We start from the raw sequence: 104,077 nt of genomic DNA, 5'->3' as shown, positions 1-104,077 counted from the left end.
GGGTGTTCAAAGCATATGACAGGTGATAAATCAAAATTTCTCTCACTAGAAGACTACCCTGGAGGAACAGTAACCTTTGGGGATAATAAGAAGGGCGAGATCATTGAAAAAGGAAAAATTGGAAGATCAAAATCTCATTCCATTGATAATGTGTTCCTGGTCGAGGGCTTAATGCACAATCTGCTCAGTATATCACAATTTTGTGATAAGGGAAACTCTGTAAGTTTTACTTCTGATTCTTGCAAAATCATCAACAACAAATCAGGAAAGGTTGTTCTAGAAGGAACAAGAAGAGGGAATACATATACTGTAGACCTCAACTTAATCCCAAGGAACAACCTTACATGTCTGAGTGTTGTTGAAGATGATCCCCTGCTATGGCATAAACGTTTTGGACATGCTAGCTTTTCATTACTAGACAAACTAAGGTCAAGGAACTTGGTTGTGGGACTTCCTATTATCAAGTTCCTACAGAATAAAGTTTGTGATGCATGTGTGAAAGGCAAGCATGTTCGTTCATCTTTTAAATTGAAGAAAATGGTGAGCACTACAAAGCCTTTGGAACTAATCCATATGGACTTGTGTGGTCCCCATGAGAATTCAAAGCAGGAGTGACAAGAAATATGTTTTGGTTATTGTTGATGATTATTCCAGATTCACTTGGGTTATTTTTCTTGCAAGTAAAGATGAAACTTTTGACGAGTTTGTTGCTTTTGCCAAGAAAATACAGAAAATCAGTGGTCACTCACTAGTCCATCTCAGATCAGATCACGGAACTGAATTTGAGAACTCAAGATTCGATGAGTTTTGCAGGGAAAATGGCATGAACCATAACTTCTCAGCTCCAAGAACTCCCCAACAGAATGGGGTTGTGGAAAGGAAGAATCGAACCCTTGAGGAAATGGCTAGAACCATGCTGATTGCAAGTGGATTGCCAAGGAACTTCTGGGCTGAAGCCGTGAATATAGCATGTTACATTCTTAACAGAGTAACAATCAGAAGCATCATCAACAAGACTCCCTATGAACTTTTTAGGGGAAGGAAACCAAACATATCTCATCTTAGGGTCTTTGGTTGTAAGTGCTTTGTACATAATAATGGTAAGAAAAATCTAGGCAAATTTGATGAAAGAAGTGAAGAGGCTATATTTCTTGGATATGCCTCTGATAGAAAAGCTTATAGAGTTTACAATAAGAACTCAATGTGTGTTGAGGAAAGCATTCACATAATATTTCATGAAGTTAACCAGTTTGTAAGTGTATAGGAACAGAAAGAAGATAATGATTTTGAAATAGGTGAAGAAGAAGATCAAAAGCAAGCCAAAGAAAAGCATCCTATAGCAGAAGAAGTACCTCAAGAGAATGAAGATGTTCCTCACCAAGATGAACAGGTGAATGAAGAACAAGCTGAAGAGGAAGAAGCAGAAGGAACAGGACAAGAAGCTCCTCAAATTGGAGTTCCAGCAAGGGAATTTCATCCCAAGCCGTTCAGGTATCAAGGTTCCCATCCTACTGATCTCATAATCAATGACATTGGGAAAGGAACTCAAACCAGATCGCAAATGAGGAACTTCTGTGCCTTCCAAGCAATTCTGTCCATCCTAGAGCCTCGAAATCATCAGGAAGCCTTGGGAGATGCTGACTGGATAGTAGCCATGCAAGAGGAACTAAATGAGTTCGAAAGGAACAAAGTCTGGCACCTTGAGCCAAAGCCTAAGGAAAAGAAGATCATTGGGCTCAAGTGGGTGTTCAGGAACAAGTTGGATGAGCATGGTACCATTGTAAGGAACAAGGCAAGGTTGGTTGTGAAAGGCTATAACCAACAGGAAGGTATTGATTTCGATGAAACCTTTGCTCCAGTAGCTAGATTAGAAGCTATTAGAATCCTAGTAGCTTTTGCTTGTTTTATGGGTTTCAAACTCTATCAAATGGATGTGAAATGTGCTTTTCTAAATGGTTTCTTAAATGAGGAGGTGTTTGTAGAACAACCTCCAGGTTTCGAAAATCCTAAATTTCCAAATCATGTCTTCAAGCTTGATAAAGCTCTTTATGGGCTTAAGCAAGCACCAAGAGCCTGGTATGAAAGGCTCTCAAAGTTCCTCCTGAAAAATGATTTCAAAAGGGGAAAGGTTGATAAAACTCTTTTCCTTAAATCTAGAGGAACTGATTTGTTGGTAGTACATATTTATGTTGATGATATTATATTTGGTGCTACTAACAATGGTTTGTGCAAGTACTTTGTTGAGCTAATGGGTGGTGAATTTGAGATGAGCATGATGGGTGAACTAAATTTCTTCCTTGGACTCCAAATAAAGCAAACAGCAGAAGGAATAATGATTCACCAGCAGAAGTACATCAAGGAACTTCTGAAGAAGTACAACATGGAGAATGCCAAGACAAATCACACACCTATGGGAACAGCAACGAGACTTGATGATGATCCACAAGGAACAAGTGTGGATCAAAAGACTTATAGAGGTATGATTGGTTCATTGCTATATCTAACAACTAGTAGGCCTGACATCTCTTTTAGTATTGGATTGTGTGCTAGATTTCAGTCTAACCCTAAGGAATCTCATCTAACGGTTGTTAAGAGAATTTTGAGATACCTCAAAGGAACAGATAACCTGTGTTTGTTTTATCCTAGAAGTGATGACTTTATGCTTAGAGGATTTACTGATGCTGACTATGCTGGTGACTTAGTCAACAGGAAAAGCACCTCAGGTAAGGTTCAGTTCCTTGGCTCTTGTCTAGTTTCTTGGGGTTCCAAGAAACAAAATACTGTTGCATTGTCTACTGCAGAGGCTGAGTATGTAGCAGCAGCTGCTTGTTGCTCTCAAGTCCTTTGGATCAAACAACAGTTGCGTGACTTTGGTATTAAATTTAATTGCATTACTATCTATTGTGATAACACTAGTGCAATTTGCATATCTAAAGATCCAGTCCATCATTCAAGAGTCAAGCATATTCATATATAAGGCATCATTTCCTTAAGGATAATGTTGAAAAGGGTTTAATTAAGTTAGATTTCTTCCAAACTGACAATCAAATTGCAGATATATTTACTAAGCCCTTGAATAGAGAAAGGCATGAGAAGATGAGAATGGAACTTGGGATGATTAAGTTATACTAAGAAAAATACATCAAGTTCCCTCAGGTATGAAACTCAAACTGACGTGCTTAAACTATTGTATACTGTGCACAAGTGTTATATGTTTAATTACATAGTTAAGGCAAGTTGTGATCAGGAGTAACATTTACTAATGGGCATGTAAATTTGAAAGTCATAGATATTAGAAGTCCAAAATTGATTGCATGAGCCTTGTTGAATTGTTCCGTGTATCAAGTTGTATTTGCAAGTGATTTCATTAATTGAATTCAAAAGATAAAATTGTTGTATTTATCTGATCTTCAAAATTCCAATATTTTTATCTAAACACTAAATTCGGATGAATATATCAAAATTCATCATTATCTTTTGTTCAAAAGTTGCCCACATCCATTACTCTCTTGAAACATGGTTTACGTTTCCCTAAGCATTAAATAGGAGTGTCAAATCAACTAAATTCACCTCACCTCCCAAACGACACCTCACTTATTCACTCCCTCAAGTTACCTCCACCATATAAAAACATGTCAACCTCACCAAAATTTACACCACTCAAAAATTACCTTCTCTCTCATCACTCCGATCAAAATTTCTCACCAATGTCTGTCTCACCAAAAACCCAAACTGAAGCCGAAGAAATCACAAACCCTATTCCAGAAATCACCATGGAAATCATCCCCGAAACTCAAAATCTTGAGCCTCAAAAGAAGGAATCTCCTACTGAGTCCAACTCTTCCCGAAAAAGAAAATTAGAAGACATGCAAGAAGAGGAGGAAAGCGTTTCGGAGATGGGTGTCAACTATCGAGACAAGCCTGCTTCTATGAAGAAACAGGAGAAAATCAGCGATCACTTTGTGACAGGTTTGGCACTTAATTTACCTTGGTGTAAATCTGTTAAGCTTTATGAATTGTTAGATTTATTTGAAGCTCAAAATTGGGCGAATTTGTTGGGTGAGTGTTTTAATCAAAGTTTGTATGTTGATGCTATGAGAGATTTCTGCAAAAGTTTTAAGTACTCTAAGGGTACTATTCGTTGTTGTGTGTATGGGAAGGCAATTGAGTTTGATGCTATGTATTTGGTTGAGTTGTTTGATGTGCCTAACACTGGGTTTGATATTTATTTCAAAAATAATGTGATAAGGAATCCGATTCCTGATGCTAATATTGATGAAATAGTGGAGTATTTAGGTGGAGACCCTGAGGAAACCTATATAAATCACAATGACTTAACCCCTCTTGACAAAATCCTGCTGAAATTTGTGTTCAATGACATAATCCCTCGTTCTCAAAAGAGAGACAGTGCCAACAAGCTTGACTCTGTCTTAATTTATTGCCTAGCCAAAAAGATCCAAATTAATTTCCCCTCTATCATGATCCAACACCTATCTCATTGTGTTCCTAAAGGTTGGAAGGTTGGATATGGTAACCTGCTTACTTACGTGTTTGAAAGCTTTGGCATTTCCTTTGCTAACAAAGAACCCCTGCCCCTCAAAAACACCGAATACATACAACCCATTTTCCTTGAAAACCATAAGATGAAAGTTGTAGATGGGTGTTTTGAAGTTGTGCAGGAAGAAAGGAGGCCTAAAGAAGTAGGTGGACCAGTTGAGGGGGAAGTGGGAGAAGATCAGGCAGGAGAGGCTATAGGGAATGTTGTTCAGGAGCTGCAGGAACAAGAGGAGGAAGAGGAAAGGCAGGTGGAAGAGGTTGTTGAGACAGGGGGGAAAGAAGAAGAGGAAGAGTTTGAGGTTAATGAAGAAAAAGGAGGCCCCAGCACCTATCTGCATTGATATAACTGGGGTACAGGAGGAACTACAGAAAGTTACCACCTCTCCTACTTCGGGCAAGTATACATCTACTTCAGGTTTTGCAGCATTTAGTTCCCCACCTAAGGTTCTCAGTGAGGATGTGAAGGATGTGAAGGAGTTGAAGGAGAGGCTCTAGAGAGTGCTGAAGGAACAAGAGCAGTCAAAGATGAAAAATGGAGGAACTGAAGAAGAGTGTGCTCACTCTTGATGCTGATCTGAAGAAACTGGTCACAAGCTCAGAACAGGGGAGACAGTCCACAGTGAAGGACATCGTGTCTCAAATCAGCAAGAAGCTTGAGGATCTTGTTGTTGATGATGACCAAAGCACTGCTTCCTAACCTCCCTTTCCTTGCAGCCTTTTTATGTTGATGAAACTTCTGTTTATTTGTTTTTGGGAAACAATTTTTATTTGGTCTGTAATATTTTGGGCACTTTAATTTCTTTTGTTGAACTTGCAAATTTGGTACATTGGCCGATGTTTTTAAATCGGTTTTGGATGATGAATGTCTATAATGCTTTTGCCTATATGCTTTGTGAATGTTTTCTCTATATATGCATGCTTCTTGTCTTAACACTAGACCACTTGATGGTGATGTGTTATGGTATACTATGCTTGTATGTTGGTTTTTGATAATGCCAAAAGGGGGAAAAGATGCAAACTATCCAAGGAAACTTAATCATTCTATGGTCTCTGTTCAAAGTCTTCTCAGCAAGCCTACTTCTCTACAGGCAGGTATATGTAAATACAAGTTTTTCCATTTTTGCAATTTTTCTTCTTTTTCTTTTCTGTCTTTATTTTTACTAAATAGTTCCCTTTTTGCATTGCATTATATTTTTGCATTTTCCTTCTTTAGTTTAGAATGGATTATCTTTGTTTCCTTATAAGTAAGTTTGGATTGTTTGTCATCATCAAAAAGGGGGAATATTGTTGGACTTAATGATTTTGATGATGACACAACCTTACTTACTTACATACTAATAAAGGCTTGATTGTTTAAGTGTGTGATCAGTGCAAAGACTAGGAGAATTAAGTGTCGAGCAAAGATACCATATGAGGAACAGGAACAGGACAAGAGCAGAGAGAAGTGAGAAGAGAGAAAGAGAAGAGAAGGAGTAACAAGTTGGGTGACTTGTTCCTCGGGGCTTCAAGTTTGTTGAGGAACTTGAAGTAAGAGTCTTTAGTTTGTAATAGGATTTATTGCCCTATTCTAGTGAAGATTCTTTTCCTAAAATCCCAAGTGGTCGTGGTTTTTCTCCTTGATTAGGGCCAAGGAGTTTTCCACGTAAAAATCTCTCTTGCACTTTTGTTCCTTCAGTTTATCTTTCTGTTCCTTTAGCTTACTTAGTTTTAATTCCGCAAAAAGTTTGGCTAAACTCTCATACTACAATTCAACCCCCCTTCTTGTAGTATTCATTGAAACAACATATATGTATACATTAGCTCCTTCTTACTTTTCTATGCACCCTTTATAGCTAATTAATAAATAATGTATACCACTAACTATATGTACTATTCAATATTCTTCGTTACACATACAAATTCTGATCTAAAATACAAGGATATACATGCATAGAAATACTATAAGTACTAGAAATTAATCAAATTATGCCATACATACCAGAATTAGGATTAGAGTTGATAGACTTCAGTGCTGAAAAACTACTCATACTACTGCCCATTCTATATAACCAACAATGGATCGGATAAAGGGATTGATAAATGAAACTTGAAAATATTAATTGACACGCTTTGGCTTCGTCCCTTATAACTTTCAGTTATAGATGACAAGGAGTGAGTTTGGGAAGAAGCTTAAGCAATATGTAGCTAAGTACTAGTTGACAATTTCCTAGGAAGGAGAAACATATAAAATCTAAAGAAGTTAAATTGAGGAATAGAAAATGATTAGATTAGTATAATTGAGCACATTATTCTATAAAATAAGATTGACTACATTGACTAATACGTAGTAGATGAGTGGGAATGGGAGTAGAAGGAAAAGCTAGGCAACCAACTCTATTATTCAATCAATTAGGTACTACCATCCCCGGCCATTTGATTCTTCCTTTTTTGTTTTTGGATTGTAGTTCGAGTTATCAATACACTACTACAATCTCATTACTACAAGCCATAAATTTTTTTACTGTGACGAATAGTTTGACACCTATACCCCTAAAGATTTATTTACACATTTTCTCTTATTAACGCTACTTTCAACTGACGCCGTAACATAACTCAAAATCAAAAGAATTTTCCAAAAGATAATGCCTATTTATAACGCGTGCATCACACGCGTTAACCACCTTATAGTTACAATAAAAAGTGAGAGATAAATACTACTTGTCTAATTCGTTCATAGAAATACATCTGTAAGACTATATTATCCATTATTTTAAAACATTAATCATTAATGTCATATTATTGGAATGGTTTATGGTAGTTAAATTTTCATCATTTGGTTGGTCACATGTGCAATTCCTTTTAAATAACATAATATGTTTAATATCAAATTCTTCATTTGAAGCCTCCCCTAAGAGGTTGGTGTCACATGACACATAAACTTAATATATGTTTGCAAAAATACTTTCTCCGATCCATTCCCCTAATATTTCAACAAGGGAGTATTGCAGTGTACAACAACCCCATGTTCGACTATAGCTAGCTAGGAGTGTGAGAGATAGAGTAGTTGCCAATTATGTTAACGCAAACTATTGAGTGCCGGCACCCACACACTGTGCGTCTGATCTTCGAAAACGACGATAATGATGAACGACGATGATGGCAATAGTAGATGATGACAATGAGTCAATGACGATGAAGACGAAAATGACGCTGACGACGATTGAAACCCTAGCTTTGATTTGGAGGTGTGATTTGGTGGAGGTTGCAAGATTTCGGCTGGTGGATTCAGCTGGTGGTGGGTTCAGTGGTGGCGTTGTGATTGGTGGGTGCGATGGAGGAGGAAATTAGGGGGAATTGATGAACGAATTGAAGAAAGAGTGATGGGATTTGTGAGGATTTGTGGTGTTTGTTCATTTCCATTCTCACATGAAAGAGAAAGAGTGGAAGAGGGGAAAGAGGAGAGAGAATGAAATATTTGGGTTGTTGGCTTATACATTTTGAGTTGTTGGCTTTTACTTCCTCCGTTTCTTTTTACTTGCAACACACCTTTTAGGCACGCAATTTTAGGAGATGATTAGTGAAGGTAAATGAGCGATTTTATTAATATAATTTTAACACGAAAATTAGAATAGGTTTAAGTAGGGGAGAGCATGGGACGGGTACCCGTTCCAATAACGTTATCGGTTCGGGTACCCAATAACCGTTAAGGCTAAAACCAATTCCCGAAACCGATCCAATAAGGTTCGGGTACCCGAAAATTCGGATACCCGAAAATACGGGTACCCGAACCAAATATCCGAACCGAACCAATAAGCTGATTTTTTTTTTGTTTGGGTCTTTTTATGTATTTAACACCTGCTTTTTTTCTAGTTTTTTTTTTTTTTACTTATGTTTTTTTTTACTATAAATTCAACCTGAATATCTTATAAAATAAAATAAAAAAATTCAACCTGAATACCTGACAAGTACATTAAAAATCCATGATTTCAAAAAATAACCATCTGAACAAAGAAAAAAAAATAGTCCATGAATTAAAAAAAAAATAACAACCAAATAGTCTCATACTTAATTACAAACATACAGTTTCTTATAAAAAAAACTAAAAAAGTCCAAAGTCCAAACTCCAAACTCCAAACATACAATTTCTTATACAACTCATTACATAACCTTAAATAATGTCTGATTAAAAAAAAATGCTGCCTTTAGTTAGTCCAATCACCAACAAAGAGGAAAGGTTCCTTCAAGCTAATAACAACTCCTGCCTCTAACAACTCCTTCCTCTAATCATCATCAACAAAGAGGGATTGTTCCTCACCAAGTGGTAACATTTCTTCAAAAAAAAAAAAAAAAAAAAAAAAAAAAAAAAAAAAAAAAAAAAGAGTAAGGAAAAGGAAGATATCAGGCTTAAAGGGAAAAAAAAAAAAAAAAGAGAGAAAATATTTAAATGTTACTTGATTCAATTTTTTCCATGTCTTCAAGTCTCTCCTCAAGTATAAGTGGACCTTGAGATGTACGTAGCCAATCTTGTGCACAAATCAAGGCTTCTACCATCTTAGTTGAAAGTGAGCTGCGAAATGAATCAAGCACTCGACCCCCGGTGCTAAAGGCTGATTCAGAAGCGACTGTTGAAACGGGAATAGCAAGTACATCTCTAGCCATGAGAGCTATTGTTGGGTACCTTTCACCATATTTTTTCCACCACCCCAAACAATCAAAGCTTTTTCCAGCAGGATTAACTTCTCTATCATCTTCTAAATACTTGGCCAACTCATTTTTCCCTTGCACTCCAACACTTGAACCCACATCCTTTTCAAACTCTAATTCCGCAACATCTACATCAGAGTCCATATCTTCTACTTCCTCCAGAAAATCAGAAGTTTTGGGGGGAATGGAATCATTTAAAGGGTTCTCAGAAACATAAAGTTCATACATTTCATTCAGAGTTTGCATCACTTTAGCACACAAATACTTAGCTTTTTCAGAATCATATTGTTGATTAATTGCCCATTTAGTATAGCCCATTTTCCGCCTAGGATCAAGAATGACAGCAATATACAACAAAAGATTCACATTATCAACATTCTCCCAATACTTGTCATGCTTTTTCTTCATTCCACTAGCCATTAAACTCACCCCCACATCATTACTCAACATTTTTTTCTTGATTAACACACTAATCCCAACAAGTTCTTGTAAATACACATTAGAGGTGATATACAACGAGCCAGAAACTCTTAGAGTAGCATCATAAAATATTTTAAGGAAAGGAAGAAAAGAGGCAACACGATCCCAATCACTAGATTCAGGCACACCATCTGACTTATTTAACTCAGACTTAAATTTACCACCATCAGAACATTCAAGCAAATCAAAGGCCCTACGATATGCCAAAGCACCTTCCAACATTAAATAAGTGGAATTCCACCTAGTATCCACATCTAAACAAAGAAAACGTTTTGACTCCAACTTTTCTTGTTTAACACAGCTCATAAACTTTTGCAATCTAGCACCCGATGATCTTACATACCTAACAGCACAACGAATTCTTTTTATAGACACATCACTTTCTTTCAATCCTTCTTTAACCGTTAAACTTAATATGTGAGCACAACATCTCATGTGTAAAAACCGACCACCCAAAACTAAAGTCTTCCAACTTTCAAACCTCCTTTTCAAATATTGAATGCCCACATCATTTGAACTAGCATTATCTACCGTGACAGTCATAACTCTAGAAATACCCCATTCAAGTAGGCACTTTTGGACAGATTTACCAATAGTTTCACCAGAATGACCAGAAATTATACAAAAGTTTATTATTTTCTTGTGCAATTTCCAATTTTGGTCAATAAAGTGAGCGGTTAAACACATGTAATTCATATTTTGGCAAGAAGTCCAAGTGTCAGTGGTCAGACTTATACGTGAAGTGCACTTGCTAAAAAAACTCTTCAAATTTTTTTTCTCATCCAAATAAATCCTAAAACAATCTCTAGTCACTGTCCATCGAGAAGGAATAATGAAAAAGGGTTGTGTTACCTTCATAAAGTTGCGAAAACCTTCATGCTCCACCGTTCTAAAGGACATTTCATCCATAATCACCATCTTTGCCAGAGCTTTCCTACTATCTTCTTGATTGAATTTCCATAACTCAAGTCTACCTTTCTTTTGATCCACAAGATTCCCATCAAGAGTTTGCTGACTAAGGGACAGTAGTTTCTGATTTTGATCAATGTTTAGGGGGTATGCCTTACATCGCGATATGTGGTTCTTCATGCCGGAGGTACCATGAAGTGATGCACAACCAATTAATGCATGACAATAGATACATTCAGCCTTGTTTTCTCCATCCTTCTTTATAAAATGCTCCCAATGAGGAGACCGCCTTTTTCTACTTTTTTTTGAAGTTTCACCAGAGGGGGCAGCAACATCAGCATCTTCAGAAGGTTCATTTGATTGATTTTGTTGCACAAAGGGGTCATTATTTTCCGTCATTGGCTCATACTCCCAAGGCTCAAGAGGAGGACTAGGAATTGGAGGAGCTTGACTTGTAGCCGATGAGTCTTCCATCTCCCCACTACTTCCAAATTCCATACACTCCTACAAATGAAAAAAAAACAAATAAGTTCACCCATGTAATCATGTATAGTTGTATACACAAATAAGTGAATAACACTATAACAGGACTGGAAATCTAGTTAGTAATGGAAAGAACCTAAACAAAAATTCAGTCTAACCAAAAAGTTCACTCATGTATATACAAATAACAAGACTGGAAAATCATATAAAGTTATAAACTATAAAGTAATAAGCCTAAAAAATAATCATTTTAAAAGACTCAAAAATCTAGTTAGTAACCACTAACCAGACACAAAACAATGATCAATAAGCCACTAAGTGCAAGCTACCAAAGTTCCAATTAAATGACATACAGAAAATCTAATACTAACTTACTAAGTATTTGCTTCAGACAACTACTAGTTCCATCAGATCATGCATTGGTCAAGAGTCAATATATGAAGTCAACATGGAAAAATGAGAGTTGAGCAATAACATGATGGAGAGAAGCAGTGAACAACTGAACATTACCATACGAGCTAAAATATGCCAACATTACATATATATTTTGAGAAGAGGTTTGACTATAAATAAATAACATAGGGTACCCTTATTGCTATTGAAAATCACACATTACCAATTTAATTGACAATAAACCAAACAATTACCTAACAACATAGCCAACCAGCCCTGGTCTTAACTTTTGGAACACATCATTATCATCATTACTATCAAACTATAAAATACTCATCCACGATCCTTGTAGTTCATTATGACTATAAGTAAATATCAATTCATGACTATCTCAACGTTATTAACTTTTGTAGTTCATTATGAATATAAATAAATATCATCATGACTATAAATAAATATCAATTCATGTCATAGTTATTAAGAAGAGTGAAACAAACCTATCTTCAAACACATTCCAAACTATCTCAACAAAACCAACTAAATATTGCTTGTAGTTCATTTCATTGGAAAAGTTCAGGTTCTTCAATTAATTTCAACACCCACAAATATTTTCGATGATTTTAAGAAAAACATCTTACCTTATAATGAAGTTGCCTCAAATCTCAATGGAGCAGAGAAAGCTCACAAGCCGCTTCAATGGAGACCTTAGTCTCAGAGTACGCTTCAATGGAAGAGAACGAAAGCTCACAAGCCGCTTCAATGGAGACCTCACAAGCGACTAAGCGTAACGCTGTAGATCTGGAAAACAAGAGTTTTCACTAATTAGAGGAAAAATTGAATTCATTGCAAATAATTAGATCTTGAAAAGAGATAATTACCTGAGATAACTGGATAACTGTTGATAAAGAATATAGATCAGAGAACCAAAGATTAGAGAAGAGGAGGAGGAGGAGGAGAGAGAGAGGAGAAGGAGGAGAGAGATGATGATGGTTTGATGGAGGCTGAGTGAGTGAGTAAGTGAGTGAGATTAGGGTTCGTTTCTTTTGTTTGTTTGTTTTTTTTTTTTTTTTTTTTTTTTTTTTTTTTTTTTTTTTTAAATACAAAACACGGCTTTCAGGAGTTTCAGCATTTCAAAACTTTCTGTTTCAATTTTTTCAAAAAAAAAACTGACATTTTAGATTTTCGGGTAATTCGGGTACCCGAAACTGTGTTAACGTGTACCCGCTACCCGAACCGTTAAATCCTAAACGGTTCGGGTACCCGACCCGAATCCTTTAAACGGTTCGGGTACCCAAATTTTCGGTTCGGTTACGGATCGGTTTTTCGGGTTTTCGGTTTTTCGGGGTTTTTTGCTCAGCCCTAGGTTTAAGTATCATTTGTAAAAATTATTTTGAATAATTTGTCCGTTTACATTATATAAACTTGACCTCAAAACACGTGCCACAAAGCTGTGTTGCAAGTAAAAGAAAACGGAGGAAGTACGTTTTTAGTTGTTGGCTAATACTTCCTCTGTTTTTTTTACTTGCAACACTTCTCTTTTCACGCTTGCCAATGCATTATTACAATCGTTTATATCTTTGATTAGCAATATGTAAAAATTATAAACGTTAGATATTAAAATAGTATAAAACGAGACGAATCTAATAAGATCACACATGGCTATATTTTTTCTTAGCTATAAATCGTCAAAGCTAGTCAAAGTGATGTACATGAATAGTGTAAAAGTCAAACTGTTGCAAGTATAAGAAAACGGAGGAAGTACATTTTAGGTTAGTTGATACATTATTCATATTAGCCGTCAAATGAACATATCAGCCAATTGATGTTCAAATGATGTCTGATATCAGCCAACATCAGAAATATATCAGACATTAATAAAAAAAATCGTATCAGCCAACAAAAATAATATATCATCCAACAAAAGATAGATATCAGCCAACAAGAAGATTATATTAACCAACAAAATGTACTTATCAACGAATAAAAGAACACATCAACCAACAAATGAAGCATATCGGCCAACAAAATGATGAAATCAGCAAACAAAGACAACTGGTAAGCTAAAAAATAAACATATAAGCCAACAAAATAAAACATACTACCTCCGTTTCTTTTTAGTTGACACGTATTCCTTTTTAGGAAGTTTCTTTTTAGTTGACACGTTTCCTTTTGGGGTAACTTTTATACCTTGCATTTACAAGCTACCCTTCTTGCTTTTTCATTCTCTCTCACTCTTTCTCCTCTCCTTAATATATGTGCCTAAATCAAACGCGTCAACTAAATAGAAACGGAGGAAGTATAAGCCAACAATTAAAGTATACATCTCCGCCAACAAAATAAATATATCAGCCAACTAAATAAACATATAAGTCAAATGATGTCGGATATCAGCCAACAAAAGAAAAAAAATATATCAGCCAACAAAAGAAATATATTATCCAACACAAAAACCCTATCAGCCAACAAATGAAACATATTAGCCAACATATAAAACATATACGCCAATAAGCAAAACATACTTCCTCTGTTTTTTTGTACTTGCAACACACCTTTTATCACGTCGAGGATGTGATTAAACTACGAATACATTAAGCTATGAAATTTGAACCATAGCAACTTATCCCCAGCAAATTCAAGTTTATCAAGCTGAGAAACATTTTGTGTTTATCAAGGGGTAGCGTTGTACTTTCATATGGGAAAGTAAGGGCAAATATGACATTTGCGGAGGCTAGGACGCTATTAGGTGACTCTAATTGACGGCGTTACCTCACGTTATCTATCTCTTATCTCTTCTGCTAATTTCTCTTTCCTCCTTTAATTTCTCTCTCCTCCTCTCTCATGTAATTTCTCTCTCCTCCTATGCCATAACAGCTCAATTGTTCTACCATACCACTCGAACTGGACCATTGAGCTGGGCAATTAGTAATGGTAAGCATAATCTAAATAAAAATGGTAAAGTCACTTATATATTGTATGATTTTTTTTCCAAGAATGAAGCTCTTAGCTTTCATCTTCCTCAGCTTTAATGGAGAAGGAAACATGCACATACTCTCAAGCATCGATCTTTAATGGAGGACGAAGATAAACCTTACCCTTTAGGGTTAACCATACCCTTAATTTCACCATTTTCTCTTAGGGTTTTCGTTTAATTGGCGGCGCAGTCGCCAGAAATATGGTGGTGGATATGTTGGTTGAGTTCACAAGCTTGTTGACATTGTTGAGTTCATAAGCTTCACGCCCCTTAGATCCATTTGTGTCTAGTTTATTTTCTCTATCTTCTGAAAAAGTAACTTCATCAGTTGACGAAGTTGTTCTAAGCGTTAACTATCCGTTACTAAGGGTCCTTCACTGCCAGCTGGACTGGGACCATAAATATATTACTACCTCCGGTTCAATTTATTCGCAACAAAGAAACATTTTATGTCTCACAAATAATACTTCTTTGTTGCAAGTAAATTGGACCGAAGGTAGTATTTAATTGCATTTTGCAGAAAACTAGGCAAAATAATTACGAGAATGCCATTTGATAAACGTTTGTTGTTTATCAATTTGAGAAACCTGGGTGCGCTCACTAATCCCTTTCTTCTTATAGGTTGGTAAAATTTTGTAATTTAATTTATCCGTTTACCTAGTCTAATATCTTTCTTAAAAAGTGTGTCTAATGGGTGTGTTGCAACTAAATAAAAACGGAGGAGTATAAGTCAAGCCAGCCGCACGAAAATTTGTGTGCGGACGTCCGTAAGCAATAGCTTCTCTCATTTTAATGATCATTTGAGACCTTTTATAGCTAGTGTCGGGTGCATAATTATTAGCTTAATCATGGTCTTTTCTTTTGATGGACAACTTAATTATGGTCTTAATTAATTGAATCATGCTTGAAAAGGTTGGATATAGCCTACATTAGTCAATGAGATAAATCAAAAAAATCATCCTCTTTTAATTAGGATGCACCTGCCTTAAGTTCTCTTAGGAAATAATAATGAGTAGTAATTTTAATGATTGCAAGAAATCTTCTTGCACTTTATTTTCTTCTGATTTTGTTTACTTTACATCACAAGTCTATTCAATTCTTACATAATGTCTTGGCTAGATTACGTTGTGTGTTAGAGATCGAAGAAATAATACGTAGTACAATTTTACTTGGGGGACAATGTGCAAATTAAATACAATAAAACAATGTAAGCCACCATAAAAATAAAATAAAAAAAAAAAAAAAAAAAAACACACAAAATGAACAATTCGCTTAATACATACATTTGAATGACACAATGTCATTGTGATTATAATTAACTTAATGTTACATGTATAAGAATCAAATAGTTTGATTATCCTGCATTTAATTTGATCTCAATGCTCTTAGAAAAATTACAATTAGATCCTAGCAAAGGTAGACAATTACCTTACTTGAATCATTAATAATCTAAAATGTATAAGTCGAAAACTTAATACTCCGTAATAAATTAAATTAGTTGAGGTCTATGTTGTTGATCGAGGGTATGACATTGTTAGCCCATATGGTACATACAAACAGCCAAAACAACAGTTAGTGAAGGCCAAACCCTATTGGCTAACCAACTTGACGCGAACCTCTCTACCTTGTCAGCGTAACAACAAGCCCTATTTTTGGAGAGCATTTTGGGTGTAGATTTCCCAGTACTATTCCTCGCAAATCCTGCCAATTTGTCGAAAAATGATGACTTATTCTTGATACTATTATCAACTTCTTCAAAGGAGTCATCTTTTTTCGTGTTACACAATCCTATGGCACGTTGCAAGTACACTTGGACGGTTTTAGTAGGTTGTACGTGGTGGAACCGCGTTTCAGCTAACCATTGAGATGAAATATATAGGCTTTGGTTCACCTCAACCTCCTCAAATACTTCAAAGCTCGGAGTGCTAGAGAAGTTGTCAATATCATTGTCGTTTATGAAGTTCTTGTTAAGTTCATCTGCATGCATACACGGTACAATATTGTAAGAAATATAAAAATTTGTCAAATTAATAATGTATCGAAATTTCGAAGGTATAAAATACCTTCAATATCATGTTCCCCATGGAACAATGTTGAATTGTTTTCTATAGGGACCATGCCATATTCTCCACTAGTGTCCTGCATGACATCAAATAACAAGAGAAAATTAGAAATATTATTTTAAAAAATAAATATTTGTAACAAATTAGTGTAAAAAATCTCTATAAAAATTACCTTCTCTGAATTTCTTTCATCAAAAACAACCAAATCAGAAAAATCCACCATCCTTTCTGATTTCAACTCATCTACATTTCCTATTCCAACCAAGCTCGAGTTCATATTATCCTCCCATGAATTCTCCATGATCGGCCTCATCGAATTCGCCTGATTATTCATTGCATCACCATAGTTGTTATTGTTGTAGCTTTGTCCTCCTATCATGGTGTTGGGGTGACTTATAAGGTCTTGTTGAGCTTGAGCTACTGATAGTATTTCATCTAGGATATCACCTCCGGTACTTGTACCGCCATTGTTATAACACATTCCCATGTTAGAGAGGTTTGTTGCCCCATAATTTGATGATCCCTCTACTTCTAAAGGAGGCAAGGTGAAACGATGTTGCAATCTCGCGCATTCGATTGCAATGTCAACCTTCAAAATTAAAAAAGAACAACAAATTAGAACAATGTTTATTGCTAGCACGCAATAAATCATGATAAGAAAAATAAGTCAATCATAAACTATATAATCATTTTTAACATTATAATAATCATATTTAAATCAACCATTATAAAATTTTCATGTTTTCTGATAACATGCATATTATATCAAGTGAGAAAACAAAAAAAGGGAAAATGATTTTTATTATAAAACATAGAATATGTTCTCCTCGCTAGACTTATTAAAAAAATTAAAGATTTAACAACAAAAATTTTCTTGTAGTAAAAATAATTTTTTTTCCTCGATAAACATAATATAAGATTAATTCAGCAAAAATAAAGTGAAGAGAATAAAGTCTTTACCTTAGAGGGGGGATACGGAAGGGAGCCGCTATTATGATGAAATGCTGGGGTAGGGAAGCTAAAATCATCTTGATCATTGAGATACTGCAACCATTGACCATCACCCATATTGCGATGAGATGAAGAAGATGATGCATGGCCTTGAGCAAAGATATTAGTTGTACATGATCTTTCAATAGGAACCGAGTAGGCAGAGCTTTCGAAGTCATCACATCTTCCCTCGGAATAAATGTCTATGCTTGAAGATTGTTGATCACTTGACATTTGATGAGCCATATTTGTGGTGTAACCATATTGTGGTGTAATCTTGGGTGGTGTTGGTGGTGTTGTTTTCTTGAATATTCGACATAATGCATATGCATCCTAGATAATACAACAAAACAGGAAGGAAAATGAGACCAATAATTAATAATAGGAAAACAAATTATGTAACTTCAATATAAGATTAGTATGATTAAATTTTGTAAATCATTTAGGGTGGTTATTATAAACTTACAAAGATTAAAAGTATAATAAATCTTAGAAAAAAGCATCATTTATAAATGAAATTTTTACAAGAGTCGATTATCATGTTCTTCATTTCTAATTTAATTATTTATCTATTTACTTATATAATTTCCATAGTTTGTCCGTAAAAATGACAAATTAATGTTGTAGAAATAAGTTACATGACCGTTATGATCCTTGTATATCACTACTCTTAATTATATGATATCCTATAAAAATTTCTTTGCTATTGTAAAAAATAAAAAAAAATTTAAATTTTTTTTTAAAATTTAAAAAAAAAAAAAAAAAGAATCCTATAAAAATTTTACTACTATATGATCGTGTTCATCTTGAGAAAATATGTACATACCTGTAAACCAGAAACAACTTCACACTCCCTCTCATCAAGGCGATACTCGTGCATAACCCAACCAGTTCGATGACCATGAGGTGCTCTTCCTCGATAGTAAACCAATGTTTTCTTCATACCCACAGCTCGCAATTGTGAGTTCACCTTACGATCTTTTCCTGTGGCCTTCCAATAACCCGCCTTTGTGGCACGGTTAGTCCTCGAGCCATTAGGGTACTTACGATCCCTAGGGCTAAAGAAATACCATTCCAAATCCTTGCTTGGCAGTAGCGATTTACCTTCAATATGAAAATTCCATAAAAATTAAATCTTAATTTTCTCTAATATTTAAAATATAAGTATTATAAACTTTGATACGCGTTAAACAAGCTAATGAAAATGAATCTCTTGGAAATTGAAAAAGTCAATGATACTATTTTCGTGATTCGATTGATTTCATGATATATTTCGACGTCGATGGTTCAAAAAGAAATGAAAAATAAATAAGATGAAGGGAAGTGCTTTAAAAGAAAAGCATATAATGTAAGTAGAACCTAGAAATTAAAAGAACAATTATTACAAAGCCCTAAAAAGAAAGGAAACCTTATAAAGCAAAGGATTTCTTTTTGACTAGTAAACGATTAATCCTCCAACAAGTTTCAAGTTTCTTCTGTTATATCTTACTTCTATTATCCATTTTTATGTTAATGTAATTCTAGAATTTAATTTATGTATTAAAACAATTGAAGAGAAAGATTGTTTAGACATAAATAGGACCCCCTTTCAAAAAAAGACATAGATTATGTGAAGTACTGGTTTTTCTTAATCTCAAAACGCATTTTTCCATGCAAGACTTAGTTTCCAAGATTTTTTTTTATTTTTGTAATTTCATAGGATCCTAAATACTGAATAACAGAAACATATTATAACTTGAAATTATTTATATACAAAAATTTACGAATTGAAGTATATATGTCATGCATCCTACATATATCTACCGCATAAATACCTTTTTTATTGATATTAGTTACATAACTATGATTATCTCTAAATGATTTAAATAAATGAATGAAGAAAAGAAATATGATTATCCATTTGTTGTTAAAATAAGAAAACTACTATTATCAAATGAAAAAAAAAAAAAAAAAAAAAAAAAAAAAAAAAAAAAAAAATTGAAATAAATTGAGTTTTATACAACTTAACCATAGCATGCAAACCAAAACTTGAAAAATGAAATGATCTCAATTTCTTTAATAATTTAAATATATTAGTTAATGAAAAATTTCGAACTTAAAAAATGCAAAATAAAAAAAAATTCTAGCTAAGTTATGCAAGAACGAAAGACGTACTTGGCAAGTCCCAAGGTTCACATTTATAGAGATCAACTTCAGCAATGACCTCTAGATCAATCTTACGACCATTGATCTTCCTCTTAAGATAGTAAGCCACCAATTCTTCATCGGTTGGATGAAATCGAAAACCGGGTGGCAATGCAACAGGAGCCATATATGATCAACCGAGTTGTTGTTGTTCTTCTTCGTCGTCTTTTTCTCTTGAGCTTGCTTTTCTCTTGAGGTAAGCTAAGAGAAGATGAAGACTCAAAAGAGAAAAAAGAACAAGTTTGAGGAGACCAAAAATGTTAAGGTAGGGTTTGGTATAAAAAAGGGAACTTAACAAGCCAATTATATAAGCACCAATAAAACAAAAAGAAATTGCAAAAAGATAAAGGGCCCCCCTATGTCTCCCCCACCCTACTTTTATTTCTTTTAAATTTTTAATTCTTTATTTTTTGATATTTATTTCTTTTAATAATTTAATATTAATATTTAAATTATTTTTTGATATTTTAGCTTTGCCTCTTTTCCCATCTAATTATGATTCCTGTTATCGTTTAATTGAAGCTCTTTAATCTAATTATATTTTTCTTCTTTCCTACGTAGTATTTTGTATGGAATTATATATAATTAGTTTTAATATAATGTAAGTGTGTTATGAAATATGAACAACATGAGGTAATTAATATTATAATAATATAATACAAGATCCTATACTTTCATTTTGTCCTATCTTGGGAATCTGACAAAGGAAATCCACGTGGTATTGTTCGATTCGATGCATTACCTGCCGCTAACTGTCATTGAGATATTGGACCTTGGTGGTTAACGAATTTCGGCGGGTTTCTTCGAAATCTAACATTCAGGCATTCACATGACCGATCACAAATGTAACGTAATTATGTAGTTAATTAACACTAATTCTATTGAGATATAATTAGTTAATTTTAATTTTTTAAGCTTGTTTAGATTATTGTTAGGACAACTAAAAACTAAGTGATGAAAACAAATATGATTTGATCCATGATTTGCAAAAATTTATTTATTCCCTTACTAGGTTTTTAAGTAGTTATTGCTTGTTTAGGTTGAAATTTATTACAAATCTTTTTTTTTTTTTTTTTTTTTGTTACGCACATTAGATAAGGTTAAATGTGTATTTCCTCAAAAAAAAAAAAAAAGGTTAAATTTGTATAATTATTATGCTTAAGTATTGTACAACTTTGTTCTCTTTTGATCTCTATTGTTGTCAATATAGATATTTATATTTGAAATAATAGAAACATATCGAGCATTTTAGGTGGACATCAGTCCCTCCACCATTCAATTATGTACTCCATAGAGAAAACTTCATCGTTTAGATTCAATTTTTATTCATCTGATCTTTAAAGTCTTAAATTTGCTCATTGTGAGAGAAATTCATCATTCATTCATCCTATATATGTGCGTGGAAACCTTTGTCGAAGTCTTCAATTCGTTTGTCTTTATATACGAGTAGTAGTTCATTTTACCTCGGTGGATCACAATAATATAAATTCAATTCGTTGATAAACTATTATAGAGACCAGCGGACCCCCGCAACATATATATTAAAGATTTTATAATATATATGTATAATCAGATGAATTAGAAGTAAGTGATCATCTTTGTGCGGCTACCTTATATTGTCAAACGGTCTATTAAAGAATGTTGTATACTTTAGTGATTTTTTTTTTTTGGTAACCTTGTACTCCCTCCGTTTTCAAAATACTTGCTCCATTTCTCCATGCGTAGAATTTTAGGAGAAATTGGAGAAAATAATAAAATATGAAGATAGTGGGGTAATTGAGAAAATATAAAATTGTAAAAAACAAAAGTTGTGGAAGAATGAGAAGAGAGAAAGTATTACGTTGGATCCACTAAGTGTGAGAAATAAATTAAATATTGTAAAGCTTTCCAAAAAAGGAAATGAAGCAAGTATTTAAAAACGGCCGGATAAGAAAAGTAGAGCAAGTATTTTGAAACGGAGGGAGTATTTCGTCAAGTTATATGTATGAAAGATATTCCACAGTGTTGTAACACCCCATATTTCCATGATGTTTTTGGGATGTTAGAGTGTAGTTAGATCTAGATTTTCTTTAATTTATAGTAAGGGTATGTTCCAATTTACTGAAAACAATTGAGCTGAACTAAATTGATTGAGGTTGAACTGAGCTGAGCTGAAATGAATTATTTATGAGGGAAATTAGGAACTGAACTGAATTGAAATTAAGCTGAACAGAACAGGCATACGACATTTGTTTTTTGACACAGGTAAACAAAAAATTTAGGATTCGGCTAAAAACGGGAAGAATATAGTATCTTAAATTAAACTTAATGATAGCTTAGTTGATTAAAGATTCCCTCCCGATTTAAGGATTTCTTGGGATCGATTCTCATCACCCACCAGGCCACCACCTGTCATATCAATCTTTGATATCTGGTTCAAGTTGAATTAAACCAAATTCTAGATAAACTGATTTAGGATTGAATTAATTATATTTTTAATTTTGGTTTACATCTTCCTCAAAATATTGGTAACACACTAGTAGAAAAATTGAAAAATACAACGCTCATTGGCCACCGGTTTTTGAAAACCGGTGGCTTAATTAAGTGGCGGGATGAGGCAAAGAGCAATGGTCACCGTTCAACCAAACCCGTGGCAAAAATTGGAAAGGCCACCGGTTTTGAACCGGTGGCAATAACTAATTATATTAAAAAAAAAAAAAATCGCGCGTCCTACCTTTTCATCCTTAATTCTCTTCCTGTTTCATTCGACCACCAAGAAAAGCACGAGTCTACCTCTCACTTCACGACTCTCCAACCCTAGCTACCACCACGAACTCCACCTCTAACGCCCAGCCGCCGCTGCCCCCTCCACCACCGTCGCGCACCCCCTCCACCACCTGTTCGCGGCCCTCCTCCTAGCTGCAACTGAGCCCTCGCGTCGCCCTCACTGAGGTCCTCCACCACCTGTTCGCGGCCCTCCTCTAGCAGCAACTCGGCCCTCGCCGCCGCATTACCGTGCCCAGCCGCCGCCCCACTGAGGTCCTCTACCACCGACCACCGTCCATCTCTCCTCCCTTTCATCTCCACCTAGGGTTAGTTTTAATTTATTTTGCATTTTGAACAATGATGAGGCAAAATTAAAATTAAGTTTTGAATATAATTTACCCTAATTTTTCTGAATTTTAGGTTATTTTATTAAGAAATTTTGAACAATTTAGGTTGTTTTATTATTAGGTAGAGATTAGGAGAAAACTTATTTGAATTTTCATTAGTTTTAATGGGTATTTTTTTATTAAATTAGAGATTATTAGTAACCTTGTTACTTAATTAGTTGAATTTTGGTAGTATGTTTTAATGTGTAATTATTAATTGGTATGTTTTAATGTGTAATTTTAGGTTGTTTTATACTACCTCCGTTTCTTATTACTCGCAACAAAGGGGTATTATTTGTGAGATATAAAATATTCATTTGTTGCAAGTAATAAGAAACGAAGGTAGTATATAGTTCTTGACAAAATTACTAACTTTTATGTTGTTTTATTTTTTATTTTTGTAGATTGATATGTAGAGAAGCACAAGTTTGTTAGCTATTAAGTGGGAAGTTCGAGACATTACATCCATTGTACTTGCTATATTGGTATGAACTAGAAACTTTATGGAGCTATATTTCTTTCTATTTATTTATCCATTTGATAAAAGTTTGTTCATGATATTACAAATTGTGTCTTGTTTAATTATAAATAATTGCAACAATATGTTGAATGTTTGCATCATCATATGCCTAGATACCCGTTCAAGGCTTTCTCATTAGGAGAAAGTCTTGAATAGTCCCCGGTTGGGACTGTTCTTGAATGTTTACTCTCACTTAGGTGGTGAATGTATGTCTTTTTTCGATTTTAAGGAACATCTTGGCTTTCCATTTTTTCACCATGTTCTCTGGGTACATATGTGGGTAAGTAATTATCTACATCGTGTACTTGGAGAAATGGGGGGAAGTGCTGCCGGATTTTCCTTAAAATTGGAAAGTTGACATACATTCACTAGTGAGAGTAGACATTCAAGGATGGGTTAGGTTGGAGTGATAAGGACACTTTGGAAACATGCATTTTTTCACTATATGAATGGTTTATTCACGGTGTGTACTTGAAGTTGATTTACGTAAAATATGTAGCATGTTGAACATTATTCATAATATGTTGCTATATATGTTTAGATACACTTTACTAAATGGAGAAGGCTCGTGGTTGGATGTATGGTAGACGTGATACATTGGAATTTTGGAATGGGGTTCAAGGGTTTTGCAAGACGGCTTTATCTTATCAGCGCAAAATGGGTGAGGAAGACCTATATTGTCCTTGTGTTGATTGTAATAATGTGAAGGTGGTCAATAGTGTTGAGATCATTAGAGATCATGTACTTTGTCGTGGGTTTAGACTTAAATACGATGTGTGGATTTGGTATGGTGAAAGTGGAGAGTATAGTGGGGATCTTGATGGGAATGATGTGCATGACAGAAGCAATGAGATTCATGTGGACGAGGAATGTGAGAATGATGAATATGTTTTTGAGGATGGTGAGGATGGAGCTGAGGTTGATCCAGTAGATGAGGTCGAGGATGAAGACGTGGATGAGATGTTGCATAATGTCGAAGGTGATGTGTTTGATTTACTTTCGGAGGCTTCCAAAAAGCCTTTATACCCTGGGTGCAAAAAATACTCCAAACTTTCTGCCGTGCTAACACTTTTTAACATTAAGTCGAAGCATGGGTGGACGGACGTCAGTTTCACTTCTTTGTTGACCGCATTAAGTGATATCTTGCCTGATGGGAATGAAATTCCTAAGTCTTACTATTATGCAAAGAAGCTGATGTGTCCATTTGGTTTGGAGTATAAGAAGATACATGCATGTCCTAATGACTGTATTTTGTATCGTAATGAGTATGAACAATTGGAGGAGTGTCCACTATGCAAGCAGTCGCGCTACAAGCGCATGAGTTGCAATCCTGGTACGACGGGACCTCCTGCTAAGGTGTTGTGGTATCTTCCTATTATTCTAAGGTTTAAGCGTCTATTCTCAACTCCAAAAGACGCTACAAACTTGAGGTGGCATGCCGAGGGAAGACAGAAAAACAGAATGCTGAAGCATCCGGCTGACTCGCCGCAATGGAAGAACATTGATTTGAAGTTTCCGGAGTTTGGTAATGAAGTCAGAAATTTAAGACTTGGGTTGTGCACAGACAGGATGAATCCATTTGGCACTCTTAGTACCCAGCACAACACTTGGCCAGTTCTTTTGGTGATATACAATTTGCCTCCTTGGTTATGTATGAAACGGAAGTATATAATGCTTTCATTGTTAATAACGGGGCCTAGGCAACCTGGAAATGACATAGATGTTTACCTTGCGCCACTAATTGACGATTTGAGGAAAATGTGGGACGAAGGGGTTTCTTGTTTTGATGCTCATAAGAACGAGATGTTTACATTGCGTGCAGCCCTTATGTGGACCATGAATGACTTTCCTGCATATGGCAACCTGTGTGGGTACAAGGTTAAAGGGAAAAAAGCATGCCCCATTTGTATTGATGACACATCAAGCATATACCTTAAGAATTTTCACAAAGATGTGTACTTAAGGACTCGAAGGTTCCTTAGGCGTGATCACCCGTACCGTAGGCAGAAAAAGGCTTTCGATGGGACAGTGGAAGAGGAGATTGCGCCTAGGCCATTGACGGGTGTTGAGGTTTATGCTCGAGTTAAGGGTATACGTATACGAACGGTGTTTGGAAAATATGAAAAAGCTCCGGTCTCAACAGCTCTTTTTAAAAAAGAATCAATCTTGTGGAAGCTTCCGTACTGGAAAGAACATGATGTTAGGCACTGCCTTGATGTGATGCATATAGAGAAGAATGTGTGTGATGCTCTTGTGGGAACGCTTTTTAATATTTCAGGCAAAACAAAGGATGGAAAGGGTGTACGGTTAGATTGGCAAGAGATGGGGATTCGTCCGGAATTATGGCCTCAGGACAAGGTTAGAAAGGGAAAGGAACCGGAACTGGAAAATGTAAATGTAGAGAAAAAAGGAAAGGGGAAGAGCAAGGGAAAGGGAAAGGCCGCGGATGCTTCAAAGAGTAGAGATGAGGGTCAAGGCAAGGTTGAGAAGAAGTATTTACCACCGGCTTGCTACACATTGTCAAGGGTAGAAAAGCGGATGTTTTGTGCATGTCTTTACGGCATTAAGGTCCCCTCTGGGTACTCATCTAACATGAAAGATTTGTATCCTTAAGTGGAGAAATGAAGTTGACAAGTATGAAATCCCATGATTGTCACATGTTGATGCAAGTATTTCTACCGATTGCAATTTGTGGTATTTTACCGAAGCACGTGAGGGAAGCTATTACAAGCCTATGTTCGTTTTTCAATACAATATGCAGCAAAGTGCTTGATCCTTGTACACTTGATGCTTTGCAAACGGATGTGGTTGTGACTTTGTGCAAATTTGTGATGTATTTCCCACCCTCATTTTTTGACATAATGGTGCACCTCATTCTTCATTTGGTGCGTGAGATTAAGTTGTGCGGTCCAGTTTTCCTAAGGTGGTTCTATCCTTTTGAAAGACACATGGGCACATTGCAAGATAAAGTAAGGAATCCGGCTCATCCGGAAGGAAGCATGATTCAAGGGACCGTGAGTGAGGAGATTGGTAATTTTGTGGCCGACTATTTAGCCGTTGCTGAACCTATTGGTCTTCCTACTTCTCGACATGAAGGGAGACTGGATGGTCATGGTACAATTGGGTCGAAACGAATGTCACCTGATCGAGATCAGTTCTTACAAGCACACCTTTATGTGTTGCACCATGTTGCAGATGTTCACCCATATTTAGATGAGCACATGGCTAGTTTGCGTGATGAATTTCCATCGAAAGGTGAAAGGGCACTAATGCAGTTGCATAATAAGAGGTTTGTGAGTTGGTTTAGTGAACGAGTGATGAGTCGTTTGGATGATAGTGTCACCGATACAGTAAGGTGGCTTGCTTATGGTCCTAGGGATGATGTTCGCTTATATGAGGGATATGACATCAATGGGTACACTTTTTGGACAGAGGGTCGGGATTTGAAATCTTCGTCGACCCAAAACAGTGGAGTAACGCTTGTGGCATCGTCAAGGGAGATTGCAAGTGCAAAGGATAAATCACCTGTCGATGCAAAATTGTCATACTACTGTCGAATTCAAGAAATATGGGAGCTTGATTATTGTAATTTCACGGTTGCACTTTTCAAGTGTAAGTGGGTTGATAATATCAGGCGTAATGTCAAGTATGATGACTTTACTCATGTAGATCTTGGCCACTTGAATGGTAGTGCGGAACCGTTCATCCTAGCATCTCAAGCTAAGCAAGTGTTCTTTGTAACTGACCCAGTCGATTCAAAATGGTCCATTGTGCTAGCTGGGAAAAGAAGAATCCTAGGCATTGGAGATATTGAGGATGAGGAAGAATACGATGCGTTTGATGATTCAACACCTTTCACTGTTCCTAGAACTATTGCATCAAATGACATAGACGACCAAACAAGTTATATGCGGTCAGACCACAACGAAGGAATGTTAGAATGAGGTACTACAACAGTTAATTTGAGATTGTAAGCATTTAAAAGTATTATTTAATCATAAGTTAAGTTATTTTATTAATAGTTTTGGGAAAAATGAATGAAAGTGTTAACTTAGTTGCTAAATTTTTACAAGTTCTTGTTAAGGAATGAAGTATGTCTCAAAATATGTTAAATATGATAGAATTTAATACTTTAAGTGTCAACGGTACTAGAAAATAACAAGTTGCGTAATTTATAGAGTCAATTTGATGAAAATAGAATAAAAATGATCTATATGTGAACTTACTTGCCTATTTTATATGCTAACATGTAGTATGACCTATATGTCAACATTTTTATCTTTTATGGAACTAATATCGTTTTTTGTTTGTAATGACAGGTTTTTATAACTCATGGAGGACGATCATGACCCACTAGTAGAGGATTTGGAGGATGATGACGATGGCTATGATGGTGAGGATAAGGACAAGGACGAGCCATATGATGTCAACAAGGAGACTGATTTGGGTGAGCCAGAAGATCATGAACAAGATGCTTTTGAGCGCAGGCTTGTAGAATTTGAATTGTCAGCTGAACGTGCGCCTCCTATTGATTCTACAATTGTTGAGGTCGTTGGTGAGAACACTACTCCTCAAACTGATAGCCAAAGACATGAGCAATTGAACACAGGTGGTGGAGGGGGGTTAAAGGCTCCTGCTAAGAGAAAGGGTAGGGGTCCGACAACAAGTTTTAAGAAGCCAAACGGTCCCATGGTCCTGGAGTATGACAAAAGAGGACGACCTACTGGCAAATGGCTTCAGAATTATGCAAACCAAGTTGGCATGTGTGCTCGCAAAATCCCCATTACACTTGGTTGGCGGCAAGTACCTCCAGGCTTGATTCAAACATTTTGGGATGATACCTGGGCAAGTGTTTTGTTTAAATGCACATTTACACAATTACAAATACTTTCACTTAATAGTTGTTAGTGAATTTAACATAATAATTGCTTGTATTTGTGATTGCAGAAGCTGTTTAATATTCCAAATGATCCCGAGAAGAGAAGGGTGTTTGATTCTTTAGTAGCGGAGAGATTCAGAGGCTTCAAGACCCATTTGACCAATTGATGGATCTATAAGAAGAAGAAACACAAGAAGAAAGCTTCCAAGGGGAAGGGTGGTGAAGGTGGAAATGAGGAAGTTGTTGAGGAACAAGAACCACCGTGGAAAATATGGCCAAGCGTGACGGACCAAATGACCACCGGTTCAAAACCGGTGGCATAGGGGGGTTTTGAACCGGTGGCCAACTAGTTTTTTCGCCTAGTGACATCATCGGTATAATCTACTCGTACTATACTACACAACTTGAAGATCACTGAACTACTGACCAAAGCACGTAGTAGGGCTGCAACAAGCTTCGGGTGTGGCCGAATTCTGATCACATCTTATCTCTTTGTATTTTAATTTTTATCCAACATTTTCTTTTCCTTGATCAGAAATAAAGGACCAATACGATCACACTAAATTTAGATCATATTAGTTTGTAACTTTTAATATATGTCCATTTTTCATTTATTTTTATTTTGAAATAAAAAGATATACAAAGTTAGGAAATTGAGTCTCAAGATTATAACCTAACTTATTAGAACAAAAAATTATAAATTTACCATCTTCAAAAGAACCTATCTTGATGAGCTTGTCTTAAGTGACCTAGCAAGTCAACATAATCTGCTACTTGGCTTGTTTCTCGGTAAATATAACTAAGCTTCTCAATTAAGAAATTATTGAGAAAGAACATAATATCACCAAACAAATGCGGGATCTTCCACCGACATTGTGTTTTACCTTGAAAAATATAATAAAAATTTGCGTTTTTCTTAAATGAAAACGATAAAAAATATTTATAAAACTTCCTTAAAATATGTAGTAATCATTAGAATGTTAAAAGAGCAAACTATTTTAGGGAGTGTTTTAAGATATGATTACAAAACTTACTTATGGTGTGTTATCTTCACTTGAACATAATTATTATTTGAATTTCACCTCAATTCAGTTTAGTTCATATCCATTCAATATAACTTTATTCAGTAAAAAAAAAAAAAAAAAAGCCTAAAAAGGATAATGGGACAAACTTTAAGGGACAAGGAATAATACTTAAATTTAGGGATGAGCACAATTGTTGAAAAATAGACCTCCAAAGTATCACATGTAAGTGTCCCACATTAGTTGAAAAAGAGAGAGTCAAACAATTTACAAGGCTAAGAGGCCAAACCTCCTATTGCCATATGGTTTTGGGATGGAACCTCTTTGTACTTGTGAACTTGACTCTCTCTTTTGGTTTGCAGGTTCGGCCTTGATCCGTATTTGACATGGTGTAAGAGCCAGGTTCACGATATGAGACCTTAAATGGCTAAAGTTCATTTAGCCAAGAGTAGGTCTATGTGAAGGGGAGTGAAGAAACACTCTAGCCCGAAAAATCACATGAGACAAAGTTAAAAAGGGACCTTACATGTGAGGGGGGGTTTTGAAGAATAGACCTCCAAAGTATCACCACATACATGTAAGTGTCCCACGTTGGTTGAAGAAGAGAGAGTCAAACAATTTACAAGGCTAAGGGCCCAACCCTCCTATTGCTATATGGTTTTGGGATGAAACCTCCTTGGACTTATGAAGTTGACTCTCTCTCTTGGTTTGCAGGTGCGGCCCAGACCCGTATTCGACAACAATCGAATACCTTTTCAAAATTTGTACCATTGAATTGGGACCCATTTCTAAAATTATACAAAATTGATTCTTAAAATTTGGGAATTGGACTAAGAACCATCGGTTATCAGTTTCAATTTCAGGTACCCGTTCGTATATATACCTATAAATGGTTTACAAAATTACACGAACCCTATAACAAGTTTCACTTTGTTCAATTAAATTTATGGTTTCGATAATTGTATTTGTTTGTTTTTATTATATATCTATGATTTTAGCTTAGCCTTGTTTTTTTTGTCACTCCTAAAATATAATCAGTTATGACTCCGAAAAATTAGGAACCCGGACTATTCACATTCAACTCTCTTGGTTTAGGTTATTGAAAATAAAAGTTGATCTTCTTAATATGTTTATCAAATGATAAAACAGTAAATAGATCAACAACTTTTTATCTCAAAACCGCTGGTTCCTATTCCAATTTCCGGGTGTCCAAAATTTTTGCTCACCCCTTAAACTCAATAGGCCTATCCGCGCTAACTTCTTTTAAGTCCTTGAGCAGTTGAGCATAAACACTATCTGTTCTTCTGCTGAAGTTGAATGCATTAGTCAGACCAAAAGGGTGTTACTGGTGTGCATTTGCGCACCCACTAACCCCTGAATTTCAACCCAATTTCATTCTCAAAATCAATAAAATCATGATCATTTCTCACACCCTAATCCTACTTTCTCCCCCTCACTTCAAAACCCCACTTCAAAATCTTAAAACCCAGTTTAGACCATCTGTTTTCCTACCTTCAACCTTAAAACCATGGAATTTGAGGCCCCCCAAAATTCAGTGCTCAATAGCAGTTAGCAATGATGGAGGAGCTTTTGATTGGAAGAAATGGGTGCCCAAAAGACTTGATTTTGGGCCTGATAAAGTTCTCCAATCAATTGCTGGTGCTACCTCAAGTCCAATTTGTCAGTTCATTACCTCTCCTACAACTTTCTTGCATTGTGTTGACTCTAGAATCAAATTGGTAATTACCCTCTTTTTATTTGCTTTGATTGAGTTATTGATTTTGTTTTAGGGTATTTTCTTTAAATGTTTGAAACAATTGGTTTTATGTAAACTGTATGAATGAATCCCTTTTGATTATATGAAATTGGGTTATGTTATGTATGCCTATATGAAAGATGATTGTGACACTGTTAGTGGTTGGACTGTTGGAGAAAATTTAAAGCTTTAATTGAAGCTGTGATTTTGATATTCATTGATACTGTATGTGATTTTGTGATTGCTCATTTGCTGTTACAATGCGGAGGGATAAGGCTGCATACATTTGAGACCGCTCTTACCGTAGTAAGAGCAGTATTTTCTTTAGGAGCAATGGGGTAATGATTTTTTTGTTGTATGCAATGGTACTTTGTGATAATTAACTTTATTTCTTGCTTATTGTAGATAAGAGTAAATTCATTTGGCAATTCCTTCATTTTATCTAAGCATTGAGAATAGACAATCTATTTGGTGCTTGTGGAAGTGTATGCTCTAACATAATGTTGCAACAACGGGAGAACCCCAATGGACAATTGTGAACAAAACCAGATATCTTCATGTGGCTTTTTGAGGGACCAAGTAAAGTTTAATCTTTTTTCAAAAAGATTTAACATTTTTAACTAAAGTATTTTAAAAATAATCGAAAAAGTGGGGGTGCTCTGGAGCTCCCTTGGGTGCCTGCTTCCCCTTAAGTTCCGCCCCTGCTTGTGAACGTATTCATGTTATTTAATGTAGTTGTTTTGGCTAACATGAGTTATGACCAATGAGTCCGATGGTCTCAATTGACATTTTATTTTCCCCCTTCTTTAAGTATCTGCAGTACGTAACTATATGACTAAATAAGGATACTATGTATGTTATCATAGGTGCCCACAAATACCTTTTAGATTACTTGTATTATGTAATAGTCCAAAGATGACCAGAAATTTTTGTGGATGAAAAGCAACAAATTTAGATGTACCATGAGAATTTTTTAACTCAGGCATATAAAGAGGGACACGGGATGAGCTGGGACATATTTCTCGGGCTCAAGTTATAAGAATGTAAGAGTTTCAATTGACTCTCCCTCTGATAATCAGGCTATGGGTTTTGCCCATATTGCATTGCATTTGTTTGGCTAATCTCTTCCGGCGCTCAGGGTGCAATAATAATAATAATAATAATAAGGATTTTTTGACATTTGCTACCACTAAAAACACCTCTCTTCAGATTCGGTACCAATTTTTTTTTAAATTTTACTTTGCTACCACCAAAATAAGAGTTTGTTAAAAATCACTACCACTTGTCTTCAACCGTTAGTATTTCCGTTACCACCACCCAACCACCGTCCAGCCACCACTCCTTCCCACCCACTGCCTAATCCACCGCCACTATTCAACATCAAACCCACCGCAACCACCACCACCCAACCACTAGCCCTTCCTCACCCACGGACCCACCAGCTACCCAAGCCACTTCCACCGTCGCCTGGGAGCCCCCTGCCCGCGAATCCGACCATCTAGCCCCCTGCCCGCGAATCCGACCATCTAGCCCCCGTCGTCTGAGTTCGTGGGTATTGGGTTGTCGGTGGTGGTGGGGCTGGGTTCGTGGGTATAGGGTTGTCGGTGGTGGTTGTCTGGGTTTGGGGTTAGGGTGGTGTCGTGGTGGTGGTGAGATCTGGGTTCGTGGGTTTTGGATATAGGGTTGTCGGTGGTGGTGGTCTGGGTTTGGGGGTTAGGGTGGTGTCATGGTGGGTCGTGGGAGGTCGCCGGCGCCGGCCGAATCTTTTGGCGCCGGCCGCCGGCAGGTGGGAGGGGGAGGGGTGGGTGGCAGTTTAGGGGAGGGGGTGGCAATGGGGTTTGCTGGGTTTTTCATTTTTTTTTTTTATATTTTTTTTAATTTTTCTTTTTTTTTTTATATAAACTTAACGGAAATCCTAACGGATTCCGTTAAGTGGTAGTTGTTTTTAACAAAATCTGATTTTGATGGTAGCAAAGTAAAATTTTAAAAAAAATTGGTACCGAATCTGAAGAGAGGCGTTTTTAGTGGTAGCAAATGTCAAAAAATCCTAATAATAATAAGTATTATTTGCATTAGACTGAATTTCTAGGCGTTTTTTCCTATGTTATTCCGACTCGTATTTGACTATTTGAGTGTCCTGTCCGACAAGGTGGCCCTCCGACACCTTGTCGGACACAACACTCAAATACGAGTCAGAGTACCACAGTTGGTAAATGTTGCTTGGCTTCCCAAATCTTTGCACAATTTTGGTATAGAAAATTAGAAATAAGATTGTATCTGAATCAAGCATTTATAAGTTTATAATATATTCTGCAAAGTGATATGATCATTTAACCTTGCTGTGACTAGATGAGTAACTATGACTCTTTTTCCATTAGGAATATTGATATGATCTTTTGGACCAATGAATTGACTAAATGTCAAATAAAGATGCATCAAAACACATATGATTAGTCCACTGTCAACTATCCATTTTTATGTTTGCATAAGAAGCAAAACAGAATTTACCTGCAACATGAGGTTGTAGATGTATCATGAGAACTGGATGATTGACCTTCACTATATTCTGCTGAGTCATCTCATACTCTAAGAAAGAATCTCTCTGGTAGTGCTCATTGCTCAATGTGACCTATGCTGCTGACTCAGTAAACTCTTCAAACTGAACATTTGATGCCATTTTGTTCCCCTTATCAGCATATTGTTCTGAGGATAACCATTGAATTTGTAGCATCTCTGTATATTATGCCCTGGAAAATATTAATGATCACAATAATAGGTCACCTTTCTTTGATCCTTGTTCTGTCTGTACTTATCTTGCTCATAAAGCTTCCTATATTTTGCAGCAAAAGCCATAGTCTCAGTACTAGCTGCTGTCTCAGTTGTTTGTGTTTCTCTTCTTGCATCAAAAGTCTATAAGTATGTGAAATGTTTGGCAAAGGACTTTCCATCAATATGCTTTCTCTGACCACCCCAAATCCTTCATTCAGCTTCATCAAATATTCAACCAGCCTTCTATTTTGTTGTGATTTAAGCAATCTCTGAGCCACATTACAGTTGCAATTTGTACAACCTAAGCACACATAGGAAGTGGATCAACTTTATCTACTTCCTCCGTTAACTATTATTCGCAACAAAGGGGGTGTTTGCGGACTCCTAGGCAAAAGTTGTTTGTGAGTGTAAAATGGAGAGAGAAAAAGTTGGATACATGTGATGAGGAGAGAGATAGAGAGAAATGATAACCTAAAAAGGAAAGAAAACATTTGTTGCACATAATAGTTAGCATCCATTTATAGTATATGTTGCAAATAATAGTTAACGGAGCAAGTAATTGATCCCAAATCATCTTAATCTTAGTGTAATATCCTCGTACACTGTTTTGTACCTGCCTAATATAATGTAAAGCTTGTTGTAGAGGATACAACATAGCTCAAATCTCTCTTCTAATCTCAACCATATCCCTCTTGCAGTGTTGAAATACAGTACACTCCTAGCTATATGTTGCTCCAAAATGCCTACCAGCCAAGAGACTATCATACTACTACATATTTCCCACAATACTGGTTGGTGCTGGTTTAACTAGACTAGTAGACTTCCATCTACAAAACCTAACTTGTTCTTAGCAGATAAGCTGATTAATGTAGATTGTTTCCAATCTCAATAGCAATTTCCATCAAACTTGAAATTGACAAGTTTCTAACCAGGATTATCACTAGGATGCAGATAGTAAGGGGAAGAAGGTTTCCAAACAAAAAGAGTTGGAGTAGGATACAAAAAGAGTTGGAGTAGGATATTGTGATTCATTTATTACTTCCATGCTCAATTACAGATCTACTTGAATCACGAATCAATCAGAACTATCCGAACTAACCAAATATGCTTAAGAAACTACATAACCTGATCAATTTAGTGTACCTTTGGTTGTTGCTCTTGTGAACTAAACTGATGGAGTTGATCATCAAAAACTTCTTCAAGATCATAATCAGTTACTCTGATACCATATCAAAGTTTTGCAGCAGAAATCAAATGAACTAATCAGCAGCAAATAATAATAATAAAAAAAAATGAACATTGCTATGAACACATTGATTTAAGATTTTAAGCCCTCATTGCTCTATCCCTAGATTCTGAGCTTTGGCAAAACTAGAACTAAGATATTATTGAAGGTGAAGAACTGAAAGTTTGGGAGGAAGAATCTATCTACAATATTCTTGTAATGAAAATATAGTAAATCTAAAATGTCCTATTTATTGTAAAGTTTTGGGGTTCCTACAGATTTTCTGAAAATGAGGATAGTTAGTTGTACTGCAACCAATTCCAAGCTGCTGTATTCCTCTGCCTTGCGGACTCATTTTAATGTAGTGCGCCTCTTCTTTCTCATGTGCCGCGTATGCTTCTTGTCATTTCTTCTTCAATACCTTCAACATTAGATGAAAACATGATTGCTTGTATGGCCACTTTTCATTCACTTAACTTTTACAATTGACTTGTACTATACCTTTTAGCAGTCAATAGCTCTTTTTTGTGAAGTTGAATACTAATTGGATGATAAGGTCCCTGTTTGTTTATTTTAATTAGCATATGCAGTAGTTTTGAAGTACTTCACCTAGAGATTGGGTTGTATGATTTTTTTTGAAATTATGAATCTTGTTTAGTCTTTTATACTCTTTTTATTCAATTCATCAAGCAATGTACTCCTATTTGTTGAGTACACTTCAGGGGTTCAGGTCCCTGGTTCTGTAACGTAAAAATATTTGTATCAATAAAATATGCAAAGTAAATAGTGAACTTCTAGCCTCAATTTTCTTCATTGTTCTGCAGCTATTTGAATTGTTTTTGGCCTTTTGGGGACATTATGACTATTTTATATGGGCTGAAACAATAATTATGTATGCTTTGGTAATTGGGTGGAACATGTGTATAATTATGCACTTATGCATGTATATCATTGTCCTAGCAATATTATGGAGTATATGGTTTTTTTTAATATTTTTAAAAAAATTTGACAGGAATGTCATGGAGTATGTTGCTTGAAAGAATTTTGACATTCTGCTAGTGTGAGTGTGTGACAGTTATAAATTTTTAGTCCCCTTATTATTTGATTTATGATGTAGATTTCTAGTTTGTGACTTAGATATGCAAAGTTTGTAAACACATTGAGGTGACATGGTCTTCATTATATTGATCTAAACAAACCTGATTATTTGCTTCTCTTTTGTTTTTCTCATCTGGGAACTTTATCTCTGTCAGTTAAGACATACGTTCACTTTGCAGGTGTGGCTTATAGTGTTAGTTTTTTTGCCCGCTCGCTCCCATATTTACATGCGCTTTGGGATTGTTCTTTCTCTTGCTCTTTTGTCCACTTGGATACTCCCAACTGATGTGTGGAAGGTAAATTCATTTATTTTGCATTTTGTGGAGCTATCTGTAATAAGTAGGTTTTTTGGGTAATGGTTTTGTCAGAGCTTGCATATATCTGCAGCAAATTATTATCTATCAACCTTAGTTGTTTACTTTTTGATGATATACATCTTTATTTCGTTACTACTTAGCTTTATTTATTTATTTATTTATTGTATAATTGCAGTGAAGTAAATTTTTTGGAGAGGGGTTTTCAATGTGAAATTTTGATTTTTGTAGTGAATGTGGTATTGTGGTGTCCTTGATGCGTGGAGTTGGGATGAAGGAGTTCTTTTCTATTTTAATATTGAGAAGTATTTGAGTTATCTCATTCTGAGTGTGGTGTCAATCAGGGAAAATATATACTACCTCCGTTTCATATTATTTGCAATGATTTGACATAAAGTAGAGAAAAAAAAATGTCTAATCGTTGCAAATAATATGAAACGGAGGTAATAGTATGAAATTAACACGTCACTTGTCAACATAGAGAGCCTGATTGACCCTATCCCAGCGAATTTATAAAACCATGTATAAAGCCAAAAGGATTTATCAGTCATCATTGGAATTTTTCTTAGTGAGAACACTGAAGTTTAGCTTGGAATTAAGAAACAACCTCATATATTGGTATATGTGTTGGTTATCTATAAGGATTTATTATAGGCTTATAACAGTAATAAAAAACATATTATTATGTATTTTTAATGCCTACCCTCATATTTGTCTTAAAACTGGTTTGAAGTGAGTTTGCACATTGTAATAGACTAACCTAAGGAAGGGCAATATTGGTAGTCTAGTATTATTAGGTTTGAGCCTTTAGGCTTTAGCCTTAGTATAATTAGAGAGAGAGGAAGAAAGAAAAGATAGGTAGAAATTAGTATTGGAAACCTAGAGAGTTATGACCTCAAACCATTGTTTGAAAGTGATAGCCTAAACCATTATCTAACAATATCAAAGCTTCAATCTTTATTAATTTACTAGATAAAATCAGAAATTCTTGCTATTACATTGATTTTGCTGTGTGACTGATCTCAGTCCATTACACACATATCTTAAACTCTGAAGACCCAATAAAATAAGGTTCTCTTTTAAGTCAACACATACTGTGCACATCACTCACATTTTGCTGTCAAATAATACAAATTGGGTGTAATCTTTCTTTATATTTGCAACTCATTACTTGTGGACCTCCAGGAATGAGTAACATATTTTTTACTGCAAAGATATTCTGGTTCAAGTATGTAAGCTTCTTTTGAAATTCACTTGAGTTTTTTATGTCCTTTTGGCAGGATCAATTGGGCAGAGTGACATTCCTGTCCATTATTTTATTTATAGTGCTGGGACTGACTGCTGATACTGTTCTTCCCAGTGTCTCTCAGAGGACTCCAACACCATCTTTAACTGGACTTCCAAGTATTCCTTCATCATTTAAAAATTATACATATGTGCTTTTTAAGTTTGGACCTTTACAGATGACAAGGAAAGGACTCTCGTTTGCAAGTACATCTGCATGCCTTACGTTCACTGTAAGTTTTATTTACTGGTGTGCTTTTGAAGTTGGTTGTTCTATATTATGATCTCCAAGGTCCTATAGGTTCTGTGCTGAACTGTATATCCATCCTCAGTGCATGTGTTCATGAATTAACATCAGCTATTTTGTAAAGTCTGTAGCCAAATATCTCCGTAGTACCTCTTTTCTGTTTGCATTCTTATTTCCGTTGTAGATAGAATAATCTATCTTTAACCTCAGTGCTCTTGTATGCTCAAATTTAAGTTATTGCAAGTTAAACTGTTCGCAGAAGTGAGTCTCTACTATCTTGACAGATATTTCAAAGTGCTAGCCTCTGTTTGTCGACAACTCCCCCGGAGCAACTTGCATCAGCGTTACGGTGGTTCCTGCTCCCTTTAGCACATATTGGTGTTCCAGTGGATGAAATTGTTCTTACTTTGATGCTTTCGTTAAGGTTCATAAATCTTATTTTTGATGAGGTAATTGTTATTTATTTTTCTGTGCTTCTTTTTCCATATAGGACAGTTGAATACAGGGTTGTGTTGTTGGTTTGCTAACTACTTTCACTTCCTCTGAAGGCATTTTATTATTAGCTGCTTCTAACCAGTAATCATAATGTTAAGTCCTCATATTCTTCTCATGTAACTTGTGTCTGGTAGGTCCGGAATGTTGCTCTTGGAATTCTCTCTCGTAGAATTGATTGGCAGGATCTGACACTCCTGGAGAAAGTTGATGGTATGTGGAGGACTTCAGCATAATATTAGATTGTGAATATTCTGTGCTTGATTACTGGATCTTTTATAACACAAGTCAAATGTATATGCAAAGTGTAGCTCTCAGTTTTCAGCCAAGCAACTGTATCAAGTCTTACATTTTCTGTTTAACTGTGAAAATGCTCCCACAATCTGTGGTCATGGAAATTGATAGAATCCTCCCTTATCCTCTATAAATCCCATAAAATTGGTGTCATTGGCCTCTCATCCTGATTCCTCTCTATTTTAATATCTGCTTTTCTTCCCAACTTCTCTCTTTATCTCACTTTCTGGTTTACTGGAAATTTAGCACATTCTATGGCCAAGGAAGTTAGTCAACTCCTTCCTTTTCCTGTATCTTGTGAAGCATGTGTTGTTGGCTTCTCTTTCCTTCTTTCTTTCTTATATTAAAATTTCTTCCCTCTCCAATACCCTTTTCTCCCTCATGTGAGACAACTATTAATTTTTTTTTTCGCTTTTATGCAATAAATTGGGTGATCTGTTTATTATATTCCTGTAGAGCTCTTGTGGTGTTCCTATTTCGGCTGTAGCTATTTCATCCTTTACTTACATTGCCTTCCTGGTTCACACTTTGTAGGACCATGTTTACCTCTCTTTTATCACCAAACTATTCCATTGCTTTTCTTTATTTTTGTTGGATTGTACATGTATACATGTGGTGTTCTGAGGAAGTGCTGTTCCCCTTCTCATTTTCTTCACTTTGTTCATTGTTGTAAGAGCTCAGCTCCTGATGAAATGTTTTTATTTTTTGACATGCAGTCTTCGTGATGTATATCAGGCGAATCTTTAAGAATATTTTTAGCCATGCTGAGCAAATATCACAGGTTCTACACATTTTCCTAAGACCTCTTTCTCTTTTGGACCTTTCTTTTCTGTTTGTCTCTTTTTTTTTTAATTAATTTTTTTAGTCCTTTGTGAGAAATTTGATGCTGCACAGAATGTGAGATTTTTTAATTAATTTTATTTGATGTATAAACCTGTGTTACATAAACTTAGCTGGAAGTAACTAACAGGAATAGTGTCACTGTACATCAGCTATAGGCTTAAAGTGCCATAACCTGTAATATGGACTAACTTAGAGTGTGGAGTATCTAACACAAAACTTGTGCTACCCACTTCACACAAACTATACTAGAAGTTTTCAATGAGGATAGTGTTCCAGTGTGTTTGAAACTGAATGCAAGTACACAACTTTTGATTTTTGACTTACCCAAGATTTTATTTCCCTTCAGGTTGTTGTGGTGATTATGTTTTGTACAGTCGTGTATGTAGTTCTTAACTAGACAATTTGTTGACAATAGCTAATTTTTGGTATGTGATCCATTTGCAAGCCCACCTCTTAATTGCCACATTTTTTCTCTTTGGGAAGCCGATGAACAGTTTATTTTGTTGTCTTTATTGTGTTAATATTTAACTGTTTATTTAGACAACCTATTTAGTTTTATCTTCCCTTCATGAATATTTCTGAGAATGCTCTATTTGTGGTTATTGACAAGTGAAGTCAAGTAGTCATAGACATGTAAAACTGAAAAAGCAACGTGTACAAGGTAGCTAGAACTCGGAACCGAATCTGCTGAAGTGCTGAAGTGCTTAGGTCCCTGGTTTTATGTTTAGGAAATAAGGTTGTCCATTTGGGTTAGGGATGGAAGGGGTGTTGATAGTAGAAAGATTTTAATCGTGGTCAGGTGCTAGAAATTGCTTAGATTTGAAATCTGCTGAATAATCTGAAGAAGGTTCCTTTATAACAAAGAAATATATTAAAGGAATGAACACAAGTGCTTTAGTTGAGGCAAATCTTACTCCCTCAGGAAAAAAAAAAAAAAAAAAAGCTGGGATATTATAATTATTATTTGCTGCTGTGTTCCTGCACGGCTGTACTGTTTAGTCTGTTTACATTGTGCTGTCTAAATTTATCTGGCTAAATCAGTGATATCCATTTCTTGAATGAGGCCGAATGAGGCCTTCACTACTTTCTGGTATTGTCTTTCCCTTTGTGACTAGTTCAGTTAGCTGATTAGTTCATTTACCTTTAAAAAGAAAGGAACATACACATCTATCTTCAAATCACTCACATTCTTCTTAAGAGATAGTATGACAGTCTAAATGTAGTAAAAAAATTGCTCGTCTCGATTTGTATGGTAAGTACGTAAGGTATGGAAGGCTCCATCTTCATCAGATTTGGTAGAGTTATAGGAAAGTGAAAGGTCATCTCTTAGTGGTTTTCAAAGATGTATGGGTCATTTGTAAATCTGAAGACAATTTGATGACCCTAGGCTGTGGGAGATAGTTACCGCTTCTGCTGTTGTCCTGAACTTCCTGGTAGTAATTGATTTTCCAATTTTGCAGGCCATGATTGTTCGAGGTTTTCGAGGTGATAGCAATCGTCACAAGATACACTTCGAAAACTCATCTTTTATGGTGCCTAATCTCATCTCGTTATTGGCTCTCTGTGGTGTTATTGGTGCTACGAAGCTGTCAGGGTCCTTATTAGTCTGATGACCAGCAGGCTCAATTATTTTGGAAATGCTATTATCATCAGCAGCCAACGCTCAGCACTCCAAGTTTCATCCATATAAACAGGCAAACCAGCTTCGTCTCCTGGAGTTTCTGGATGATGCATTTGTTCCGCCTGTCAGCCTTGGAAAATCTAACAATTTACTGAGATTAAGGAGTCACCCTTAAGATTGTGTGTCAGCAACAGCTCTAGCTATGGTATTTGAAGAGTCATCCTTAAGATTCCGTGACAGCAACAATTCCAACTACAAATATTTGAAGTTCAAACTATCAGTATTCTAAGACAGATTAGAGGCCTCTACCTTCCATTTATAGAATTGGACTTTAGATGTGCAGGAGTATGTTTTGGTTAGTCTCACTGTCTAAGGCTCTTCGTCTTCCATTTAAATTATTTGGCTGTCCACCAAAGTCCAAAGCTAAGCTATTCATGCAAGTGCAAATGCAAATGCAAATGCAAAGTTTTAGCTATACCCATGTATAGGCCGCCATTGGCCCATTGTTAACTAGTTTGAAGTTCAGTTAGCGTATCATTATTGATTTGTGCATTTGTTAATTGTCATTCAAAAGTTGAAATGAACTAGGTTTATGCCCGTGTAACATTTTATATACTTATATGGTAAAATTTATAATTTCATTCATTTATTTTTTTATACTTCCTCCGTTCTTTTTTACTTGACCCGCTTTGACTTTTACACTATTCATCATCCCTCCTTTGACCGTCTTTTGTGAAAAATATGTGAGGAAAAATATATTCATGTAGGATCTTTTTGAATTCATCTCAATAAGTACTATCATAATATATAACTTTTATAATTTTTACTTATGTAGAATTAAAGTTATTGATTGTTAAAATTTTCCATTGACAAGCGTGATAAAAGAAACAGGTCAAGTAAAAAAGAACAGAGGAAGTAGCATGTTTTGTGTGAGGTTGTGTGGTCGTTTGTAAAAAACAAAGTAACACCTGACACTGATCGAGTAACACTAACGAAGTAATCCCCATAATAACTGGCTACACGGTGTAGCTAGCCACGTATAAGAATTTGTGTTAATACTTTCTTTGTTTTTTTTTAGTTGACACCGTTTGACTTTTACACTACACATTTTGACTCGCTTTTGTGGTATATAGATACGATAAAACATATACATGTCAGATCTTGTTTGAATCGTTTCAATGTATATTTTATTAATATCCACTTTTTATAATTTTACAATGTTGATAGTTAGAGATATTAATCGGTAAAAACATGCGTTGGCAAGTATGATAATAGGAAATACTATTTAATACATTCTAAAGTTCTTTTCAAATCATTTGTTATTTTAGCTAGTGTTACTTAAAATAGTTAATTCTAATAGGATCTTTCAAAAAAAAAAATCAAAAAATCAAAAAATAATTCTAATAGGAAAAATTGCAAAAAATATTTAACCTTTGGCCTGTTCTTTTTAATAATATAACCTTTGGATATTACTCCGTAAAACCTTTGGAGGTGTTGAATTTAGACGGCAAATAAACTTGTAACATGTTGAATAGGTTACTATGTCACGTATCGTCATGAAATTGGTTTTAAACTTAAAATTAAAAAAAAAAAATTAATTAAAAAAAATTAATTAAAAAAAAAAATCCAACCTGATACCACCTTGCCACCACCACCTCTCCGAGACTCCCCCTCCCCGGGTCCCCAGCGTAGAGCCCCCTTCCCAACCCAGGAATCAGCCGGTCGGCGCCAGCTTGCTCACCCACCACCGGCCGACCCACCCCCCTTACCAGCTTGACCTCCCCCTTACGCCATAGCCCATAGTAATGTATTGACTTTCATTTACCAAAATAGAGTAAGAACTCAAAACGGATATGATTGTATGGGTTAGAGAGAAATTAATTAAATTACCATGGCAGTTAGCCCATTTTTTAAAATGATTTATTTCCTTATGATGGCAGATAATAATGATTCGAAAAGATTTTTCTTTTGATTTGTTACCTATTAGACTGTTCATAAAGAAGAAAATTTTATGGCACATTAAAAATATTTTGTCGGATTCACTTTATAATTATTTGTCCAAATCAATATAAAATAAATCAAATAGAATGCAAAATCAAAATTAAGTTAAGTCTTGAGTGATTTTCAATTTGTTTTGTGTGAAATTCACCTCAACAATAAATTATACAATCAAAGTAATAATCTTGTAATAATTATTTTTTCTATTTAGGTTATCATAATAAAAGAAGAATAATGGTAAACCAGGTTAGGAATTGGGGTAATTACGACGATGTAAGTGGATGCACTGAGGACTGTGAAGGTTCTGATTCTCATCATGGGAAGAAAATCAAACATAGACATACCCCTGAGCAAACTAAGAGGCTAGAAGAGTAAGAAATCTTTACTCTGTCCAAGCAATAGTTTTCAATTTTAAAGTTTTCATCTTCTTTGCTTTCGATTACTTTGGTTTAAAGTTTGCTTTTGTTACCCTAAAATTTATGGTGATTGGCATCTCATTTCTTCTTTAACAATTGTATAGGTTGGAGAGTGAATTTTAGTTTCCTCCTCCTTGGATTATATTGGTTGAATGTATATTTATTTACTAGAATTAGGTCCATCTATGAATTATTTAATTCCAAATCTACTATTAATTCTTCTTTATAATTGATGAATTTGTACATCTTTCAATAGCAATAATCGATAGAGAAAGTTATAGTTATGAATTCCCCAACTCTTCTCATTTTTTTGATATTATTGGATAATTGAGATTATATTATTTCAATTAAATGAAAATATAAATTATCTATTTTCCAATGATATACAATAAGTAGGCCAAGAGGGGTTGATTCTAAGTGATGTAACGCCAATATGTTTTAATTAAGCTTGAGATATATATATATATCCACCTTAAAATTTGATTGGAATTGATTTAGTTGGAGCTTTCTTGTCACATTTCAATCCTTTAAAGTGAAATCCGTATGTTTGATCCTCTTCTTGAGGATACAAGCAAGCATTTTTTTATTTTGAATGGTTTGGGACGATCAATAATTGTTTATGGTAATACTTTTATTCAATAAATGAGCCTTTTTAATGCTACTTAACGGAAAATACATATCGATTTAATTAGCTCATTCTCTTGTTCGCTTTACTAATTTTATTTATCTTTGTGAAATAAGATGTTTGTAAAAGTTTTGTGTAGAATGGACTCACATGAGTTCGGTCATACAAACTAATAGAAAAAAAAAAAGTGAGGAAATAAAAAATCTTAATGGTAAAAAATTAGATAATTCAGATTTTAGATAATAATAGTCGGATATTAGATTATAATGGTCAGATATTAAATTATAAATATCAGATTTTATATTATACTTGTCAGAAAATAGGTTATATACATATATCAGAAAATAGGTTAAATATATATTCGCTCTCGTGGAGCGCTTTTCAAAAAAAGAAAAAGGTTAAATATATCAGATATTTAAAAATGGAGTCTCTGCCTCACCTTGCCGCCATTCATGCTTAGTCACCAACATCAACCTTCACATTGTTTTCATCTTCAACCTCACCTTCACCTTCCTCGACCACCTCTCCTCCGCCTCCATTTCCGTACTCCTCCTCCGATTCGAAGCTTTGCGTTCGCCTAAGTTTCTCTCACCTGTCTACTCTGAAATCCTCGGCGGAGTTCATTCCGATGTAAAGCCTCGTCGTATGATACCTAAAAATCAAATAAAAAATTCACAAAAATCATTAATCAATCAAAAATCAAATTAGGGAAGAAATAAAAATCAATTTTTTAACTAATACAAACCCATTAGAGAGAAGATTGTCGAAGAGATTTATATGAGAATTAGGAGTAATACGTTTAGATTGAAGATTTTGACTGAATTTAGCATCGAGAATTTGAGGAGAGAAAGTGATAGAAAATATTAGAGGTGTACGGCGGTTGTTGAGGATGGGTGGGGAGGGTTGTCGGCACCAGGGAATGGGAGGGAGAAGGCCGTCGACAGGGCCTGAGCAGTGACAGTAGGTAGGGGATGGGAGTATGCATTGTAAACCAGACTCAGACAAAACCTTCTGAAGATGTTTTAATTTTGATTTAAGTTATGTTTGTTCTCAAAATATAATAAACTACCCAACATGGTAGGCACATATATGCTTTATCAATTAACTATTTGAATTGAAAAAAACATATAATGAAAAGTTTCCTTTAATTTATTTTTCCAATTTTTTTTTTTAAAAGGGGCAAAACAAGGCATTAACCGACCACTTCTTTGGGAAAGTCACCCCCCCCCTTTTTTTACCCCACTTTGCTACATATTACTCTATTTAATTATTTTTAGATTGTGACTTGCACATAGGCTGATCAGAGTAGTTTTCATTTTTTGAAACAAAATTTCTTTTTCTCTTGCTTTAGTCTTGCTTAATTATATTAAATCATATAAAATAATTCAATGTGTATAGTTAACCTTTGTAGACTAACAATTAGAAGGCTTAAGATTTTATTATTGTTGATTTTAATTTCTTAGGTAAATAAGATTTTATACGTTCGTTTCATCAAAAAAAAAAAAAAAAAAAAAAAAAAAAAAAAAAAAAAAAAAAAAACTGTTTTATGTGTGTGTTTAACCGGCTATAAAAGATTAATTCCAATTTATGGAAAATAATGATTAATAGAAAATAATGATTAAATAAGTGTTTGTCTTTTAATTTTAATTAAATCTAGGGTACATCCTCAAATAATAAGGATCATTGTTTTCGTAACCTGGGTAGTAGAAGTTATCTAAATTATTATGTAGCAAGATTAATTCACAATAATTAACTATATATTGTAATAATTGTGTCAAATCAGATTTTACAAGGAATGCCCACATCCAGACAGAGATCAACAACTCCAGCTAGGGATGGAGTTAGGTTTGGAGCCTCTAAAAATAAAATTTTGGTTCCAGAACAAAAGAACACAAATAAAGGTTAACACTGCTTAAAAACTAACATTCATCTTTATTTTGGATTGAATTTTTTTAATATGTGTGTAGATTTGCTTAGTTTAAAGATCCCTAACATTTTTTTTTTGCTAGGTGCAAAATGAGCGTTCTGATTATAGTCATTTGCGTTCTGGCTATGATTCTTTACAATATGATTATAATTCTTTGCGTCTTAAATATGATCGCATTCAATTTGAAAACAATGCTTTACGGGAAGATAACAAAAAAATTATTCAGAAATTGCAATCGGAAAATAAAGAACTTAAGCAAAAGGTACTTTAAACTTCTTTTTTTTTTTTTTTACCCTGATTAAATTTGTCTGAGAAGTGGGCTTTTTTTTTGCTTCGGCCCGGCCTGCCTAATAATCACCTTTAGCCCTAACTTTGGAAATCTTGATGTTTGACTTTGGAAGTAAACTTAGGGCCTGTTCATATTTACTAAATTGAGCTGAACTGAACTGAACTGAACTGATTGGAGCTGAACTGAACTGAACTGATTGGAATTGAACTGAACTGAACTGAACTGAATTGAGCTGAAATGAATATTTTATGTGAGAGGGAAGTTAAGAGCTGAACTGAACTGAACTGATTGGAGCTGAACTGAACTGAACTGAACTGAAATTAAGTAAATGTGAACAGGCCCTTATACTCCATTAAGAAACCTATCTTGCAATAGTAGGTTGAAATTTTTAACATTGTTGTTATTCTATGCAGTTTGGAGGTGTAATTGATCTTCTGGAAAACATGATGGGTAGACCTTCTGAAGTTGATAATTTGGCTGGTGATGTCAATGATGATAATCTTAATTCAAATAACATGATGAATCCTCATCCAGAGTTGGAAAAGATGCTTATGGTTCAAATTGTTGCAAGTGCCATGGATGCGTTGAATTATCATTTGAGAGATAATAATTCCTTTTGGATAAAGTGTCCAACAAATGGGCATTATAATCTTGATTTTGACAGTTTTGAAAAGGTTTATGATGGGCTTAAGCAACATCGATTTCAAAAATCGACAATGGAATCGTCAAAGTATACGGACATAGTTGCTATGAATTCGAAATCTTTAGTGGATCTCATCTTAGATGCAGTAAATTCGAAAACCTTTCCTGCCTTGTGCTCTATAATTCTATATACTACCTCCGTTTCCGAAAATTCGACTCACTTACTATTCATGTGGTCAAATAAAATAACTTTGACTACATGTTAAGATTTATACAAAAAAAATTAAAAAATTGCACAAGCTGAGGGATCTTATTAGATTCCTTTTATTATAAAATTTTCAAATATCAATTTTTTTTTTTTTTTATAATTTTCACTTATACATAGCTGAATATATTCATGATCAAAGATGTTCATTGGAGACCGCTTAAATGCAAAGTGAGTCGAACTTTTAGGAACGGAAGGAGTACATGAAAATCAAATTAATCTTATTATTGTAATACTACAGTAATAGCTATCATTGTAATTTTGTAGGATAAGTGGGCTGACAACTTTCCAACAATTATTTCAAAAGCAGAAATTTTACGTGTACTAGAAGCTGGTTTATTGGAAAGTCGAAGTGACTCATTGCAGCTGGTAACATATCCTCTTAATCTCTTATAGTAACATTAATTCTAAGAAAATTAATGTATGATTTAATTTCTTTATAACTATATGTGAGGAATTAATAATGCAGATATACCAGAAGATGCATATTCTATCACCAATAATCTCACCAAGAGAGTATATTTTGCTTCAGCATTGCCAACAGATTAAGATAGGTATATGGGTGATTTTAAATGTTTCCTATAATAAGTTTGAAGGTTCTGATCGTAGTTATTCTTCGACTTATTATTGGAAGCATCCATCTGGTTGGATGATTGAGGAACTCCCTAATGGATTTTCTAAGGTAATACTTTGGTTTTTAATTTTTAAATATTTAGTGATTGTGCAACTAACAATGTCAATATATAATTGGGCTGAAATTGAAATCCTCACTACTCCCTTTACATATATACGTAGTACTTAAGGAATTAAAAAATCAAGTTAGGTTTATATTGTTCCTAGATTTAAGTGATGATTCTTGTCTTATGAACATGCCAAAGTGATCTCATATGCTTTGATATACTACTCATATCAACAAGGTGCATCTTTTTTTTTAGGGAGCTCATATGCTACGATACTTCTCAATTAATTGTGCTTGACTGGAAGTAATTAATCTTAGAATAGGTGACCTCCTGGGAAGTTTTCTCGAGGTGCACATGAGTGAGCATAAAATGTGCCGGAAGGACTTGTGTTGGTATGTGAGGACAGTTGTCAGCCCTTGATGCGCATTTCGTGACAATAGGTCCCTCCCTAATTTGTTTGGGGTCGCGATGTTACACTTTCTATTTATTGGATGATTTTTTATTGTATCTTAATCAATAATCATAACATCTCAATTTGACAGGTAACATGTATAGAACTTGTAGAAGTTGATGATGATTTCCAAGTTCATCCTATTTATAAAGATTTTGTGACAAGCACATTAGGATTTGGTGCAAAAAGATGGATTATGACACTTCAAAGAACATGTGAACATTTTTCTTATTTGACTGAATCTCTCAAACCTACCAATGCAATTACAAAAGGTTATTTTAATTCCCTTCATTCACCTTTTCATTTCAAATATCTTTATTAATTTTATTTTTTCCCTCCTTATTTTCTTATTCAAGTAAATTTATTGCCTACAGGAAGGAGAAGCATGGTGATGCTCTCTTGTAGGATGATGAAGAAATATTGCTCTACATTCTCCTTGTTTAAAAATGCAAATATTCATCAACTACATGAACTTGAAAGCAACGCAGTTAAATTCACTTTCATAAGGAATACAGTCGGTGATCTTCCAATTGGAATAATTATATGTGCTGCTAGCTCATTTTGGGTCCCTGCTTCTGCTAACAAGGTCTTCGACTACTTGTGTAATAACACTACTCGACGTCAGGTACAATTTTATTCTTTTTCCTTTTTCTTAATTGATTATATGCTTCCTTTGTGGAAATTAAATAACTTTGTATTTCTTTTTACAAGCTTATTAATGGTTGATTATTGTTGTATGCTTCATCAAATAAAATGAATTTGTAGCTCACATTATTACAGATTTTTTATCTAATAAGAAAATACTTGTGGTGTGTACATGTTATCTTGCACGTATCATGTTAAATAAAAAATAAAATAAAATAAAATAACTACATTTTAGACAATGGCATGCTATTCATTTTCCTTGAATTAAAAGTTTGCCCACTTATTATTATTGAATTTAGGATTGAGAAAGTATATGACCAAAAGAATTTTGAGTCCTTTATGTAAAAAATTATGTGCTAACTAGGTTGTACAACTTTCACATACAAGTATACAACTCTATAAAAACCTTGAATATAGGCTTCAAACATAATTACATTTCACAATTAGACTTAGGAATGGAACCCTATAATTGATATTATTTTGGGGAAGGAGCGTTGTTTATGAAAATCACGTTAAAAAAGGGAGACAAAAGGCAAATATAATGTATTTTTGTCTAAATTATTGTTTTTGCAACAACCATGACCTTTCTTGAGATCTTGTACATTCGTTAAGTATTAATGTTGGTCATAAGAAAAGAAGAAAGTGGTTGGATTGAAACTTTTTTGAAAGACAACTTTGTGAATTTAAAGATGATGAATTTTTCAACAACCTTAAATTGAAAATGGCTCAAAATTAGCATAGAGAGGTGTCAAATTGTCTAAGTCACTTCTTTTATATTTTTTAGGAAAATTTGCCAATTGTAGCCATTTAAAATTTGTATTTTGTAAATTGTAGCCTATTACAAAAAAATGCAAATTGAAACCCAAAAGTTCTTATAAATTGTAAATTGCAATCCTATTCAACTTTTTTATCAGTTTGCGTGTCGAAAAATATTCGGTTAAGGTTTTAGGGGCTATTTTAGCACTTAAGAATCCGAATTGAGTTCGAAATTAGCAAAAAAATAACTTAAGTGCCTCGTTTTGCGCATGTATAGATTTGTGGTTATCAACTACTTTTTAATGTTAAAACGAGACACTAACGTTAATTTATTGCCGATTCTCGGCTCATTTTGGTCCCTGAAGAACTAAAATGCCACTAAAACCTTAACCGAACATTTTTTCGACACGCAAACTGATGAAAATGAATTAGGTTGTAATAATTTATAATTTATAACAACTTTTGGGCCGTAGTATAATTTGCAATTTTTTTTGTTTAAAATGACTGCAATTTGCAAAATACTAATGAACTTTAAATGGTTGTAATTTGCAAATTTTCCTATTTTTTATCATTTAACTATTCATGATAGAGAATTCAAAGCCCTTTACCTTTATTTTTCTTTCTTCTACAGTGGGATGTCCTTTGCAATGCAAACCCTGTGCATGAGATAATTCGTATACCAACTAGAAATCATTCAGCAAGTGCCATTTCCATTTTACAGGTAATGTTATTTATATGTTTGTTACTTGAGGATCATTACAATGCTTCCTCCATTTTTTTTTTAAATGCTACACTTGGATTTGCACATTTGTCGAGGTACAATTTAGACCATCAATATCTTTAATTAGACATAAGTAAAAATTATGAAAAAAAATCTAATTTATAAAAGTAGACAATGGGACAAGTCCAACAGCATGTTATATGATTATATTATTATTAAAAAAAATGAAAAAAAAATTGTCAAGAATAATAAGAACTTCTACCGGTTTTCCAAAAATAAAACAACCTTTTTAATATTCTGGAATATTATGACATTTAACATACATTGTTTATAAATAGAATTAAAAAAAACCAGTAATGTGTTTCATAGGTTAAATCGGACACGTGACATGTTGTTATTGGTTCAGAATTATTATTTTTATTGTTGTAAAAACTTTTCTATAAAAGAATGTTATTAATTTTTTAATTATTTAATTACAAAAAAAAAAAACAATTCCCTCCAAACCCCCTTCCCCAATCAACAACCCCGTTTAGCACCCCTTTCCCCGTTCAACCACTAGCTTTCTCCCCTCCTTCCCGCAACACCATCCAGAATTCTAGACCCCTCCGACCTTTCCCTTCCCTCCATGCAACCCATCTCACTCCCTTTCATTCCCAAAGCGCCATCCAATCACTGCACCACTCAATTCCACTATTGCTCCCCCCCTCAAATTCCCCAATAAAACACCAAACACGGCTACGCAGCCAAAGGGTGAAGTTTCATTGTCAGTGTATTAAATACGGGTATGGGACGCACCCGAAAACTAAGAGAGAAAGTCCACTTCACAAGTCTAAGGAGGTTCCATCCCAAAACCATATGGCAATAGGAGGTTTGGCCCCTTAACCTTATAAATTGTTTAACTCTCTCTTCTTCAACCAATGTGGGATACTTACATGTGGTGATACTTTGGAGGTTTATTCTTCAACACAACGGGGCACTGGGCTATAGTGGGGATTTCGGGCTCAACAGGATGGGGTGGAGGCTTTGGTAACGATGGGGGCTAGTGTAGGGATTTTTGGTTATGGTGAGGCTATGGTCCGGGTTTTCGGCAATGGTGGGGCATATGGGGGTTTGGTGGGGGTGTAGTGGTTGACTGGCTGATGGGGTTGAGGATAACTTGGGGGGGATGCGATGGTGGTAGTTGTTGATGGGGTGGGGGTTGTTCACGGGGTTGAGGAAATGTTGTGGAGAGGGATTTTTTTTATTTTCTAAAAATTAAAATCAAATTTTTTTTAGTAAGAAAATTGTATCAAAATTAAAAAAAAAAAAAAAAAAAAAAAAAAAAAAAAAAAAAAACCAATTAGAAAGCGGCACTTGTCACATTTAATTCATAAAATAGGTTACCAACAGGTCATGCTATTTATAGAAGATGCAAATCATTTTATTCTGAGATCGAGTAAGGGATAGATCAAGTGGTTAGAACTTCCTTCCCGATTCCAGAAGGTCATAGGATCGATTCTCACCCCGCCCTTGTGACTCTCTGAACACCCAAAAAAAAAATCATTTTTATTATGAAATAATCAAAATATTGTTTTATTTTTGAAAGCCTGATTAAAGATCATATAATTTATGACAATTTTCCCAAAAAAAATTAAGTTAAAAATAACATATGAATAGTGCAATTTCAAGTGCATGTAGCATCAAGAAAAACAAAGGGAGTAATAATTATTTAATGACACTTCCTCTGTTTTTTTAGTTGACACCTTTCTATTATCACGCTTGTCAACGCATGTTTTAAACTATTAATATCTCTACTTATTAACATTGTAAAATTATAAAAAAAACAGATATTAATAATATAAATACATTGAAGCGGATCAAACAAGATCCCATATGAATATGTTTTATCGTATATATAAACTACTAAAGCGAGTCAAAGCGTAATGTGTGAATAGTGTAAAAGTCAACAGTGTCAATTAAAAAAACGGAGGAAGTAGTATTCACATGTCTTTAACTGTTAATCTTTCTATCCCAACTCGATTGTCACACAACTGTTGTAAAAATTATAATGAAATTAAATAATGTTATTTGTTTATGTATATGTTACTGTAATAGAAAAGTGTGATGGGATATAGTACAAAGAAATTCAATTGAGTGAGTAAGGGTGTGACATCATAACTTTTTGGTAGTAGGAAAATAAAAGTGATTACATATTATTGGGTATTTGGGTTCATATCATAGAAGGAAGTGTGGCAATTAGATGTTGAAATGAATCTAAAAAGTAAGTGTGAAGATTACATTGAGATGAAGGGAATAATAGGCAATCACCAATATTTGTATCCAATTTGGGTATGCTTTTTTACAACAAACTAGCCTTCTGTCCCGTGCAATGCACGGGTTGTTCATAGATAATTGTATTGAGAGATGATTGAGGAAATATCAATAAATTAGTATGGGTGTAATGTGTAACAAAAACCATGATTAAAGAAATTTATCTTTTTAGACTTTGATTCAAAATGAAGCTTTGTAAAAAAGAAGGTGAGGGGAACTAAAATTAAATAAGAAAAGGAAAAGGTTGAATTGAAGATGGGAGATGAAGATGAAGGGTTTAATGAAAGAGTGAAGAAAGATATTGTAATAAAAAAAATTAAACATATAAGATGACATGTGGCACATTGGCTTGGAAAAGAAGATGGAGAAGTGTAATAGGATGAGGACACATGTCTTTTTGGTTTTAGTTTTTAAATACTAATAAAGTATAGATTTGCATTTCTTAATTGGCACATCATTTAGTAATTAGAATATCACATCTTGTAATTTCTTAATTATGACCAAATTTGCATTTTAACTAGACTAGAATGAACTTTGAAAATAAAATTTACTTACAATTGTTACCTGTATGACTGCTTTTTTTATTTTTTATTTTATCATTCTAATGATTAATTGCAACAAGTTATCTTGATGTGTCATCATGCAGCCCCTAAATCCTAATGAGAGCAATAAAATGATCTTTCAAGAAGTCGTAACGGGACGATATGAGTCATTGATAGTGTACGCACCAATCGATGTACAAAATGTGATAGAATTAACAAATGGCATGAATAATTCAAATGTTCCAATTCTTGCCTCTGGTTTAACAATCACACCTAATAATGTTCTCAATGGAAGAGATGCAACTTCATCCGATACAAGCAGCTCGAGTTCAGGTGGCTCCTTTATCACAGTGGCCTTACAGATACCACCGCCAAACAACTCAATTAATACAAACGATGTGAGTGATAAGCTATCAATGGCTACTAAAATGGTTAACAATATTGTTCATGCTATAAAATGTATCATTTGACATGTTTAGTTGAGCTAAAACTCCCTATACCATGAAAGGTAGAATTTATTGGGAACTTTGTTTATTGGTTTAAGACCTAAAATTTGAAAACTAAATCATTCTTCTGTAAGTTTATTTGATTTCTATTCGAAACACCTTTATGTAAATTATGGTTTAATTTTTATATTATGTTTAGTTTTATTTGAGGATATTCACTTATATTTGTAGTTTTAATTAAATATATTTCCTTAATTATGGATATTAGGCACTAAAGTTATTAAATAAAGGTTGTTTAGGATTAAACTATCTCTACTATCATTCTATTACTATATGAGCAACTCATTAGCTTATCACTTTTGTCAGTTGTCTCTCCATGTATGAAGCCAATGAAGGATTAAAGGGTCCTTAGAGATTGAAAATCTTGGTTCCCACCTTGTGATGCATATTTAATTCTTTTGATCATAAGATTATCACCTGTTATAACGGATGTGAGAAAGAACAAATTGATGAATGCAAAACAAATAAATAACACACAGATTTACGTGGTTCACCAACAGTATGTTGGCTACGTCCATGGGCAGGCGAGAGTAATAGTTTTATTGATCTTGGGGAATACAGATTATATATTCAGAACAGATTTGAGACCAATCACAGAAATAGATTGATTGTCTCTCTTAGATCTCATAGATGAGAAATACACAAAAGACTCTCAGATTTTTGAATAATCACTCAAATTATGATTGTCACAACTAGGAAATAACCCTAAGGGGTATACATAAAACTCTCTTAAACAGAAACTGATTTGGGCCAAAGCCCAATTAATAACCACACGACCGTGTACCTTGATCCACACGACCGTGTATATCGCACAATCAAATAGTGCGCCCATCTACACGGTCGTGTACCCTGAATCACACGACCGTGTGACAAGTCTTGTAGTAGTGGAGCTACATGACCATGTACCATGAACCACATGGCCGTGTATATTAAAAAGTACATAATAACACTGACTACACGATCGTGTACAATGGACTACATGATCATGTACCTACTCGGTCACCGATTCAAGGCATATTTCCCAACAATCTCCACCTTGACTTGAATCCCCTCACAATAAAACTATGTACTAGATGCATTGATCACAATGTCAGATGTACCAGAAAAACAGACGGATATAACATAAAACATATAACCAGAAACAGACGCTCCTTGCTCAGATTTGCCTCCGCTAGGCACCAGACCAGATTTGCCTCGTCGGGCACAGATTAGCTTCCAAGGGCTACTAACAGCTTTGAATAATTTATAAGTCCAAGCAACCTTGGGACATACCCTGCGGAACCAGATTCGAACAAACGGCTTGCCAATGCTTCTTCCTAGCACGAGAAATACCTTTGTTGGACGACTCAGATATATCCGTCTCTCCAACAGATAGTGCAAAAGCCACCTTGTCTTCCCAACCTTTCCTTTGGGGAGAGTTCCCAAAGCTTACTTGCCGACCAAGAGCCAAACTAGGCTGACTCGATTTGAACGGCGAAGACTGTGATGCTTCAGATTTAGACTCAGATTGTGCGTGTAAACTGATCTTTCCCGGACGTGGACCACCACCCCCACCTAGAGTGACTCTATGCTCCACCTGTTTCTCAACACTACCAGAAACAGATGATGTGACAACATCAAACTCAGAACTAGATGACGTAGACCCTTGTATCACATACAATGTCTCCCGTTTAACACCTTTCAGAACTTCCTTTGAACCCTTGTAGACATACAACTCTCCACCTTCACCTTTGAAACTGAGCCCTTTTCTGTCTAGAAGACTAAGTGAAATCAGATTCCTCGTGATCTGTGGAACAAACATTGTTAAACATATAGAATTTAACATCATGTGTCCGAATTCTGATTGACCCTATACCAACTGTTTTGCAGACTTCGTTGTTGGCCATAGTAACACCTCCATCAACCTACTTGTAGCTCATTAACCACCCCCTACGTGAACACATATGATAAGATGCCCCCGAATCTAGAACCCACACATTAGATTGATGCGCACACTCATTAGCGGCAATCAGGACATAATTCTCTTCTGAACGGGTGTCTCCATCTGCAATATCGGTAGGCTCAGAATTTTTTTGTTGTCTCATCTTCTTGGGACATTCAGATTTCCAATGCCCCTTCTCCTTACAGTAATTACAGATATCATTAGGTTCGGGACCCCTAGAATACGGTTTCTTGGATTTTATCCCCGAATTCCCTTCTCCATTACCTTTACTGGCTACTAATCCAGCAGCCTGATCATCTATACCTGTACCAGATGCCTTATGACGCAATTCTCTAGTATGGAGAGCAGATCTAACCTCCTCTAGAGACACTATATCTTTACCAGTAATACAAGACTGCACAAAATTCTCATATGACACTGGCAAAGACACTAACAGAATTAAGGCCGCATCCTCATCCTCAACCTTAACATTAATATTACGCAATTCTAACAGAATAGTATTCAATTGATCTAAGTGTTCTCTAAGGAATGTACCTTCAGACATTCACAGACCGAACAGGCGTTGCTTCGATAGCAACTTGTTGGTTAAAGACTTCGTCATGTATAGACTCTCCAGCTTCAACCATAGACCCGATGCGGTTTCCTCCTCCGCGACCTCGGTGATAACATCGTCTGCCAGACACAATATGATTGTTGAGTTTGCCTTCTCCTCCAAGATTGCCATCTCAGCAGTTATCGGATCCGGTGACTTCTTCTTCAACGGCACCCATAGCCCTTGTTGCTTCAACAAAGCCACCATCTTGATCTTCCACAGACTAAAACTATTCCTCCTCGTGAATTTATCAATTGTCACATTCATCTCAGACATATTTCCCACTTAAATCGAACCTTGGCTCTGATCCACTTGTTATAATGGATGTGAGAATCAACAAATTAATGAATGCAAAACAAATAAATAACACACAGATTTACATGGTTCACCAATAGTATGTTGGCTACGTCCACGGGCAGGCGAGAGTAATAGTTTTATTGATCTTGGGGAATACATATTACAAATTACAGATTCAGAACAAATTTGAGACCATTCACAGAAACAGATTGATTGTCTCTCAGATTTCTTATGTTATCTCTCTCAGATCTCACGGATGAGAAATACACAAAAGACTCTTAGATTTCTAAATAATCACTCAAATTATGATTGTCACAGCTAGGAAATAACCCTAAAGGGTATATATAGAAATCTCCAAAACAGAAACTGATATGGGCCAAATCCCTATTAATAACCACACGAACACAAAACCACACGACCGTGTACCTTGACCCACACGGCCGTGTATATGAGTGTATCGCACTGTCAAATAGTTCGCCCATCTACACGATTGTGTACCCTGAATCACACGACCGTGTGACAAGTCTTGTAGTAATGGAACTACACGACCATGTACCATGAACCACATGGCCGTGTATATTATTGAAAAGTACATAATAACACTGACTACATGATCGTGTACAATGGACTACATGATCATGTACCTACTTGGTCACCGATTCAAGGCATATTTCCCAACATCACCCATATCACCCATATCAAAGGGTGTGCAAAAAAAATCATAATCACGACCATAGGAGTAATTGTTAAACAATTTATAATCAAAATTAATTCATTTATCCATAAATACTTGTCACACTTTGAATTTATTTAACTATTTAATCAAAATTAATTCGTTTATCCATATATACTTGTCACACTTTGAATTTATTTCACTATTTATTCAATCGATCAACTCAATTTGTCCATCTTTTGATTTAATTCTAATTTGTGTGAAAGCAAATTTTTGTTTAAATAAATGTGTAGTTATGACTTTTCTAATGTATTATTTTTCAATTTTTACCAATTTTTATTTGGAAATATAGGTAAAATTAATCCCGACTTTGGTTCGTTTCCTTAAAATAATCCCAAATTTGAATTATTTTTAAATAATATGAACTTTAGGGGGCTATTCGCTTTTATTGGTCCTAATCGGTCACCTAACCTGTTAGAACAAGTTGGTAGATATGTGTCATCAACTCTGCACGTGATTAGTAAAAAAATCAAAATTATTTGAAATTTAGGATACTTAGTATTTGCATACATAATTTGACCAATTTATCAAAAAGGATCATGTTTGGGTTGGTTTCGTGTTGTGATGTATTGACTTCGTGTTTCACTTAGTAACTTAGTGTTCGAGTCATACCAGGCCAGTTTCTATCGTGTTGTTGTGTCGTATCTGATTAGAATAAGGCCTTGTTTAGTTTACCTTAATTATTTTTACTTATTTCAGAAAAAATAAGTGCAGATCAGATCATATAAAAAAAAAATAAGTTCAGATCAAATCTGAAAAATAAGTTAAATAAGATCATCGTTTTATGTGCAACTTTTTATCGCTAAATATATATCTTTAATTTCGTAATGAATTAAATTATGAAAATCACACATTAATAAAATACATACACATTATTACGAGTCTAACAAGACTCCACTTGATATATTTTTTCCGTATAGATTATCGTATATTAAAAGTCAAAGTTTGGTTAAATTTGACATTCTGATCTGATAAGCAAAAATATGATGAACCAAACAAGCCCTAAGGTTAAGAGTACAAAATAAGAGAAACTTGGATGAATTTGTCATATAAACCTTTAAAAGGCCAAAAATCCTAAACTATGTTGTTTTCATTAAAAAAAAATTTGGGCATAAGCTCCACATTTTTTCATGTACTTATGTAGTTCCAACAAAATCGCTAATTATGCATGTTCTGCTTCATAATCAAATTTTAATATTTTGGGTTTGTTTGGCATTGCTATGGTTTTCTTTTTTTTTGGTTTTTTGTTATTCAAAATCATATGATATATTTCATATAATGAATAAAAAATTAGTCAAACTTTTTTTTTTTTAAAAATAAAGTCAAATTTATTAAAATCATGAAAATTTTGAAAAAATGACAATAGTTGTTTCATGTTTTGATTTTTGTTTTTTTTTTTAAATAAATAAATTTGAAAACAAAAAAATGATGCCAAACAAGCCCTTATTTTTAGTTTATGTTTTCAAAAGATTAAAATAGAATATTGAATCTATAATATATGTACTTCCTTTATTCCAAATTAGTTCTCATGCTGCTTCGTTAATCACTTTTGCCAATACAAAATTCATTCAAAAATATCTTTAATTATACTATTGTACAAAAAAAATAAAAATAGAATGTAATAGCCCGTATTTTCATAAGTATTTTCCTAATTAATTAAGTAGGAATTATTTTATAAAAAGGTTATTTTAGTAAATTTATTATTTGGAGCCAAAATATATTTGAATTTAGACGCCAAAATTATTTCGAAATCTAATTATTATTTTGGATAAGAATTATTATCCATTATCTTATTTAAAAACCGGATTATTTATATATATCAGATATTTTAATTAAAGCAAAATTATATTTTATTAATTATATCAAATGGCTGAAAATTCCCATTTATTTAGCCAGGAAATTCGGATTGTCTATGTATAAAAATTCTAATTTTCTTAGTTAATTATTGGTTGATAATTGGTATTTAATTATTTATTTATTTAATTATTTATTCTATATTATTTACACAATTATTTTATTCCTTAAAACCGAGCAAAAATCTTCCTAAAAACTACTAAGGGAATCTCTTATTTTCCTTAATTCTAATTCTCCATCTTTTTAATATCTAATCATTATATTTTCTTGCCATTCATTCTTCTTAATTATTCCTCAAGTAATTCCAATTACCTTAATTTTTTTCATGACATACATACCTTCCATATTCAATTATACACAATCACCTTAATATCAAGATTTTCCTTAATTCTTTTACTCACTTCTCCAAGTAATCTCTTAAACCCTAATTACCATAATTCTTCCTACATTTTCCTACCATAATTCATGCTCATACTAGCCTATAAATACCCCTTCATACCTCTCACATTCTTCACACCAAGTCTCTTCTTTTCTTCTCCTTAATTTTACACAAATCATCCCTTTCATCTTTGAAGCCAATGTTCGGGCACTTTTGGTCAGTTTTTGGGGTATTGACATTTCACAGAAAGTTGTTCCTCTTGAAAATTCCTTGAGGTTAGGCTCAAGAATCACCCAATTCGGAGCTATATCGAAGGAGTTATAGCCTCTGCAAGTTCTGCCTATTATTTCCTACGCAAATCCAATTCTTCTCTTCTCCTGGTTTCTTATCTTTTCTTCTCTTATTCAATTATTATTATTATTGGTATTATTATTATGGGGGATTTATAAAAATTATTATGAGTAGTTTTAAACTTATAAAATCAGATTTTTAATGATGTTTATGATAAAAGAATTTAAAAGGTTAATGTACATATAGTTGGGGGGGTTTTTAATTATTTGTTAACCTTATATTGATTAAGGTTATATTTATTTGTAGGGTGTGTTCGATCAAGATTCTTGAGGTTTTTTTGGTGTGTTTTGCTAAGCAAGGATCAAGGTACGTTAGACGGCTAGATACCTTTGAAAGTGATTGGTTTGAATAACATGTTTTATATGATTTGATTGGTGATTGAATTAAATTGATTTAAATTATGATTTTGAAATAAATTATGTTTGAAGGTATTGATTTTAATAAAAGTGTTTTGAATGATTGATTTTTTAAATCATGTTTAAAATGGTTTGAATTACTTATAAAGGAATTGATTTGAAAAGTTTGTTGAATTAAATAAAGGTTTTTAAAGGAAGAGTTATTGATTTTGAAAAGTTATTAATATGAGATTTTATTCTCAAGTAATTATTTAAAAGGTTTTGATTTTGAAAGTATGTGGAATTATCAAAAAGGAGTTTGAATTATATTGGATTTATTGAATATTAAAAGGATTTATTGAACCATTGAATTATTATTACTTCGTATTAATGCTTTATAAGCATGTTGGTAATCCCACTATGCGGATTTGGTTTATTGATAAGGCCTTGGACTTTGTATGACCGGGTCTTTCCTCAAGAATAGCCTTATAATATAAGGAGACTAGCTTGGGAGGTGTGTACACTTGGGTGAAGAATTGGATTAAAAGAAATTGGTTCAAAAAGGAATTGGATTTTAAAGGAATTGGTTTATCAATTATTTTGAATGTTAAATCATTGGAATTGGTTTTGACTTTTGAATCATGAGTTTGGAATTTTTGGATTATTTATTGGAATTGATTTTAAAAGCATGTTTGCAAATAAATTGAATTTACATTATCTTGCACTTATCGTACTTAGCATATTTTGCTAATCCGTATTTCTTATTTGTTTTCATTGGTTCGCCTTGTTTACCGTAATGGTAAGCAGTGCTAACTGTTTTCAGGTGGAGTTATGAATGAGCATATGAGAGTCTCGGGATTTGCTTCACCTAGTTTAGGAATGTTGGTCTTGTCTTTATTTTGAGTACTTATAACAATGTTACTATTTTTATAAGTATTAATAAAAGAAAGTTGAGTTTCCGCTGCAAAGTATTGGTTTTGAGTAGCCTTGCGTAATCACGCGGCGGTAATACGCCCAAGTCTACCTCTACGGTATAATTATACGTATTATACTGGAATTCCCTTAGAGGGAGATTTGGGGGTGTTACATAATTTTTTTTTTTTTTTTGTTTAGAGAGCAAGAAGGGTGGATGATAAGAATCGATCCCAAGATCTCATGGAACCGAGATATCTCACTCTCAACAAAGAATTTAACTTAAGTACACATTCATTACAAAACTAAAGATTAAATTTAAATTGATTCTTTTTCAATCTCCTCCTTCAGTGATCCCTCCGTTTTTCTTCATTGCTCGAATTACTGGTCAATTTTGCAAAGTAAATAATTCATTGCAGAGCAGAAGATTCGTGGTGTCAATTTGTAGAGTGTTCTTTAGTGGAGGTTGAAGGTCAGAGGGTCAAAGTGAGTTTAGACTTAAGAGAGAGAAGGAAAGGAAAGGAGGGTTTTAGTTTAGCTGGGATTTAAAAAAATAAGAAAAAGAAAGCTGGGATAACCATGGATTAGGGGGGATTTTTTAAAGTCGTTTAAATGCTTATCTAAGGGTTAAATGTGGGTTAAGGGGAAAAAGTGACGTCATAAATGGTCTAAAGTCTGGTAATAAAATAAAATTTTTAATTTTTTTTACGGTATTGATTTGTAAGTTTTTAATAATTTGCGGTAGTAATTTTCAAAATGACATTAATACACAGTAGTGATTGGTAAATTTTCCTATCAATAAATCACAAATGTTAGTCAAAGCAAAGTTTATGAATAGTATCAATAGTCAAAACTTGTCATCTAATTTGAACCGAACAAAATATTAAACCGCGCTTTAAATCAAATCCACGTGTAAATGTCAAAAACTTAAGCTTTGAGATATGTCATAACTAGTTTTTACCCCGTGCAATAAGGCACGAAATAATAATAATAAGACTTGTAAATAATAAAAGTAAATTAAAATAAAATAATTTAAATAATATGATTTATACAACTTTTTTTTTTTTTGAAATTTGAATTCATTTAATCTCTAGCTTTAAAACTCTCTTATCAGATATGTAATTTAAAATATTTTTTAGTTATTAACTTTTTTATCATTTTATTTTTAAGTGAAAAAAACAAGTTTCTGGCGGGAAAATTTTTATTGTGAATGCGACACGTGTACTTAAGGGATAACTCTGGTGATTAGTTTAGTATATAGTATATATAGATACATGACTTTTATTGCGAACAAAATAGACACTCCGAGCATTAGGGTTGTTCACATTAGTTTAACCGTAGTACCGTACCGTTAAGCCTTAACGGTACGGTTTACCGTTGGACCGGTTACTTAAAAACACGAACCTTAACCGTACCGTTAAACCGTTTCTTAACGGTACAGTTACCGGTTAACCGCTAACCATTAATTAGAATTTAAATCAATACTTTTTTGCTCTTCCAATAGTTCCAATCCTAATACATAATTAAATATAACGGTTAACCGATGGTTACGTTAACTCAAAACTGTAACCGTATCCGATAACCGCTACATTTAATGGTTCGGTTATCCATAACCATTAAATTTTAATGGTACGGTTAATTAACCTGTTAAATTTGCCGGTTATACCGGTTAACGATTACGGTAAACTATTACAGTTTTTTTGCACACCCCTACCGAGCATAATAAACAAAAATCAATGATAATAAGATAGAAATAGTCATGCTATACTCAGGGAGGCCTAAAACTAGTTAATATCAATCAAACCTCTACCAATCATGTTTATTTTAGAAACTCACCAATAAAAAAAACAATGATAAATAGGCTTACAATAAAAGTGTCAAAATCAGACCCGATTGACTGATTTGATCGGACCCATAAAAAATCCAATTCAATTTTAACTCATATGGATACAACAATTAAGCATGATTTAACATTAAAATAGACTCGATTTGACTAGATTCGGTCTCACTGAACGCGACCCATATACTTGAATCGACGCCTCTGACCCTATAATCACAAAATCACAATTTTACTCGATCGTCAATTAAATTAGTGGTAGGAACCGTAGAGAAATTTCAAGTTTCTCTTATTGATAAACAAAATATGTTTTTATAATGACCAAGATGTAAATAAATCCATCTTTTTTCCTCATCAGTAATTTTTGGGTGCAGCAGGCCACACCATGCGGCAGGGGTTACCCGAGTTTTTTTGTCAGGGGTTACCCGAGTTTATTGTTAGTGGTTACCCGAGTTATTTAGTTAGGGGTTACTTGACTTACTCAGTCATGGGTTACTTGAGGGGTTTAGACAGGGGATACTCGAAGGGTTATTTCGGTCAAGGGTTACTCGGTCAAGGGGGGTTACTCGGTCAGGGGTTACTCGAGTTACTCAGTTATAGATTACTCAAGAGGTTACTTGGTCATGGGTTACTCGAGTTACTCAGTCAGGGGTTATTTAAGGAGTTCGGCCAGGGATTACTCGAGTAATTTTGATCAGGGGTTACTTACAACTTATTTGGGTAAAGTTAAGGGAAGGAAAAGAAGGGGAAGGAGGTGAAGGAGAGGTGAAGGGGAAGGAAGAATGGAGAATTTCCTTCTAAATTTCTCAATTGTTGAAGGGATCATTTTCTTAGAATTCAATCCCTCCATTTATGTTCCTTCCAATTCCTTTCATCTCTAATTTGTTATCCAAATGGAAGATATTCCCTTCCTCCATTGTCCTTCCCTTCTTTTCCCTCCATTTCCTTCAATCCAATCAGACTAAGGAGTTCGGTCATGGGTTACTCGAGGGGTTCGGTCATGGGTTACTTAGTCAGGGGTTACTCGGTCAGGGGTTACTTGATGGGTTCGGTCATGGATTACTCGAGGGGTTACTCGGTTAGGGGTTACTTGAGAGGTTACCAGGTCATGAGTAACCCTTGACCGAGTAACTAGAGTAACTCTGACCGAGTAACCCCTAACCGAGAAACTCGAGTAACCCCTGATCGAGAAACTTGAGTAATCCCGACAACTCGAGTAACCCCTGATGGAGAAACTTGAGTAACCCCGACTACTCGAGTAACCCCTGACCAAGAAACTTGAGTAACACATGTCGCACTATACAACAGACCGCATACAAAAAAAATGTGTTTCCTCAAAGGTGTAACCGTAATTCCACCCCAAATCAAGTAGCGATTTTTATCCCAAAAGTAGCGATTTTGCCCATATACTTTGTATTACTCCCTCTGTTTTTTTATATGCATCAGTTTGACCAGCACATTTGCCGAGACGTTACTTTGACCATCAATATCTTTAATTGTGCATTAGTAAAATTGTAACAAAATTATATTATGAAACTAGACATTATGACAAATCTAATGATATATTGTATTAATATTTATTTATTTATTTATTAGAGGTGAAAAAATTAAGTCAACCATGGTATATGAATAGTGCAATTGTCAAAGTGATACATATAAAAAAAAAAAAAAACGGAATTACAATTTTAACCCTTTTGATAAATGAATTAAATTTGGGTTTTAGACTTTTAGGAATGAAAATAGTCACTACACTCTAAAACCCTTATTTGAACCTCAATAACCACCATTGAAATCGCCAGAAAAAAGAGGAGTGTGAGAGAGTCAAGAGAACAGAGAGGAGGAGAGTTAAAAATGTGGTATATGTGCGTATTCTTCCATAGGTTGTTAGATTATCGTAAGCCTGAAGTTGAAGCTCTTGCTGAGCTTTTTGGAGCTTTTGCAGAGGACAACAATGGCGAAATCCACTCACTTGAGTGGAAACTACCAGATAACTTCCACCCTGATAACCCCTTCCATTTCGTCAATATCCCTTCTGAGGATATTGCTCGCAACATCGCCAAACGAAGTAAGCAGGAATTTATTTTTTATTTTTTTTTGGTGGGGTCTAAGCTATTGACAATTTTCTGGTTTTGATTTCATTTATTGGGTACTTTAGCTTTTCAAGAATTGAATTTTGTTCATGGGTTTGTTTTGTAGAGATTGTACTGATTTGTATGCTATTCAGTGTTTTTTGGAATATTGGTGCCATTTTGTTGATTGCAAGTGTGATAAAACTGGTTGTTAGATTATTGGCAATTGGGGAAAAACCCAAAATGAATGTCTAGTTACATAACAAACTTCTTATGTCCTTAGGATTTCGATTATGATTCTGTGGTTCTTGGAGTATTTTTCGCCGAAAATTAAGAAGCTCATGTCCTAAATTTCTAGATTGAAAGAAGTACTTTATATATGTTGGGTCCTTGGGGATAAATGTTTAGTATAGTATACAGCGAAGATTAGGTTGAATGTGATAGTGGGTATTGTCCATTTCATGTAGTAGATGAATTCTTTGATGATCAAGTCAAAACTAAACTGTGACAAACTTTGTTCATTATTGGATGATTAAAGTTTCTTGACCATTTAGAGAATATCATTTGAAATTTGTTGAGGAATTTTGTGCTTTTCAACATATCTATGCTATTACTTAAATCCGAGACAAAGAAATGCTATTTTGGCATATGTCGATGCCTTTTCTATAACAATCTCTCAAAAATGATCCTCACATTAAATATGTATCAATCAATTAAGACTCAAACCCACGACCTTTCACTTGAAAAGAATAGGAATTACCATCTAATATATGCAAATTTATTTGTTTTGTCCTAAGGTGAACAAAATTCAATGGGTAACATTGGATGGTAAGGAAGTGCCCATGAGCTATTGTTTTAAAGAACTTGGGTCGATTTTGTAAAAGATTGGAGAAATTGATCAAGATGTAACCCATTGGCTCAAAAGGAGAGCAACAACTAGGGTATTGTAAACATTGTAACCGTAGCATACCTTTAAAGTTAAAGAGGGAATTCTATCGGATGGTTATTAGACCACAGTTGCTATATGGGTTTGAATGTTGCATTTAGAAAGATCGTTATAGGAAGATGGCAGTAGCAGAGATGCTTATGTTTGAAATGGATGTGTGGGACCACCTTTAAGTATAAAATTAGAAATGAAGATATTAGAAGGAAAGTTAGAGCTGTGTACATTAAGGATAAAATAAGGGAGTGCTGATTGTGTTTGGTTTGGGCATGCTAGACGAAGGTTGGAAGACACATTGATAAGAAAAGTCAAGGTTTGGGATCAAGGGGATCTTAGAGAAGGGCAAGGGAAGACCAAAGATGACTTGTATGGAAGGAGTTGAGAAGGACATGAAGAAGTTGGGTTTGCAGGAGCATATGACTTTAGACAGAATGGAATAAGAGGAGAGGCTCATGGTTAGCGTGTACTAAGGATAAAATCTTGGTTCATGTAGCCAATTCCATATTGGAAATAAGACTGAAATTTGTTGTTGTTACATTCATAAACTATCATCAATTATATTTTTTTACCACTCATCAAAATGATAAAATCATTTGTCCCCACTTATTTATAATTGCATTAAATATACAACAAAAAAATCTTTTAATTTCATATTACATGCAATTACCCACACAGCCTATAGCTAGTTTTTCTATGAAGTGTGTGCCAATTGAAGTTATAACAAAGAAATTAAAAATGCAGTTACCTACCTATGACATTAATTATATGTGTTTGTACTTGCAAGTTGCAACATATTAGGAATACCATCAATACGTTTTTCTCTTCAAAGCAGTCTAACAGTTTTGTTAGGTGAAAGAAACGGTGTTGTAGTGTCAAATGTACTTGAATCTTTTGAGAATTTTCAGCTCTGTCAGTAACAGCTATGCTAGTTTTCACTTTTATCCACCAAAAATTTGCAGGCATACTTGTAAAAGGAATGTATGAGATATGGGGGGAAGGAACTAGCTATGATCTGCTAGAGGAGGCTGTGAATGCCTATCCTGATGATAGGAAGTTGCCATACTTGACGTCTGAAAATTCTTTCAAGATAAATATTGACAGCTTTGGCAAGACCTTTTCTACCCAAGAGCAGAAAGAACTCCTCCAGAAGCTAGCTTTCATTCCTTTTAAGGTATATTTTATTATAGTCATTCATGCTTATCATTTGTATATTAGGGCATTCAAGTGTAGTGTTATTTGTGCCTGCATTTCTTCTTTCAATGTCACAATGAAGTGTTAATAATGAAGTGAATTTAGGTGAATATCAATTTAGAATTGATATTGATAAAGGCTGCAATATATATTATCTTGTAATGTTGATATAAATCTTGTAATTGAAGTCATTCACCCCTTAGAATTTCAAAGACAAAACACTAAATTGTTTGTTCACTGATTGGCCTTTGACTTTTCATTTTGAAGAAATACATGGTCTATCAATTTATTCTCTGTGATAGCTATAAAAAAATATTATGGAATAGAAGTTTTTATCTATGTCCTTCATGTAATTCTAAGCTCTCTTCTGCTGGACTGGTAAATTAATGGAATGGCAGTGTCATAAACCTTTTAACACAATGACAAGATTTGCAACCCTTTCCCTGGAATAAGAAATTGAAAAATTTAGTAATCAATCAAATTGAGAAGGGTATAAATTTGCAAACTTCCCTATTTTAGAGAAGCTACAAAGTTAGTTTCCCAGATAGTCTGCAAATCTTTTAGAGGCATTCCAGGGTAAAGCCTGTAAGCATGAGTTGAAAATCTGATGTGGTTCCAAGTAAAAGGATTTGTCCCTCGAAAATAATTGATGAGAAGCATGATCTCGGAAATTTTATTGTTTTCATTTAACCATGGACTTCCATTATATGTTCCTCGAAAGTAATTGACGAGAAGCATGATCTCAAAACATTTGTTGTTCCTATTTTACCATAGGGTTCTCAAAATAGCTACAGAGCTGTCCTGTGTGCCTGCCATAGAATCTCTTCTTACGCCTCTTAGCACTCCTACTGGAAATTTGCAATTTTCTAAAATAGTATATGACTCAACCATGCCAGCCACACTACCCGTGAAACTGAGTAGCTATGTTGCAATGTTAAGTAATGGTGCTTGCATTGTCACCATTAAAACCACAGGACAAATGGTGTCATAGTTTTTGTGACCTACAAATTTGCAATCTGCCTTTCCTATTGAGAATATTTAAGGTTCTCTCCGAACTAAAGCGAGATACAAGGAAACAGACTTGAAAAATAATATTAGGCTGAAAGAGTTTCCCAATTCAAAGTCTTTGTAAATGTTCATATTGGAGCATAATGGTCTATTTATATGATCTCCTTGACTCCTTTCTTACCTTATGCTTCACCAAGTGAAAAAAGTAAAACGGAGACATACTCTATGATTTTGAGGCCACACTTTGCCATGACTTTAGTTTTATATTTTTTGATAGGCAGTTCTGCCCTTCTCAGTTATCAGAAAACTACTGATCTCATTTATACTGCCCTTTCCTGTTTTAGTTTACTCATTGTTCATTTCAATGCTTTTCTTTTTTTTTGAAACCATTTCAATGCTTTTCTCACACACCTCTTTGACCATGTTTTGTGATCTACATAAGGAAAAATAGAGTCATGTGAGATCTTGTTAGATTCACCTTGACATGTACTTTCAAAAATCAACTTTTTATTATTTTTACTTGTAGGCAACTAAAGATATTCTCGTCAAAAAAAATAAAAAAAAATAAAACCTAAAGATATTAATGGTCAATGTTGTGCATTGTCAAACATAAAAGTCAAACTAAGTTGGAGGTTCATTATTTCCCTTTTCTCATATGTAGCTTGCAGCCTTGCACATTTGGGTAGCTAGTGCTGATCTTAATTGTAAAAGTATCCCTTCTTAACCCTCACCCCCTTCCTGTTGACCAAACAAAGAGAGAATATACCCCTGCTCCAGGCAGTTACACCGATCAATATCAATTACTTGTACATATACTAGTTGTCATAGTTGCTCGTATCACTATCAAAAGATGATCCCCATTTTTACTTGGCCAGTGTAAGTTTCATGTTGAGGAATGACCGAACGATTAATATAGTTAAAAATTTCAGCTGTGCTTAGTAATGCACAATCATGTTTCTAGTGTTATTCAGCCTATATGAGTAATATGACTAAGACCATGCAATTTTGAGTAAATTCTTTGGTGGCTTTATCAGTTTATCCTAGTATCAGGTCCGTGTACCACATCTTGTGCTATGTATGCCATTATCAATGTAATCTTAGCAGTATAGAAATTATTTTGTAATTTTGATAGGAAGTTTTCAGGATTTCTGTATTGCTGTTTGGAATTTATAAGTCCATTTGTTTAGATACTATTTCTAACTTTATCAGTGGTTATTGACCCCCCACCTAGACGGGAAATGAAGTGCTGAAAACCCCCTTTCAAACTTCTTATGTTTTAGTTGATTTTTTGTTGGCATTTGTACCCAAGGGTGCACTGGTATGTAGAGTGGAGGAGTGGGACCGTGGAGGGGTTAAACGAGGGAGAGGGAAACCGAAAATGACTTGGTTAGAAGGAGTGAGGAAGGATATGAAATATATGGTTTTGCATGAGAATGAGGCATTTGATAGTATGGGATGGAGGAAGATTTTTGTCGATGACTAGATGGATTTATCGCTTTTTGTTCATGTAGCCGACCCCACTTATGAGATGAAGGCTCTGATTGATTGATTTGTTCCGGCACATTGTTACAGTTCTTTGCTCACTAACATCCATATTTATTTTTTTTTAAAAAAATATAGATTATCTGATATATTTTGTGCCCTAATAATTCTATGTAAGATTTAATTTTGTCGCTATCTTCTGGTCTTTTAATATAATCCTTAGAGATAGCTGATTTTTAAGATGTACCACTTTAGATGTTGAATTTCTATTTCAGGGTCGAGTGGATCTTCGAAATCCAGATCATAATTTTTGGTTCATAGAGATTGATAAATACGAAGCTAATAATGGTCTGCCACCTATTGTTGAAAAGAGAATCTTCTTTGGGCGAGAGATTGGTGCAGCAGACAGAAAACTCTTGCCTACATATCAGCTAAAAAGCAGAGTTTACATAGGACCAACTGCAATGGATGCTGAAATGGCATTTCTAATGGCCAACCAAGGACTTGCTGCCCCTGGGAAGCTTGTTTATGATCCATTTGTTGGCACTGGGAGTGTTCTAGTTGCTGCTGCACATTTTGGTGCAATGACAATGGTTGGTCCTTTTTGCACTTGAGAGTTTTTTTTTTTTTTTATTTTTTATTTCTCTTCTTTGGGTAGCAGTTTTTTTTTCTCTGTTACGTATATTATGGCTATCTGGCAAGGACACTGATGTAAATTTTAGGGTGCAGACATAGATATAAGGGTGGTTCGTGATGGACGAGGACCTGACCGTAATGTTTGGAGTAATTTTAAGCAGGTAATCACAACTTCCTATTCTTAAAGTTACTAGAAAAATATTTGGACATGTCAAAGATAACCAGCAGTAGTCATTTTTTTGCATGCATCAAAAGATCTCGTGCTCACTGTTCAAAATGTTTAAGTTACCATTGTATTTGGCAAGCTAGAATTTGAAGCCACGTGATTGTTTATTCGATCTAAATCTCTCTTTATGCTTTTTATTTTTATATAAAATCTAAAGGTAGTTTGAGTCCTGCTTTCTGTGCTGGCACTTTTTTTTATGACTATGATTCATGTAATTTATGCAGTATGGCTTGCAAGAACCGATATCCCTTTTGAGGGCCGATAATAACCTTCCTCCATGGCGTGCTGGACTTAAAGAGGTACTTTCTTACTCTTATATGATGTGCATTATATCAGTGTGAACACTCGGACATGTACAGATATATAAAACCTGATAATTTAATGTTATTGATTGGAATTTCTAGCTCTAGCCTACATTAGATTTTGGGCTATTGTACTGTTTGTATTAGCATGATGAGCATGTTATGTCAGTAATCATAAAGCCAATGTCTTTTTTCTCCAGTCTTTCTATTGTCTTGAATTGGTATACAACTGATCATGGCTGATGTTTGTTTTCTGGCTGAGAAATAGCCTCCGCAATGACCCTAGTATCTTGCTGCCAGTTCAATATTTATGTCATGAAGCAGCTAATGTGAATATTTATCTCCATATTCCTCTTGAAATTCTTGATCAGGGTAAAGTGAACATTTGCTTAAATTTTGATGCATTAGTAATTGCCAGGGTCATAAGTGGTAACCTTATTTTCTTAGCATGTTGATTGCTTTTCTAGGCGGCTCTCAAAGGGTAAATATAAACCCTTGTGGACATCTTTGACATACTGTGTATGGAAGTTTAATCTGTTTGTCAAGCTGTGAATACATTTCAAAAGCTGAATATGTCAATGCTCAATAGTATACAGTACCTGATGATGCCCTAACAAAGTACTTATTCTTTTCCATCAATCTGTGAAGATAAAAGTTTGTTCCTCTTTTGATAAAAAATGTGTAAACGTATCCCATGACGATATGAGGAATGGTGTTGCACTGTTACCTGCTTTGCTAATTTTTCTGCAAGCTACAACTTAAAATACTGATTGGTACAGTGGTACACTTTTGGACTATTTTAACACATTTAGGTAGCAAATTGCTTTCATGTACCCTTTCTGCATGGCAAAGTGTACTACAAATTAGGTAACATAAGGATTTATGGAATTTGACCCTATTCTAGAACAAGAATGAAAGGGAGGGAAAAGGGATGAAGAGACTTTGAGAAATTTTTCCAAGCATGCCTTTTATCTTCACATTATATTGTTGCCTAAAAGTAAAAGGAGTATAGCTCATAGTTTTGTCCTATTTGCTCCCCACCCTTCAATTTGATATTTTTTTTGGCATTTCCAAATAATCTGATGCTTTGGCTCCTTTGCAAGATGTTTGATGCAATAATTTGTGATCCACCTTATGGCGTTCGTGCTGGGGGACGTAAATCTGGTGGTAGAAAGTTGCTCAAGGGTGTGGTGGGCCCTTACACAGTTCCTGACGACAAAAGAGCGGGCCACATACCATCGACTGCAGCATATAGCTTGGTTGAATGTGTCCATGATCTGCTTGATCTAGCTGCTAGGATGCTTGTAATGGGCGGAAGGCTTGTTTACTTCTATCCTGTGCTAAGAGAGGAGGATTCACCTGATCCCACTTTTCCAGAACATCCATGTTTCAAACTGGTTGCTGTCTCTGAGCAAATACTTAGTTTTCGTTACAGCAGGGTATTATTGACGATGGTGAAGGTAGAATCATATACTGAAAAAATTGCTGACGCTGCAAAAGTTATGCATTTAGATTTTAAGGCAAACCATTTGAAGTGGTTAGATGAAGGCAACCTTCATTCTGCTGTCTTTGCTCCAGCTCCAACTAGCTACAAGCAGGGAGAAAATGGGGAATCAAATTTCTCCAAAGAATCGAAGCCCAAATATCGAGGGAAATATGTTTAGGGTACATGATATTAGGTGTATCTCAGATGTTGTAGCCCACTTCTGACCTGCATGGTTGCTTTTAAAGATTCTATTTTTACCTGACCTGTTCATCTGTATTCTGTATTTTTGTTAGCTTTGGGAGTGAATGAACTTAACTTTAGCTCATACTTTAGTGTTAAGGGTGCTGCTAATAGACATGAGACGTGTGTACTTTGATGCTGTACTTGCAAGTAATAGCCACCATTTTTGTGAATTATAACTTTGTATTTCATCTTCCTGTGTTTTCATTGACATTACTTCGATGTCCGCCTTGGGGATATTTGATTGCATATTAAGGGCCTGTTCTCATTGACTGAGCTGAGCTGAACTGAACTGAATATTTTATAAGAGAAGGAAATTAGGAGCTGAACTGAACTGAATTTCAAAGTAAGAGAACAAGCCCTAAGTATGGTTTGGATTCATTAAAATTCATACTACGTATTAAGTATGGGTTTCTAGGCTAGTTGTAAAGTATGTGTGAAAAATGAAATGCAAAGATTAAATATTTAGGATGAAATTATTTATGATTCTCTAAAAAAATTTTCTCACATTTATTACTTTATATATGCTATGCAATATTCATATACTATCACTTTTATTTATCTTTTAATTTCCAACAAACCCACTTGCGCAATATTTCACCATATCTAACTCAATGGCATAAAACTTCATGTTGGTCAAAGTGAATAATTAAAAAAGACCGAGGGATTAAGTTAAAAATTTTCAATTAAGTTACTTGGGGCCTGTTCTCATACGTTTATTTTCCGTTCAGTTCAGTTCAGTTCAGCTTAGCTCTATTCATTTCAGTTCAGCTTAGCTCTAATCAGTTCAGTTCAGTTCAGTTCAACTCTAATCAGTTCAGTTTAGTTTATGTCTAATGATATTGCTAATGATATAAAGCCAAATTTCATTCTTTTAAGCTCTTACTACAAAGACGATAATAATAATAATAATAATAATAACAATAATAACAATAACAATAACAATAACAATAATAATAATAATAATAATAATAACAACAACAACAACAACAACAACAACAACAACAACAACAACAACAACAACAATAACAATAATAATAACAATAATAATAATAAATTAATAATTATAATAATAATAATAATAATAATAATAATCAATAAATAATAATAATAATCAATAAATAACAATAATAATAATAATAATAATTAATAATTAATAATTAATAATTAATAATAATAATAATCAATAAATAATAATAATAATCAATAAATAATAATAATAATAATAATAATAAATAAATAAATAATAATCAATAAATAATAATAATAATAGCATATTTTTCTTAAATATTTTAATATGTATATTTGTATATACACATATGTATAATAATAAATAATCAAAGATCACTAATCAGTAGTTAAAAATCACTAATTAATAAGTTCATTTCAGTTCAGTTCAGTTCAGAAAAATTGAAACTAATAATCCAACTTTTGCTCCCCCAACTAATTCCATGAAGTAGTCCCTAAAAATCCACACTTTTTACCCCTAAATGCTTTTGCCTATTGATAAACAAAGGTGATAAAACGGGGCTTTCTCGACATGTAGGGACTAACATTAATAATTCGTATTAGTGAGAATGTTATAGTATAAGCCAAAATCAATTAAATAAAAAAAATAAAAATAAAAAACTTTTTCTTTACTTGTTTGGTTGACCCTACTTAAAACTTTAAGTTAGGGTCGAGAAAACCTTGACCCATGACCCAAAATGACCTATGACCCGGAGTTACTTGACCTAAATCTGACTCGAGTGACTAGTATAAGTACGTGCGAATTGTACAACATTTAAAGTGAGATACTTAAATAATTATTGATGAATATGAGTATATAATATAATTTAATTTAATCTTATCTAATATATAAATAAAGTAGGCATTTTTCGGAAGCATTCGGCACGCCACATAAGCAAATGTATTATTTTGACCAATTGAAAATTAGATTTGTATTTTATTTTAGATTTAAAAAAATTCACTCGCCACATAAGCAAAAGTGACAAATGAGATTTAAGAAATTTTCCAAGTAGATAAAAATAATGAATAGTAATTTATTACGAGTTAATTTATATATAAAAAAAACTAAACAATATCTTTTTTAAAGAGCTAAAATTATCTTTAGATATTAAAATTTATATTATTTTGAAAAAAATGTAATTGAATTGAAATTCTTGAATGCAATGAACAACAGTGATCAAGTCAGTCAAAGGATAGTGGAAGGTCAATCATGCTTTTCATCGTGTATACAATTTGAAAAAAGTTAGCTTCACATAGTTTATTTTCTTTCTATGTATAGATTTTAATAGATTTATTACTCCATATTCAATGTATAGATTTCTTTCATATATATGTAGTAAAAGAAATCTTTCTAGCTTCACATCTACATATTTTAATAGATTTATTACTCCATATTCAATGTTGTTTTTGAAACGATATTCATTGTAATTATTTATTAAGATAGTCACAATTATTTTTTCCCTACAGTTTAATAAAATGAAAAAAATGATATTATGTTGGACTATTTAATGCGTCAAAAGATTTTGGACTAATTTAGGGACGAAGGGAGTATATAGTGATTTCTATATAGAAAATATAAATCAAAAATTTTGTAAATGGGTTAATGTATATTAAATTGAGATTATATTCTTAAAAATATTCCATCAAAATTAACATAGTTATTACTTGCATATCAACATAAAATAAACAAAAAGGTAAATATTGTTGCTCATATATACTGTTGACAAAAACAAATTTTTTTCAAAATAACTTTTTTTTTTTTTTGAAAGATTTTTTCAAAATAACTTCCTTAAGTAAAATTTCTTAAAAAAATTATTAAAAAAAAGTTAAAGACACACCAGAAATTGACATGTGTCATTGCTGGTGTGTCTTTTAATATATAAACTAGGTAATGCCCGAGCCATGCTCTTATTTTTCATTTGATATATGGCTGAATTATCTTTATGCATTATATAGAAAATTAATTTTGTTTGATGATTTTTCTTTTTTAAAGATGTATGATGTATGATGCATCATTTAATAAGTATCAGAATTAACTCATATTTTCCCGTTCAAAAAAAAAAAGAATTAACTCACATTTTGTTTTTTATTCAGTCAAAAATTCAAAATTCAAAATTGAATATGGGACAAATAATGAGATAAGAATAAATTCAAGTTTTTTTTAAAATAAAATAAGATTATAAAAAAAAAAAAAAAAAAACAAAAACCAAAAATTCCTAAGTTTTTGGGCGGGAAAATATTTTATGAGAAATTGACGTGTAATCTTGGGATATTTTTGGTGACTACTTTAGTATATAGTATAAATATATTTTTGATTGATTGATTGATTGCAAAATCATTCTATAGCTATCAATTGAATCTCATTATTCTCATTAAAGTGATGTTTTGATTAGTTCGTAAGAGTAATTATTTCCTATAGATTTTTGATTGATGTTTGCTTATCTCATTATATTTAATCACTTGTTTTTCAATCAAGACTTTTTTTTTTTGTTTTTTTTTTTTTGAAATTGAGTATTGCCCAAGTTATTAATATCATAATTCAAATTTCATATTAATTTATGTAAGAATGACATGTAATATGTAATAACGTAGTGGTTAAAATGTAAGTTTTTGAACTTGAGGCTATATATGGGTTACTACAAATTTACAAATTAATTTACAACTATTGCCAAAACAAAGTATTCACATACCATGCTCAAATCACATGAAAAATTACTTAACCAATTTTTAAGGTCTTTGGGTAAATGAAGAACTATGTTTGGTGTTTTGAGGGTCATAATAATAATTTTTAGCCATCAGATGGATTATAATTAATTATTTATGAGTATCTACAAAGGTGTTGTATAGATTGGGTTGCATGGACCTCCGCCTCGTAATACATATCTATCCAAACTCTCAACCACGTGGTATTCCTCCTGTATATCATAAGTACCACAACAGTAACATCATTATTCCAGCAATGGGATGTAGTATTATCTCAGTGATATTTGTCCTAATTGAAGCTATATATGTATAGGGTTGAGATCCAATGAAAAGGATCTTAAAATGAGAAGAATGAGAAGGAATCTTGACCATGTATTTAATCCAACGATCAAATTTTATCTTTGTAAACTTATGCCCATATAGTCTAAAAAATTTGCACAATTAATTAAAAAATTATGCACTTTTTATTTTCCAGTTTTGTATGATATTTTTAAACTTTTTTTCTCCTCCCCGACATCTCTCTTCTATATATTCATATACACTCTTTTGTTTTTCTTTCTTTCTCCTAAAAATTATGCACATTTGACTTAAAATTTATGCACATTTGACTAAAAATTTATGCACATTTGACTAAAAATTTATGCACATTCATTTTTCACTTTCCTTTTTCATTGTTTTTCCTCTTCTTTGTGTTGAATTCATTTATATAATTATGCATGTTTGACCCAAAATTTATGCACGTTTTGAACAAAATTTGTGCACAATTGTATAAAAATATATGCAAATTAAGCTTTAAAATATAATTATTGCTCATTTAGTTAAAAATTTATGCACATTTATTACTTATATATTTATGCACATTTACATGAAAAAAATGCACAAATAACTTAAATATTATGCAAATTTATTTTCAAGTTTTCCCCAGTGTCACTCTTTTCCACGCCAGACATTTTTACTCCATCAAGCTTCTTTCAAACTTTCTTTCTTCCATATCCATTTCCTATGTGTAATTACAGAGAAGGACAAGAAATTGCTCACCACATTTAGAGTTACAAAATAAGTTAACACTTAAGAGATTAAAAGTCTAAGAATTGCAACAAAGAAAACTACGAAAAACAAAAAATTTGAAAGATATGATCAGGGAGGGAAGAGAGAGAAAAAGAAATTGAGAAATTTTTTCTATATCATTGAATCTTCTTTCAAACTTGGGAGAAAAAAATGAAAAAGTAATTAATTTGGAGGAAAGAGAAAGAGAGGTACAGGGGAAAGAGAAAAGGAATTGGGGAAAAGAAGTTTTTATATTATTTACATATTTGCCATTAATGAGGCATGTAATGAGGGCCATTAGATCATTCTATTTGAATGAATGAGATTCCTTCTCATTCTTCTCATTATAAGGCCCTTCTCATTTGACCATATATATATATATATATATATATATATATATATATATATATATATATATATATATATATAATATGAATTTGTTTGTACGAATTTTCAGTCATTATAAAAGTTTATATAAATATTTTTATTAATGATTTAAGATAATAAATACATTTACTTGCGGCTAAAAATTAGTTAAATTTTATTTGAAGCTCGTGAACTTATTTTATTAGTTAAATTTTATTTGAATCTAGTGGATTTAGTTAAACCTAGTGGACTTAATACAACAATAAGTGTCGGATTCAGCTTTTTCTATGCAGCTATTCGTTACTAGGGGTGTTTAAATCCGGGTACCCGGGTTTTCGGGTACCCGAAAAGCGAGAACTCGGATCTTCGGGTAGTTTGAAAGTCGGCCCATGTCCCGACCCAAGAAAACCGAGTACCCGAAACTCGGGTACCCAATTGTCTCGGGTCGGGTCATAGGGTACCCGAATTTGGTATGATAGTAATTTGATACCCAAAATGTGAAAAATATCAAACAATTTATTAACCAAACTTCACACAATTAGAAGAATTTAATTACAACTAAAATGCAAATAAATAATCAATAACACAAACCAATTAAAATTTACAAAGAATTGGAAGAATTGAAATATTTGTATTTACATTTTTTTCATCTAACCCTTAAAAACACTCAGATCTCACCTTCACTGCTACTATTCAACTAACACTCCCTAAATTTCTTATCCTCTCCTTCCATTAATCGCCGCCATGGAAGAAGACGATGATGGGGAGTGAAACGACGTTGGATTTGTGAGGGATAAAGAGGCGAAACCAGAGATTGTTAGAAGGGTCGTCGAAAACTATGACTTGGGTTGAGACGAAGTTGCGAGGGTGGGATTGGGTGTGACGTCGCAATCTAGAAGGTTCATGAGGGTGCAGTTGATTGTGCCGGTGTCGGTGACGAAGTTGCGGATGATGTCGATGACGAAGTTGAGAGCTGTGATGGTCCATTGCAGATTTTGATTTGAAGGGTAATGAGAGAGAGAAAGAGGGAGGAGGAAGAGTACTAGAAGCTAAGGTTGCGTTTTGTTTATTTGAGTGAGTTAAAAAAAAAACCCTAAGAGGCTGAGTGAGTTAGTGGGCTTGGGCTATGTTGAGGGAAGGATTTTTTTTTTATCTGTTTATTACCGGGTATCCGGGTACCCGAGAAAAATAATTTGTGTCCCATGCCCCGACCCGAGAACTGACTATTTTGGCGGGTCGGGTACCCGTCCCGAAAAAAAAAGTTTTTTCCCCAAATTTCCCATCAGGAATTTGCCGGGTCGTCGGGAAATCGGGTCGGGTTTTTTTGAACACCCCTATTCGTCGCCCATCTAAAGATTGGATATTATTTGAGCTCACCATTACTTATAATGCAACCATTTTGTCCGGTAAGATTTTAGGCCAAAAATAACTTTTTCTTTTTGTTTAATATAGAAAATAGATCAAATAACTAATCGATTAATTTATTTTTAAAGGGTATTACTTCTAGTTATATCACGGTTTTGAACATGTGATAGAGCAAAATACAAATCTTTTTTGTATCTGTATTTACCCCAATCAGTCTGACTGTTGTGGATGTCGTTACTCTCTTCATTCTCTCGAATTAACAGTCTTTACTTGGGACGAAGGTATATAAATGTCAATGGCGAATCTAGCATTTTCTTATAAATAATATTCATAAATTAATATATTACGTGAAATTATATATATACACAGGGATAAACACTTTCTCGAAAACCCTAATCCATTCAATATGGATGGATTCCGACAATCTAATACATTTTTTGTGAATAACGAAGACCATGTAATCGAATTACTCGGAAGTGTTTTCACTGAAAACTCCGGGGAATTCATGTTGTTGTTCTCATCTGGAATTCCATCAAAGGAGAAAACCCAGCTACTCGAAGTCGCTCGAGATTGTATTCATTGGGGTAGTGTGGAGGAATTGAACAACAACTCTGCAAAATCCGGCATCGTTCGCATTTCTTATTTGGTTCGTCTGATATTCCACCTTCTTTTTCGCCCGTTCCTCCTCTTTCGATTGTTCCTCCTTTTCCTGCCCTTCCTCCTCTTCCAGCCTTCCCATCCCCTTCTCATTCTCCGTTACAACTAGCTAAACTAATCCAAATTGAAGGGTTTTTGCCGCCGGATGTCTCCTCGGATCTGTCAATAAAGTTCAATTTCGACCTCAGTTTCAACCTCACCTTAAATTTGTGGTTGTTGAGGTATTCAAACAGACAGAGGAGAACAGGATAGTAGTAGCAGTGGTTATTGAGGTATTCAAACAGAAACTAATAATTTAATTACAAAAAAATCTTTATACCCTAGACCAATAAATGAAAAAATATTAAAAATAAAAAAGTGCATGACAAGGGCATGGGAACATGAACAAAGTCATTCTAATAAGCTATTAACCAATTAAAAAAGAGATTCACATTTTATTTTGGAATTAAAAAAATCAATTGCCACATAATGAAAATTAACAAATAAGATTTGAGATGATTTTATTCTAGTTATATGTGCCACGTAAGTTAACAAGTAACTCATGAATAGTAAAAAAAAAACCCATGATTAGTAATTTAGGATTTAGATTATTTTTAAAAAATAACTTTAAAAATATCCAAATATCCGATGAATGAAATAATATACATAACGAAAAAATTTTATATTTTATTTTAGAATTAAAAAGTATATATGATTTAGGATTTAATGTTTTAAAAATAAAAAATTATCTTTTCATATGAAAAATTTTATCCGGCACAGTTGGTGAACAATAATTAATAGTAACATTTTTTAGTATAAAAACTAAAAATTATCACATTTGGAATTACATAAAAAAAATTATCATATATGGAATTACATTAAAAAATCATCACATTTGGAATTACATAAAAATTATCACATTTTAAATTACATAAAAAATAATAATTATTCTTTTCTAAACCGTATTAGCAAGTTAATCAAATATTATGGGATATAATCAAGAAAAAAATTCTTTAAATTGTACCGAAAAAATTTAAGATAAAAAATAAAGTGATTTTTTTTTTGAACAAACAAAAATAGTGATTTATGAATTATATTATTTATTTAGTAATTATAAATTATCCTTTCTGTTATAAAATAAGAAGAAATATGAGAGAGATTGAGAGAGAATAAATCTATGTATTTCATTCCATATGATAAGGTATATATATACATACAATATAGTTAGGGCTTGATTGGATAAGAATATAAACCCTATCTAGATTGTTCCGGAATGATACAAAGGAGGATAATGGTCATCCACACGATATTCATAACACTCCCCCTTGGATGTCCATTATCGAAGATTGTGCCTCGTTAAAACCTTATTAGGAAAAACCCTGTGGGATAAAAACCTAATGAAGGAAAAAGAGTACAACATTCTTCGTAATACGCTCGATATGCTGCCTCGTTAAAAACCTTACCAGGAAAACCCAATGTGGGACAAAACCATGGTCAAGGGAAAAAGAGTGCAGCGCGTATTTTCTCCCCCTGATGAATACATAACTTGAGATCTTCTAGTGCCGCAACAATATATCCAATATGTTTGCATACTTCTCATATGTAGTATGTAAAATATCATTAGTTGATCTTCAATTCTCTTAGACTGAAGTTGCATCTTCAATTCTTCAAGTCTTCTCGTGAACATGTGAAGTGTCTTCATTTCACCATACATGTGTTTATCTCTAATATCATTATTTCAAATCTTGATTTGTTTAGTAGTTGATTTAAAAATTAAACTAATACGATTATGACTTCTTCTGGAAGTCGTTAATGATAGAAATAGATGATCATTATTTGATCAAACTTCATTAATAATAATTTGATGACAAAACTTGATATCATTAATGCCATTCTTCAATTTCATATGAATTAATATAACACATGCAATTATATACATTTATCATGGTTCTTCTAGACCATAATAAAATAGTTTCACACATAAGTATCTCGTTGATATATTAGAATATTTATAATTGACATGATAGTTCTTTTGCAAATACAATTAGTAATTCTCACTAACTTTCATATGCTCAATCTTCAGGTTGAGATGTCAGAAGTCACATTGACTTATCAAGAGTTTGATAATAATTGAATTGCAATATTCAAGATATAAATTTTGCAGGGCTGAATATTTAAATATGTCGTACATAAGTTCTTCAGGAACTCTTCTTACATGATTCATAACATGCTATTCAATCGACGCCATCAATATTTTCATCACAAGTATAAGCCCATTGGAACATAAGTATTTCTTTCTAATATTCCATCAGAGTTGTAAATATGTCTTACTATACTTTGAATGAACAGTGACATACACCACAATTATAATATAGAAATTAATTAAAGCATGCAATATGAGATATAAAATATGATAACATAATTAACAAATTATACAATGAGTAATGCATTTATAACTTCGAACATATGTAATGAATAATCCAATAACCTAAGACTCACACATGCATATGAATAAATAAGACTCGAAATAATGCAAGACACTGTACAATGTGGATTTTAAAAATCCATATTTCTTTGGACTTCTGGTCCATGATAAACTTTTATTATTATCATTATGTCGACATTAAGATGGACATATATTCTAGATCCCTTATTCACTAGTCTATTATATCATGCACATGCATTATTTATCGGTTCCATCATATACCGGTATCATCATATTATTCCTCAAGGTACAATTTCAATTTGCATGCTATTTTGACAATGATATTATCTGAATACATTTTTCATTGGTACCATCATAATTTTTCTTACATCATAGGCCATCTATTATAATAATTCAGATATCTATACCACTTTTTGGGTATTTCATTCACTATGGTATTTATATACTATTACACTATTAGTGTTAACTGCACTATCTTGCCAAATATCATATCTATTAAACATATCTTTATTTTGGAACCGATCATATACAACCTACACTTCAGGTGTAGTGATTCAAGTACAATTGGCAAGATTTTATCTCAATGTATACACATAATATGACCAAAATGTATCTTCAACGCTATGCAACATGAGTCATAACTGAATACAAATCAAATCATAAATGTGCAACATATCTTGATAACATATGGACGAAAGTTGGCTAGAAAACATTTCAAATTACCATTATTTATATAGGGATCATCAGTTTAATTAATTTTTTCCAACTTACTCCAATTCTCCCCCTAAGTTGGTAAAATATCTCATATATAGGGGCATCATAGTTCTTCACCAACTTAGTATACAAATTTACAATAAAATTCATTTCATGGGAGGATCATAATCAACGAAATTTATTTCTCAGAATAATTATATTAAAACAAGCTTTTATCTCTTCTAGAGAGCAATTTTAAATTATTTCTTCATTAACTATACATTGCATAATACATATGTATTTATTATTAAATCTTTCACAATTTGTTCTCTTCAGGAGATCAATAATTTAACATCAATGGGGAGACATATATTGTGCAGTTGAATTTCCTTCTTTTCTATTTCTTATGTGCTGATATGCATACAATAGCCCCAATCAAGAGAATTGTTATACAGATATAAACTTTCTTGTAATTTCACTAGGTGATGATCTTCGGGATCTCTAGAAACATTGATAGTATGATACTAGTTACTTAAAATTACCACATATAACTTGTACGTGGTGAGCTTCTGGTCACCTAATATTTGTCAACATATAAATTATTCTAGTGAACTTCTGGCCACCAATTACTTAGAAAAACTAATGTATTTTCTCTTGAACTTTTCCTTTAACACAAATTATTAAAAAAAATCACAATCCAAATATAGCTCAATCTCAATGTTATGTCTTGCCATTTAATTTATTTCATGTATTTAACATTGAGAGAGTGTCAGCACATTATCAAATGAAACTTCAGGTTTCCATAACGGGTAATTATTCAACCCCAATGGCCTAATTTAATTATCACATCCAATCACTTCTCTAAATTAAACTCTGGTAAGTTTTCCAACACTAGTGATCACTTTATTATTAATCTTACGTTATGCATGGCCATGAATTTGATGTGATATTTGAACATCACCATGTGTTTCTTTATACAATTGGCAAGACAATCAACAAATATTTTATCCAATAATTTACTCATACTCTGCCGGAGTTTTGACTATTATCTTGACACATGTTAATCTTGTTGAATATTTCATACTCTTCTAGAGTCTTTTATATAATCATGAAACATATAAATTTTACTAAAAGTGATTTCTTTTAGAAATGTAATGGGATTTATCATTTCCTCAAATTTGTCATTATCAATAGTTGCTCCATTCCTATTCCGATGGTTGTTATGTTTTAACTCTATTGGACTACAACGCTTCAGACGTGCTTTAGGTTCATTGGTAACCGATGTTATCCTTCTAGGACAATAATTTAATTTTTTTTTTTTTTATTAGAGCATTTATAATTAGTATATGATCAATGACATTTATATCCATCTTCAAGATGGTATCATTTCAAAATATATGATATCATCATGTGGTCACCTCTATTAAATAAATCATTGATATAGACTAATGTACGTACAAAACTGACCATCAACATATTTCATTATTCATGTGCAAGGATTACATAAAAACAATGTAATAAACACTATCTCCCCCTAATCCTTGCATATGGGAGTATAAAAATAGTCCAACAATCTTTAAATCCATTCTCCTTTTAAGCCATAAATTCTTTTAGCAATGCATGTATCAAGCATAATAAAGTCATCCGTACAAACTTAATTGTTCTTACTCAGCTCGTAACTCTTGCCCAATTATATTAACCTTTGTATCGAAAATTCTTAAAACTATGGGCAAAATAAATATAAAATTCAAGCAAGTTTCTCACGATGTCATGTTTAATTACTTGAACTCATAACACACTTTTTGCTATATATTTAATTAATTAAGGAACTTCAAGTCCGTATGTACGAGAACATATACCAATCCATCTACATTTTTCAGAAAGAGAGGGTTAAAATAAGACATGACATAATCAGTTTGAGCTTTAGTCAAAACATACCTTATTCGATCCACTCAACTATACTAGCCAAAATTAAGCTTTGGAAACAAAATTAAAATTGATTAATAATTCTAAATTCCCTTTCATTGTCAAGTTAATCGAGATTTGACACAAAAAATGTATGTATGCATACCATATACAATACAAAATAATGCATTAATACAATAAGGTATAATGAATTGAGAGTCGTACCGTTTAGCACTTTAAAGCAATATATGTTATGTACTTGAAACAAAATTACCCTTGGCTAATCAATAAAACATAAACAATATTAATCATAAAACCAAATATGATGTATACGAAGGGTAATTGATCAGCAAAATACAAAATTGCTTTCACGATTGTAACAGAGTGCCTACTACATACTATACTCACTAAAGCCAAGTGACCAAGTGGGGTTCAAGGCCAAACAATTCTCAGATACAATAAACAATCAACTTAATGCTTTGTTTGAAAGAAATTCACATGATACATTAATAAAATAAAATAATAATATTTATCATTTATCAAACTCAAATCTATTATAAATTATAGGAAATAATTATTTGACATTACAATTAAATCCGTAATTATATTGGACGTACCTTTACTAGTGCAGAACATATAATCTGCAAATTGATCCCTTCAAAAACCAGCTTTATATGTACAAGTCATATGTAATTATGACTCTATAATAGTTTTTATTTCTTGAGTATATACTACCAAAAAGATTAATACTCGTATGATATAATAACTTGATATAATTAATTAATATCAATACTCCTCAAGATACTATTACTTGATTTATCATATATATAATCAATTACAAATACAATTGTTATATATTTAGTGAACCAAAATCAATGTTTCAAATTAATAAACACAAGTATATACATATAATATATATCATAATACTGATAAGGATATTACTATTCAAGCTATAGACTGTTGCGTAACGGTTATCTTATTGATATTGTTAAGCATGCATATCAATCTTGTATAGCTCCGGATAAGAATTCTAGTTCCTAGCCTTTTGTTGTAACTGGTTACGAATCTAATTCCATAGCAAGGCTTATATGCAATTAATATTATAAGCATGTAGAGAGTAACAACTACTTGATAACTGTATCAAATTAAAACATATATTCAACAAATGAAACTCATAAAACATTGAATTAACCAATTTAATACCCCACTTGCTTGAACAATATCGATCTCCAACAAAATATAAGACCCACTTATTCACTTAATCACTTGAACATTATTAATTTGCGTCATAATTTAATGTAGTCATAAACCTCATTAATTAGTACGACTGTACGACAAACTAACCCCCACATTGTAATACGACACATTAATATAACAAAAATGATATGAAGGGATACACTTAAATATTAAGAGAGTTGGATGAGTAAAACGAAATACTTTCCTGCATTTGAGTGCATTGGGATCTTATTGGCTTTCGGGTGTGTTGGATCAAACCCTTGATCATCTCTTGAGAACCTTTCCCACACTTGTATTGTCACCGATATTCAATTCTTTGATTGTCGTTTGAGATCAGTCAATTTATGATGCTTTAATTGCTATTAAAATCAATTTAGAGTTATGGTGCTGATAACGTGTTATAAAATAAGAAGAAATATGAGAGAGATTGAGAGAGAATAAATCTATGTATTTCATTCCATATGATAAGGTATATATATACATACAATATAGTTAGGGCTTGATTGGATAAGAATATAAACTCTATCTAGATTGTTCCGGAATGATACAAAGGAGGATAATGGTCATCCACACGATATTCATAACACTTTCATGAAATTTATGCAAGAAAAAACCGTGCACCGCACGAGCTTTCATCTAGTATATACAAATAAAATAAACATTTTTCAGGGCATTCGACGCGCCACATAAGAAAAGGTATTATTTTGACCAATGAAATATTAGTTTAATAATTCATTTTAGAATTAAAAAATCCACTTGCCACCTAAGCAAAAGTGACGAATAAGATTTAAGAATTTTTCTACCTAGGTAAAAATAATGAATAGTACACATTATTAATGAAATTATATTTAAGAATCTAAATAAATCACTTTCAATTTTATTATTTTACAATACAATATATATCTCCATATATAATTGCACATTTTTTTAACTGTAATCCCCCGTATTTTTAAATATATTATTAATGAAATTATATTTTATTCATAATATTTATTTGTATTTTTCGGATTTAATTTTAAAAGTTTCAAATTATTTTTGGGGTTGATAAACGATTTTATTACAAAGAACTTTTTATGAACCTTTCTTCAATAATTTATGTCCAACAAACAAACCAAACCCACTTTCCTTTTTTAATTGGCCCATTAATTTTATGAGGCTCAATCTTAAAACGAACCCTACACCACTCTCTCTCCTATATATACCCCATACATCCCCAAAATTTCCCCACACAAAAGGTTAGTCTTATTTTCTTTCTCTTTTGTTTTATTAATTTGTGTAATTATAATTATTGATAGATTTTGGGTTTTGATTTTATTGTTTGAAATCAATTTAATTTGTATCAAATTGTATTTTGATGATTAAACTTTATAATTTCAGATTTTATAAATGTTATAATTTTCAGATTTTGTAAATTTAATAACCTAGGATTTTAATTATTGAAAATCATGATTTTAGGGTTTTTATGAACAATTGATTTAGGGCTTTTATAGTAATGATGTTTTGAAATTTTGGTGATTATACTACTAATTAGTTTCCAGATTATTTTGAACACGTAAATTCGTGTTTTAATGTTTAGATTTCGGTTCGTTAATATTAATCCCGTTTTAATCCCGATCAGGTTCTGAACTCAACCGATTTTGACAAAAAAGTAGTTTTTTTCATGGGGAAACAATGTTTTAAGAAAGACTCACTACCTTCTCTCGTGGCCAAATTCTGCCTCTAAATATGATTTTCGGACAGTTTTTCATTTTTAACGAAGTTTTTTTATGCTTAAAATTTTATCCTTGATTTTGATTAATAAAATTAATTATGTTTAAAGTTAATTAAGCATATAAATATGTTTTTTTTTTTTAATAAGTTTTTCATCATATTATATTGTTGGAAATTACTTGGGATAGTAATATTAATTGTTGGTTGTTTTCTAGGAAGTGATTATTCCCTAAGAGAATTTTAAGTGATTAAAAGTGGCTCAAAGGATTGTTTGTACGAGGTACGTACATGTCTACTTCGTTATAAGTAGTATCATGTTAGGTACCGAAAGGAAAGAACTTAGTTTCATGATTAGGGAACACTTGGATGGAAATTGTTTGGTTACACATTGATTTAATTCATGTGCTTATGTTTATGAAACATGTTTTGGTGAATTGATTATGTTTGTATGGAATTATGGATGCAAACATGTTGAATTATATTGGATAAAATGTTTGTATGGAATGTTAATACAAGCATAATTTTATTAGATTGGTTTGTTAACCACATTTGGATTATTAAAGGATTGGAATTGAATGGTTTAAGTGGAATGAATTTATTAATTATTCCGCAAGGTTATTATCATTTATTTATTACTCAATCATAACTTGTTAGTATGTTGAGTAAAGGTGGATTAAGCCGAAATGGCTAGGTGAGTTGACTATGTTCAACAATTTTGGATAATTTGGAAGTTTTATAGAATTAAAGGTCAATTTGTGATGTGATCACCATTGTCCTAAATAAGATTAAAAATGAATTGATGTATGATTGTTATGTATGGTCTTCTTGATTGAGTCGGCTATTAATTAAAATTGTAATCACGTAAAGTGAAACATGGATGAGCAATAAAACTCTGGAAAGCGTGCACTTCTAGAGTATTGACAATTATGGGTTGGGGTACACGGTGGTAGCCCGTGGCTTTTCGAGGCTTGTTTGATCAACATGTCCTCTTCTCTTTTGGTATTTACATTTTATTTTATAATGAAAGTTAGATGGGATCCTAGACTAACTTTGTGAGAATGAAGTCGCGCCCATTCTTGCATCGCGCTAAACTTTTATTTCAAATGGTCATTTGGGACCAAAATGATTTGGTGGATTGGAGAACCTGGTCTATTGCTTACTCCAAATTAAATTAATTAAATTAAATATAGAGAGTCAAGTGTTTGAAATTGGTTAGTAAGTATGTTGAGTCAATTGAATTGTTTAAGTGTAGAGTCTTGATTAATGAATTCGAGTTGTATGTTTATTTACTTTAATTAATTGAGCATTCCAGGTTTTGTGCGTTGTAGCTTGTATGTACTCAGCTTTGCTGATTGCGTGCTTTGTGTGTCTTTCTTTGGTCATGGCCTTCGCCTTTCAATTTCAATGACCCTGTGATGATCCAATTATTACACTTGTATTATTGGGGAGCAGTATGCACATGTTAGCTTGATGATGTGAAGTTCAGGGATTTGACCAACGCATTGTCAAGGGATTGGTGTGATTGAGAGTATTCAATTCTTGTTTTGAACTTATTTATGCTTTGCTATTTCATTTATGTTTTGGACTTTGATTATTGGTATGGTTTTAAATAAGGGCCTTATATGGTTCCAATTTGTAAGCTTTGACTTATTCGTTTTCTAAACTATGTTATTTTAAAGACTTAAGTTTGTCTTTCCGCTGCGATACTTTGATAAAGCCTTCACGTTTTAACACGTGGCGGTAGCACGTCAATGGTTCTCCATTATTTTATTTAAAGCAAGTGGTTTGGAAAAGGGAGAATTATTGTGGTGTTACATTAACAATATTTAACTACAAGCATATTTATTATGTTTTTTCATCTTATAAAAAAGTTGATATATAAATTACCCGCTTTACTTTTTAATATTTGAGGGAACTACCCACTTTACTTAATATTATATATACAGACTAATTTTTTATAACACAATATTGATATTATATATACAGACTAATTTTTTATAACACAATATTGATATTATATATACAGACTAATTTTTTATAACACAATATTGGAAAGAATTTATATTATAATTGCACGTTTTATTTTTTAATTTTGTATTATCCCAACTCTTTAAAACTTCAATCTTAAAATTATAGGCTATTTAAAAAAAATATATAGGCATTTTATTTATTTTTGAAAATAATATAGCCCCCATAAGTCCACTAACTATTATCTGGCCACTTTATGAAATTACTCGGTTAGTGTTATACTGGTTACTCCGTTACGGATATAGTGCTTACTTAGTTAATAATATAGGGGTTATGTGACAGGCTAAAGTCGTATCACCTAATCAAAAGTAATTACCTAAGTTCTCTAACTAAAGTAGATAGGGAAGTAGGGTCGAATCCACAGGGAAACTAGTCTTTCTATTTCTAATTAATTATTAAATCTAAATTATCAGGGTAACCAATGTTGTTGTAATTAAAGACTATACTACGAAGAATATGAGTAGGGAAAATAAAGGTAGGAGAAATCAAATAATAAAAGGCCTAGGGCATAGGTTCACCAATAAACAATATTCCAGGGTAAAACATGAAAATCAATCATCAATGCATCAATTAACCAGATCATAAAGGGCTTTCGCTACGTATTACAATCACAAAGTTAATTTACCGGTATTAAATCTCATCTCTCGAATCTCGACTTAACCATTTATAAATTAAATTGCCTATTGAAACTAGGCCTTAATATTAATTCTCATCTCTCGAATCTCGAATCAATATTGCGTAACTCATACAATTAAACCAGCGCTAATCTAGTTGCAGAGAATTAAATCAATCAATAGGATATTAATATCAAGCATTGACGATTAATAGTAATAAATTACCCCTTCATATTGTTCATGGATCCCCACAACCCTAGAAATTAAACTACTCGTGCATAATTAAAACTAAACTAAACAAGACAATTAAATTAAACATGATTAAAATCAAAGCAATTGAATAAAGCATAATTAAAAAACAATAATTATAAAACTAATAAGAAAGCAAGCAAAAAGTGAAGATGAGATATTTACTATCGAACTGACGGAAATATGAACTTAGAGAAATAATCCAATACATGAAATAACAAAGCAATAATAAGATCTCCAATTGAAGGTAAGGAAAAGTGGAAAAGTGGAAAACTAAAAGTCAACAAAACTAATTAATGGAAGCTAATCCAAGAAAGAACAAAGTGAATAAAATAAAAAATAATCTAAAAGCTGCTCCTAAAACAATTCTAAAAGCTCCGTAAAAACTTAAGCTAAAGGTCTTAATAAAATAAAAAGCTTGCCTAACTTCAACCATATTCCATCCTTTTATAAGGATAATAACCCAATAGTATTAAAAGTAGGAAACCGACATTAGCCTAGTAGCTGAAGTAAGGCCCAAGGAATAAACGCGTCCAGATGGTCTGATCGGGCCTAATTGCTTGAAGTATACTCGCGGCCCAACTCTTGAGCTTAAACGTGAATGAGCCTCTAACTTTGGCCCAATTCTCCTTCTTTAGTTGGTCCGTAATAATAGCTTTGTAAAATCTTGAACCACTTCATATATCGAGCCCTTAATCACCGAACCAAATTCATTTAACTCGGTCTTGGGCTTAAAATATTCGGTCACAAAATACGATCCGACTCTAATATCTTTATAGTGGCTTAATAAGCTCGGGTTTCGTCATAAATCTGCAAATTTCTACAAAATAATACCAACTCTACAAAAACACTAGAAAACGTATATTAGTAATAAAAATAGCTCTGTAGAGCTCAAATAAGCACAACTATGACCATGGGACGGGGAATAAATATATATATAAAATAGACTCATCATTATGCTGCCAGTGTTTTAGGGTTACTTTGTTATTTCAGGGTACTTTGTTATTTCAGGTTTACTCAAAAAGTATAATAAGGATTTACCATTTTAATATAATACATGTTACTCCATTTTCTACCAGTAACCCTACGGTGTTGCAGTGCACAGAAAACACTATAGCATAAGTTCCACAATTTTCCTTTAAAAAAAAAAAAAAAATTCCTACAATGTATTTAGGAAATTTTGACTTTTTACCACCAAAAAATTTTGAAAAAATGTTTTTTACCACCAAATCTTCTAAAAGTTTTATTTTACCACCAAATACAAAATTAAAGTTGTTTTTTACCACCAATAGCTAACTCCGGTGACTGAAAAAGGTGGTGGGTCCCTTAATAACGGCTAGTTTTTGATTTTTCCCCCAATAACTCACGATTTTTCCGGCCTATATAACTCGTTCCGCATCCATTTGTGTTCCAATTCAACGAAATCTCCCAATTTTTTTTCCCAAAATCTCCCAATTTCTCCCAATCTGCAACTAATTGAGCGCAAGAACCCTAAAAACATCTGTAGGTTGATTGAGTAGAGAGACCGAAGTCTGAATCGAGGGCATTTGTGGTAAGTTGGTCGAATTCTCTTGTTCGAATTCATATTTGTGGTGGTTTTGAGTTAGTAATTTGATATAAATACATGTTGTGAACCATAATTTGTTAACATAAGTAATTAAATTAAACAAAGCTTGAGTACCAGAAAATTAGGGTTCATGTTGAATTGGAAATTGGGGGTTTTTGAAATGTTGCTTGATTTTAGGAGTTAGGTTTAGGATTTGCTGATTCCAATTACTTTGTACATGTAATTACATGTTTACTGTGATTTTACAGCTCACGATGTCTTCTCTAAGTTATTCTCCTTCAAGAGAGAGGACATGTCAATGTGGAGTTCCTTTTGCAAAGTTAACTGCTTGGACTAGGGAAAACCCGGGTCGTAAATTCAGAAGCTGCAAATTCTATGACCCAGTGACTGAATCAAGGGGCTGTAAAGCATTTGAGTGGATTGATCAACCAGATGGAACTCCTTGGCAAATAGAAGTGATTAGTAACTTGTTGTTGGATAAGAAATTGCTAAAGGGTGAAATTTCCGACTTGAAGAGAGAAGTTGATGATGTTTCTGGGCAGAGAAAATGTTTGCTGAATGAGATTGATAAATTGAAGATAAAATGCAAGGCTCTCAGCTCTGATAGGAAGAAGATGAGCAAAGAGGTTCAAGGGAGGAATGCATCATCATTGAATATGTGTCTGGTGGCTACTGTGCTTTGTTGTTTTGTTTTAGTGTTTGGTTTTTTTATTAGGTTGACAGTTTAGTAACACATAAGCCATTAGTTGATATGGTTGTGTTGAATGATTGCAATGTAATGGAGTTGTATGGATGTTGTTACTGTTGAAATAAAATGGTTCTCATTTTGGTGCAAATATTATAGCAAATGACTTACATCAATTAAGGGCAAAAATTATAGCAATTTACTAACATCACCAAAAGATGATAATAATGAGCAATTTTAAGCAAAATACTGACTTCATCATTTGGTACATTATCAAGTCATCCAAAATACTAACATAACATGACATAACCTTGTAAACCATAAAAATTCAAACCTGCAATATACAAATAAAGAGGAAGAAAAAATATAGGGAACAATTATTTTTATTGATAGTTTGTGGATTACAACTCTCGTAGATCTCTTGATTCCTCTCTCCAAAGGGCTAGGGTTTGATATTTGTTATAGTACGGAGCCTTGTCGACTTAAATCCATACCATATACCTACAATGTTTGGTAATAGGGAGGAGATGGGGTCTTTATGACTTATTCCATCTGAGCCTAATTAAACCCTAGATACGACCATCTTTATATAGAGTGTCGTAGAGTAAAAGATAATAATTTATGAGATTCTTAAGATAAATATCTTATATTATTTGATATTATCTCCTTATTTACATATATCTGACACCTAATAATTAACAAAATTTCGGTGTCAACAAATGCCCCCTCGAGACCTGTTGTGGAGATTTGATATCGGATGCAACTTGGTCTCGAAATTTTCTTGTAGAATTTGAAAGCAAATTTGATGTGCCCCCATTAACTCTACGAGTTTTGAGACTTGAAGATTGGATATGAAGAGCGAAAATTGTCCCACCGAGCGTGCCAATTTGTAAACCATAAAAATTCAAACCTGCAATATACAAATAAAGAGGAAGAAAAATATACGGGAACAATTATTTTCATTGATAATTTGTGGGTAAAAACTCTCGTAGATCTCTTGATTCCTCTCTCCAAAGGGCTAGTGTTTTGATATTTGTTTATAGTACGGGGCCTTGTCGGCTTATTCCATACTATGTACCTACAATGTTTGGTAGTAGGGAGGAGATGGGGTGTTTGTGACTTGTTCCATCTGAGCCTCATTAAACCCTAGATACGACCCTCTTTATATAGAGTGTCGTAGAGTAAAAAAATAATAATCTATGAGATTCTGAAGATAAATATCTTATTTTTTTGATATTATCTCCTTATTTACATATATCTGACACCTAATAATTAACAAAATTTCGGTGTCAACAAACCTGTCACAATTAACACGGCAAATTTTTGTTCAAAAGAGAGGCTTAATATCCTACACACACAGATTGTACTTAATTCATACACATAAGCAAAAGAAATACTGTCTTTCAATACATAAGCTGATTTTAATCATGGGGAGCATCCCACTCATCATCCTTGTGCATGAACTGATGCTGATGTACGGACCTTGTCAGTTGTAACTTTGACCTTGTTGCTTTCTTGTTTGGATTTGGCTGAGAGGATGAGGTGGCAACTGTGTTCAGCAGCTTGGTCCTGCTCCTTGTCAATGGTTGGCTAGCTGAACCTTCACACACAGGTGTCTGGGATGGCTGGGATGACTGAGATGCTGCAGCAGCTGCTTGTTCCAAAGCTTGAGCCCTTGCCTCTTCTTGAGGAAACCTCTTGTTTCCTATGCTGTTGGGTCCTGCAGTACATCCTAATGCATTACTCTGCACATCCATAATTCTTGGAAGTTAGACACTCACACTTAGGCAGTCTACAACTCTTCTTGTTGTACACACAGTTACACCTCCTCTTACAGTAAATACTCAACCTCTTAGTGTCATTATGAAGAAAATAGTATTCATACCTATTTTCTATTGCATGCACTCTCAGTGCTTTCCTAAGCACATACACACTACTGAACCTCTGCCCTCTCAGTAACTGGATAGGCCTGCTGAAGTCAGTTTCAGCATTAAACCATGGACCTAAGTCCTTATCCACATCATAATCACCATTGTCACTTCTGAGCTCATCAGAATCCTCTTCCTCCTCCTGTTGGAGAGTCACTTCAAGCTCCCTCAAATTCCTTATCACATCACCTTTTGACACAATTTCCTTACTCTTCTCAACTTCCTTCAAATTCAAACTCCCATTCACTTCAGTATTCAGCACCTCTATGTTTTGCCTTACCCACTCCTTATCATCAACATCATCATAGAAGTCCTCTTCCCCTTCACTCCACTCTATGTCAGGATCACTATGTTCATTGTCAGACAGATCTGATAAATTAAACTCTCCTTCTTCATCCTTAAACAACTCCCTATTCAGTTCACTATTCTCTCTCTCTTCCCCTGTTCCTCAACAAGCTTTCCCTACCCTTTTCTTTTGAACTAAGCTCACCCTTTCCCTTACCTTTACTGCTTAACCTAGGGCTTCTCCTAGGTAGTTGTTCAGTAGGCTTCTTTGGTTTTGGGGTGGAAGGAGTTGGCTTGGAAATAAATTTGGGAACAATTGGATCTCTTTTGTGTTTTTCCCTTTCCTCTTCAGTAAATGCATTCCCATCTAATATCTGAAAAGGTGTGTCAGCAGTGACCTGGATGGGTTGACTGGTTGTCACAAACACCTCTATATAACCCCCTCCTTACTCACTGTTTCTAACAAGCCTTTTATCTCCTCACTATTCAACAACTCCCTTTTACCAATTGTAAAAGTCCTACCCTTCTGTCTATACCAACAGTTAAATTGAGTTGGGGGCACAATATTTACATACACAAAACCTTGAACAGCAAGATCCCTTATATACTCAACATCAATCCTTGACACCCTAACATTTTTGGTCCAATATACCCATCCCCCATCCCAACTTAGTAACCTCTTCTTCTTTTTTTTTTTACCAATTAAAGAGGGTATAAAGCCACCACCCAATGTCATTTTAATATGCACTTTATCCATTCTGTAACACAACAAATAAACAAGCAACACCATATCCCAGATCAGTCCAATTTCACACAGCAATCAAGGACAATTTTTAATTTAAAAATTAGCAATTCACAAAAAATTATTCAGAGCATATCCAATTCCAAATACCCACAACAATTTTTAATTACTCAATTAAGCAACAAAGCAGCAGTATTCCATGTGCAAATGGCACAGATTCACGCAAATTAGGGTTATATACTATATTTTCCACTAATCCCCAAATTTAACCTAAAAAATACAATATTAACCACCAATTACACACACTAAGTACAGTAAAGATGAGAAAAGTACCTTGGCTTGTCAGATTCGCGAATCTTTGTCCACTAAAGTCGAAAAAGTCGCAAGCTTTAGGTCCCCCCCCTAGTTGTAACTGACGAACTCAAGCTGAGTTGTGTGGTTGCTGTAGTGCCAAGTCTTCCTTTACCCCAACAGTTCGTATGAAAATTCAAAGGAAAAAAGAAATTTTTGATTGAGAAATAAGAGAGATGGAGTTAAAATCAGAGAAGTAATGAGAGGAAGGTGAGAAAAGAAGGGGAATTGAATTGGGTGGTTAGGGTAATTGAATAGGAGTCATAAATCGGGGTGGGTGGCAATAAATTTGGAGGGAAAGGTAAAACAGTGGGACCCACCACCTTTTTCAGTCACCGGAGTTAGCTATTGGTGGTAAAAAACAACTTTAATTTTTTTATTTTGTGGTAAAATAAAACTTTTAGAAAATTTGGTGGTAAAAAACATTTTTTCAAAATTTTTTGGTGGTAAAAGTCAAAATTTCCATTTATTTATTTTAATATCTTACTATGTGATATATATCCCATGCATTTTGCATGGGTTCACTCTAGGGTGTATAATATGGAGTGCAATTGAAAGAATACCTACTACCTCTGTTTTACATTTTTTCCAACTTTGAATGGTGCACGGATTCCTAGGAAAAATTTATTTGTGAGTGTAAGATAGAGAGAGAAAAATAGATGCATGTGATGATGAAAGGATAGAGAGAAATGACAACCTACAAAAAAAAGAAAACATTGGTTGCTAATAATGTGTAGCATCTATATTTGGCAAAAGTTACAAAAAATATGAAACGGAGGTAATATTTTATTTCATTATGTAACTACTCTCCAAAACCTTATTCATTCAGTTTTGTGTACATTTTTTCTTAATCCAACTCTCACAATTTAGCACAAAAGAAAGTTTTTTAGATCGAACTTCCGCTTCTCAGTACTTTTTTTTTTTTTTTTGAAAGAGTAAATTTTTTTTTTGTTTTAACTTATATACTACAAATATCCCGTGCATGAGCACGGGTACACTCTAGTGTAATTCAAACTTCTTAGAAATTGTAGTTTCCTCAATGCCAACAAAAAAACCCAAAAGTAAAATTAAAGAAATTTTGTGGGAATTTGATAAGAATCATAAATTGTAAGTTACCATGAGAACCTTAAATCCCATTACAACCAAACAAGGCCAAACCGCCTTATTATACAATAACTTAGATTAAGGCCCTGTTCTCTTCACCTTAATTTTGTTGAACTGAAATTATTTTTATTGAACTGAAATTATTTTTGCTGAACTAAAATTATTTTTACTGAACTTAAATTAATTTTATTGAATTGTAATTAATTTTGTTGAACTGAAATTATTTTTTACTGATATTCTATTATAATTCTTCTTTTAGAAAACTGAATTTCATTGAAGTGAAATTATTTTTACTGAAATGAAATTATTTGTACTGAACTGAAATTAATTTATTGAACTAAACTTATTTTTACTGAACTGAAATTATTTTTACTGTATATTATTTTTTTAAGGTGAAGAGAACAGGGCCTAATAGATGATATCATTGTGAGTTAAGTGTCAAATATATATAAAGACGGATAATGTATATTAATTGTCCAAAATCCTTAGTCACTCAAAAATCGTTGTAATTTACAAAGCAAAAATCCCCAAAAATGATATTTTGGTACAAAATTTAAGCACCATTTGAAGAAGCAAGAACAATGCTTGTTATAATACATGTTGTGAAGGTGACATGTCATGTCTATTGTGACATGTGACACATATTGCTGACATGTCGAACTTAAAAAAGGTGACACATGGAACATATTCAGTTTTAGAAACGCTTTTTAATATTTTTATAGTAATATATAAAGTGAAAGGGGGTTTTGGGTGATAAATTTTACTTTTCCCAAAATACCCCTCTCATCTTTTATTATTATTTTTATCTTTTTTAAAAAATGTAACTACCATCTAAAAAAACTACCATCTTAGTTCAAAAAAAAACTTCTATCTTTTCTTTTTTAAATTTGTTTTAAAGAAGTCAAATTTTATTATTTAGCCTATATGTGCACCCAAAAAAAAAGTCTATATAACATCATTAACATAATTTTATTTTTATATTTATTTTTATTTTTTATTAACAATTATTAAACTTACTAATATTTTTTTAAAAATAATTAAAAAGATAATATTGTGGTGAAAAAAAAAAACAAAGAACGGAGCTTGATAGATTACTTATATTGCAAACGCACGCATTGTGTGCGTCTCTTAGCTTGTAAGTATAGATAAATATAGATTACGGACATGGAATTAATCCGTAGTCTGTAATATTATTTCACAAATTTTCATATATGGCTAGTCATATCGTATGACCGGACTTATTTATTCTCAAGTTATTCAAAAAATGCATTAATTGATTAAGTAACCCGTCATTTTGTCTAAAAACGACCATATATATCCTAGTTTTATTTCTCCAACATCCAATCCATCAAGTAATAAACCCAGAAAACTCACCACCATGTCAACATCTCAAACACCGTCACTGTCGCCGGAGATAGTCGCCGGCAACGACGACCTTCTCACCGAAATCCTCTCACACATCCCCGTAAAACCCCTTCTCCGATTCAAATCCGTCAACAAACAATGGAACTCCGTCATTTCCCACCACCGTTTCTCTCTCCTCCATTCTGAACGCCATTGTTACCCACCTTCTTCCGCCCTCTTCTTCCTCCACCATTCCCAAATCCTCTCTCCTTCTTACGACTTCATCCCCTTCACTTCTCAACAACAATGTCGTCCACCCTTTTTCTCTCTCCTCAATTCCCCCCCTTTTCATATTCTTCAGTCTTGTAATGGTCTCTTCCTTTGTTCTTCTGGGGTTCTCATTTTTGTTTGTAATCCGACTTTGAATCAGAAAGTTTGCATTGATTTGCCTATTGCTGGAATTGATGAGGGTGATTGTGATTCTTTGTTTTTGGGGTTTAATTTAGGGTTTGATCTTGTTAGGTCTCCGCATTATAAGGTCGTTAGTGTTTCTGTGTCGAAGATTGAGGATGATTCGTATTCAATTGATGTTTATTCTTCTGGGAATCGAAAATGGAGGAGGGGTGTGGTTGATTCCTTTAAGGGTCCATTTGATGTTGAGTTTGATCATGGGGTTTATTGGGAAGGTAGGGTTTATTGGCTTAGTCATACTGAAACTACGATATGTTTCGATTTCGATACCGAATGTGTGGAGTCATTGGCATTGCCAAAGGCTATTGAAGGTGCTTACATTGAGAGGTTTAGGTACTTTGGTGAATCTTGTGGGCATCTGCATTTGATTGAGATTCGAACGAATTGCGTGAGTGAATTCAATGTCTTGGAGTTGGATAGGAAGAGTAAGGCTGAATGGTTTGTCAAGTACAGGGTTAATCTTGATGTTTTAGGACGTGGGTTCGAGGCCGAGCTGTTTCAGGATCACAGTGATAGGTTTGGGCGTGGATTGCGGTTTTATGCATTCTCAATACTTGCTGTTGTTCGTGATAATGTCGGAGATGGTGATGATGATTCGGCATTGGTGATATCTATCCCTGGTAAAGTGATTTCTTACAATTTTAGAACTAAGGTTTCGAAATTGTTGTGCAATGTTGTGGATGAGAGTGATAAATTGTTCCCTTTTAGAGGGTATAATGCTTTTCAATTCATTGAAAGTATTTACTGTGTTTGAGAATATGCATACAATGAACAATGTTGTTGTTTTTCGAGATGATAATGTAATTTTAGTGTATACAAACTCAGTTACAATCTTTGACATTGATAGTTAGCTGTTGTATGTAAATTGGATCTTCAAATTTCTTACTTGTGAATTATTGGAGCAATTTGATGTTATTTTGTTGGATACATGTATTTTTCATGTGTTGGTCAGATATTCGGAGTAAATGCCTTACGCAAATCGGATTGGTGTTTAAGTTGAAGATTAGGGAGTATGCACTCGGTTATAGCGAATTAACAATGTCCCGGCCCAATTTAGGCTGAGTTTGAATAGATGTTTCTTTTTTTGAATAGATGTTTCTCATGAACTCAGATTTGGCAAAAAGCCAAAAATAATCTAATAACAGTGTATAAAAACTCATTTTACAATTTTTACTAGATGGATAACTATTATACTTGTATAGTTGTATGTGAATTGGATCTTTGAAGTTCTTAGGCATGAATTATTGGAGCAGTTGAAGTTTATTTTTGTTGGATGCATGAATTTTTCATGTCATAAGAAGCAGAGTATAAGCCTTTGGCAATTTGGATGGGTGTTTAAGTTGAAGAATAGGAAGTATATGATAGAGATGAACAACAGTGTCTCAGCCCAATTTTGGCTAAGTTTGGATAGATGTTTTCTGACCCAAAGTGTCATCCTGTCCATGATTAGCTATAAATTAAGCTTTTTTGAAGGAAAATTATGTCAAGCAGCAAACTAGCAACCTGCTACCTTTTCTATTATGTCTTTCTTCTGGGTAATTAGCAACAGCAAGATGCTGGTGGTGTCGATAGAATTCATGATAATCGAAAGAAATCATATTTGATGGCACCATTAATTCTTAGCTGGATTTACTAGCTGGCTTTTGATAGTACCTAAGCACATTAGTCTGCTTAAAGATTTCCATCGAAGAAAGTAGGTGACACCTTTACAAAAGGATAGGAGATGTATATTTAGAATGAATTCTACCCTTAAGAAAGCCCTACTTTTACAGAAAGTTTGGTGTTTTATGCTAATACCCGGTTCTTGCTCTTTATGTCACGAGCGATACATTCCAGAGGGGTAAGCTTATCAATAAGGAAGCATATTGGTGTATACCATTTTTCAAAGCTGTGTTGCCACTTGCCCAGGTGTATGTTGCTCTGCTACTCCTTCAATTTAACAGATTTACTCAACCAGGATCCTGCAAGATGGAACACTAGGCATAACTTATCTCAGTATGCTGATCTTATTTTTGAAAGCAAGATGGTTTCCGGGTGCACAATGATGCTCCTGATCGACTACACTCAAATTGCGAAAATTAATCCCACAGTCTAGAGGATTTTTTGTATAGGAATTTCGATGAACTAGAAAGCAAACGGTTGAGTGAATGCATGACTGCTTCTAGCCTTCTAGGCCTGATTCTGAGCTCTTTAGGGGTCTGAACACCATGCCGAAATCAAAAGTTTTTGTATTTTGTATGGAGAATCTGGAAGCATGGTTGGTATTCTTGGTAAACTGTTCTGTAACAGAGTTATCATTTGAACTTGCAATGTCATTTGTTATAAGACGTTAATTTTTCTTTTGAGCCATTGTATTTCTTTGTATAATTCATTAGGAAAAATTGATTCTAATATTCCCAAGTCGATTTGCTGTTAATAATTCCACTTTTAGATTATTATCTAATAATCCCACTGTTATAGGGCATTCTCTACTATTGGTCCCTAATATGTTGGCAACTGATTTAATGTGTGCTACGTGCCACTTGGTGGTTGGTTGAAAAAAAAAATCCGAGAATGAGGGGTTTGAAGAGAGGATAGACGTAGAAGAGTTTATATGAGTGAACACCAAATGGGTTTACTTTCGAGAACGAGGGGTTACCACTAGTGTTGTTCACCAGTCCAAGACTGGAATGGACCAAAGACCGGAATAACAATAATCAAATTCAAAAACTAAAGACTAGACCGGTTTGCCCATATCGGACCTGACCAAAGACTGAAATTTTAAATTTAAGAACCTAGATCGGACTTGTTTGGACCAATTTTCGATAATTTTTTAAATTATGACAAATAAGAAAAAATAAATATAAGGAAAATGATTATTACTCCCTCCGTTTATAAATACTTGCTTCACTTTTCTTTTCCGCCTGTTTTTGAATACTTGCTCTATTTCCTTTTTTAGAAAGCTTTTATAATATTTAATTTATTTTTCATACTTGGTGGACCAAACATAATACCCTCTCTCCTCATATTCTTCCACTACTTTTGCTTTTTACAATTTTTTATTTTCACAACTACCCCATTACCTCCACATTCTATTATTTTTTCCAATTTCTCCTAAAACTCCGCGCATAGAGAAATTGAGCAAGTATTTTAAAACGGAGGGAGATAATGATTATTTTGAATATCTAAACTGAATTAACTAATTATATTAAAATGTTGGGAAATTCTACATGGCGGCCTCTAGGCTTCTATTTTTCTACGTGGAAGACGAACTTTTTTCTAACTCTCTTTAGTGGCACCCAAGTCTTGAAAAATTATCCATAGTGCCCTTTTTTAAGTTTTATGGCTAACCTTTATGATCAAAATGGTTAACCTTTAATTTTTTTTGATTAAAAATATTATTGTATAAACAATAAAATTTATTTAAAAAACAAAACAACAACCAACTTAGCCACCACCACACCAAGTCACCAGAACCATAACCAGACAACCCAGCTGCCGCCCAGACCTCTCCCTCACCCCCCCTTGCGTCGGCCGGCCGACCAACCGCCATTCCTTTTCCGTTCCCAAATTCGGCCACCCTAATCGGAACTATCCCCCCTCCCCTTCTTCCTAGGCGACCCCAAACCCAAAACCTCTAACCCAAACTCGAAACTCCATGGGCTAAACGGTGTTTGTGGTTGGTTGGACTGGTTGGCAGTGTTTGGTTGCGCTAGGTTGGTCGGTAGTGTTTGGGTGGGTTGGGTTGGGTTGGTCGGCAATGGGGTTTGGAAGTGGGATGGGTTGGTTGGCAATGGGGTTAGGGTTCCGACGTGGTGGTGGGGGCAGTGGGGGCAGTGGGGATTGGCAGGTGATTTTTTTTTTAATTTCTTTAATTTTTAAAAAAAATTAATTATGGTTAATTAACCAAAAACTAAAAAGTTAGCCATAAATCTTTAAATGGGCACTATGTATAATTTTTCAAGACTTGGGTGCCACTAAAGAGAATTGGAAAAAAGTTCGTCTTTTACGTAGAAAAATTGAAACCTTGAGGCCACCATGTAGAATTTTGTAGCACATATTGAATGTAAGTAAAAAATTAAACATTTTAAAGGTTTTATTCATAATTTTTTTAAAAAAATAAACATTCTAAAGGTTTTATTCATAATTTTAAAAAAATTGGTTCGCTCCAAGTCCTGTTTTAAAATTTTCTCAAGACTGGGACCGGTTTAAATTGGTCCCTATCCATTTTTTCGGTTCGGACTGGATTTTGAACACTCCTAGTTTTTTTTTATTTTTTTTATTTTTTATTTTTTATTATAAGTGATACTATTTTATTAAAAGTCAAAGCAAAAGAAAATAGGTTACTTGAATAAATTGATGTTACTTGTATAATAAGCTGGGGTTAATCTAACGGACAAAATAAAGTTACCCTTATAATTTATTTTATTTTATTTTTTAGGAAACTAATTGATGATAAATAAGTGTTATTCTTATAAACTATTCTGGCTAAACTGTGAGAGAATGAGGGTGACCACATGTCCACATACAAAACTTAAAGAGATCTGACTGGCAATCTATCTATCTATTGCGTTCTATTAAAGGCGAAACTAAGAGAGAGCTCGACTTGATAACACACATTTAAAAAATTTCTCTCCAAAATTACTTGCTTGAATAAATTTATACATAAAAATATATTAAGACTTTTACTTTGTAAGTTTGTATAAAATCTAAAATAACTTTCTAAAATATCAAATTGTTCATTATTTTTTTTTCTTTTTGTGTTTAGAGAGCCACAAGGTCAAGTGATGAGAATGATCCTAGGATCACCGGGAATTGA

General features: G+C 33.6%; 5 protein-coding genes across 5 annotated transcripts; 4 read left to right on the top strand and 1 right to left on the bottom strand.

Annotated features, from left to right (window-relative positions):
- Positions 1-15,775: 15,775 nt before the first annotated feature.
- On the bottom strand, positions 15,776-20,186 carry LOC145604891 (NAC domain-containing protein 54-like). Its single transcript, XM_081660876.1, has 6 exons — positions 19,684-20,186; positions 18,356-18,633; positions 17,500-17,862; positions 16,712-17,128; positions 16,540-16,615; positions 15,776-16,453 (listed from the first exon to the last, which is right to left on the bottom strand). The coding sequence occupies exons 1-6, from the start codon at positions 19,838-19,840 to the stop codon at positions 16,011-16,013; spliced, it is 1,734 nt and encodes a 577-aa protein (XP_081517002.1). The 5' UTR covers positions 19,841-20,186; the 3' UTR covers positions 15,776-16,010.
- A 10,371-nt stretch (positions 20,187-30,557) lies between these two features.
- LOC145605368 (protein ABCI12, chloroplastic-like) lies at positions 30,558-41,853 on the top strand. The gene is made up of 7 exons (XM_081661412.1): positions 30,558-31,004; positions 36,293-36,409; positions 37,708-37,944; positions 38,243-38,407; positions 38,588-38,663; positions 39,461-39,525; positions 41,048-41,853. The coding sequence occupies exons 1-7, from the start codon at positions 30,681-30,683 to the stop codon at positions 41,195-41,197; spliced, it is 1,134 nt and encodes a 377-aa protein (XP_081517538.1). The 5' UTR covers positions 30,558-30,680; the 3' UTR covers positions 41,198-41,853.
- Positions 41,854-43,440: 1,587 nt separating this feature from the next.
- Positions 43,441-48,823, top strand: LOC145603973 (homeobox-leucine zipper protein HDG8-like). The gene is made up of 8 exons (XM_081659937.1): positions 43,441-43,577; positions 46,031-46,148; positions 46,257-46,436; positions 46,877-47,251; positions 47,491-47,541; positions 47,638-47,739; positions 47,840-48,052; positions 48,593-48,823. The coding sequence occupies exons 1-8, from the start codon at positions 43,441-43,443 to the stop codon at positions 48,821-48,823; spliced, it is 1,407 nt and encodes a 468-aa protein (XP_081516063.1).
- Positions 48,824-64,935: 16,112 nt separating this feature from the next.
- Positions 64,936-72,957, top strand: LOC145604939 (uncharacterized). The gene is made up of 6 exons (XM_081660932.1): positions 64,936-65,278; positions 67,185-67,396; positions 70,182-70,499; positions 70,629-70,703; positions 70,993-71,067; positions 72,174-72,957. Exons 1-6 carry the CDS (start codon positions 65,065-65,067, stop codon positions 72,732-72,734), a joined length of 1,455 nt encoding a protein of 484 aa, XP_081517058.1. The 5' UTR covers positions 64,936-65,064; the 3' UTR covers positions 72,735-72,957.
- Positions 72,958-98,768: 25,811 nt separating this feature from the next.
- On the top strand, positions 98,769-100,083 carry LOC145605764 (F-box protein At5g07610-like). The gene has a single exon (XM_081661829.1). The coding sequence runs from the start codon at positions 98,843-98,845 to the stop codon at positions 100,031-100,033; it is 1,191 nt and encodes a 396-aa protein (XP_081517955.1). The 5' UTR covers positions 98,769-98,842; the 3' UTR covers positions 100,034-100,083.
- Positions 100,084-104,077: the final 3,994 nt, after the last annotated feature.

Source organism: Chenopodium album, chromosome 22 (genome assembly GCF_948465745.1).
Source record: "Chenopodium album chromosome 22, dcCheAlbu1.1, whole genome shotgun sequence".
In the NCBI taxonomy this organism is placed as follows: Eukaryota; Viridiplantae; Streptophyta; class Magnoliopsida; order Caryophyllales; family Amaranthaceae; genus Chenopodium; species Chenopodium album.
Note: the sequence above shows the minus strand (reverse complement) of the source record. Positions and strands in the feature narration are given on the sequence as shown.

What these genes read in the sequence shown, in the direction of transcription:
- LOC145604891 (XM_081660876.1), bottom strand. Translation starts at nt 19,840, where the DNA reads ATGGCTCCTGTTGCATTGCCACCCGGTTTTCGATTTCATCCAACCGAT. An exon ending in TGAACCTTGGGACTTGCCAA is followed by an intron (nt 18,634 to 19,683) that starts GTACGTCTTTCG and finishes TTCATATTGAAG; the next exon opens with GTAAATCGCTACTGCCAAGC. An exon ending in ATGAAAGAAATTCAGAGAAG is followed by an intron (nt 16,616 to 16,711) that starts GTAATTTTTATA and finishes GATGTCATGCAG; the next exon opens with GACACTAGTGGAGAATATGG.
- LOC145605368 (XM_081661412.1), top strand. Translation starts at nt 30,681, where the DNA reads ATGATCATTTCTCACACCCTAATCCTACTTTCTCCCCCTCACTTCAAA. An exon ending in TCCCAACTGATGTGTGGAAG is followed by an intron (nt 36,410 to 37,707) that starts GTAAATTCATTT and finishes TCCTTTTGGCAG; the next exon opens with GATCAATTGGGCAGAGTGAC. An exon ending in CTGCATGCCTTACGTTCACT is followed by an intron (nt 37,945 to 38,242) that starts GTAAGTTTTATT and finishes CTATCTTGACAG; the next exon opens with ATATTTCAAAGTGCTAGCCT.
- LOC145603973 (XM_081659937.1), top strand. Translation starts at nt 43,441, where the DNA reads ATGGTAAACCAGGTTAGGAATTGGGGTAATTACGACGATGTAAGTGGA. An exon ending in TGGATCTCATCTTAGATGCA is followed by an intron (nt 47,252 to 47,490) that starts GTAAATTCGAAA and finishes ACTTATACATAG; the next exon opens with CTGAATATATTCATGATCAA. An exon ending in GGAGACCGCTTAAATGCAAA is followed by an intron (nt 47,542 to 47,637) that starts GTGAGTCGAACT and finishes GTAATTTTGTAG; the next exon opens with GATAAGTGGGCTGACAACTT.
- LOC145604939 (XM_081660932.1), top strand. Translation starts at nt 65,065, where the DNA reads ATGTGGTATATGTGCGTATTCTTCCATAGGTTGTTAGATTATCGTAAG. An exon ending in TTTGGAGTAATTTTAAGCAG is followed by an intron (nt 70,704 to 70,992) that starts GTAATCACAACT and finishes TAATTTATGCAG; the next exon opens with TATGGCTTGCAAGAACCGAT. An exon ending in GGCGTGCTGGACTTAAAGAG is followed by an intron (nt 71,068 to 72,173) that starts GTACTTTCTTAC and finishes CTCCTTTGCAAG; the next exon opens with ATGTTTGATGCAATAATTTG.
- LOC145605764 (XM_081661829.1), top strand. Translation starts at nt 98,843, where the DNA reads ATGTCAACATCTCAAACACCGTCACTGTCGCCGGAGATAGTCGCCGGC.